The sequence below is a fragment of the Equus przewalskii genome, chromosome 13 (genome assembly GCF_037783145.1).
Source record: "Equus przewalskii isolate Varuska chromosome 13, EquPr2, whole genome shotgun sequence".
Taxonomy (NCBI): domain Eukaryota; kingdom Metazoa; phylum Chordata; class Mammalia; order Perissodactyla; family Equidae; genus Equus; species Equus przewalskii.
The window spans coordinates 49,446,189-49,565,548 of NC_091843.1; the positions used below are offsets into that span (position 1 = coordinate 49,446,189).

At 36.4% G+C, this 119,360-nt stretch overlaps 1 protein-coding gene across 7 annotated transcripts; it reads left to right on the top strand.

Moving 5' to 3' along the window:
• The first annotated feature begins 46,748 nt into the window (after positions 1–46,748).
• CEP120 (centrosomal protein 120) lies at positions 46,749–118,161 on the top strand. 7 transcript variants are annotated; one of them, XM_070569382.1, is made up of 22 exons: positions 46,749–46,969; positions 47,187–47,267; positions 50,926–51,082; positions 52,704–52,818; positions 55,320–55,461; positions 61,476–61,624; positions 66,411–66,608; positions 68,258–68,485; positions 69,363–69,579; positions 70,571–70,748; positions 73,490–73,639; positions 74,377–74,559; positions 76,468–76,564; positions 76,664–76,816; positions 77,368–77,457; positions 86,119–86,211; positions 87,294–87,455; positions 90,888–91,010; positions 97,832–97,930; positions 111,511–111,656; positions 116,351–116,499; positions 117,964–118,161. In XM_070569382.1, exons 2-22 carry the CDS (start codon positions 47,219–47,221, stop codon positions 117,975–117,977), a joined length of 2,892 nt encoding a protein of 963 aa, XP_070425483.1. In that variant the 5' UTR covers positions 46,749–46,969; positions 47,187–47,218; the 3' UTR covers positions 117,978–118,161. The 7 variants fall into 7 exon arrangements, with proteins under 7 accessions (XP_070425483.1, XP_070425481.1, XP_070425482.1 ...); XM_070569381.1 differs by having other exon boundaries at positions 46,776–46,969; positions 47,190–47,267; XM_070569380.1 differs by having other exon boundaries at positions 116,351–118,161.
• The last annotated feature ends 1,199 nt before the right edge of the window (positions 118,162–119,360 follow it).

Sequence of the window (119,360 nt, forward strand, 5' to 3'; positions counted from 1 at the left end):
GAAGATGGCAGAGTTTGGGATAAAAAGGAAGACTGTGAGTAAGGGGCCAAATTCTATGAATGAGTAAAACAGTTAAGAGATTTCATCTTATTTGGTCAGCATTCCTCAGCTGTATTTAACCTCTAGCTATCCAGCATATACCAGATAAGCTCGCAGAAGATAGCTTGTATAAATGCGAATGACAGCTAGCTGAGAAGAGAAATGTAGCTATCCCATGGACTTTTAAAGTCTGCAAGAGCAGCACATTCCTTCCCTGTAGGAAATATGTGTGGGAAAGCACATTACAATCAGAAGCTATTTAGTGAAAGTGAAATGAGAGAAAGAGTGGTGGTGGTTGAGAGGAGAGGAGGGACAATTGTAATGTTTAAATGCCTAATGACATCACCCTATAATAACCTGATTTATCAGCCTCTGAACCAGGGTCACCTGCCACAGGGACTGGGCAGAGCAGTCACAGGGCTAGAGCATCCCCCCTCCACTGGACATGCTGAGTGGGTATGCTGTTTTCTCTCTGACATCTCCATTTTTTTAGGCATTCAAGCTGACTACCCAACTTTTGTTGACCCATTTTTTTGTCTATAAAAACAATGGCATCAATCGATGGTCAACCAGTAATATTGTGATTAAGGAGACATTCTGCCTCTGTAAGTTATGTTGGCATTTGTTATGAACTGAATGTTTGTGTACCCCCTAAATTTACGTGTTATAGTCCTAACCCCCATTGCGATGGTATTTGGAGGTGGGGTCTTTGGGAGGTAATTAGGTCTAGACGAGATCATGAGGGTGGAGCCTCCATGATGTAATTAATGCCCTTATAAAATGAGGAAGAGACTTGAGATCTCTCTCTTTCTGCATGCATGCAATGCACCAAGGAAAGGCCAGGTGAGGACATAACCAGGAAGAGGGCCCTCACCAAGAACCTGACCGTCCTGGCACCCTGAGTTTGGACTTCTGGCCTCTAGAACTGTGAGGAATAAATGTTTGCTGTTTAAGCCACCCAGACTATGGTGTTTGCTGTAGCAGCTGGAACTGACTGAGACAGCATTTTCCTAATATCATTCACTGGTGTCACTTGTAGTAGACTCTAAGAGCTATGTATTTGCCTTACCTTACAGCAACTATTATTTTACTTTTACTATTACTATTATTGTTATTAACATTATTATTTTGTCATATTCAGCTTCTCAAAATTTCTAATTTTGAACAGTTCAGACTGCCCTGTTGGCCATATAATTATTTATTTAATTATTCTTTCATTAATTCATTTGTTTCAGTGAGTCTTCTGAGTGAAAGGCTCTCTCATAGGTATGTTAAGCATTAGGGTCCCAAGAATCCTAAACTAAGCTATGTCCATCATGGAAAGACTTGAATTCCTAAAAGAATGATCTCTGATCTGGACCAAGGACTATTCTAACAGAAATGAGTTCTTAGTCTCAACTCTGGATGAGTCTGTTACTAATTGGGTTTTACTTGGGCATCTATCCAATTTTGAAAGGCCATTTTTACTTGCTGCATCTTACTTTTTTGTTGAGTACTTAGTGAAGTGCATTAACACTTCAAGTCTCTAGAGAACCTTTTACACATCAAGAAGAAAAAAAGTCTGTGGCGTTGAGAGTTTGAGATGGCTTTTCATTTACCCATTTTAGCTCCAAAAGTTCCATTTATTTTCCTTTTTCTCATGATTAGCCCATTAAGCTAAGATGGATGGGAACGTTGACATGTATGTAAATCCCAAATTATTTAGATTGGTATTTTTTAAGCTTAAAAACAATGTTTTCCTTATAAGACAATCTACATCAATTACCAAACAGAGAGTACAAGAGAATATAAACAAGCAAAAAAAAAAAAAGTAGATAGCAGCCATGATCCCACTCTCAATCACATTTAACAGTTGATTACATATCTTTCCAAAATAATATTTTTGTCTCTGGTTGTGTCTCTTTTCAGACTTTTATTGTGTGTACATAAAGAGTATTTTCATGAATGCAATTGTACATACCATACGTATTTGGTAAATTGTTATTTTTTGATTATACTCTATTGTGAACATCTTTGTATGTTGACACATATAGATCGAGATCCTTTTTTTAAAAAAAAACATTTCCATGATATTTCCCTGTGCAGACATACTGTACTCTAATTATTTCTTAACAAAGGGCATGTAGATTGTTTCCAAATTTTTCACTCTTATAAGTAACTCTACCATGTAAATCCTCATACCTGTACTTTTTGCAATTCATTCCTTGGGATGAATTTCGTGAATGAAATTTATCCTGAGGAAATAATTTCAATACTTATTGCCAGAGTGTACAAAGTTTGTTCTGATTCACTCTCTGACTACAAGTATATGAGAGTGCTGATTTTCCTACACCCTCATCAACATGAGGCATTATTGATCTCTTTTTTCCGCTGACAGATAAAACTGCATAATAACTTTGAGCTTACACTTGCATGTGAGTAGATTTGCCTTTCAGGGAAACATTAAGAGAAAATAAGCCACAAAATGGAGATTGAGTTTGGTAGCTTCTGAATCTTGGTCAGTTTCTCTATTTCACCCCTTGCCCTGCCTCTCATGATCCTTGCTCCCTGCCTCATTAGCGGGAGAAAACAAATCATCTCTGAGACTGAAACAGAGCACCAGCCCTTTTCTTTCCAAAATTAGTACCGCTAACTCACACGCACCTAGGTTTGAAACCTTGGAGTTTCCCTCAGTCCTAATTGTCTGTATCGGCCTAATCACAAAGTGAAGTGGATTCTTCTTTTGAAAAGTCTCTTGCATCTAACTTTGCATCACCATAGTTCAGGATACCCTTATTCTACCCATTTTCCAAGGCCCAGTTTATATACCACATCTTCCCTAATAACCCCACCCAATCTCTCCCTCACACTAAACTATATAATTTATCATATGTGCCATATTGTGACATATGCCCTTCCTGGTATAAAGAGGGGTCTTTTCAAGTGTACATGTACCTAATTATTGTGTAAGATCCCCAAGAGAAGTCTGATTTCTTAGGTTTCTCTGAATCTTTGCAAATGCAACATCTTTCTTACCTTCACTCTTGCCCTCTCTACAGTATTCATACTCAGATGTGTCAAAAATGAAAGCAAACCTCCCTATGATTTCACGTCTTCCTGTGTTAACCTTTTTCTTTGTAACCAAATTAGAAAGATGGATATGGTCTTGCTAATCCATTTCCTATTCTCATACTCACTGCTTAGTACAATCCAACCAGGCTTCTGCTCTGTTCACTTCAACTAGCCTCCACCCAATTTTGAACAATCTTTTTTAAATGCCAGAGTTAGGTGTTTCATTTTTTAAAAACAAAACAAAGAAAATCTAATCATATACTCCCCCGCTCAAAATGTCCCTCTGTTGTTATAAAAATGGCCAAAATCTTTAGCATGAGTAACAAGGATCTATTGCTTTCAGTCTCATCTTACATTTGTGTCTCTGTATTCCTGACACATCAATCATTCCTCTTTTCCTTGGACATGACATGCTGTTATCCACACTCGTGGTTGAAACTCCTTCTACATACGTGTACATTTGCCTGAACAACTCCTACTTATCTTTAAGTCTTACTTTACATATAGGTCAGGTCCCCTGATATATGATCTTACAGCACCCCATTTTAATCATAACACCTATCACAAGTGTAATTAAGTAATTATTAGGATAGTTATTTAATAGATCTCTTCTCCATCAAACTATAAGCTCCATGAGGTAAGAGACTGTATCTATCTTAATCTTCTTTGTATTCCCAGCACCTAGCAGGGTGCCTGGCACATAGTAGACATTCAATAAATGTTTGTTAAATGGATTATAGTAAGATGGGAGAAGGAAAGAGTGGGTGCAGATGTAAGTAAGTTTGCAGGTCTTCAAATGACAATTTAAGGAAATTACTTTTGTGGTTATGCTCTTCTCAGTAAAGTGGAGATGAGAACAATTGGGAATGACTAAGAACTTAGAGGTGGAAGAGAGAGTCTCAGAGTTTTGAGGATAAAGGGAAACATTTTGGAATAATCATGGCGAAGAATTGGAGAGTTGGCTAAGTAACAAAAATATCTTGTTAGGCCACATGAAATTAAGTTTAATAGTCATGACTCTATGGTAACGTTTACCTGCTTAGTGTAGGATTTTCTCCAGTAGAATGTCAGAGCCCGAATGGGCTTTGTGAGGAGGTAGGAAAGAAGAACGATTGAGCAAAGGAGTTTAGGATATTGGGAAGAGAATATTGAAGCATTGGCTGATAGTAATGAAACCGTATAAGAAAGTAAATAAAGTCAAAAGTTGATTGTCAGGAGAAAGAGAAAGGGTCAGTGGACTGGAAATCTATTGAGGCTTTAGGAAAATTGTAGCGAGAATATAGTTCAAGCAGAAACTGGAAAAAGAGTAAGCTTTCTTATGGTGGAATATTTTCAGTTGACTATAAGTTGCAAGGAATGATCATGGGAGTGGGTGGATGATGTAGGTCACGGACGATGTGTGAGACAGGTGTCGGACCACCCAAGATGTTGAATCACCTAGGATGAAAGCCTAGCGTGGGGTGGAGAGAAAGAGTGAGCTAGGTGCCAAAAATTTCAGAGAATGAAAGGGGATGTGACCAGGAGGTTGGAAATATGGTTTTGAGGTTGCTATAGCTGAAACTATGAAAATATATGAAATTGCCTGAGAAGAGCTCATAACATGAGAAAATGAAAGATAACCAATATTTACACAGCAGGAAAAGGAAATCCAGTGCATTAAAGGGACAGGAAATTATGGCCGGGTAGGGAAAAGGAAAACCAATACAAAGTATTGAAATTAAGGAAAGTGACAGCAATTGGGATGTGCCTAGAACAATGCCTTGCATATAGTAAAGTCGGAAAAAAAAAAAGAGGTCAGGCTTCTTCAAGGCAAGGGAAAACAGGATTGAAACAAAAAAACAGCTCACTAATTGGGAAAAAATATTTACAAGCCACTTATCTGACAAAGGGTTAATCTCCATAATATACAAAGAACTCACACTGATTAACAACAAAAAAACAAACAACCCGATCAAAAAATGGGCAGAGGACATGAACAGACATTTCTCAAAAGAAGATATGAATATGGCCAATAGACACATAAAAAGATGTTCATCATCGCTAATCATGAGGGAAATGCAAATCAAAACTACACTAAGATATCACCTTACACCCGTTAGATTGGCAAAAACATCCAAAACCAAGAGCGACAAATGTTGGAGAGGTTGTGGAGAAAAAGGAACCCTCATACAGTGTTGGTGGGAATGCAAACTGGTACAGCCACTATGGAAAACAGTATGGAGATTTCTCAAAAAGTTAAAAATAGAAATACCCTATGACCCAGCCATCCCATTACTGGGTATCTATCCTAAGAACCTGATATCAGAAATCTCAAAAGTCCGTTGCACCCCTATGTTCATCGCAGCATTATTTACAATAGCCAAGACATGGAACCAGCCTACATGCCCAGAAACTGATGATTGGATAAAGAAGATGTGGTATATATACACAATGGAATACTACTCAGCCATAAAAAAAGACAAAATTGGCCCATTCACAACAACGTGGATGGACCTCGAGGTATTATGTTAAGCGAAATAAGCCAGTCAGAGAAAGACGAACTCTATATGACTCCACTCATAGGTGGAAGTTAGTATATTGATAAGGAGATCTGATCGGTGGTTACCAGGGAAAAGGGGGGGTGGGGGGAGGGCACAGAGGGGGAAGTGGTGTACCCACAACATGACTTACAAAAATGTACAACTGAAATCTCACAAGGTTGTAATCTATCGTAACATTAATAAAAAAAAAAAAAAGAGGCCAATGAAGAAGAGCGTTGAAAAGAGATGATGATTATATTTGGTGATTAATGAGTTCTTGGTGCTCATGGAAAGTTGTAGAGTGAATATAAGGCATCAAATCCAATATTTTAATTTTAGATTTTGTTTCAGATCTTCTAAGTACACAATTGTCAGACATTGGATGAGAGGGCCTACCTTTTTTTTTTTTTCACATCAAAGTACCTGTCACCATTATAATTATGCATTGGTTTTAAAATTTCTTAGAAGACGCCATTTCCTCTGGATGAGTTAGAGATTTGTTCTATCATATCCCTCCCTCCTTTTTGTTTAAGCTTAGGTTATTCTCATGAGAGTACTGCAATTCAAGTGCTTTCCTGTTGAGAAATTGTCACAAGTTAAAAAGATGTGGTACTATAAATTTGGAAAAGCCACTACAGCATTATTAATATTTAGATAAATGTCTTCTGCTGGATATCTATGCTTGGCTCTATTGATTTTTTGCTGTGTGAGTGTGATCTGGCTTGGAACATGTACTATGTTGTGAAGTATTTACTTGAAGATTTGTTAGGTATAAAAATATTTCAATCTAGAAATGGAGTAAGGTGTCCATCATTGTGTCACCTGAGATATTTTAAATTGTGTATAGAAAAAATTTTTATTTAAAAATACTTCTATGTGCACTGTATAGTGCTATTTTATGGAAGCAAAAAATACATGTATAAAAATGCATGGAATCAACCATGTTTCCACGGCCAATATTTGGTGAGTGCCTGCTATGAGCTGGACACTGTACTAAGCACTCCGGATATGACTGTGCCTAAGGTAGAGTCAGTCCTGCTTCCAGAAGATTGCAGTCTTTAGGGAAAAGCAAACATTAAACTAATATTGTAAGCATGATGATTATTACCTAGAGGGAAATATCTGGTGATATAGGGATGTGTAACAGGGGATTGGAAAAACACAATACAAAATGTTAATAGAGGTTATTTCTTGAAATCAAGAAAGTTTACAAGTGATTTTATATTTTTCCCCTTATTCCTTTTTTATTTTTTAAACTTTCTGTTTAGAACAAGACTTTCATTATTAGAAAAGGCATAATGTTCATTGAGTAAAAAAAGTCAAACAAAGCACTTTGACTCTGCTTGATCTCTTGCAATTCTAATCAACAACTTCAGAAATTTAAGGTTATTTTAAAACACACTAAAATCTAGTCTAAGACACACTGTATGTTCTTTTCCTGGATTAGTAAGTGAGAGTTACTGATTTTTACCCAGTCCTGGACATTCTAACAGCATTTGGATTAAAGAATAGATTCATGTATGGCCTAGCAAAATAAGCACTAATTAAGAAACTCAAATATTTAAGGGCAAGTCTCATGCTCTGCTTATATAGAATTATGAATATTTTGTGGCTCAGTTTCTCCAAAAGAAGAAGGCAGAGACTGGGATTGACCGTCAGAGTATATAAGTAGGTTGTGGGGTCTTGTTTAAAGCTACTACAAGCAATGCTCACATTTAGTGCCCTAAAGTGACACAACTAAAGTAATGGTTGGTAGAAAATTCAATATCAGACTCTTCCTGGTGATAATTGGAGAGAAATAACTTTCATAACTATACATTATATATTCTTTTTCTGAAATACTCACTTAACATTCTCATACAGATAGAACATCTAAATGAGGACTGGGCAAATACCTAGAGGCCCTAACAACAGCTTTGTGCATGTGAGGCACTCTGTTAAGAAAAAGAGACTAATAACAATTAAGAGTTTAAAATATATACTCCTAGAACACCTAGACAACACATACATTACATTTCAAAAGGAATTAACAATTAAATGTACTCAGCATGAAAAGTACACTGGCCATAATTTAAAATTTGGGATCTTGTAGGTTCTTCAAGTTCATTATTATGAACGTAATTTACTGTAGAAATTTGGAAGTGCCAGGGGATAGAGTGCTAGACAGACATACTTTTGTGATACATACACTACAAATATATGGTACAAACTGTAAATCAGGGTGACTTCTCATTTTTCAAATGAGAGTAAATTATCACTTCAACCTAGTAACTAGAGTATTATGTGAACTAATTGGTTTTTAAAGATATAAAGGGAATATTTAAATATACATGCATGACAATACATAACGTTATATGAGCTTCCTTTAAGCCAAATTTCAAACTTTAAATATACTGAGTCAAAGCACTACTATAAATAGAGCGCAGTAGACAGCATTGCATTTGTTTGGTGTTTAGAAGGATATCAGTGATGACTGAAGGTTGGGCAAAACAGCAAGTGTTTAAATGGGAAACACTGCGACAGGGATTGTGGCAGGGTTACGGCATTGGCAATTAGCTAATGTCAATGATCCACTTAAGAAACAATGTGCAAGAAGGCTAATAAATCACATCCAGCCATCATTAATAATCCATGACAGAAGGTGAAAGAAGAAGAAAGGAAAGAGAAGGAAATGTAGGATAGAGTGCTCAGCAACAAGATACACAATAAAGAATAAAGTGTCCTATAATTAGAATTATTTATGTTACTAGAGAGCTCAGGAAAGGCTTTCTAGTGAATAGTTCAATAAATAACTATAGGGGTTATAAGCACATTGTCAGATTATGGTTTTTCACTTATTCCATTTCATTTTAAGTGTGTGTGTGTGTTTGCCTTTTAAAAGCACATGGTATCATACTAGTCAGGAATAGTAGGGTTAAGTTTTGACTTCCTACTTGTTCCTAAGGATATTGTAATTCCAAACAAAAAGCAACTAATATATTGCCATCTAGTTTCTGTTGGAAATTCTTAGCTAGAGAATTTCCCTGTGGCAATACATGATAATAACAATTATTTTCAGTTTATCTATGTACAAAGAACTGAAAACTCTTCTAATATCCATTTGATGTTTCCAGTCCACGTTATTATCCTTATCTTATTAATGATGCCAGAGTTCATAGTGAGAAGTGCACCATTCTAATTTTTAAGCACTGACTAGGCTATTAAACTGGCAATTACAATATGGCATGTTAAGTGGAATGATAGGGAAAGTAGACGGTGGTATTCTCAAGGTAATGACTTTGGAGGTGAAGGAAAGCTTCCTGCAGGAATTGATGTATAATATGAGACTTATTGGAATCGTAAGAGGTATACTGGCAAAGATAGAGGAAAAGTGAGGTGGAGAATATGATTCAAGTGGAAGGAATGTCACGTGCAAACCCTAAGAGTGAGAGGGAGCATGGCAATCTGGAAAACAGAAACCAATTTAATCTATATTGAGTGTAGATTTTGATGTATGAAGTGGTGATAGATAAGCTTGGAGATAAAAACAGAGACCTGATTAATCATAGAGGTCTGAGGGCAATGGACAGGGAGTAGAGTTGAAGCAGGTGAGCAACATGCCCAAGTATGGAGCAATTGCAATGTTTGTTTTCATCAAGCTGCCCTAACTTGTGAAAGAGGAATTATTTTTCCAAAATTTTTATTATATTTTCAAAAATATAGGAAAGTTGAAAGAATAGTACAATGAATAACCAAATACCCACCACCTTGTTAATAATTTGCAATATTTCCTGTGTTTGTGTGTGGTGGGAGTGCATCATTGGAAATTTACAGACCTAACCCCTAAATATTTCATCTGCAACTTCTAAGGATAAAGATATTTTCATGTAAAACTATAATGATATTATTGCCCCCTAAGAAAATTAACAGTAATTCCCCGATGTAATCATTTCAAATTTCTCCAATTACCCCATAAATGTCTTTTACATATTTTTTTTCAAAACAGGTTTCAATCAAGGTTCATGGATGCACCTGGTTGGTAGGTCTCTGGAAATGAGAGCTTTTTGAGTAAAGAATAAGAATGATAAGATTATTTAACCTTGGACAAAATTGCTGAGGATAACAATATTCAATAGTAAGTATTGGGCAACCAGATTTATTTTCTGATTGGAATTGCTTTCTTTTTCTTTAGCCAATAAGTTCAGTTGGCAAGTACATTGTATTTATGAGTCTTGGGTCAAGGGTTCACAATGGGTCTCCTCCTGCTCCATGGAAAATAATCTCCCATCCATGTGATCATACATTGTACTCCATGCTCTAGGTAATCACCTAATAAAAAATTGGACTTTGTCACCAGCAGGAGCTGAATGAGTGTATATAGATGTTTAGGTGAAAATCTATTACTCCTTTAGGAGGGAAAAATCTCAATAAAAAATAAATTATTCATTTGGTAGGACATCTGCATATAAAAAAATAGCCCATTGATGTAAGTGCTTACATCACGGAGTGCTTTATCTGGGGACAAAGGAAAAGCTGAGATAAATCCAAACAAAGTTGGACATTAGTCTCTCCATTCCACCATCCAAATCATCAAAGTGTAGAAAATATTAAGTGCAAATATGTGAGGCTACTTTCAAGGGCTAAAGAATTTTGTCCTCCTTTCACTTTCCTTTCCCTTCCCTCCCTCTTCTTTAATGGAAATGCCAATAGGAATTTGACCGTGATGGACAGCCTAGTGGCCCCATAATGAAGTTTGTGTATCTGGTGCAGCGGTTCTGTTTCTAGCTGCACAATATTGAAAAATGATTATAATTTGCATCCTTGTCACACATTTAGATGCAGTATGGTATTCTAGGGTGATGACTGTTTTATTTTAAAATTGTGAAACTTCAAGCTGTTTGTTAGCTCTGTCGTTTGCAGGAGGCTAAGTGAATGTTGGTTTATGCGCTCTAGTTCCCAGCAATAGAAAGGCTGCTTGACGGTTCCAATAGTCCCTGTGAGCTGTATTAGAATGGATGGATGACCAAAACAGGGACATTGGCATTCTCTGAATGACTTGGGTAGTTTCTTTATGGGTTTTCTTTTTCCTTTTAAAACTTATAAATAATATATGCTTTACTATACCAGAAAATCTGGTTTTATGTTAAAACAAGCATCCTGATTTTTCAATGCAGATTATTTTTTAAACATAAATGTTTGCGAGGTGTTATTAGCGGTAGTAATGATGGGGTGGTCATAGTGGTTTTGAAGTCTGTGCATGAACAATAGTCCTTTCCACTTGTACATGGCAATTTTTTGTTTCAGGCTTCCACTGCTACTTGTGGAGTCTGACCTTGAGGGTAAGCAGGTGTCTCTGTTCTTAATATCTATCTTTAGCCTTTGTTTCAGGCAAGCTGCCTTGTTTCCAATTGCTTCATGCCAGGCTAATCTATCCTCTATTCTTACAATACGCTTGAATGGCACAAAGCTGGGGAGTACTAGGGAAGCTCTCTGTAAAGCATTCTTTCAACATTCCTAGTTCACTGGAGTTAAATAAAAATGTACATTATTGAAATACAGGGGTAAATAGTGTTCCAGAACCAAGTTATTAGTGATGCTTTAGGGCATGGCCACTTCCTATTGAAGTTGATTCAGAGATAAAACTCACAAAACTGGAACCACCACCAGCTGGGACAGCAACTGAAGGTTAAATACACTTCCGAATAGATTAGCAACTGCAATCACAAATTATATGGCAGTATGCTGATAGTTGGAAGGATCAACGATGGGACCAGGGATTCTGAATCACCAGTGTGTGGCAGATGAGTGGGAGATGAAGAGAGGGGTTTACAGCTAGACTTCAGATTATTTTGCACAACCTGCCACCAACTGTACCTCTGCTAGGGTTGCAGAAACGGGGTACACACACTTCTACATATATACATTATCTGTCAGGAATGCCCTGCAGAAAAAAATACTTTGCCACTCCCCACTACCATGAAAACCTTCATATGTTTACCCAGAGCTTTATGCATATTAATTTCCCTTTCTGTCTGCCCTTCTGAATCTCAAAGAAAAAGCCTTCTGGGTAACATTAAATCAATTGATTGCCTCAACTGGTAAAACATTGAACTGAGAACATTGTTAATAGTTGAGATTATGGAGAAATTTTGTACTTTTGATGGAAAGTTGTTTAGGGAAGTAGACACACATGGGACTATCTTACCAGCAATGCACACATTTCAGGCTTGTACAGTACTCACTTTGTGACATACTAAAAATCACATAAGCATATGGAAAGATTTACTTTGTTTAGAAAATAGATTTACTAAAAATAGTACAGGAATGTACAATTACCCCAAAGGGAGCACTAAAAGGAGACTCTCTCCACTGACTCTTTGCTCAAAGGAAGTGTGAGAATTTCATCAGCATCTTTGTGTAACCATGTAGGGGAATCAGGGTCCTGGACTGAGCCTGGGGTAAGATTTGAGCCCACCCAAGCACATCTGAGGAACTGCCAGGTAGGACTTTCATGAATCCATTTGCAGGAGAGTTTCTCATTGAGAGCAGGCAGAGAGTAGTGAGGACAAAAGTTTTGGGTCTCAGATATCACTGTTCCCTGAGCCAGGGCCCCAAGTGTGGAGCTTGTAGAGAAAGAGACAGAAGCCATGAGGCATAAAAGCAAATTTCCTGAGGCATTCAAGTGATAGAATATGACATCAGGAGGCAGGTAAGAAGTATTCCGTTCCCTTCAAGGTGGAACAGACCTTAGCTTTGGTGCAATGGGAATCCGATGTTAGAAGCATCTAGAGATGGTACCTTTGGGATGGCTAGACATCAGCCTTGTCACAGGGCCAGAAGCATGCAAGTCAAAAGATGCTTTTGGATGGCTTAGGCCAAAATAGAAGCATATGAGTTTGTTGTGACCTCAAGAGAACCAAAATTGGAAAATCCCAGAAATAAGCTGGTGAGACTTTAAGTAGAGCCAGAATTCCTGGAATAACAGGCAGGGGAATGAAGCAGTGTTCTCCCATGAATATTAGCTCCTGTGCAATAATGGCCATAGACAACATTTCTTCTGAGCATCTTATGTATCCTAAATCATCGACCTTATGAGATAGACACTATTATTATCTCCCTTCTTTTTACGTGAGAAAACTGAGGCACAGAGAAGTTAAATGCCTTGCCTAAGATCACACAGTGAAGACCTACCTAGGTGGTTTGAATCCAACCCCACTCTTTACCCCTTTATTATGCTGTCTTGCCATATTAACCCCACAGGTCTGAGAATAATCAGGTTACATATGTGACTTTCTATTTGATTTTAGGAACATCATCTAGCCCTTATAAACCGAAGTAAAAATTAGAGACTGCTTATATTACTATAAATTAATTAGTATTCAAAGATTTCTTAGTATAGTTTGACTTAAAAGATAAATGGCTGTTTAACTTGAGTCACTAATTACAATAAAAACACTGGAATTACTTATTTCTTAATTTGGGTACTGTATCGAAATATCCATGAATAACTATCAAAATAAGCAAAATTAAAAATATAAAGAGGTTAGTTGAGGGAGCTTGATGTATGGAAAGGACTTGAAGTGAGAAAAAACAAGTTCTGTATTGACTCTTCTGGCAAGACTTTCACCATATTCACTCAAATTTCCTCTATGAGAGGTCCTAGTAGATGACAAGAAAGGAAAGAGCTCCAAAAAACCACCAAAAACATTCAATTGGTGTTCATAGTAGTAAGCTAGTTAGGAAATGACGGAGAGAAAGTAGAGTAATACCAAACTCTGGGGAATGGGAGGGGCAGCCCTCCTCTGTTAATCATTCTACCTCCGGAAAGTGGAAGCAGGGGCCGGCCGGTGGCGCAGCAGTTAAGTTCGCACGTTCTGCTTTGTTGGCCCGGGGTTCGTCGGATCCCGGGTGTGGACATGGTACCTTTTGGCAAGCCATGTTGTGGTAGGCGTCCCACATATAAAGTAGAGGAAGATGAGCATGAATGTTAGCTCAGGACCAGTCTTCCTCAGCAAAAAGAGGAGGATTGGCAGCAGATGTTAGCTCAGGGCTAATCTTCCTCAAAGAAAAAAAGAAAAGAAAGTGGAAGCATTACAACTTGAGGATGGTAGTTGCACCTAATGAGAGAAAGTTCTGCTTGACCATTAAGAATGCTAGAGATGTTTTCAAATATAGTTTTGGGTTCTTTTTTAGTTCTAATCTCTGAGAATTTAGCCCATCGGGGTTTAAGACCTTTTTCTTCAGCTTCTCATCTGGGCTACTTTTTTTTTGTGGTAAGAACACTTAACATGAGATCTACTCCCTTAACAAATTTTGAAGTGCACAATATCGTATTGTTAGCGATAGCTTTCTGTTGTACAGCAGATCTCCAGAATTTATTCATCTAGCATAATTGAAACTTTATACCCATTGAATAACAACACCTCATTTCCCCTACCCTCCAGCTTCTAGCAACCAATTTTGTAGTTTCCACTTCTATGAGTTTGGCTATTTTAGATACCTTATATAAGTGTCAGGCAGTATTTGTCCTCCTGTGACTGCCTTATTTCACTTAGCATAACGTTCTCCAGGTTTGTCCACATAGTCCCAAATTGTAGGATTTCCTCCTCTTTCTTAAGGCTGAATAATATTCCCTTGTATGTATATACCACATTTTCTTTATCCATTCATGTGTCAAAATCAGTATGGTATTGGCATAAAGACAGACATATAGACCAAGGGAACAGAGTAGAGAGCACAGAAATAAACCCACACCTATATGGTCAACTGATCTTTGACAAGGGTGCCAAGAATGCACAGTGGGCTACATTCTATTTAAGTTTTACTCCAGGCTTAAGAGACAGAGAGGCAAAAGTGAATTTGCATTTCTTTCTGGCTTCCCATGATAAGCAAAGGAGGAAGGCATTCAGGTCCCCAAAACCTTGTCTAGGACTAAAAGCTGCATTAAGTTTGAGCCCAGCTCACAGGACGTTAAGTAAGTGCAGAGATCAGAAGAGGGGTAAATCCCAATGACTTCATGGTATATTAATTGGTTACCATCTGCTAAGTGCCAAATTTCTGAGTCTCAGTGTCTCACCTTTAAATGATGATAGCATTGTTTATCCTACTTACTTCCCAGAGTTGTTTTGAAGACTAAATAAGATGATACACACGTAAGTTCTTAGAAAACTACAAAAATCTTTTGTTTTTAACTAATAAGCAGTTATTGAAATATGATTTTTATAGTTATTTGCTATCATTTTCCATTAGTAGTCTTGATTATCATAATATAATAAAATTCTATAATAGCAGCAAATGTAGAGATTTTACAATATATTTTAGAAAGTAAAGGTCTTACAACACTTATAACACTCTGTACTTCTAGTCAAGCCAATGAATTTCTGTTTATATATTTTTTATTCTTCCCTAGATTTGGAGTGACTTGAGTTCAGGGGGTATTGGATTTATCTTTATTCTTGAGTTCTTGTCACTCAATAAAAGTATGTGACACAGATGAAGGAATATGCAACCAATCAGCAATACATTAATAGCCACCAAGGTGAATATGGGAAGAAAATCAAACAGAATTTTCATCAAGTGAAAAGTGTAGATTCTTAAATAACTTTTGAGAGAACAAAGGTTTTGGATTATTTATTAAATTACTGAATTAAATGTCTTTAATTCTGGTTTAATGTACTTAGAGGTGTGTAAATTCTTTCAGGCTACCAGGGCGCCTTTTAGTTAAACTAAAACTCTAATTTGCTAATGGTACCCTAATGACCTTTAAGCACTAACGAAAATTGCCTAATTTGTGCCAGAGGCTAACTCACTCATCAGATGAAGTCCTGCCCAGAGTAAAGGCATAAAGAGAAGCAGGGTTAGATGACTGCAGGGGCAATTGAGCATCTGCCCAGCACCCCAGGAAGCAAAATATTGAAAAACATGTCTGAGAGGGAAGAGAAGTGGCCCTAATCCTGACTCTGCCACCAGACAACTGTGTGACCTCGGCCAATCAAGCCTGTTTCCTAATCTTGAAACTAGCAGTGCCTCTCAACTAACAAAAACATAGATGGAGCATCGATGGCGCGCCTGAATCTTCTGAACAAATTCGAAGACACTATCTTAAGGCAGAAAGCACAAAACTTCTCAGAGAAAATTTTGTGTTTGGACGATTTGTTTTTGTTTTTTGCTGTTATGGTGGGACCCCAGAGCTGGTGGATTTATATCACAGAAAATGTTGAGAACCAATGGAACTAGATGATCTCTAATGCATCTTCCAGACTGCAGCTCTGTGATTTTGGTTAATTGCTGAATGTTTGTGTGGAAGGAGACAAAGCTGGCCACGAGCCAGAATTGGTTCTCGTTATCAAGCCAAAGCCTGCCCCTCAAAATAATGAGCTTTTGAGGAGGCTGAAACTGTTTTGATTCTTACAGTGAGCAGCCTGCTTCTAATACAAAGACAGCAGACTCCAAGTTAAGAGTGTTCCATTGACTACTAATCTAATATCCACATCAAATGAATCTGCTGTAGACAATTATAGTTGCAAAAATTAGAAATGATTGTCATAATTTTTCCCTTAGAGTTTAATCATATGTAACAGGGAAATTCTTCAAGGTCACCTAATGTATTTTAAAGACAACCACTTTCTTTTTCTTGTGTAAAATGCTAAATGCTTTTTTAAAATATTAAATGAGATAAAAATGATCATTTTCTACATTTCATTGAGAAAAAGAGAACAAGACAGTATGTTCTAATTAGCATAAGCAGATAAGAGAGATTTTGTTTTCTCCTGCAGTCTCAGATCTGATAGGAGATATTAGGTCTGGTACAAGTTATCAAGGAAGGATCAAAAGTACTTTGTACCGTGACATAAAAAACACCGAAAGCAGAAAGGAGAAGAAAACCCTAACCACCAGAGTAATAATGAAATAATGTAACACTTTACGAACATTTCAAAATGTCCAAGATTCAGGAGTGACTCTAAACTGGTGACTTGTTTTGCAGGGTAAAATCAAAATCAGAACATTTTTAACAATTCTAAAGGCAAGAAAAAAAGGAACCAAATAATCATTATGAAAACTTGCAATGATGGAAATAATTAGAAATATCAAGAGGAAAAAGAGTCAGTATTTGAAAGGGCATGAACCGAAAACCAAATATATATATGTGCCATTTTATATTACATATTATAACAAATCTGCTTTATCTTAAAGTAGAGTAGGCAGGGTAATAAATTTTATCTCCTTCTAATTTATATGAATAGGATCATGAGAAGACAAGATTTCTAGAAGCAAACCATTCATCTATTAGTTAATGTTTTCAGGACTGAGAACTTTTGCAATATATACTTGTTGGGAGACAATTCTCTGTGGGTCTTTCACATTTCTGTACATATTGTAAGTGAGACACTGACTGCCCTTTGTTCTGGACAATCTCAAGGATGTTTGTACAGTGAACACACTTGGAAAATAGACAAAGTGTTGCCCTTTGGACAAAAGGTGGGGTTTACTTACAACCTTGGAACATGGGGATAGTATCAGCCTCTGAAGCAATGGGCAGGCGTGCTTAATATTCAGTATAACAAAGATAACACCTCCCCTCAGGGCAAAGGACAGGAATGCTTTTGGCCCGTTATAAAAGATTCTGGCTCTCTAGGCTCAAGGTTCTTTTCCTGTAACACAACCAACTGTGTGTTACAGTTGTCACCTGGCCCTCTTCATGTCCTGCAGGAGATGGGGCTCAGGGCACCTGCACAAAAATGTTGACACTCTGGCTACTGCTATTGCTGTCCTTCATCTCTGATCCAGGGATCTCAGAACCTTCATAGTTCTTGACAACACTTACATTGATAATTACCTTGGAAACATAGTAGTCTCTTCTCTGGAGTTTTGGTAAAAAACGAAAAACTTCATGAGTTTAAAAACTGATGATTTTTCAGGATGTGTAAACAGCAGTTTTACCATCATGTAGAGAAGAGATACAGAAATGTGTACAGAGTCTGACTGACAAACCCAATAAGTCCTTACAGGTAGCTGATCAAGAAATTCTATATTGTTGTGGGACTCAGAGTTGACACAGCTCAGAGGACTAACAAAACTCATATGAGGCTGAGATACAGTTTTTAAAGCTGATTTGTTCATTTATATAAAAAAATATTTCCAAGCATCAGAAGTTTGCCAGAAAAGACAGGTAAGCGCCATCTCTCTGCTATATGCAAATCATGTGTAATAATTAAAAAGATAATTACGTGTTCTCAATGGCTAGTGTCATCAAGTCTGATAGAGGCATGACCACTTCAGGTTATATTCCAGGATGAATAACCGTATTAATATTCACATCAACCTTAGTCAAGGTGCTCTCTCTTCTGGGTAATGCTGAGTAACTACAAATTTTGCTTTGAAGGATTTCCTTTTCCAGATCTGTACAGACCACTCCCTCTCTCTGAATACCCTTTTTCTTCAGACAGATTGCAATTCAACCAATTAGCTTTCAACTTCCTGTGTCATAATCACTTTCTAGTAACTTAATTTCATTGAAGATACAACCTTTGCGCCTTGGCTGGACTTTGGTTTTCCCAAGTCTTCTCTGTCGTACGTTTACAGACAATAAAATGACTAGTTCCATAAGTTGTGTTTCCACTCTCAAATAGTTCTGAGTTGCTTCACCTTATATTCTAAACACATGAAAATAGATGTAGTTTATGTGGTGTTCATCTTTTGGTTCTCAAAGAGAGATCCCTGGGCCAGCATCACTGGCATCACCTGGGAACTTATGAGAATCGCAACTTCTAGGGCTCTGACACAAACCTACTGAATCCAAAATTCTAGAGAAGCCCAGTAATTTCTGTTTTAACATGCTCTCTAGGTGGTTCTGATGCCACAAAAAAGCCACCACATTAGTTAGATCCCATTGGATGATTACAGTGAATTCCCGAGGGTTGTTAAAATTATTGAAAATATCCATTTTGCGTAATTAAATCTGAGTTCGCCATTGACTAGAGCTTGAAATATTTTGTTGCGTAAAAAAATTGATGTTAATCTTTGTTATTGGGGGAAGCTGGATGAAAGATGCATGGGACTTCTCCATACTATTTTTACAACTTGATGTGTCTATAATTATTTCAAAATAAAAAATTTTTTTAAAAAAACCTTGAAAATGTATGATTTTTATAGTGAAGGGAATTTTACTTTTATGTGGAAAAGATAGGATGTTCTCCTGGCACATAAATGAGAAAATAAAGATGCCTACTAAGCAATCTGAGTTTATGGAAATCTCCTTTTTACGTTTGTTCTTCATACCAATGAGAAAGAAAGCGAGAAAAACGTGAGTTCCAAAGATACAATGTCTATTTGGAAACTGCATGATAAACCATAAACAATTAAGCTGATATTCCTCAAGTTAAAATATTACACAGAATATTTGATTATATTAATAAAAAGAGTTTTGCAATTCATAGATATCAGAGTTTAATTCATAAAAGTAGAGGTATAAATTTTATGGACTTTGACATGATTGTGCTTCAAAGGATAAAAATGACCATGTATTAGAGATTGGTCTCTGTATTAGTTCAAGTCCTCTGAGAAGCAGATGGCAAAATAGAATTAGACATACAACAAATTTATTAGGGGAAATGCGTGTGAAGGATAAAGAGGAGGACGTCGGAGTAGACAGGGAGAGACATCGGACCACAGTGTAGGTCCAACACCTGTGTAAGGTGAAGGGGCATCAAAGAGAACTGGAAAGCACTCTCAGAATGTAGAGGTCTAAATAAGCTTTGGCCATTCCAAGGAGGAGTCCTTGAAAGAAAGTTGCCTCGTAGATGAGTCCTGGACCCAGCAGCAATAGGCCTGCACTAATAAACCCTCTGTGCTTAGTCACTGGCTTGGAGCAGGCTGGGGAAAGTGTGGCCTCAGCTCAGACACTGAGAGGATCCGTCAACTATGCACCCTGCAGCAGGACATCTGAGCGGTGCAGTTTGATGGTCACAGAGTTTTAAACCAAGTGATTTCAAAATCATAAAATGCATAATTACGAAAACAGTATATGCTCTGCCTATTCAAACTACATAGTTATCAAGATATAGTGGTGTTATACTTCCAAATCATTTTTCTCATACTTGGAAATCTCTGAAATGAATACAGCAAATGGTGACTAAGATACTTTTAAAGGAATTCAGTGATAAAATTTTTGAAAATATGGTTTGAAACTAGAATATCCCAGTGGATCACATAGTAAAAATTAAGACAATAGCTTGCACCCAATGTAAATTCTTTCATGATTCTACCATTCTTATGGTGTGCTATACATTGCAGGACAAAAAACTACAACCCAGGTCTAGCAGTGCCTGTAAAAGCAAGACCACAGATACCTTTCAGGGTTCTATGATTGATCGATGGATCCACTTGTTCACATAGCAGTCATTAATGACCTTTTTGTTTGTTTGTTTTTAATTAACACTCTGTGGGGGGTTTTTTTTGGTGAGGAAGATTGGCCCTGAGCTAACATCTGTTGCCAATCTTCCTCTTTTTGCTTGAGGAAGATTGTAGCTGAGCTAATGTCTATACCAATCTTCCTCTATTTTGTGTGTGGGACACGGAACTTGATGAGGGGTATGTAGGTCTGCACCTGGGATCCGAACCCGTGAACCCCGGGCCGCTGAACTGAAGTGCATAAACTTAACCACTATGCTGCTGGGCCAGCCCACAAGATTTTATGTTTTAAAGCAGCTTAGGTTTATAGAAAAATTGAGTGGAAAGTATAGAGAGTCAGCATATATCCCCTCCCATCCACCCTGGAACAGTTTCCCCTGTTATTAACATCTGTCATTAGTATGGTACATTTGATGAGCCAATATTGACACATTATTATTAACTAAAGTCCATAGTTTACATTCAAGTTCACCTCTTTGTGTTGTATATTCTCTGGGTTTTGACAAACGTACAACGACATGTGTTCACCATTACAGTATCGTGTAGAATAGTGTCACTGCTCTAAAAATCCCCTGTGCTCCCCCTATTTATCCCTCCCTTCTCCCCTCCAACCTGCAGCAACCACTAATCTTTTTACTGTCTTGATAGTTTTGCTTTTTCCAGAGTATCGTCTAGTTGGAATGGTAGCTTCGTCAGATTGCCTTCATTCATTTAGCAATATGCATTTAAGTCTCCTTCAGATCTTTTCATGACTTGAAAGCTCATTTCTTTTTATTTTTTATGGATGTGGATGTACCATGGTTAGCGCATCCATTCACTTTATTGAAGGACATCTTGGATGCTTCCAAGTTTTGGCAATTATAAATAAAGCTGCTTTATGCATTTATGTGGTGGCTTTTAAGTTTTTTTTTCTTTTAACTCATTTGAGTAAATACCAGTAAGATTGTTTTTTACTCATTTAGACAAATACCAAGGAGTGTGATTACCTGGTCATATGATAAGAGTGTGTTTCATTTTGTAAGAAACTGCCAAACAGTCTTCCAAAGTGACTGTACCACGTTGATGGCTTTTATATAGGAGAGCAACTGTGTGACAACTTTGAAAAGCAAAAATAACACCTTTATGAAATCCTACGAACTTCCCTCTTAGGGACTCGAGTGTGATTCTCTCTTCAGGCAGTAGAAGGAAATAATAAAACAGAGAGGACAGGCAAACAGGTAGAGATTTTCCCCACTTAACTCAAAAGACTCACAAACTTTTCTAGCATAAAACAAAGCTTTAATCCTAAGTGGGGATTTCTAAAAAGAACTTCGTGTTTATGGCTTTTTCCACTTGAACCTCAGCTATTAATTAACACCCTTTTGTCATGAAAACTTTGAGACTGTGGCCTGAGACAAAGCTTGTATTTCCAAAACTTCGTGAACAGTATTGTTGGTAGTTTCTAAATGCATTTTCATTGAAAATAACAACAGAAGGTAATGCTGGATTGTAGGAGAGGTATTAATTTTCTTCTCCCAGCTTTTTAGTCAATGAGGATAGATTTTAAATCCTTTCCCATCCTCTTAAAAAAAACCTCTACAAAGAGAAACAGATGGTCTGCCCTGCCTAGCACACCTGTTTTACTGCTTACTCTTAGTCAGACAAAGCTGCAGACACAAAAGACTCACACTGATTTACTAAAAATACTGCATGATTGTGATACTCATGTTCCTCTACAGAACGTGAAGGAACTGAGGTGCTTTCTAGTTTTTAAAAAAGGTACCGTTGTCATTAGTAAATGGAGATTTTACTTCAAAACCGAAGAGTGATCAACTGCTTTTTGTTCAAATGATAAAAATAAAGTATGTTCAGTGTCATAATTTTTAAGAACTTTAGAAAAATCTTAGGAATATGATAAAAAAAAAAAACCCTCTAGATTTCAGCATCTAGAGATAATCACTATTAATATTTTGGCTAACATTCTTCCATGTGTCTCTCAACATTGGTAGTGCCTTCGAGTCGATTCTGACTCCTAGCAATGCTACGCACAGCAGAGCAGGACCCTGCCTAGTCTTTTTTCACCATCCTCTCACCTTCCGGCGCCGTAACAGACATACACTTCTGCTATTCATAGGGTTTTCATGGCCAATTTTTTCAGAAGTGGGTGGCCAGTTTCTTCCTCTGTCTTAGTCTGAAAACTCTGCTGAAACCTGCCCACCTTGGGTGACTCTACTGGTATTTTGAAATATCGGTGGTATACCTTTCAGCAATACAGCAACCGCAGCCACCACAGCATGACAACCAACAGATGGATGGTGTGATTTCTTGACGAGGAAATGAACCTGGGCTATGGAGGTGAGAGTGCTGAACCTTAACCTCTAGACCACCAGGGCTGGCTATCTCTCAACATATAGGTTTATAAAATTAGGATAATACTGTATATGTCATACTGTAATCTGCTTTTTAAAATCTGCATTATGTTCTGTACATCTTTCCATGTTAAATACAGACCTAGTGAATTACTATCATTTTTGATGGCTGCATAATATCCCATTATATCATAATTTATTTTATAAATCTCTTGTTGATTAAAGATTAGGTTATTCTAATCTCTTGGTTTGAAGCATAAAGGTCATATACTTAAAAATATTCTTGAGGATTTATTTTATCTTCTTGAGATAAATTACTAGTAGTATAATTATCAAGTTAAAGCTTATATAGTTTTTTGAGGTTGCTATATTTTGCCAAATTGTCCCCAAAGGTTTGTATCAATCTAACTCCTACCAACAATACAAAAGAGTCAGAATTTTTTCACCAACTCATCAACCATGGGTATTTGATAGGTAAAAAAAGTACTTACAAGTGAAAAATTATATCTCAATGTTTATCTGCTTATATTTTTGAAAATCTGAAGTTAAGCATATTTTCATTTGCCTATCAGCCATTTCTGTTAATTTTGTCCTTTGCCTGTATATCTATTAGATAAGGTTTTTCTTTGACTGAAGATCTCACTGTATACTGGACTAAGCAAAATGAGTCTATTGAATTTCATTACTTTAAAAAAATTTTTTATTAAGGTTATTATAGTTTACAACCTTGTGAAATTTCAGTTGTACATTATTATTTGTCAGTTATCCTATGGGTGTGCCGCTTCAACCTTTGTGCCCACCCCTCACCTCCTTTCCCCTGGTAACCACTAAATAGTTCTCTTTGACCATGTGTTTATCTTCCACATATTAATGAAATCATACAGTGTTGTCTTTCTCTATCTGCCTTATTTTGCGTAACATAATACCCTCAAGGTTCATCCATATTGTTGCAAATGGGATGATTTTGTCATTTTTTATGGCTGAGTGGTATTCCACTGTATATATACACAATATCTTCTTTATCCAGTCATCAGTCAGTGGGCACTTAGGTTGCTTCCACATCTTGGCTATTGTGAATAATGCTTCCATGAACACAGGGGTGCATAAGTCTCTTTGAATTGCTGATTTCAAGTTCTTTGGATAGATACCAGTAGTGGGATGGCTGGGTTATGTGGTATTTCTATTTTTAGTTTTTTGAGAAATCTTCATACTGTTTTCCATAGTGGCAGAATGAGTTTGCATTCCCACTAGCAGTGTATGACAGTTCCCTTTTCTCCACAACCTCTCCAACATTTGTTATTTTTTGTCTTGGTTATTATAGCCATTCCAATGGGTGTAAAGTGCTATCTTAGTGTAGTTTTGATTTGCATTTCCCTGATGATCAGTGACGTTGAGCATCTTTTCACGTGCCTATTACTGTCTGTATATCTTCTTTGGAGAAATGTCTGTTCATATCCTCTGCCCATTTTTTGATCAAGTTGTTTGATTTTTTATTGTTGAGTTGTGTGAGTTCTTTATATGTTATGGAGATTAACCCTTTCTCAGATATATTATTTGTAAATATTTTTTCCCAATTCATGGGCTGTCTTTTTGTTTCAATCCTGGTTTCCCTTGCCTTGTAGAAACTCCTTAGTGTAATGAAGCCCCACTTGCTTATTTTTGTTTTTGTTTCCCTTGTCTGAGAAGACATGGTGTCCGAAAACATCATTTTAAGACGGATGTCACAGAGTGTACCGCCTATATTTTCTCCTAGGAGTTTTATAGTTTTAAGGCCTTGCATTCAAGTCTTTGATCCATTTTGAGTTTATTTTTGTGAATGGAATAATAGAATGATCTACTTTCATTCTTCTACATATGGCTGTCCAGTTTTCCCAACACCACGTATTGAAGAGACTTTCCTTTCTCCACGGTATGTTCTCAGCTCCTTTGTTGAGGATTAGCTGTCCATAAATGTGTGGTTTGATTTCTGGGCTTTCAATCTTGTTCCATTGATCTGTGTGCCTGTTTTTGTATCAGTACCATGCTGTTTTTGATTACTATAGCTTTGCAGTATATTTTGAAGTCAGGAATTATGATGCCTCCAGCTTTGTTCTTTTTTCTCAGGATTGCTTACAATTTGGGGTCTTTTGTCTCCCAGCATGATTTTTAGGATTATTTGGTCTATTTCCGTGAAGAATGTCATTGGGATTCTGATTGGGATTTCACTGAATCTGTAGATTGCTTTAGGTAGTATGGACATCTTAACTATGTTTATTCTTCCAATCCATGTGCACGGAATGTCTTTCCATTTCTTTATGTCGTCATCAATTTCTTTCAGAAAAGTCTTGTAGTTTTCATTGCATAGGTCTTTGACTTTCTTGGTTAAATTTATTCCTAGATATTTCATTCTTTTTGTTGCAATTGTGAACAGGATTGTGTTCTTGAGTTATCTTCCTGTTAGTTTGTTATCAGTGTATAGAAATGCAACTGATTTATGTAGGTTGATTTTGTAACCTACAACTTTGCTGTAATTGTTGATTATTTCTAGTAACTTTCTGATGGATATTTTAGGGTTTTCTATATATAAAATCATGTCGTCTGCAAACAGCGAGAGTTTCACTTCTTCATTGCCTATTTGGATTCCTTTTATTTCTTTTTCTTGCTTAATTGGTCTACCTAAAACCTCCAGTACTGTATTGAATAAGAGTGGTGATTGTGGGCACCCTTTTCTTGTTCCTGTTCTCAGAGGGATGGCTTTCAGTTTTTCCCCATTGAGTATGATGTTGGCTGTGGGTTTGTCATATATGGCCTTTGTTATGTTGAGGTATTTTCCTTCTATACTGATTTTATTGAGCGTTTTTATCATAAATGGATGTTGGATCTTGTCAAATGCTTTCTCTGCACCTATTGAGATGATTATGTGGTTTTTGTTCCTCATTTTGTTAATGTAGTGTATGACATTGATTGACTTGCAGATGTTGAACCATCCCTGTGTCCCTGGTATAAATCCCACTTGATCATGGTGTATGATTTTTTTAATATACTGCTGTATTTGGTTTGCCAATATTTTGTTGAGGATTTTTGCGTCTATATTCATCAGCAATATTGGCCTATAATTTTCCTTCTTTGTGTTGTCCTTGTCTGGCTTTGGTATCAGGATGATGTTGGCCTCGTAGAATGTGTTAGGAAGTGTTCCATCTTCCTCAATTTTCTGGAATAGTTTGCGAAGGATAGGTATTAAATCTTCTTTGGATGTTTGGTAGAATTCTTCAGAGAAGCCCTCTGTTCCTGGACTTTCATTTTTGGGGAAGTTTTTGATTACTGTTTCAAGCTCTACTTGTGATTGGTCTATTCAGATTCTCTATTTTTTCTTGATTCAGTTTTGAGAGGTTATAAGAGTCTAAGAATTTAGCTATCTCTTCTAGGTAGTCCAATTTGTTGGGTATAGTTTTTCATAGTATTTCTTATAATCTTTTGTATTTCTGTGGTATCTGTTGTAATTTCCCTTATTTTATTTCTAACTTTATTTATTCAAGTCTTCTCTCTTTTTTTCTTAGTGACGCTGGCAAAGGGTTTGTCAATTTTATTTTCTTGAAGAACCAGCTCTTTTTTCATTGATCCTTTCTACTGTCTTTTTTTGGTTTCAATTTCATTTATTTCTGCTCTAATTTTTATTATTTTCTTCCTTCTACTGACTTTGGGCTTTATTTGTTCTTCTTTTTCTAATTCTGGTAGGTCCAGTTTGAGATTTCTTGTTTGAGGATTTTTCTTATTTGTTGAGGTGTCCCTGTATTGCAATGAATTTCCCTCTTAGGACCACTTTTGCTACAACCCAAATGAGTTGGTATGGTGTGTTTTCATTTCATTTGTCTCAAGATAATATTTGATTTCTCCTTTGATTTCTTCAATGATCTGTTGGTCGTTCAGTAGCATGTTGTTTAATCTCCACTTCTTTACCCCTTTCCAAGCTTTTTTCTTGTAATTGAGTTCTAGTTTCACAACATTATTATTGGAAAAGATGCTTGCTATTATTTCAATCCTCTTAAATTTATTGAGGCTTGCTTTGTTTCCCAACATATAGTCTATGCTTGAGAATGTTCTGTGTGCACTTCAGAAGAATGTGTAACCTGCTGTTTTCTGATGGAGTGTTCTATATATATCTATTAAGTTCATCTGTTCTAGTTTTTCATTTAATTCTAGAATTTCCTTGTTGACTTTCTGTTTGGATGATCTATCTACTCGTGTAAATGGGGGTTGAGGTCCCCTACTATTATTGTATTGTTGTTAATATCTCCTTTTAGGTTTGTTAATAGTTGCTTTATGTACTTTGGTCCTCCTGTGTTGGGTGCATATATATTTATAAGTGTATGTCTTCTTGGTGCAGTGTCCCTTTTATCATTATTTACTGCCCCTCTTTGTCTCTCTTTATCTATTTTGTCTTGAAGTCTACTTTGTCTGATATAAGCATGGTGACATCTGCTTTCTTTTGCTCACCATCAGCTTGGAGTATCGTCTTCCATCCCTTCACTCTGAGTTTGTGTTCGTCTTTGGGACTGAGATATGTTTCCTGGAGGCAGCATATTGTCGGGTCTTGTTTTTTAATCCATCCTGCCACTCTGTGTCTTTTGATTGGAGAATTCAATCTATTTACAGTTAGAGTAATTTTTGATATTTCTGGGCCAATGCTGCCATTTTATTGCTTTTTTCCAGTTCTCCTGCATTTCCTTTGTATCCTGTCCCATATATTTCAGACTACCAATTCAGTTAAGTAGTTTTATATTCTGGTTTTCTCATTATTTATAATTTGTGTCTCTGTTCTACTTATTTGTTTAGTGATTACCATGTGACTTGTATAAAAAATTTCATAGATGAGATAGTCCGTTTTCTGATAGCTTCTTATTTCCTTTGATTAAGCCATTTCCATCCCCTTCTTTTTCCCCTTCTAAGTTGTTATTGTCACATCTTTTTTCTTCTTGTGTTGTGAGTTTGTGTTTAAAATGACAAGATTACATTTATTTTTGGTGTTTTCCTTCCCTTTATCTTTAATATTATAATTAAGCATTTGATAACCTGTTCTGATGGACAGCTGCAATTTTCTGATTTTGTCTATCTACTTATCTCCTTAGTCAGCGTTTTGTAACCAGTTTCCTTTTTCTTTTCTTTTCAGGTATGAGGGCCTTCCTGATGATTTCTTGTAGGGGGCTTCTTGTGGCAATGAACTCCCCTAAGTTTTGTTTATCTGGGAAAGTTTTTATTTCCCACCATATTTGAAGGATATTTTCACTGAATAGAGTATTCTTGGCTGAAAGTTTTTGTCTCTTAGAATTTTGAGTATATCATTCCACTCTCTCCTAGCCTGTAATGTTTCTGCTGAGAAATCTGCTGACAGCCTGATAGGAGTTCCTTTGTAAATTATTTTCTTCTGCCTTGATGCCCTTAATATTTTTTCTTTGTCATAGACTTTTGCCAGCTTTATTACTATATGCCTTGCAGTTGGTCTTTTTACATTGATAAAGTTGGAGATCTATTGCCTTCTGTCATGTGGATTTCCAGCTCCATCTCCAGATTTGGGAAGTTCTCAGCTATTATTTCTTTGAACAAGCTTTCTGCTCCATTCTCCTTCTCGTCTCCCTCTGGGATACCTACAATCCTTGTGTTGCATTTCCTAATTGAGTCGAGTATTTCTCAGAGAGTTTCTTCATTTCTTTTCATTCTTGGTTCTCTCTCTTCCTCTATCTAATGCATTTCTATATTCCTGTCCTCCAGACTGCTAATTCTGTCCTCCATATTATTAGCCCTACTATTCTGGGAGTCCAGATTTTTCTTTGTCTCATCAATTGTGTTTTTCATCTCCAACATTTCTGATTGGTACTTCTTTATAGTTTCAAGCTCTTTTGTGACATGGAGCTGCTTTTTTCATATTTCTGTTTGGAAGCTTCAAATTTTAAATCTTATCCCTAAATGTACAAATTACTAGAGTTCTGCTGAGAAAAAAATGCATATTATTAGGACAAAATGATTCAAAAAGCTTTATTTTCTACTCTCAAAAGACAGTTCAAATCATAGTTGTAAAAAAAATAATTTCTCGGGCTGACCTCATGGCATAGTGGTTTAGTTCAATGTGCTCCACTTCAGCAGCCCAGGTTTGTGGGTTTGGATCCCAGGCACAGACCTACACCACCATGCTTTGGTGGTGACTCACATATAAAGCGGAGGAAGATTGACACAGATGTTAGCTCATGGCTAATCTTCCTCAAGCAAAAAAGAGGAAGATTGGCAACAGATATTAGCTCAAGACTAATCTTCCTCAGCAAAATAATAATAATAATAAATAAATAAACAAATAATTTCTGATAGCCATTATCTGACAAAGTCTATTCACTAGCAGTGAACAAATTCACTAGTAGTGAAAATCAACGCAAACCAAAGAATACAAAGCTAGTTTATGTCTGTGTACACACTGCTTTCAGTTTACAGTCCCTGTGAATTCTTCTTTTTGGCTCTAAAATGATAGTATACAATGTCACTGTGTATCATTTACAGAAAAGAACTGGAACTCAAAAAGCAAATTAACACAACAGCATGCTCCCTTTGTAAAAATTGGGTAGCCATCTGTGTCCCCAGTTACGCTTTAATTAGGTATTCCACATCACACTGAGGAGAGCAAGCCTCTCTAAATTAATGCTTTTCCATTGTTTCCAGAGGAATATGGACATCTCCAGGTTTTGTTTTATTTGAGGGGCTCAAAAGAATGTGAGGTGCAGGCAGATGAAAGCTTCTCCTATTTTCTCTAAGCCTAGAAATTAAGTAGGTGCCACCCTTCCAGGTTTGTAGAGAAGAGTCAAAAAATAGCAGAAGTACAACAAATGCAGGTTTACTGCAATTGTGTAGATTTTTAAAATTAATATTTTAACCCATCAAGGTTGCAATACAAAATATGCAGATTTCCTGTATAGAAACAATGAGTAGAGACTTAGGCTTAAATTGTAGGTCACGAAGAAACAGATCAACAACAGAATTTCTTAGCCTTTGTTAAGCTTTTATTGTGTAAAAAGAGCACCTCTTAAGGAAAGAGAAAGTATCTTATTTGAACTGACTCTTCTTTCGTTCCCCTCCAGTGGAAAGAATGAGCTCGTTACTCATTGTGTATGTCCTGACACAATACTCTGCTCTTGAAAGACATAAGATCATTCACTCTGGTCAAGTGGCAAGTCAAGCAAGACAGAAAATAAAAGCACGAATTTCTTTTGCCTCTAACTCTTAATTGTCTTTAGAGAAAGGGTGGTTGATGCCAAACTTTTATATAAAACCAGAATAAAATGTGATTTTTATGTCTGTTTGAAATCCTGTCTTGTTCGTATGTTCTTTACTGGTTTTATGGGGATATCTTATTTCCTAATTAGATTGCGAACTCCTTTTGGGCAGGGACTTTATCTCATAATTTTCATGTATTCTCTCACAGCCTACACAATGAGTATTTGTTTATAGGCTGCTTTGCAAGGCTTTGGAAAGATGAGCTAAAAGTATCTAAAATTGTGTGACACAATTTATTCATAATAAAACAGTACCTTGAAGGAGACATTATAAACCCCATTAAATAATTCTGCAAGACAGGGTTTATTTCAAAAATAATTAAATAAAGGCATGTTTAAAAGTTTTCATAGAGTGTAGTGAGTCTCACCTGAAAATAGGCCATTATACATTCTGCACATATCGTGTATCTATATATATGTATGTGTGCATTCCCCACCATGGTGGAAAATCAATTTTAGTATCAGACATGACAAATAATCAAGAATAGAAACACAGCATTTTATAATAGTTTGATTCCTAGGTAAGAATATATTATTAAAACTTTTTATGGGGCCGGCCCTGTGGCCGAGTGGTTAAGTTTGTGCGCTCTGCTTCGGTGGCCCAGGGTTTCGCCAGTTCGGATCCTGGGCATGGACATGGCACCACTCATCAGACCATGCTGAGGAGGCATCCCACATGCCACAACTAGAAGGACACACAACTAAAAATATGCAACTATGTACTGGGGGGCTTTGGGGAGAAAAAGGAAAAAGTAAAATCTTTAAAAAAAACTTTTTATTTTTTCTGCAAAAATAACTAAAATGGAAAATTGACTATCAGTTATCTGTTCTTCCATAAAAGCCTGTCTTTAGCCATATCTCTAAAACTAAACAGGAACTTCAAGTTTTGTTAGCCTTCTCTTTCCAACTACAACCCTTTATATTCAGAGAACCCAAGAGCATCTATGTTTCTGAAATACATACCCACACACCCACACTTGCTTCTAGATAACCAGTGATTAAAAGATGTTTTAATATGTAGGGTTTTTCCTTAAGAAGTGTTTCCTTTAGATGCTTATATAAATTAATCATTATCTAAAGTTTTCATAATGATTTGCCTTAATGTCATTATCTTTTATGGACATTTAATAATGGATGAAGGTGTAGAATGCTCTGTTAAATACACAATAATTTAAAAAAACATTTTAATACATTTTTTGTGCTATTTTCAATGTGTCTACATTAGTCTTCATAATGAGTTATGAGTTAATTATGCATAAAATAGGTTGACTAGATTTTAACATCAAAATTCTAAAATAAAAAAATAGATTGTGATTCTTAAAATTACTACAGTTTAATATCATGAGTATTTCCAAACATATGGTTTTGTGGTCAGAATTTTTCTCTTTCTCTCTCTTTTTTTGTTTTTTGACAAAGATTGAGCCCTGTAACATCTGCTGAAAATCCTCCCCCCCCTTTTTTTTTTTTGCTGAGGAAGATTGGCCCTGAGCTAACATCCTTGCCCATCTTCTTCTACTTTATATGTGGGATGCCTGCCACAGCACAGCCTGACAAGCGGTGCGTAGGTCCGCACCCAGGATCTGAACTGGCAAACCCCAGGCCACCAAAGCAGAGCGTGTGAACTTAACCGCTGTGCCACCAGGCCAGCCCCCAGAATTTTTTTTGAAAATGGGAATTTATGCAGCACACAGAAAAAAAAAAGTAGTAATAAAGCCAGTGATTTGCATAATCTAGTTTTGCCTGAACAGTCCATTCTTTGTCAATTAAACAGATTCATTTTTTCTGTTATCTTAGAACTAATAATTATAATGATGTTAATATTTACTAGCCACTTATGTGCCAGGTGCTATGCTAGTTCATTGAATCCTTAAAAACACACTATGCAGTAGGTATTGATATAGCCATTTTACGGATGAAGAAACTGAGACTCAGGAAGGTTAAATAACTTGCCCAATGTCACGGAGCTAGTGAATGGCACAGCTGAAATTCGAATCTAGCTGCTCTAGCTTCATAGCCTATGCCCTTAGCTCTTACTCGTTACTCCAGAAAATACTTATTGAGCATATTCTGTGTGTCAGGCACCCTGCTAGATGCTAAGAATAAAGTAGTCAACTAGAAAATTCCTGATCTCAATGGAGCTTATCAGGAGAGACAAGCAACAAAAAATTGAAGACAAACCACTAAAATAATTACAGATTTGAGCGAAGCGCTACAGCACAAGTGTATACCCCCTGGGAACAGGGCATTGCTGAGTCAGAGGATTCTCCCTGACATCACGGGGTCATCTAGTTTATGCAGTAGCATCTCTTTGATGTTCTGCTATCGTGCACTGTCTCAGTTCTCAAGGAAGTTGAAGTAAGAGAACACAGAAAAGTCTTCGATTTGTCTTACTGACAAATCTACCAGCCATCAAGGAAACTAGAGGGAGATTTGCCTGGAGGGGTGATCCAGGTGCCATATCAGAAGCTTGCTGCAGCCTCAGGGGTCAAGCTACCCCTCAAAGTGGCCAGACTGGGTCTTAGACCCACTGGGTGGACAGGGTCAGACGTTTTTAGTTTGTACACTAGGACAGGTGGCTGTCAGTTGATGGAGACAACTTGATTACTATCTGATTTATGGCTTGTTTTATCATTTAATGTGGGCCTCATTTTGGAATAAGTTCCAATTGTATCTTGTGGCAAGAGTCTCACCTCTAAGAACATTGTCAATCAGACTCATGGCTCCATTTTAACTTGACTCTTTCCTCCCTTGAAGTACACACCTCACGATGTCAATGACACACAGGATTGCTTTTAATCATTTGACTTGAGCAGACGCCTTATACATATTACTGGATATTGTTCTGTACATAACGTCCTTTAGTAGCCTTAAAAATACCCATTACCAGCCAAGAAACCAAATTCTAAAGGTCTCCACATGTGCTCTAGACATTAGTGCCTTTGCAACATTTCCGAAAACAAGCCAAAACAGTTGTACATAATTTTTCTTCTCTCAATTTTGCCCCACTCGGAAGATGTGTTAGTTTGCTAGGGCTGCCCTACCAAGTATCACAGACTGGATGTCTTCAACAACGGTTTATTTTCTCACAGTCCTGGAGGCTAGAAGTCCAAGATCAAGGTGTGAGCAGGGTTGGTTTCTTCCGAGGCCTCTTTCCTTTGCTTGTAGATGGCTGTCATCTCCCTGTGTCTTCACATGGTCTTCCCTCTACGTGTGTGTGTGTATGTGTGTGTGTGTGTGTGTATGTCCTAATCTTCTCTTCTTATAAGCATACCAGTCATATTGGATTAGGGTCCACCCTAATAACCTCATTTTAACTTAATTACCTCTTTAAACACCCTATCTCCAAATATAGTCACATTTCAAGGCACTGGGATGTGGGACTTCAACATACAAATTTTGGAGGGGGCATAATACAGCCCATAATAGGAGAGTTTACAAGATATGTGAGCATTCCCTGTCCAGGCTATCACTGAGTTATAGAGTATAAGGGTTTATGGTAACTCCTCAACTCCTAATAGCTCCTAAGGTTGGCCTGAGGGCAACATTGGGATCTTCTCCTTACCCCTTTACAGAGGGCAGCTCCCTTTAGCACAGCGTTTGCTAGAGAGGCGTGTACACTACCAGACAGGAAGCTAGACAGTATAAATAACATTGAATCACATAGTGAAAGTGATTCAGTTCCCTTGCAGTTCTTCTGAGGAAGTCCTTGGGCCGTCTGGGTCTGCCGGTAATATTTTTAACACTTGCTAATTCCTCCCTACCCACTCCCCCCCTTTTTTTCCTAAACAGACAGAAATCAGACCTCAGGCTCAAGCGTCTTTGGCAGGCAACAGCATCTAGCCCTAACTAAATACTATTTTTGTTGTGTGATTGTTTTCATTGAATTCATGAGGTCACTTACCATTTCCATTTGTGGTAAGTGATTCTGTTTTCCAATTAAAATCATGATATGTTTTTTACTTAACATAAAATATTTAAGTAAAAAAAATGTAAGTCATTTGAAAGAAAAATATTAATGACAGCACAGGTGGTGGGCAGATGTGGAAAAATCATGAAGGTGATCTACCAGGGATCTGAAGTCTTAGAAATGCTACTCTAACATGTAAGATAAGCAGAAATATTGGTCTTACTGACTCGCGTTGTCCACTAAAGGACACTTCTTAGAACAATCGTCCTCTTAGCTCTACCCTGAGCCACCCCACTCAGTATTGTGGTCAATGCTTGCTTCTGGGGGCCTGGTCCACTCCCCAGAGTGACGTGCCTTCTCCACCGGAGCCTATGAGAAGACAGGGTGGGGCAGAGCTGTCTTCCCTTTTGTTCTCCTGAAATTGCCACATCAAGTATCTAAACAAATCTCTACCCACAGGTCAGGGGGTCACTCTCTGGATCCTTTCCTTTTTACTTCAGTTCCAGCCTTGACATTAGTGAGGCCCTCATCTTAAACAGAAGTTTAGTACAGACATATGTAGACAAAGTAACATTTCTAACTTGAACCTGCAAACTCCCAGGAAATCCCAGCACATATCTGATTCCTAACTCTTTCCCCTTGCTTGCTCTTGCTCTTTGTCACGCTTTTGTTTCACAGCTTTTTGTTTCACGCTTGGAGTTTCATTTTTTACTTCCCTACTGGATTTCCGATTTAACGCTAACTTTAGGACTCAGATAGCTCAAATATGAGGCTAGGCTTCAGTTTGTGTTGGACATTCTAGCTTTGTAAAATGTTTTATCTGCAAGAGCAAAATATCTCTCCAGTCAAGATTGGTTAAATAATCTATTCTATAACTATATCATGGTTTTAGAAGAATTATTAATACATGGGGGAAATGCTCATGGTACGTTAAACAAAGAAAGCAGATTACAAAACTGCGTTTCTTGTAAAGTACTACTTTTTAAAAGCATTATATATACATGGTATAATTGATTCATATATAATTGGAAGACCATGCCATAATATTATCAATGGTTCTTTAGCTGGAAGGATTATGAGATTTTTAATTTTATTTTTATACTTTTCTACGTGTTCTTAATTTTCTATGTTTAATTTTTATTTTGTTTAAAATTTTAAAATAAATTATTAAATTTAAAATAGAGCTCATGTTAAAAAAGAAAAGTTATCCTATTCAAGTGCTTCCCAGATAAAGTCTCTACCATCAAAAATGATGACCATTGCTGGCCAGGGCTCTTTGAGAAATTTCTTTTGTCTTCTACTGAGAAAGAGAGAATAATGCTACCAATAGTCCTGAACCATTCTGTACCGAAAGACATGGTCTTAGGTGAGATACAGGGTCAACAAAACAAAACAAGTTTGGTTGGTTTCCTTACCACTAGGTTAGTGAAATATTTTTTTTCCCTGAAGAGATTAAAAACAATAATAGCGTTTATCACAGGATTTGTGAAACCAAAACAGCAAGTGAAAAGAAGCTGACTCCAGGATGAAATATCAAGAACCTGATACATTATTTTATTCCTTTACAACCATTTATTTTGGCTCCTCACATTATAAAGCTTTTTCTATGGCAAGGGTTCTCAATCTTTTTAACCCTGTCATCCATGAGATCCAACATGGCCCCCAAGAGTACCTAATTTTCAATAGGACAAGGAAGTGAGCCTCATACAGATGCAAATCAGAAGGAGGAGGGGATAAAAAAACAGATGCAAGGTAATCTACATGATTATTTTTTAGGAGAAATGTAACTGCATTGAAAGTATATGTTTTTGAAGATTATTTAGGTGCCAAAATAATTGTGGAAAACCTGTGTTACATTTTGGTAGAAAATCTTCTGCCCTTCATACATGTTTATTTTGAGGTTTCCACTTTCTCTCCATTAAACTCAGTAGTATTTATTTTGCAGACTACAATCCATAGGCACTTTCCCATCCATCCTCCATTATTTACTTATATTTAATTTTCTAGATTCATACATTCTTATACATTATAATAGCATGTGGCCACAGAGGAAATAAAATATTCAGGCCAGCTGAATATTGATCACTTAGATTTAAATTGATTTCTATTTTGCTGACACACAAAAGTAGGAAAAAGAATAGCTCCACAAAAGAGAAAGCTCTTAAACTGAAGGAAAATGTATTAAATTAACTCTATCCTTTTTGTGTGTGTGGAGGTTCATGTTTGAGATTTTAGAATGGAAAGCAATATTTGATAAGGTCCAAACAACTAATATGAGCCAATTTGTAGATTCTATTTCCAAAAATCTAAAACATTTTAATCCAGCAAGACTTTGCTTTGGGGGCAGGACTCATAAATAAAATCTATCAATGAGTGAAATTTTGACCAAAGTAAATAGTATATCTGGATATGCTGTTATCTTTGACAATAGCCGCTGCTGATTCGAGGGGAGTGAGAGAAAAAAAAGTATGGAATAATTTTGTCTCGTTACCAGGTATCAGATTAAAGTATGTTATTTGATTTAAATGGATTTGAAGTTAATGAATTCAAGGAACTGCTATGAAGTTCCACCTTTTCATAGCAAAATGATAACATTAGGCACCCATACTCATGAGAACCAGGCTGGGTAGGGAGAAAGCTAATTGATTTAAGCAGAAACATGTTAGGAGAAAGGACAAGAAGAAAAGAAACCTGACCATGTGGGTAACATGACTCTCCCTAAGCTCTACTCTTAGAAGCGGTAAATTAACTGGTCGGATGAGAAGATAATTACGTCCTTTGCAATGTATTTGTTATACCATTTAATACTTTTTAAATGGAAGCAAACTCAAGTCCTGGAATGTCTGATCGGTTTTCCTAAAACTTAAAAGCTTACTTTAATTAAAAAAAATCACCAGTGAACTTGACGGAAGACAGATATATGATAAATCTATTCAATTCCTCTGATTAAGTTTAGTTGTAAATTTTTCAAGATAGACAGTGTTGCGAATTTGGATATTTGAAATTTGAAGAAACTCTTGGGAATCTTACAGTATCTTATGGTTTTATTTTAGTCCTGTTAAGAAATAGGAGAAAGTCCTTAAAAACTTGTGGTTTCTACATCTAAAAAATTGAAGCATAAATGTTTGACAAAAGTCAAGCTTTGTCAAAGAAAGCTGCTAGACGAATTTAACAAAATAATATTCTAGCATTTTATTTTGAAGAAATGGATATGCCAAGAAAATTTTTAGTATTTTCATAAATTTACTTTATAATAGACGATATTGGTCAAATACATCACATTAGGATAAGTTTAGAGTCCATCTACTTGCTAAAATTCATTGTAGTTTTATCCATTCATTCAACAAATATTTATAGAATATTGTGTGCCAAACACTACTCTAGACCCCAGGGATAGAGAGTTGAACAAACAAGGTCCCTGTCTCACGGAACGTAATTAAGAGATTGTACTCCACTGGCAGTTATGCTGTTGACATAATGACTTAATTTAAACAAAGATTTGGGATGCACTGTATCAAAACAGTGTTAAAATTCCCAGCAAGAAAATAATAATAAACGAGTAATAAAACATCTTTTTAACTTCATCCTGATGAATAGACATCACTTGAGTGTGTTCATATTCCTTGATAGAGATAACAGAAACCAGTTTGTTAATAAAAAATGCCTGGATGGTGGACAAAACTACAATATCCCATATCTTGGTACAACGCAAATTTAATTTTAATAAGAATTATTAGAACTGGCTGACAAATACATACTTTTAAAAACCTATTTAGAAAATACCTCTCATTGTATTTATGAGTATTGCTTTAAATTCTGCAGAAGTCTAGATTTTTAAATTTTTTTTCTTTCTTATTTTAAATACCCTTCTCCCTCCTTAATGGAGTAACGCTCTTTGCTTGTCAGGCTTCTTGTGGCACTAATGAAAAATAGAAGCTTATTATTATATTTGTCTTCTTTTCCTTTTTTACCTTCAATTTTCCTCTTTCTCCTCTTAACACTTGTAGAATAATCCCATTTTTCAAGGTTAACCCACTCACTCTCCTCCCTGACATCCCAGCAAAATCATTTGTTTACAGTCATCTTAACCTTCAAGCCTTTCCTCCAAAGCATCACTGTAAATCTTTCCTTTTTCCTCTAGTCCAATAAATCATTTCTTCTCATATTGTTAAAAAGTTTCTGAAATCAAATAGATTACAAAGTCTTTCTTAATGTATCAAAGAATGGCTGGTACAGTCTGAACAAGACAATCTCACAGCTACATTTCTTGATGTGCACCAAATTATGTATTCACCTTTGTCCTCTACACATGTGAGCACTATATCTCTATCACTCAATATCACTGGTACAGACATATTTCTAAAATTGTTGTAAATTTAGCTTTTTTTTTTTTTTAACAAGAACTTATTGAGCCGCTACTACGAATTTACTCAAGACACACTTCTAGGAACTAGGAATATGGTGATGAACAAAATAATATGCTCTCTAACTTACTGAAATTTAGGTTTACTGATTTTTGGAAGATTATATATTACTGGTTAATGTTAGGATAAGCCAGTCAATGCTGACATTGCAGATTCTTAGCCAAAAACTTTTTATTTTGTATCCAACTCTTATCTGGGACATTAATCATTTTTGTGATAAAAATCACTTTGTAACAATTTATAGGGTACACTAATATCCTGTTATTACACTCAAACAATCCTAAGAATACTTTTCAGTTAAACATCCAATCATTTGTTCTTTTATTTGTGTGAGGAAGATTGGCCCTGAACTAACATCTGTTGCCAATCTTCCTTTTTTTATTTCCCCTCCCCAAAGTCCCAGTACATAGTTGGATAGCCTAGTTGTGGGTCACTGTAGTTCTTCTATGTGGGATGCCACCAAAGCATGGCTTGATGAGTAGTGTGTAGGTCCATGCCCAGGATCTGAACCCTGGGTTACTGAAGTGGAGCCTGCAAACCTCACCACTAGGCCACAGAGCTGGCCCCCATACAACCATTTAAATCTGGAGTAACCAGAATATCCAAGTCAACATTGCTAAGACCTTCATACACTATATCAAAATAGCAATGATTTCAATATGTAATTAGGATAATAACTTTAATTTTCTCCAACCCCGTGGAACGTTATGCAGAAATACACTTTACTTCCCCTTAGACATTATATTTCCCCCTTTCACTATTACAAACAGCTTTTAAAAGGAAGCTGGCTCAAGAATGTAAGTGAGGAGCTTATCAGAGTCCATCAGGTGACTCCTTAATTGGAGAGGAGGGTTGACATGGATGGGGTTTGGGTAGGGTAAAGGCTGAAGATGTAGTCCAAAACAAATTTCTTTGAAGTGGTGTGTTTTATCCTTAAAAATCAGGCAAAATGTCTATTTTATTCATTTGGTTTCCTGATTGTTTTAAGTTCTTACCGTTGACTAACATCGTTGCTCCAGAATATGATACAGGAGTTTCTACTCCAGTTTCCTGGCACAGTTTCCTGGTTTCAGGTCATACGCTTGAGAGGCGCTGGGGTAGCTTAACACAAGCACTCAGAAGACCTGAGCTCTCAGTGTTATCAAATTGTCCAACTTCAGATTTTCTCACCTGTTAAAACGTAGTAAAACCCCGCTTTACTCTCCAGAGTGTTAATGGAAAGATCAGGAGAGTTGATAGGACATTGCTGTTATTATTATTAAATAACTGGTTTGTTCAACATTCTGATCTCGAGTCAGAGTCTAAATATGAAATGGTTCCATTTTTCTCCAGTTACTGATTTTAGCTGTGCTCCGTTGAGTCTCCTGCTCCCATCCCTTAATGACAGCTTGGTCAGATCCCATAGCTTCCTGATCACTTTCAGCTACTAAAATATCAATTCAGCCCAATTTAATCCAATTTAAAATTCCACCTCATATCTTTTTGAAATCTTATCTCCTTCCATGCTCCCTGTTCCAGCAGAATTTTCACCTAAGGAATTTAGAGTGGGAAAGGAATGGGGTCAGCTTTTTCACTCCCTCTCCTCTCTTTCTTTTGGGACCTTTTCTCCTCAAAGAATTGGGATCAAAGATGGAGAAAGACTGAAAATATCCCTGACTTAGCAGATGCAGGTGTGGTCCTCTCTTGTCTGTTGCTCTTTCTCTGTTTGATATCCATCAGTCTCTGATGCCCTCTGAGTGGCTCCAACCTAAATGCTGAGTCTCTCCTGGGACACATGTGTGAATTATTTCTAGGGGCAATGTTGGTGCGAGCAGCATGGGGGTGCTTCCCAATGCAATATAGTCTTTTCTGGAGACAGGCCTAACTCAGCCACTTTTGACTCCTCCTGCTCAATTGCTTCTGAAACCGGATCAGTTCCCATCTCAGATACTTCACCCCAAAGCATCTCATTGCTGCACTCTCCTGACCTGGTGGCCTGTCCTCTTGGAAACCAAATGGCCCAACTGAAGTGACCTGCCACCAAATTCTTTTCATCCACGGGAATCTTACGCATTTTTGCCACAACAAAATGTGGATGCAGGCTGCTAATCAATCTCTCTCTCTCTCTCTCACACACACACACACACACACACATACAAGTCTCTTTTTCTCTCTTCTTCCTCCTCAGGTATCCACAGTGAGCTGCTGATCAGCAAGTCCATTCATCTCTGAGAGAGTTTCCTTTGGATCCACTCCCTTTTACTGGGCTTGGAGTGAGGATGGGAAGCACTTCCACGCTCCATAATGGGAAGGACCTTAGGTTTATCACTCACCACTCCTTGGCCCATCATCTTTGAATATAGCATTGGGTGGGTGCTGGATTAAGATTGTGGGTAGCAAAGACACTATGGTCACCTCTTACAAAGCCCTCGAGAGGTGTTTGGACCTTAGTTGTTTTGCGTGCTCTTCAGAACGAGAGACATGACCCCTCTCTGTCATCCTTTGGATCATGAGTGACAACTCCAAGGCAACAGATAAAGTCCCTATTCAACCTCCTGTTGCCTGTTACACGTGATAGAACCTGCTTGGAAATGTACACATTTACGCAAATAAAAAGTATTATGTTGGCAACACAAACACGTGCAATAATTCAGGAAGGACAGTTTTGTGATTTATGCAGCTGTCAAGGGATAATGGCTTTGTGATACCGCTCGTGAAATTGTGCAGCTAAGCTTGCTAGCTCCTGGCTGGGGGAGCTGCTTGTGCTGTTGCTTAGGAAGGTGGGTGAGAAGTTGAGGCAGGCTTCTATCTTCTCTGAATCCGGGCCATTTGTTTAGAGTTTTTCTCTTCATTCCGGGGCGGGAAGAGGGGATGGCAGTAATTATTGCCTGTTGGTGTAATTTTTTGTTGCCGTTGTTCATTACGACACAGAGAGGGAGGGAATAGTTTTATACCCTTCAGGTGTACTTGTAATAGCAGCATTCACTAGAACCCTTGTGCCACAGATGTCTTTTTTTTTTTTTTTAAAGATTTTATTTTTCCTTTTTCTGTCCAAAGCCCCCTGGTACACAGTTGTGTATTTTAAGTTGTGACTCCTTCTAGTTGTGCTATGTGGGATGCCACCTCAGTGACTCGCCTTGATGAGTAGTGCAATGTCCACGCCCGGGGTCTGAACCGGTGAAACCCTGGGCCGCCAAAGCAGAGCGTGTGAACCTAACCACTCACCCATGGGGCCGGCCCCTGCCAGAGATCTCTTGTAGTGCAGAAGACTCTATGTTACCATTTAGTGGGGTCATGGGCCAAAACCCTCAAAACTTCCCTAGGCCAAAACCCTCAACCAGAAGCCCGGGGAATTTCTCCACTAGACAGCTGAGTAGGCTGGCATCAGCTCTTCCCCCACTATTGTCTTCAATGTTTCAAAAGGAATCTTTTTAGAGGAAGAAAAATCAACACACGTCAGACATTGCATAATAGGTGAATCAAGGTCCCGCAACGTCATGTAGTGTTTCTTAACGTCACAGTGGTACGGTGGTAGGTCTTTCAGCATCTACCGTCTGTTCTATCCTCTACCCCTAAAATGAAGCCCTCTCGAAAGTCTGCTGCCTCTAGTACCCAGGCACTCTATTGATGGCATAGTCTTTCCAAAGCAACACTGAGCAGCATTTTCTGCAGCCCTTTCCCACAGTTCCAGAAGTGTCTTCAGCTCTGTCTGTTCTCTATGGAGCAGGGGGCACTCTCCCACCCTCTACTCTATACATTGCCTCAGAGAGAGCCACCCACCGTGACACACACCATGACAGGGTGGCTCAAAGCTCATCCAGCCTAGAGTAACCCAGTGAAGCTTACGCCACAAAGGAAGGAGTGCAAGAAATGTTGCTCTTCTTTAGACTCTTAAATTCAGCCCCAAACTCCTTCTGCTGGGCGGAAGTTCAATCTCAGTCATCACTGGGGCTCCCTCCTCCACACACAAAGTGTTGTGCAGAGGGTGCTGGGGTTCTTACACCGAGTAAATATTTGGGGAGGCCTTGAAAATTTTTGCCCCTGCTGGTCACTGAGATGCTGTCCTACATCCAAGCCTCCACGGTCTCTTGAAGTCTAGTAAGTTTGCTGATTTTGTGTCAAATTAGGGGCATAAGAACCTGTGTCAAGGATGACAAATTGGAGCCTAAAGTCTCACTTCCCTAGGGACTCCACAGGGCGAGTCCCTTTCTGTCCCCTCCTGAAGGTTCTGCCAGGGAGTGGAATGTGGGTCCCCACCACACTCTCCTTCATCCCTCTCCTTTCCCCTTTTAGGCAATCTCTTCTGCCTTCCTTCCTGCTCACTTTCCCTGCCCTTCTGGGATACTCATTATAATCACCTTAATGAATTTAGGCCAAAGGTAACTAACCCACAGCTGGCAGAAGTTTGGGTTTGGCTCCTGCAGTGTTTCTTTTCTTTTTTGTTTTTTAAACTGAAACTAGTTACAGCATTTAAAAATTGTATGAGTTCATGTAAAAATCTATAATTCTAGCTTTTTATGGAAATTTGGAAAATCTGGCTTTTACTGCATGGCAATAACCAACTGGGGCAGAGAAGGGCTGTCCCTTTCCACAGCCATGGAGCTCGGCTTCCGCTCAGGCCCAGCCCGGCCCACTTCACAGTGGCTCCTGGCTGACCTGGAGGAGTGTTTGACTTTGGGAGGCTCTGCTGTAGACTTCCACAAAAGCCAGGGAGAGGGGCTGTTTGCGGGGATATCACCCCTAAAACACAAATTTAGGCCAAGGCAATGGGGTATAGAGCAGCTGGTTATTTTCGCAGAAGCAGAAAAGGAACAAATCACAAAATAATACCAGAATCTTTCCACAATAAAAATAAAAATAGCTACCACATTCAGAGATTTCATCCCAGCCTAGGCCCTTAAAAGATGCAACGCCATTTAATCCTCACAAAAACCACATGAGGTAAGGACTATTTACCGTGTTTTACCAAGAGGAAAACTGAGGTTCAGAGAAAAGGGACTTAGCTAAGTGACTAAGCTAAAAACACTGTGGAACTTGGAATGCAGGTATATTCTCACTACTGGGCGACATTGTCTCTCCTACCGTAGACATTAGTGGCCTTTATTCAAAGCATTAAAGACACCCAAATTAATTGTCAAGTTTAATGAAATCAGATCCTGGATTGGAAGTCACCTGATCTTGGCACTAAGTAGGTAATAGTTACTACCTCCACTCCCACCCCTCCTTCCAGAAGGAGACTATTTTCTAAGCACCTCTTGAAGATCATGCTTTTTACAAATAGCAGTTATTCAATACCCGTAATTTATTAGCCCTGGGAGCTTGCCTTAAATTTTACTAAGTGTGCGTGTGTGAGTATGCGTGTGTGAGTATGCGTGTGTGGTGGGGAGGGGACAGAAAAAGGGAAGGGGCTGAGGAAGTGGGATGCAACTCATGATCCCTCCTGTGGTGGGCCACAGATGTTGTTGAAAAGATCAAAAGTACAGAGGCGTACCACAAGTAAAGCGTTTTTCCCAAATATAAAATAGCTACAGAAAAAGAAAGGCTTAAAATGAGTCAAAGCACTGTGTTTTGTTCTTTTGTGTGTGTGTGTGTGTGTAAATTCATAGAAATAGAAAGCTACCTAATACAATAAGCTCTTAGGCTGACAAACTAATGAATTCAGAATCAAGTATATAATCAAACTCGTCAGTTTGAATTTGCATGTTTATAGTGTAATGAATCTTACATTGCCTAATAGACAAAAATTTTATATTTTATTAGCATTTACTTACGTATTTTGAAACAGTAATTGGTACTTTATAAAGTTATAACAAAATTTTCTCTAATGAATTTAAGCTAAAATATGATGATTTATGCCAGAACTGAAGTTACTACTGTTTAGTATCGCATATGAAAGGAAATTAGATTATAGAATAACAGATAAGAAGGCTATAAATGCTGATGGAATTATAATTCCATTTCTAGATGGGAGAGATGGGAAATTTCATGTCATTAATTTTGTACAGTCTGAAAAATAACCATGCCCACTAAGCTGATGACTTTTCAGTAGCTGTGATGAGGTGGTTTTAGAAGTAATAGCGTTGTTGGGGCAGGGGAAATTCCAAGAAAAGGGAACTACGTGAAAATTTTACTACGTGAAAAAGTTTCTTAGTTAATTTTAATGATTTGTCAGATTTTTTTCTGACTTGAGATTATTCTCTGGCATTCAGTGGTGGTTTACAATCTAGATTTTCAGCCCTGCTTGGATATCCTAAAGCAAAACAGCAAGGTGTATTGATGGCAATTCCTGGGTCTTTTACAGTTACTACTTAAGGTCTGAGATTGTTCTTGTAAAAAGATAATAACTAAATAGCATTTACTACATTTAAGTCCTGAACTAAGGAATCATGTATACTAACATTGTATAGGAGAAACTGAAGCTCAAGGAGATAAAATGACTTGGGTAAGGTTACCCAGCATGTAAATGGCAGAGGTAGGTCTCAGACTCTGATCTCCTGGGGTCTTCTTTCCATTGGAGACACTCGGTCTCATTACTCTGACCTCCCTTTGTCCAGACTTTAAGGTTAAATAGCGTTTTACACCACTGATAACCCTGTATTTTGCTTGTTGTTGATTTGTTTGCTAATGTTCTTTGAGTACTGTCAATGTGGATGTATGTACATTAAATACAACATTAGTATTCCATCAACAAAATGTAGACTGTGGTAAACTCTACAGGATACACGACCAGTTTCTTCAAAGAAGAATTTCAAGAAAAAAAAAAATAGAGAGTGAGTCCTTATAGGTTAAAAGAGACAGGAGACAGTCCAACCAAACACATTGTGTTTCGGAACTTGTTTGGATCCTGATTTGAACAAACCAACTGAAAAAATTATTAGACAATCAGGGAAATTTGAACAATGTATGTTTAATGGTATTAAGGAATTGTTATTGTTTTTTAGGTAAAATAATGTAATTATGGTGAAGTATCTAATATTTTAAGATATTTTAAAAAAATCTTTGTCTTTTAGAGGTATATATTAAAAGAGATGAATTGACATGATGCTAGGGATTTCCTTCAAATTAATGCAATAGATGAAGAATGATGTAGGGTCGGTGAGCCGAGGAGTCGAAAGAAAGATTTCTTGGACTCTCAAGATCTGGCAGTAGTGCTCTTTTATTTAGAGAATAGTGTGGACTAGGATGGGCACAGGACCCATGGGCAGTCAGGCTGCTGCGTGGGGACAGGGCCCACGGGTAGGAGGAGGTGCTGCTGCTGCCACTTCTGCTGCCATGGGGGCAGGACCCATGGGCAGTCAGAGCTGCTGCTGGCATGGGGAGCTGTTGCTGCCACAGGCATGGGGACAGGACCCATGGGCAGGCAGAGGTGGTGCTTGGGGACAGGACCCATGGGCAGGCAGAGGTGGTGCTTGGGGACAGGACCCACGGGCAATCAGAGCTGCTTCTGCTGCAAACACGGGTGGAGAGCAAGGCTAAATTTAAGGCTTAGGTATGTGAGCCATCTCTTTACAAGACAAAGGAAAGAATATGAAAAAAAGTTAAAATGGTATCAGTGCAGGTAGGGTCTGGCTATTGGGTGATCCCATGACTTTTAGATAAGAATCAAATTGGATTAAGTAAAGGTCAGAAGCCACCACCCTAAACCAGTTACATGAGATTGCCAGACAGTAACCAACTTAAATTCTTGCCTACCCCATTAAGAGTTTCTAGGGACAAGGTCATCTCCCTTCTTTCACAAATGCAAATGTCTCTCAAAGGGCAAGCAAATTCCAGTCCTCGGAGCCTGCTTCTCATCTGCAGTTTTTAAAATTAACGAGCCTAAAATCCTCATCAAAGAAGATTGGTTTTTAGTTGGTAATTGTTGATTATCTGGTTACCTGCGGGTTCATCATATTATTCTATCTATTTTTGAATCTGTTTACCATGTTCTACAAAAGATTGCATTGTTCGACGATGAACCCAAAGTAGATAATTACTTCGATTTGTATTGCATAATGTCTTATTTCAGGGAGGTCTCTGAAGGGACCTGAAACGGTCTTAGAAAGAACCTAGTCCAGTCTCCACATACTACTCCTTTTCTTTTGGGTACAAAGCAGGGGTGGGGCTAGGGGTGAGGGGTGGGGATTGTTCTTTCCTCCCCACCCCCCCCCGCCCCCCCCACCTACCCTGCTCAAGGTCCAGTTTCGAACTAGATAGCCTCCAAAAGATTCTTTATCTTTCCTAAAATAAAGCCTGAAGTTTGGGGGGTAGGAGTGTAAAGGGAAAAATGTCAGTTGACGGCATTGAAATGCCCTGTTAAACTTTTGGTCTTGATTGTGCTAATTACTTTGTTATCAGGGTGTAGAAGAACCTATACCTTTAATTACCCTGTCCGCTTGACAGTGTTTCTACTTTAGTGAAATTTCTAAAGTGCAGGAAATTCTCGGAGACCTTACGTCACCGCCAACAGTTACAGTAATTACCGTATTGACCCTACTTGTTTTCAAAGCGTGGAAACTTGAGGTGCCGCGTGAGGGCAATTTAGGGAGTTCAGACTTAAGTCATTATTTTTATGTGATTTAATTTTTAAGCAGTGTGGACACCGGGGACCAGAACGGAGCTAGTTTTTCTCTTTTTTAAATCTCTAGCGACAGGCTACTTCCAGGTTGCCTCTGGGGCACAAAGCAGAGACAGCACCCACACTCCTTAAAAGGGAACTTCAGGAAGCGTTTACTGCAGTAGTGCGCTTGCGCAGTTGCTCCCGAACAAATCGCCCGCCTTCCCCAGTCCGGCTAGCAGGGGGCGCTGTGAGGTAATGGACTAGTCTTCTCCCTACGGCTCTGGAACGTAGCGTAAAAGGGCAGCAGGCGAAGCGGGCTGAGCGGCGTTCTATCCTCGACTGCTCTGATCTCTATCATCCTTTGTCCTCCAGCCTCCCCGGGGCACTGGGCCTGCGGGCCTGGTTGCTAGGCAGAAGCGGGGCGCGGCGGCGGCCGCGGCGGCTGCCTGGGCGTTTGAAAAGCGGCTCTACAGGCGGCAAAAGGTCCTGAGGCGGCGGGCTCGCCTCTACCTCCGGCCGGGCCAAGTGGCCGAGCGGCTTTTGCCTTGAGTCGGGGCTGGTTAAGGGGGGCGCTGGCGGCCCGGGGCCGGGGACTTGCAGGCTGCGGCGGCGGGCCCGGGCCTCAGAGCCGGGGCCGGGCAGTGGGAGCCCCCGGGAGCCGCGGGCTACCGCAACTCACCCGGTTCGCTCTTCCCCCCAGCAGACCCCGCCTGCGGGCCGCCGGCCGCGACCATGGTCTCCAAGTCCGACCAGCTCCTCATTGTCGTGTCCATCCTAGAAGGTGAGCGGCCCGGGACTTGCTTTTGCAGCTGCTGCTTCCGGAGTTTTAACAGAGGAGTGTCGGACCGGGGCTTTGTTAACCTTAAGAACCCTGTCATCCTGCTTTTGCAGTCCCCAAAGGCTTGTTCAGAGTTGAATGTAGTGAGATCTGTTAGGCAATTGATTTAAAAATCTCTCGGGGGAGTGTGAGAGCTATTAGGGATAGGTGGTATTTAGCGTGATAGCCGTAGCCCCAGAGAATATAGGAAAAAACGATTTCCATCAGAAGCAGCACGTCGATGACTTTTATATACGAGCTGGAAGTGTGCCTGGAAAGCACGTTCTGTTCAGTGGCATCCGGGTAATACCATTTGTAAGAACTTTGCTTTCACTCCAGTAAGTGTTTCCTGCAATTTCAGAAGTAGCGCGGAGGCCTTTCCCTTTGCAAGTCCTGAGGGGGAATTTAGAAGACTGGGTGTCAAGAGGGTCTATTATACATGCCTTGAAGTTTGGTTGGTTGAATGAGTGACATCTCTTTGTTGGACACTCATCTAGCGTCAGACACTGAGATGGGAATGTAAGAGTAAAACAGTCCTGGTTCTAAAAGCTAAGGGCCTAGCATGGAGAGTGTGTGAACACATAATTCATCAGGGTGTGGAAGAGGGAATGTCCACCTCTGTCTGGAGGAGCTGGGGAAGGTTTCCCAGAGGAGGTGACATTTATTTGGGTCCTAAAAGATGATTAGGAATTTGTCAGGTCAAAAAAGGAAGGAAGGCATTCTAGGCAAAGGGAGGCACAAAAAGCACTTAAGGTGTGGAAAAGCAAGGTGTGTTCTGCGATTGCTTCAGTTCAGTGCGGTGGGAGAGCAGACTGCAGGAAAGTGGAGGGCACAGGAGGGGAGAGGTGAAGTGAGGGTAGATTGGGATTCACATGAAGCAGGAGGCATCTGAGTGGGCCAGAGGGATGAGTGGCTTTCCCCCCAGCCCCCATGGGAGGTATTTTGCGGAGCTTGGCACTGTTTGGGGGGTGGGAGGGAAGAAGACGTAAACCTGGTTTTTGAGTTTTGGAACAAAAGACTGACCAGAAGCCATAAAGTGTTGGGGCAGTTTTAACTGTTAGGTTACTGATTGTTTAAAGGCTTAGGACTGAAATCCTCTTATAGTTTGGTTAATAATAGCTTTTGGACTTGGAGCTGTACCCCATGCTATGACGAAACAGAATTGTGAGGCAGGCACTTTTTCTTTGTAGCGTTCTGTCTCCTTGGAAAGATCAAATTAATGTGCAGGACACAATATGTTGGGATGTAATGTGATATTAAAAAATGATGTGATACGGGCTGTAAACATAGGTATTGGGGTGGTGGGTGGGGAGATGGCTGAAGTGCCTTGAGTGGTAAGTAAGCGTTAGATAGGTGAGGATAGAAGAAAGTCATCCAAGGCAGTTAGACAACACAGGCCAGTGTGGGAGTGAGCATGGTAGGTGGAACAGGGAAGAGGTCAGCAAGATGACCAGGGTCGAGGAAGGTGAATATTTTGGAATACTGTAGTAGGAAATAAGCTTGTATAGCTAGAATGCGTAGGCCTCGGAGGTTCTTGAAAGCCAAAGAGTTTAGATTTAATGTTCTAAAAAGTAGGGAGGCAGCGTATAGTGTTCTGAAGTAGGAGAGTGTCTTTTGCAAGTTCAGTTTAGGAGCAGCATGCAGGGAGGAGAAGCTGGAGTCAGGGATGTCGGTTAGGTGTTGCCACAAACATATCTAAAACAAGCGTGTGTCCTCCCTCCAGACTGTCCCTCCTCTTGTGTTTGCATTTCCATCCGCTGTAACCAGGCTGGTGCCTCAAGCCAAGAACCTGGGCCTCATCTGCTTCCTGGGTTCCCTCTCCATCCCCAGCTTCCAAATGGTTACCCAGTGTTGTCGATTTTATGTTTAAAACAATAGTAGGTGCTTCATGTAAACTTTTAAATGAATGAGTTTCCATTATGAGTGCCCTGCTTTGGGGCCCTCATTATCCACCTAATCTATTGTAATAATCATTTCAGGAGTCTGTTTTATAAATGTTTTCTTCTTTTCCAGAAAACATCTACTGTTCACATTATTGTTTGGGGATAATCTTTCTGAAATGCGAACCTAATTTTCTTAAAATCCTTTGGTGCCCTAAAGGATAATGTCTCTGTGCTTTGAATAGCATATATGGCCCTTTATGGTAGACCTCTTGCCTACCAGCCTCGTCTCCCCTCCTGCCATATGTTCATGTGGTCCCAATCCTTCAGCTGTATTGAGCTGCTTGCAGTTTCTTGACTACATTTCTGGAAATGCTCTTTATTCAAAAGAAAATGATTAGGTTTTTACCATGAGCAAAATTCCGGCTATGTATTGGATTCCAAGGATGAAGAAGACAGGGTTCTGTTCTCAGGATACTCGTTGTCTTAGGGACGAGCCGGGCACCTGTTTGTTCCACTACACATCCTCTGTTCTCAGGCTTATTGGAGGTTATAGTTATGATCATCTGACTGAAAATATAGGTTTTTTTGAAATATATGAAATTCATTTGGGGAACCTAGTGATCTTTTAGAGCAGCTGAAAATGAGGTCCAGAGAGAGGCGTCTGTGAGTGCTAATTGGGAGAGCCGTGCCATACCTGGTAAGACTCCTAAATAGGGGCTTTCAAGTAGAGCCTCAGGCTGAAACTCACAGGTTTGCAATCAAGGCCTTTCTGACCAGCTTCCTTCCTAACCCAGTAGCTTGTACCAGAGTGAGTAGCAGCAGGGATGTTTACTTAACAGTGGTTAAAACTCCCCTGAGCGAGATCCCCCTCACCAGACCTGTAAACAGGTTGACTGTCAGATTCTTAGTGCTTCTTCCTTAGTTCTTTAGCTTCCTGTTTTCAGTGTTTTAAGTTTGTTTCTTTCCACTAGACCCTCAGTGCCTCAAGGGCAAGTACTCTGTTTTATTCTTTTTGTGTCCTGTAATCTGACATAATACTTGACTCTGAATATGCCTTCAGTAAACAGTGAACAGTCAGGCAGTACAAATGAAAAGTGATGTGTAGATAGAATATTTTAATATTTCTTGATAATATGCAACAATGTCCTTACGAATAGGATGAATGAGTACATGAGTCTATTTCTCTTCTGTAATTTGCAAAGTATTCTTAACTGTGTTAACAGGAAAAGGAAGATGCAGGTAAATTTGTTCTTGCTAACTTGATTATTTCCCAACTCTCCAGATGACTTAACTGTTCTATATTAAGTACTGGTATAATAATATCTAAAATTAGTGTAATCACATTTTAACTGTTTAATTCTAAATGTTATCGAGATCATTGCTGCTCGAAGTGTGAACCAAGGACAACAGCATTGACATTACCCCTGATCTTGATAGAAATGCAGACTCTCAGGCCCACCTTAGACCTGCTGAAGCAGAATCTACATTTTAAGAGTCCTCAGGTGATTGATGTAGACATTCATGTTTGAGAAGCACTAATTATAAATTATAGCTTTAAATTTGATTCATGTTTCTTATGAGTGTGTATATGAGTATGTGTTAGTGAAGTACTTTATGGAATATATGATAAGTCAACCACTCATAACATAATATCAATTTTTAAATCACATGCTAAATGATCATATTTGATATTTGTACACTTCTGATTAACCTGTATAGTTGTTTTTTTCCTTTTCCAGGTCGCCATTTCCCCAAACGTCCAAAGCATATGCTTGTAGTAGAAGCAAAGTTTGATGGAGAACAGTTGGCTACAGATCCTGTGGACCATACTGACCAGCCAGAATTTGCTACTGAGTTAGCCTGGGAAATTGACAGGAAGGCACTTCATCAGCATAGGTGATTGTTATTTTCAATATGTTCTGCTCTTTTTGGGCTATTATAAGTAAATACATTTGTATCTCTCATTAGATTATAATAATAATATTTGTTGAGTGGTTTTTTAATGTGCCAGGAAATTTTCAAAGTACTTTGCAACAATAATTCATTTAAACATCAGAACAACACTACGAAGGAGGTATTATTATTTCCCCACATTACAAATGAGAAAACTGAGGCCTATGAGGTTAAGTAACGTGTCCTAAGTCAGTCAGCTGGATAGTGGTAGGGCCCAGCCAGTCCAGCTCCAGAGCCTAAGCTTTTAACCACTGCATCTAGCTTTGTTTTTTGCTGATGTCTGAGAGAATAGATATTCTAGAAATGCCATAATGATGCCTACTTAATATTAAACATGTGTTGCAATTCATTGTAATTTCTTTTAATTCATTTATTGTATATTTTACCTGGCTTGCCAAGGATATGTAGAGATATACATAGTAATTATATGAGAGACTCTTTCTAATTAATTTTACACTTGATTTTAGATATTTAAACATTTTATTAGTATATAAAACAGACAAAATTATAGCCTCTTATTTATTTCATGAACTCTGATGATCAGAAGCAGGCAAGAAAACTGATACTTTTATTTTAAAAAAGGATTGAAAATCTATTTCCTTCTGGGAAACACATAGTCACTTCAATACTTGCTCTTTTTTAGTACTAAATCAAATAAAAATAAAAAGTTAAACAGAGCAAAGAGAAATTTATTTTCTTCTATTGCTAGATCAGTCCATGGATTTATTTGAGAGGGTATTAAATTCTTAGAGAACATCAAAATTTTTGTTTCCTCTCAATGGCTTCTGGAATATCTGCTTAGATAGGTGCTGATATGAGATATTAGTGCCTGCATTGGTGGTTGTGTTTACAGTTGTGTTAGTGCCAAGTGGTACCACTCTGAATGTTGTAGGCTAAGAAAATAATGCAGATAAATCGAATGTATAAATGATGATTCTGTGCCAGGGCAGGTTTCATAGTCATTTCATTAGATAGAAATGGTGGCAAAATTGAATCAACTTACTGTATGAGCCAGTCTAGCGGTTCCAGACTCAAGAGAACCCGTGATAATGCAGTCAAGGTCATGCTTACAGAATATTGTCATGTATTACATTAAATTATTGTTAATTTAATTTTAATAGTTTATGGTATTTAATTCCTAAGTTTATTTCATTTTTTTAGTAACAAAGGTGTGAGCATATATGTGTATTTGTAGTTTTATGAGTGTGACACAGTATTAGAAAAACAATTTAAAGTCAACCTTGAATATTCGTGGTAATTTTTGACTTTAAAAGAGTTCTGTACATTACAGAAGCTTGAGAAACATTCACCTAGATTATAGCTTCTTAGATGAGAGAGACTAAGATTTTTGACTTGTTTTACTTAGTTGGTATGTAGATAAGTAGATGTAATTAATAGTTGATGCCAGTTGAAGAGTTTTTCAGGAAAAATAGACTAGTACAGGTTATCCTACAAAATTATCATTGTGTTGGTAGTAGTAGGCAGCTTTTTCAAGGCTAATAGAAAGTCAGTTCAATAGTAAGCAAAAGCTATTTTATTTATCACATAAATTGTTATGTTACAGGCTACAGCGTACTCCTATCAAACTCCAGTGTTTTGCCTTGGATCCTTTATCTTCAGCTAAGGAAACTATAGGTTACATTGTTCTAGACTTAAGAACTGCTCAAGAAACAAAGCAGGTACTGCCCTTTTGATGTTTTGTTACTGATTATGTTAGACAGTTGATTGTTTTCAAAAGGTATCAGATTGATGGAAAGGACAGTGGATACTGGACCTGACAGATCATGGGTTTGAGCCAATATGACAGTTCTTATGTTTTAGTTTATGAATTTGATTTAGAAAGTCCTGCCTTTTTGGTCATTCCTTTGACCTAGAACTATCTTTCTCAAGGAAACTTCTCTCTGAGCTCAAATCCATGTTCAGGTTGCTGTTACCGCAAGCTTAACATGTGCAACTGCTTTCATAGGTAATCCTCTTCAGGCGTTCCTTGCTTCAGTGAATGGTCACCACTCTTCTTCTAGTTATGTAAACTAGAAATACAAAAGTCTTCCTCGACACCTCTCTTTTCCAGCCTCTGTAATAACCACTCTTTCCAGTTGAATTTCCCCTCCTGAACCATCTACTGTTCTGCACTTTTGCTGCTGCCATCCCAGCCTAAGCTGCCATCATTTTTTACCGTGGCTATCAGAAGACATTCGAATTGATTTCCCTACTTCCCGCTCTTTGCGTTCCTTGTGTACTAGTCAGAGTAAGTGAACTTATTGAAACACACTTATGTGAACAGTACCCCATACAAACAAAGGGAAAAAAAAAAGAATTCAAGGTTTTGATTCCTGTGTTAGTGCCTTTTGTTATTGAAAATGTTTCTTCTTATGTCTTTTTAAGTATCTTCTGATTTTTTGTATATTATTGACTTTAGAAATGTTTACTTTCAGTTTTTCTTAATGACTTTGCTTTGTCTCAACTTTCTTAAGAAAATAAAGTAAAAACATTCTTGTATTAAAGTTCTCTATTCTTGATTTGAATCTTAAATTAGAATTCTATGAAGAGAATGTATCTGTTACTAATGTTTTTGCTGCTGATAGCAGTGATATTTGCAAATGAGCCAGTCAGCCTGGCCCAAATTTGGAGTCATTCAAAAGAAACTGAAATTTTAGTTGCTTTGCAAGAGGACTCGTTTCTCCTCTGTCCTTGGGTACTCATCACCTCTCTGCCCCTACGTCCTGAAAAACCTTTTTCTTCTTTGGTCTTAGACCTTCAACCAAGAGCCATGACTGCCCCTGACGTTTCTCTTAGCGGCCTCTCTGCTGCAACTTGCATGAGTCTGTAAGACACTTCTGGAGTCACAGAGAAGGCAGATCCTCTTAGGAGGGGGATAACTGAGAGGAGATCACACCTCTAAAGGCTCTCGGCCTTCCTTTTCCCTTGTCTCGTCCTTCAGGACAGTTCGTCATCATATTTGTGAGCAAAGTTAAGGAGAAATCTTTCCAAATTACATTAGTTTTAAGAAAACTAAATGTTGTCTTGCTTATTCCCTTCTGTTTGCCATCAGAAATATTTGAAGTTGGCTAGTAGAATATTTCAAGTTGGCAATAAATTGATTTTCTGTAAATAAACATTAACAGAGAAAAACCTAGCTTTATTTTTCTGAGTTACATAACAGAAAAATATATATTCAGAAAAATATATCATCTGTTACATATGAAAAATATATCATAAATTGTGCAGGTAGCTAAAAATCTTTTTTTCAGGCTTATACTTAAAATTAGAAGATATTTCTCATAAGAAATGCAGCAACAAACTATATTATGAATTTTTGCCTTTTAAAAAAACTTGGTTTGGATTTTTCTTTTAAACCTATGGCCTAGTTAATCCTATTTTACTTATCAAACATAACTTGAATATAAAACAGCAGGTTTTTGGTTTGGGTCAGTATAGGTACCAGTTCCCTGCCTTTGTATAACAGTGGTCAGAGTAAGAAGGCTGTTTCCAGGTGTTGAAATGGTGCCTCTGCAGTAATGATACATGTGGTCCTGGGCCAGGAGATTTTGCAAACTGCTTTGGGTACTAGAATTTCTGAGGTTACTTTGGGGGGGATATTCAGGTAATTTAGGATACTTCATTCTGTGAGAAAGCCTTTATATTTCGATATCAGTCAAATCTTGGTTCATAACCCAAAACTCTACCATTAGGCCTTTACTTTAATATTTTTATTAACACTAAACTTTTCTTTTCCTTATTTCACATAAACAGAACAAAACAAATGTGGCAGGCAGAAAAGGTATAACAGAAAAAGTGAAAAATTAGGGGTTAAGGCAGTGGAAAATTGTTAGTCTTTTATTGTTTAAGGGATGAAGTGAGATTAGGGACATAAGAATAAAGATGGAAAGAAATATATTGTGTTTTCTTCTCTTTAATATAGTACCTGTTGAAACATAGGAATAGAAGCAAGGAAGACAGTCTGAACTTCTGCTGAATTTTTTCAAGAGGAAATTCACTTAGCTTCTTAAGCAGGATTAATTTCTTTTGAGGGAAACGTGAAAAAAAATATTTTAAAAGAGAAGAAAGTACTCAGAAACTACAGGAAATATATTTAGAACCTTATAGAACATTCCCCACTGTGTATTTCTTATTAACTGTTAAGGTGTTTTGTTTTTTTTGTTTTGCTGTTATTCTCTAGGCACCAAAATGGTACCAGTTGCTGAGTAATAAATACTCCAAGTTCAAGTCTGAGATACAGATAAGCATTGCTTTGGAAACAGATACAAAAGCACCAGTGGATAGTTTTAAAGCAAAGGGAGCCCCTCCTCGAGATGGAAAAGGTTTGTGTGTCATCTCTGAGAATATTCTCTGAGAAGCCATATCTGGACTAGAGCTTTAGGAAGCTGGTGGGTTTATAAGGAGGTATATGCCGGAGTATAAACTGATCTTACTTCAGTGCATCTGGCAAATATGACATTGTTGCACATGCAACATTTGTTGCTCTTAGCTCTTGTTTACAAAACTAAGAAATAGGGAAAGATTTTATTTTCTTTATTTGATATATAACAGAACAAAGTAGAAATTTGTATTGTTTTTCAAATTTGCTGCTTAGGAAAATTTTCTTCTAGGGTGAGTGCAGGAAAACCAAAAATGATTATGATGTTCTCTCTTAACTGTAGTTTAACAAAACCTTCATATTTTTCTTTTTTTTTTTAATTAATAAACTTTATTTTTTAGAACAGTTTTAGGTTCACAGCAAAATTGAGTGGAAAGTGCAGTGTTCCCACATACGCTTGTCCACCACACACGCAACCTCTCCCACTGTCAACATCCCTCACCAGAGTGGAACGTTTGTTAAAATTGATGAACCTACATTGACACATCATTAGCACCCAAAGTCCGTAGTTTATATTAGGGTTCATTCTTGGTGTTGTACATTCTGTAGGTTTTAACTAATTTGTAATGACATATATCCATGATTGTATATCTACAGAATAATTTCACTGCTATGAAAGTCCTCTGCGCTCTGTTTGTTTATCCCTCCCTCCCCCTAACCATTGGCAACCAGTGATCTTTTTACTGTCTCCATGGTTTTGTCTTTTCCAGGATGTCGCGTTGTTGGAATCACACAGTATATAGCTTTTTCAGATTGGCTTCTTTCACTTAGTAATATCCACTTAAGGTTCTTCCATGTCTTTTCATGGCTACATAGCTCATTTCTTTTTAGCAGTGAATAATATTCCATTGTCTGGATGTACCACAGTTTATTTATCTATTCACCAAGGACATGCCAAGTTTTGGCAATTAGGAATAAAGCTGTTATAAACATCCCTGTGCATTTTTTTGTGTGGACATATTTTCAGTGTGTTTGGGTAAATACCAAGGAGCATGATTACTGGATCATATAGTAAGAATGTGTTTAGTTTTATTAGAAACTGCCAAACTGACTTCCAAAGTGGGTGTACCATTGTGCATTCCCACCAGCAATAAATGAGAGTTCCTGTGGCTTTACTTCCTTGCTGGCATTTGATGTTGTCAGTGTTTGGGATTTTGGCCATTCTGAGAGATGTGTAGTGGTATCTCGTTGTTTTAATTTGCAATTCCCTAATGATATATGATGTTAACATCTTTTCATGTATGCTTACTTACTACCTGTATATCTTCTCTGGTGAGCTGTCTGTTCAGATCTTTTGCCCATTTTTTAATTGGTCAATTGTCTTGTTATTGTTCCATTTTAAAAGACTTGTTCATATATTTTGGATAACAGTCCTTTATCAGATGTGCCTTTTACAAATATTTTTTCTCAGTTTGTGACTTGTCTTCTCATTCTCTTGATGTTGTCTTTAGTAGAGAGGAACTTTTTAAAATTTTAATGAAGTCCAGCTCATCAATTCTTTTATGGATCATGCCTTTGGTATTGTATCTAACAAGTTGTCACCGTACCCAGGGTCATCTGGGTTTCTCCTGTGTTATCTTCTAGCAGTTTTATAGGTTTGTGTTTTCCACTTAGGTCTATGATCCATTTTGAGTTACTTTTTGTGAAGGCTGTAAGGTCTGTGTCTATATTCTTGGTTTTTTTTTTTTTTTTGGTGAGGAAGATTGGCCCTGGGCTAAGATCTGTCGCCAATCTTCCTCTTTTTGCTTGAGAGAGATTGTCACTGAGCTAACATCTGTGCCAGTCTTCCTCTATTTTGTATGTGGGAGGCCTCCACAGCACGGCTTGATGAGCAGTGTGTAGGTCTGCGCCCAGGAACCAAACCCGCAGACCTCAGGCCACTGAAGCAGAGCATGCGAACTTAACCACTATGCCACTGGGCCAGCCTCTAGATTCATTTTTTTTTTTAACATGTGGATGTCCAGTTGTTCCACCACCATTTGTTGAGAAGACTACCTTTGCTCCATTGTATTGTCTTTTCTCCTTTGTCAAAGAATGGTTGACTGTATATATGTGGGTCTATTTCTGGGCTCTCTATTCTGTTCCATTGATCTATGTGTCTCTTTTTTCACCAGTACTACACTGTCTTGATTACTGTATCTTTATAGTAAATCTTGAAGTTGAATAGTAACAGTCTTCCAACCTTGTTCTTCTTCTTCAATGTAGAGTTGGCTATCCTGGGTCTTTTGCTTCTCTGTGTAATCTTTAGAATCATTCTGTTGGTATCCACAGACTAGCTTGCTGGGCTTTTGATTGCATTGAATCTATAGATCAAGTTAGGAAGAACTGACGTCTTGACATACTGAGTTGTCTAAGCCATGAGCAGGGAATATCTCTCCATTTATTTAGTTCTTCTTTGATTTTGTTCATCAGAGTTTTGTGGTTTTCCTCAAATAGATCTTATACATATTTTGTTAGATTTAGTCCTAAGAATTTAGCTGTTTTGGGTGCTGATGTAAATGGTATTTTTTTTTAATTTCAAATTCCGCTTGTTCATTACTGGTATTTAGGAAAGTGATTGGCTATTGTATATTAACCTTGTATTCTGCTACCTTGCAATAATCACATTATTAGTTTCAGGAGTTTTTTGGTTGAATTTTTCCATAGATGGATAGTCTACCATAGTTATATCATCTGCAAACAGACAATTTTACATCTTCCTTCCCAAACTGCATGCCTTTCTTTCCTTTACTTTGTGTTACTGTGTAGCTAGGACTTCTAGTATGATATTGAAAAGCACTGGTGAAAGGAGACATCCTTGCCTTGTTCCTGATCTTAGTGAGAAAGCTGCTCACCATTAAGTGTGATGTTAGCTGTAAGTTTTTTGTAGATGTTTTTTATCAAGTTGAGGGAGTTGCTCTATTTCTGGTTTGCTGAGTTTTCGATCGTGAATGGGGGTTGGATTTTGTCAATGTTTTTTCAGCATCTATTGATATGATCATGTGATTTTTCTTCTTTAGCCTGTTGATGTGGTGGATTACATTAATGGATTTTCGAACGTTGAACCAGCCTTGCTCACCTGGGATAAATCTCATTTCATCATGGTGTATGGTTCTTTTTATACATTATTGGATTTGATTGGCTAGTGTTTTGTTGAGGATTTTTGTGTCTATGTTCATGAGAGATACTGATCTGTTGTTTTCCTCTCTTGTAATGTTTTTGTCTGGTTTTCATATTAGGGTAATGCTGGCCTCATAGAATGAGTTAGGATGTTATTACCTCTGCTTCTATATTCTGAAGAAGATTGTAGAGAATTGGTATTATTTCTTCCTTGAGTGTTTGGTAGAATTTACCAGTGAACCCAATTGGGTCGAGTATTTTCTGTTTTGTAAAGTTATTATTGATTCAATTTCATTAAATGATACAGGCCTATTCAGATTGTTTCTTCTTGTGTGAGTTTTATGCGTCTTTCAAAGGAATTGGTCCATTTCATCTAGGTTATCAAATTTGTGGGCATACAATTGTTCATAGTATTCCTTTATTTTCCTTTTAATGTCCACGGGATCTGGAGCAATGTTCCCTCTTTCATTTCTGATAGTAGTAATTTGTGTCTTCTCTCTTTTTCTCTTAGTTAGGCTGGCTGGATGCTTGTTGATTTTATTCATCTTTCCAGAGAGCCAGCTCTTGATTTCTTTGATTTTCTCCATTGATTTTCTGTTTTCAGTTTCACTGATCTCTGCTGTAGTTTTTATTTCTCTTTTCTGCTTGCTTTGAATTTAATTTGCCCCTATTTTTCTATTTTCCTGAAATGGAAGCTTAGATTATTGATTTCTTTTTTGCCTTTTAGTGTGCCTTGTAATTTTTTGTTGAAAGGTAGACATGATATACTGGATAAAAGGAAAATAGGCCTTTAGTAATATAGTGGTAAGGTGTGGGGGGGAGGGGAAGCGTTTTTTAGTCCTATGATTAGGTCTCAGTCTTTCAGTGAGCTTGTGCCCCTGAACTGTTTGGATTGGTCTGATATTAGATTGATTATATTATATTTGATTAGGTTATACGTCTTTGGCAGGAATGTCACACAAGTGATGCTCTGTTCTTCTCATTGCATCTTACCAGGTGGTGTACAATTTTGATTTTTCTCATTACTGATGATGTTCACTTTGATTACTTGATTAAGGTGGTGTGTGTGTGTGTTCTCAGCTATAAACTTACTCTTGTTTTCCTTTATAATTAATAAATATATTGTGAGGCAGAATTAGAAAAATGTGAAAACATTGATTCCTCGTTAAACCTTCAATTTATTTATATTATATAGGTATGGACCTATAGTTTTCTCTTTTTATTTAGTGGGTTACAACCTTGAGCTATCATTATTTGTCTCAGAGTTGCGCATTGGGAGCCTCTTCAAGCTTCTTTTGTTTCCTTTTGACTGTCTCTATAATTCTTTGAGCTTTTTCTTGTTTCCTTGTACAAAAAGATGGTTCAGGCTCATCTTATACTTTCCCTGTCTCGGCCCTGGATTCAGCCATTTCTTTAAGGAGCCCTGCTTCCTTTTAGTGAAAAATGATGTTTAGAAGTCAAGATCCAAGTGCTAGGTATGTCCATTGCTGTCCCTGCTTCCAGGCCCTTTCAGTGGAAAAAGTTAGGGAATTTGTGCATGTATGTATACATACACACAGATATGTGTACATTTACATGGATATATACACACACACACAGGTATATATACCTATACACCTTTATATTTCTGTTTGTCACTACATACATTGAACAGCATGCCTTCACATTGACACCTTCAATCCTTCCAATCCTACACCACAAGATTTATCCTAGTGTTCCTCCTTTCCATACTTGTGGCTACCTGACAGTGAGACAGCTGTCATAGTTATTATTTTGACTTCTAAGCTCTATTGACCTTACTATTTAATGGCTGCCATATTAAAGTATTTGTCAGATACTGTGCTAAGTGCTTTACTTTCATTATTTAATTTGATCTTCTCATTAACACTATAAAAGCTTTGCAGAAGAAAAAATGGAGACTAAAGGAGACCATATAGTTTGGTCATACAACTAGTAAAAGGCAGAACGGGGATTGGAACCTTGGTCAGTGTGACTCTAGTGTCTGTACTTATAACTATTATAATATTTTAGTCAGTGCTGCAGTAAACATATTTCTTCAGGATTAACTGCAGGAAGGATTGCTTGTTTATAGAATATGCATATATGAAATTTTGATAAGCCCTGATTTATTACCCTCCAGAAAGTCTATACCTACCAACATGGAGAGTGCCCACTTTCCTGCGTTCTCCCTAATACTGAATGTGGTCTATTATTTTAGTTGTGTGTAGTTTTGATTTTTTCCTTAATTTGAAAAACCCTTGTCTCTCTACAGTTTCTTCATTCCAAAGCCTATTTGATTATATCAGTTCCCTTCCCAAATTATTTCATGATTTTCTCTTATTGTTAGAAAACTATCCGAATATTTTCAACATGGTGTTCAAGAAGGCCCTTTATGATATGCCCTCTGCCTCGCCTCGTTCTATCAGTCCTTGCTCTGTGATCCAGCACACCACACCTATTTCAGTTCCCTAACCACATGCTTTTTCTTTCTTTTGAGTCTTTGTACATATTTTTCCTTCTGCCTAGAACACTCTTTTTCACTCAGTCTTTTTCTCTTTTTAGCTGAATTTTGCTTGTTTTTCAGTTTCTAGTTTAGATTCACTTCTTTCAGGAAACCTGATGCCTTTTCTATGTGGTTTATTAAATTGAAGTTGTAAAAATGTTATCTTATTTCAAAACATGGCTTTGATGTGCAGAAAGAAAATGGTGATTATATAAAGTTTCTTTGGAGAGTGTGTGAGATATTAACTATATCCATGAAAACTGCCAAGCAAATTAAAAAGTATAACCAGCTTTCAAAATCTTATAATGGTTTATGGCAAACTGCAATGTAGTTTAATTGTATTTTTCTCTGTAAAGTACCTGCTAGCCTCTCTGGACTTGATCCCAAGGACGTTGTGGCAGTGCTGAATGAGGAGGAAGGCTACCATCAGATCGGACCAGCAGAGTATTGTACTGACTACTTCATTATGTCAGTGACCATAGCATTCGCCACCCAGCTGGAGCAGGTGAGACTTTCCCTCAGGTTAGTGATTCATGAAGAACCTTCAAACATTTTATTTTTTAAGTTTGCCTTTTAGGTATTAAAATAAGATTTGCAAGTGGACTTTTTTTACTTTTTAAAAATAATTTAGAAGAATGTTTTCTTTCATGTCAGAAAGCAGTTTTGCTTTAGGAAAATAATAAATTGGAATGATCTTGGTAGTAAGAGAATAAATCTCTCAGGATTTAGAAGAAAGACCATCTTTAATTGTACTAGGTGGCTTTGTAAGGACTGATATGAAGGGATTTTTTTCAAAGCATTGAGTAATTTACTTTTAGGAGAAATATGCAGTGTTGGGAACACTTTGTTTCAGTCATACCTTAATAGCTGTCAGATCTAGGATTAGATTTTACCTTATTTACAAACTGACAGCTTAGCCTGTTACTGTTTCTTGCATGCAGCCAGAAGACGGAAGATTCTTGGGTCAGAGACAAAGGACTGTGTAACTCTCAGCACAGCAAGAAACATGAATATCAGTATATTTCCTTCAGTTTCCCTTATCCCAAGTCCCATGGGGTGACACAGAGGGGCCCCGGTGGTTGCCCCACACATGTTGGGTTTGTGTCAAGCTGAGGAACACACAACTTGGGGAATACACCACTTATATTGTAATAAGTCTTGATCTTTGTCTGGAAAGACATGTTACCTTATCTCTTAGGCTTACCAGGTGCATTAACAAGCCTGGAAATGGCCTGGGTGAGAGTGGTTAGGGCCTCACAGTCTTGGCACACTCAGCAAGAATGTGAGGGATGCTCAGGGCCCATGGCAGATTGCCTTTTCCCAAGAATGACTCAAAACAAAATTAGCTGTTATTTCATTGTCCTTTTCAGGATCAAGTCCAGTTTTCTCGATATTATGTTGGTCTATAGCAACTAAAATTAATTAATATTTTCAAAAATAGGGAATATGACTTATGACTCTAAAATTTTTATCAGACTATCCACTTTCTTAGAGGTACAAAATTCCCACATAGTCTGTATTCACAAGTGAAATATGAGTTAGTGCCCACATATTTATTTGACTGCTAAGACTTAAGTAAAGATTTTTCTCAGGAAATATGTTTCACTTTGTTACACTAAATTCATGCCCACTATAAAAATCACTTTTTATGTATGTATTCTTTGAGGTTTACTCTTTCTCTCTTAATTTGGTACTGTCATTTCCTTGTTGACACTTTATATATGTGCTTTTGTCTTTTTCCATCAATTTCCTTACTTCTGTCCATAAAGCTCTGCTAGTGGATTGCTTTACTTAATACACCACTCTAGTTGGGGGGAAAGGCAGATGTCCACTGTCTTTTCATTAACCACATCAGAACACACATTAGATAATGAGTCTACTGTATTTTTACTGTTATTAAATATCTGCAAAGCATTTTAAATTGCCACTCTATTTTTAGTATTTTTCAACTCCGTAAGGAGGCATAATTGTTAATATTTATAAATCACTTACTGTATTACGTTCTGTGAAATAGGCATTATGCTAACTACTTTGCATATGTTGCATTTAATCTTACACAACTTCAGGGGATTGTTATTTGCATTTTTGAGATGAGGAAACTGAGTCTTAGGAAGGTTTTACAGCTAGTAAATAGCCTATGTATTTCTGGCCATATGCCACTTTCCACATTCTGTTGTCTCCATATTATGCTCTCTTGCTTCTTATGGGGTTTTGGAGTAAGGTGGATTTCAGCTGGATTCTTATTCTCACTACTTACTGGCTCCTTTAGCTTAGGCAACTTACTAAACCTTTCTGAGACTGGAATTTTCTCAGTTGTGTAGTGGTGATACTACCAGTTTTGCAAATGTGCATGGGGAATGAAATAATACTAAGAAAGGGCCTAGCATGTAGTTTATATGTGCAAAGCTATATTTGTATGTATGGTAAAAGCTTGTTGTGGGATATTGACTTATTGAATTCACAACTAAAACTAATACAGTTCTTGGTAATACTAGCTGACTTACTGGGACAAATCACTCAGTTTAATTTATGTGTGACTTATCTCAGATTTATGTCTGGCAAGCTATTTGCTATCTCCATTAAAAATAAAGTCAAATAAGTTCCTCAAAACATTAAACAGAATTACCATAGGACCCAACAATTTCACTCCTAGGTATATATCAAAAGAATTGAAAACAAGTGTTCAAATAAAAACTTGTATGCAAATGTTCACAGCAGCACTGTTCACAATATCCAAAAGGTAGAAACAACCCCCAAATGTCCATTGATGGATGAATGGGTAAACAAAATTTATATAGATGCAATGGAATATTATTTAACTGTGAAAGCAATGAAGTACTGATAAGGCTACAACGGGGATGAACGTTGAAAATATGCTGAGTGAAAGAAGCCAGACACAAAAGGCCACATATTGTGTGATTCCATTTATAGAAAATATCCAGAGTAGACAAATTTGTAGAGACAAAAAGCAGATTTATGGTTTCCAGGGGCTGGAGAAAGCAGGGAATGGAGAGTGACTGCTTCACAGTTATGGTGTTGGTGTTTGGGGTGATGAAAAAGTTCTGGAACTAGATAGTGGTGATGGTTGCACAACGTTGTGAATGTACTTAATGTTACTGAATTGTAGACTTTTTAATGATTAAAATGATAATTTTTCTGTTGTGTATTTTGTAATAATTTAAAAAAATACACAAAATTAAGCGCAATAGTTTATTCATCTCTTGATATTACTTAATATTTCTTGTTTGCTTTTTTCATTCTTTACAGACAAGCCAAGGATTTTAAAAATTAGCCATTTAGTTTTTTCGTTTCAAGCTAGTTAAAGGCAATGTCAGAAAGCATCTAGCAATAAATAAACTAACACATACGTTTTCAGATGCAAATCAGTGACTTAGAATATGATGCTATAAACTTGTAATAGAATGGAGGAATGAGTTTGGAGTACAAAGACTGAATGGTGATAATCTTGCTTCCTTTTCTTAAATATTGGAAGTTAAGGGTAAAAAAACACATAGTTTTTAAAGCCAAGGATAATAAAGAATTTTTAAAAGAATCTCTTTCTCTTAGTGGGAATTACTTAGAATAAATGTATTATGAAATATATAATTTAATTCTTTTTTTCTTAAATTTTTTATTGTTTTCTGATTATGGAAGAAGTTAAAAGAAAATGAAAGTCTCTTCTAATAAAACTCAGAAATAATCACTGTTAAGGGTAGTATATATTTTCCTGATTTTCCCATTCACATAACAACAGCCGACTATGTACTAGGCAGTTGTAGAATTGGACATGTATTATCTCTTTTAATCCTTCCAACAACCCTAAAAGAAATGGAGGTACAGAGTTATTAAGTAATTTGTCCAAGGTTTCACAGCAAGCCATTGATGGAACCAGGGTTAGTGGTTGGAGCTTACTCCAGAATTTGTGCTCTTAACAACTGTAGGTGTATACATGCTCCCTCCCAATATATATAAGTTTACATGATTAAAATCTTCTCAATTAAACAAATACATTTTAAAGTATAGGATTAAAGTAATAACTTACTTTATGTATAACACTATGCTTTGTATGAAATAACAGATAACTATTATTTACTCTGTGCTGTTTTACTTAAACTTTACATAAAATAATAACTATTGAAATTTACTATGTGCTCAGTACTGGGCTATTTTGATCTAAGTGGTTAGTCCTTTTATTTTCATACACTATAAAAACTTTTTTTTACCTAACAATATGTCTTAAATAATTTTCATGTCAGTATATCATTATTTAGCCTCCATACTGTATGATAACTATAATATACTTAAGCCATTTCCTATTGATAAACACGTCAGTTATTTATAATTTATTGTTATTTTTAACAACATGGTAGCAAACATTAAGGATCTATTAGAAGATGTTTTATTTTATATTTTTTGGGACAAGAATCCTATGTCTTCATCATACGTGGCCATGAAACTACCAACTTTGAGAAGTAACACTCCTAGTACAGAAGGTATCCTTTTGCAACTGTTAATTTATAGGTCTCCAAATTTTGACAGAGAAGCTAAAAAGCTTTTTTATCAAAAAGGCCTGGACTAAGGTATTATGTTAAATAGCCTGGATTAAGATTTTTTGAAAACCTTCTCTCATTTATGAAGAGGATGGCAAAGTAAGGATAAGATGAAAGAAGGTATGTGGAAATAAGGAAAGCTCAGTTTAAAATATTTGACCACTTTTTTCTAAAAGAACTTTCACGTATTCATTCATGGACCAGTTGAATGAAATGTAAACTCTAAAATAACAAATCTGTAAAAATATTTTAGTCTCTCTGTACTTTTCTCAGATAAACCTTTAAAAATTAATCAAACTAGTAATTTGGCAGAGATTTAGAAATTTCGAATGATTAATTTTAAGACTTGAAATGAAAAATTATCAACATTTTAGCAAATGTTTCTGGAGTTCGTCAGACATTTATAAGCATGTTTAGTAGTTTACAAAGTAGTAACTCTTGGGCCGGCCCCGTGGCCGAGTGTTTAAAGTTCATGCGCTCTGCTTTGGCGGCCCAGGGTTTCGCCATTTCGGATCCTGGGTGCAGACCTAGCATTGCTTGTCAGGCCATGCTGAGGCAGCGCCTCACATAGTAGAACTGGAAGGACCTGCAAGTAGATTATACAGCTATGTACGGGGGGTTTTGGGGAGAAGAAGAAAAAGAAAGATTGGCAACATGTTAGCTCAGGGCCTATCTTAAAAAAAAAAAGATTTATGTAAACAAAACAAAGTAATACTCGTTTCTTTTTCCTTAAATGTTTAGTTAATTCCATGTACCATGAAACTTCCAGAAAGACAGCCTGAGTTTTTCTTTTACTATTCTTTACTGGGAAATGACGTTACAAATGAACCCTTCAATGATTTGATCAACCCGAACTTTGAGCCGGAGAGAGCATCTGTTCGAATCCGTAGCAGTATAGAAATTCTTCGTGTTTACTTGGCTCTTCAGTCTAAACTACAAGTAAGTACTGTAGAAAGTTGTTTTTTATTAGAGGTGATTTTTTTAAGCATTAGAGAGTACCTAAACTCTATCTTATTTCGGTAGTAGAAGTCGTCTTTCTGCTACATCTTTTAATTTTTAGGAATTATCCTTACGTGTAAAGTAATGTAACAGCTACTTCAGAATTTTAGGAGATGCACCTCCTTACCTTGTTAGTGTGGAAAGAGGTATATCAGTTATCAGTCCTTTATAAGAAACAATTGTACCTGGAGCCTAAAGCTGTGGGCGCAGGGAAGGTTTTGTTGTGGTTAGTGGAGTGAGTAGCTGTAGGTGTACTCTAGTTTGCAGAATTTATACACCTTATTGCTATTAAAAGCAAAGAGAGAACACAGCTATCTAAAACCTGCCCTTGAATTGAGTATTTTTTGTAAACTAATTTTAAATTGGATTCTATTTAACAGTGAACCTTACCTAGCAAATATTGCTATTCTGTTTTTTATTACTATTGCTTTTAATCAGACTGAAATGGTATAGGGCTAGGTAGTCATTTGTTTAAAGTGATCGCTCATTAGACTTTGCTTGCATTTTGGGTGGGAGGTGAGAAGAGACATTAAGAAATTTTAGTAGAGCTAAATTTTAGAGGTGGTTCTGAATCCAAGATATTTGGAAAGCTGAAGACTATAGAAAATGATGGGATGTGAGGAAAAAAGCACTTTGAATTTTCTTCTCTGTTTATCATATCAGTCCTTGCCAAAGGTTCTGGCTTATTTATTAGTTTGATTCTCATGGACATTTAAGTCATAAAAACACTTTCTTTCCAGTGCATTAAAAATATCACACCTAATAACATTAAGACTAAGTTATAGGTCATTGATGATATTAGAACTAAAAATATTTTCATAATGTGATTGCTTCTTGTTCATATGAATATTGACTTTGCCAAGGCTTGAATATAGTAAAGGAAAATAATAGTTATATAACAAATAGCTGGAACAGCCTGTTTTTTGTTTTTTTATTTTGTAGTTGCAAAAGGTGGTAATATTGACGTTCTGAGTAGGTATCAGTGATTAACAGTATATACCACCCCAGAAGTATTCTCTTTAACCTTTTATTGTTAAGCACCCTGTTTTATGTGTAAAGTCTGAAAATTAAGAAAAGAGAGAAAGAAAGACTTAAGGTGTTTTATGGGTGAATAAAACAAAAATATTTGAGGTTCTTTAATTTCTAAATAGGGCTGGATCCACTAACTTATTTTTTAGAAATGTGTTTAATGTTGAAATGGAAATGGAAAAAAATGTTTGAGGTGTTTGTTTTCTCTTTAAATTCATATTCACGATACAATTTGCATATGTGATGTACCATAGTAAAATATTGAAGTAACCATGGCTCACCAAAGAGATGGAATAGAGAAAAGGGTGGTAACATATGAGTATCAGTACCAAAAGGAAAAATGAAACAGAATAGCTTTCTTATTGAGTTCTTGGTAAACTTCGTGCTTCATCAACAGTTTTAACATCCTGTGGGAGACTCTATTACTTAGTCACTGCAGGTCAGTCAGGTAGCTTGCATTAAACTTTCCTTCTAGGGATCATTTTTTAACTTTTTGTTTACTATGTTTAGGAGAAAGGAGAAAATGTCAAGTCCTGTCACGATTCTCCCTTTCACCTTAGATCCATCTCTGCTGTGGAGACCAGTCACTTGGAAGTACAGAAATACCCTTAACGGGATTGCTGAAAAAAGGTGGTGCAGAAATCAACCAGCGCCCGGTCACAGTCGAGGGTGCTTTTACCCTCGACCCTCCAAACCGAGCCAAACAAAAACTTGCTCCTATTCCTGTGGAGCTGGCCCCAACTGTGGGAGTGTCTGTGGCTCTGCAGAGAGAAGGCATAGACGCCCAGGCAAGTAGCGACCCTCCCTCCCCTCCTCCAGTTTCTCTGATGTCACTCATGGTTACTCAGAAAAGTTGAGCTTCAAAAAAATTACCTAGCATTAGACAGCATGTATTACTCTTAATTAGTGGCCCTTACTACATGATACCTCCTCTCCGAAAAGACCTTTCTGAAGAGCGCTGTGACTTCCTCTTCTGTAGTTTATGAGTGACTGTATCCAGAGCCTTTTGGTGTAGTCTTCTAATGTAGTGGAAACCATTCTCTTCACCCCACCCTCAACTCATAGTCATTGACTATGGCAGAAAAGCAGCACTGGTAAAAGAGAACATTTTTAGACCTAGTTTGTGGGCATCTGCATTAATGGCATCTTTTTTGGTCGACTCAACTTAGCTGAGATAAGGTTCTTGGTTCATTAGTGCTTTATAGTCCTCATACTCACTTTAGGCAACAGAGATGGGCATTTATTTCAAAGTATATGTTTTTTGACACAATTAACTTGTGTCCTGTTCTTTTAAAGAACTGATCTTTGTGTAGGTTATGAATTAAAGATAGAAAAACTGAAGTGAGAGTTTAAAAAATATGTATGCATATATTTTTAGAAGGTAGTAGAGCAAAAGAGAGAAACAAAATCACTTTTATTGAATATCCCTTCTTACCCATTAGGATGCGTTTTGGTACTTAGCTCTGGATATCCTATTTTCTTTCTGTTCATCTTCCTTTTTCTGGTCCTAGATGCTATAAGAAAATTTGCAAATTATGAAGAAAATAGACTAGGAATATCCAAACTGGGAAAGGAAGCTTATATTTTTTAAAAACGTCAAGTTTTTTGCTTAATTATGAAGGAAAGTTCTTTGCAAATTATACTTTACTTAAAAATTGTTTTTAGTCTTTAATTGAATTAAAGACCCAGAATGAACATGAGCCACAGCATTCAAAGAAGAAAGTTTTAACCCCCATAAAGGAGAAGACACTTGCTGGGCCAAAATCACCAAGTGTGTCTCCCGTTCCACCTCACAACCAGTCACCTCCTACAAAAGATGATGCAACAGAAAGTGAAGTGGAAAGCTTACAGTATGATAAGGACATGAAACCAAATCCGAAGGGTAAGATGGTCTTTCTACAGATCTTTTAGGTATGGATTTTGCAGCCATCTAATAAATGACTATGAGAGTTTTCATGCATTCCAAGTAAAAATTGCAAGTTTTTTAAGAACCAGTGTGTGGTGATGTAAAAAAATTTAAAGTAATTGTAATCTACTTAACTTCTTTATCGAATTTGCTAAAAGGTAAGAAAATTTTTCTTTTGCTTTTGCACTACAAATAGTAGCCTCTTCAAAAGAAATTAAAGGGTATAGTTCTTTCAAATGGATTTTCAAGTAGTAAACTCTCGAATATCTTGACTACATTAGAATTTTAGAGGAAAGAGCTACTAACTGCCTCTAATAATAAACTCATAATCATTTTTGATCCTAAAATTGAGAGAGTCTGAGAATGCATGTTTATCTGGCTTTATAAAATCTTTCCATTATAACTAGTTATACTTAGTAGTGTAAGTAATTGGAGTGGTGGTGGCTTTCGGAGTTAGATGTTTGGGTGTGAGTTGTAGCTCTGTCACTGAGTAGCTGGATGACTTGGGCCACTCACTAAAACATCTCTGGTCTATAACAGGATTTTTTAGACTGTCATATATGCCTAAAATAACCAAAGCTACTTTTAAAAAAGTGATGTAATTATGTCTGCACTGAGTTTGAAATGAGAACCCTTTGATTGTTACATTCAGCTGCCTCTTGGACGTAAGTTAGTGCCCGCCAGGCTGCTGTCAGGCACAGCTGCAGTGGTACCATGTGCTTTTGTGTTTTGCAATATATGTTGAGAGTAAGCTCTTTTTTTACACAATTCTGTCATGGGAATTAAAGCCTATATCATTTTGGGCTAGTCACATTAAGATGTTTGCCTCAGTCCATATGTTTATAAAACCAAATAGTCAAATTCCTTGCTTGAAGATAAATGAGATGGTATCTTTAAATTATCTCAATAACTTAAGAGAAACTGTCAGCAAATGGAATTAAAAAAAAAAATTTTATGTTTATTTTAGCCGTCAGGTCTTCTGTACCTGCTTCACTGGCCCAGCCAGTGACTACAACAAATGTTTCAGAAACAGCTTCAGGACAGAAGATTGCTGTTCCAGCAACATCGCATCATTTTTGCTTTTCAATAGACTTAAGGAGTGTCCATGACTTGGAAGTTGGTTTTCCAATCAACTGTATATTAAGGTGTGATTTGATTTTGTTTCAGAGTATTATTTTCTGAGGAGAAATGCCTTTCTTCTGTTGGGGGAGTTGCAGAGAGAGAAATGTCACGAAAAATGTTAGAACGTTTAAATCAGTGGACTTAAAGGGGCTAAGGCTATGTCCTAATGAATTTGAACTTAAAGTAGAATGGCGTTGGTGGTATGAGAAGTAACAGTCCTACCTATTAAGGTAGAATAATTATAAATATTTGTAATAATTTATTAATGCTCTTATTTAAAATGCAGTGACTTTTGCACTTAAAATGTGTTGTTTCTGGAAAAGTGCCACAGGTCAAAATAATGGAAGTGTAGTATCTTATTTTTCTATATAAGACTTTATTAAAATGGGAGGTTATATTCCTAACACTTATATCTTATAGCTGTGAATCTAAAACCACACTTAATGAACTGTAACTGCAATGTGTCAATGCTTTTCAATATAAAGAATGATGTATATCTGTTAAATGGCTTTACACAATAGTTTTTAATAATACTACATTTTCATAGACTTGTGCTTGAGGTAAAAATTAAATGTAATACAATAATGTGTTTTAGTTTGGAATATTTAGTTTCTGATAAATTTCTTTGGAGCAAGCATTATCATTTGTAATAAAGTTGCTGGTCTTGATGTGATTAAAGTGAGAAAATCCTTCTGTCGGCTTAGATTGCCATTTCCAGGAACGTCAGCAACCGCACATTGCTTCCTACTGTTATTTGAGACATACCTACCTTTCATATACAGAAATCAATTCATACTTGCATCTAATTTTTCAATTCTTTGATTCCTTATCAAGTTGTCTCCAAAATCCTCTGAGCTCTGGTGTGAATAATGGAGAAAATCAAAGGGACACAACACTGAGTGTGATCGTGAATTCATAGAATACTCCATTGCAGCTTAAGTTCTGCATTTTGCCTCATGTTAGAGGTTGAGAATTATTACTAAAGTGTTTTTTAATTTGAAAATAAAAGGTCAAAAAAAGGTTTTCTCTGGCAGACATAGCTTTCCTCAAAGGATTTGTATAACATCTCTTAAAATTGTTTTTAGATATAGAATTATTACCTATTCTCTGCTTTAGGTTTTTGTCTTTTTCTTCCTCTACCTACTCCTTTAGCTGAGATCTCTCAGCTGCGATCTCTCTGTAGCTGCTACTGCAGAATCTGATCTTCGGATACCTAGAGAGGATGTTGGCCAGAAGCATAGAAACAAGGGACGATCTAAAATTAGTTGCTGTGAGGGGGAAGCCTTGTACAAGCCCACTTAGAAAGCACTAATGCTAGTTCTTGCATTCCCTTCCTGCCATAAGGGCCATTTGTTTAAGTGCCTACAGTATGCCAGCAGTGTGCCTGCTATTAGGGGTATGTGGGCTTTATAAACAAAGAGTTCAAACTAGTGAAGAAGACAGATTCAGAAATAAGTCAGTATATGAGGGAGGCTAGTAATTCACTTGGCAAAGAAAAGGGAACAATATTCTAAACTGAGGAAATAGTTATGATCCACTTAACACTCTACATAGAACTCACTTGATGATAAGGACTACTGATTTTGTCTTTGATTCATTTTAAGTCATTATTAAAAATGCAAGCTATTTTTTTATTTGATAAACTTTATGTTATCACTCTTTGCATTGGTAGGAAATTGTAGTTTGCGACTATGTAATGGAATTTGTGAGGTAACACTGGTATTGGAAAAAGTTTGTATTTGGTTTGTTTTTTAATCACTACATCCTATAGTGGGGCGGTAGGGGGTTGAATTTCTAGGGCATGAACTCTCTGAGATGACCTGATTTCAATGGATGTGTAATTAAATAGGAATTGAGTGAATGCACAGGATTCTTCTTGTAGGGAAAGCAATTTTTACTAGTAGGGTTTAAATTCTAATTTTTGTAGTGAATAACAAGATATAAAATAAAATTTAAGTGAGCATTATAAAAATCTTTATATTTAACTTTAAGTACAAAATAAGTCCAGCAGTAGTCAGGCATTCTTCCTTTTTAATCTGGTGTGGTTTTTGTGATGAAAGGAAGAAATACAGTAATATTATGTCACTCTGATTCATCTGTAGTATATTTGAGATGCCTTTGTCCTTGATTCTCTGTTCAAAGACATGGATACCATACATGCATCCTTTTGGAGTTGACTAAGGGCTTTTTAGCTCATAAAAGATCAGGACATTATTGTATAAAGGAAAATAGGTTTAGAAATTAAATTCAGCAAGCATTTCTTGAGTGTTTACTATATGGAGGAAATTGCTTGTTTATTCCTCGGAGTGCAAAGATGAAAAAGACAGGACTTGTGCCCTTGTGGAACTCTTAAACAGATGGCAGCTTGGTCTTTGTTTAGTGGAGTCATTTTCGTTCTTAAATCTTGTCTGATTCGGAGTCTATCAGAATGACCATCTCTTCCTTATTTGGTTTCATGGCTTCAAAATACCAGAATTCTCCTCCTTCCCCAGAGTCATTGAAAGTTTACCTATGAAGCAACTTCGAGAACAAGTACTATGCAAAGAATGCATTTTCTGTATAATTTCTGTAATTTTTATATCAACATTGAAAATATTTGTGTAATTTTTAAAGTTAATGATAAGAATAAAACCATAGTGTATTTGTATCCTTTATTTATTTAAAAATTCGATTTGCTCATGATATTCATATTATACTTTTTTTAATAGACTATAAATCTTATCTGTAAATCGTATTATAAGATTTTGTTTTTCTTAAATTTTAGGTACTCATATCCATTCTTTGGAAGTGCAGCTCCTATTATGACTAATCCTCCTGTAGAAGTTCGGAAAAACATGGAAGTTTTTCTTCCCCAATCTTACTGTGCATTTGATTTTGCAACTATGCCTCATCAGCTGCAAGATACCTTCTTAAGGTAATGTATACACAACTCTTGAGAATTTGTGTCGTGTAAACAAGGAATTCCTATAGGTTTAAATCCACAGCAGTTTATACATTTGAGAGTCTAGAAACAAATATACTAATAATGTCTGTGACATTTGTGCGTCCACCACAAAGTTTTTTGTGGTTATAAAGGCTCTTTTCAGATTTTCATATCTTACTTGCTTGAGTTTGGTTATTAGAACTTTGTTAAAACAATCTGTGAGTAATGAAGAAGCTTTGAAAAGTAGTCTTGCCTTTTCCTAATACAATATGTGAGGATAAATGCTAAATATTTAGTTTTTGTTATTGATTCTTTGAATGACTGCAGTGTTTTATTTTCTTTTTCTATTTTTTCATCTGTATAAAATGGACATTGTTAATCCAGCTATCTGAAATGAATTTGTGAAGAAAAAATGAAATTTGTGAAAATCTTTTTGCTTTCTCAGAGTATCACAGTTCAAATTTGTATATTATTTTAAAAGGAAGAATGAAGAGTAACTACAAATTGACCATCTGTGGGAATAATAGTGTTTAAAGTGTTTTCTTTATTGCATGGAAAGAGGTGTAGAAAATGTAATAGTATTTCCTATTTGTTACCTGTGGAATTGAGCCTTCACATTCCAGGTAACAAAAACATTGTTCACTACAGAAGGGAATTCAAAGATTATAGTCTAGAAAAGACTTAGATCAGAACTGATAGATATGAATGCATATTTTTCTCTTCCATAGGATTCCATTGCTGGTTGAATTATGGCACAAGGATAAAATGAGTAAAGATTTACTTCTGGGAATTGCCAGAATCCAGCTTTCTAACATCTTGTCTTCAGAAAAAACTCGCTTTTTAGGTTCTAATGGTGAACAGTGTTGGCGTCAGACTTACAGTGAAAGTGTGCCTGTTATCGCAGCACAAGGGTAATGCATTTCTCATAATGGGTCTGAGCTTTGCTTTTTGTTCTGATTAGCTAGCTACAACCTTATCCTTTCGTATCATCTCTTTCTGATCTTTCTTTGACCTATAGGGGCTATATCCTAGTTTGTTCTTTAGCTTTTTGATAACCACTATACTCGTAAAGTGAGGAATGTATGCCACTATAATACTGTAATACTCACAGACTGTTGAGTAAATATTTCCCTCCCCTCTCTTTAGCCTGACAATTTTAAATTCAGGATCTCTTTTTTTATTTAGTAACTTAATGTCAAATTTATAATGTATTTTTACATTATTTTGCATTGGGAATGACCGTATCTGTTTTTCTACTTAAAAAATATCTCAACTTTTGCCTCAGATCTAAACTCTGAGAATGTTACAAATGTTTGGCACTTTAAAAAATGATTTTTTTTGCCCTAAAATTGAGTTCGCGTATTTTAGACAAAATAATGTAGATATTGAATGATCTTTTTAACTTTAACAATAGAAATTTAAATTCAATTTGACTATATATCACATGCCTTTAGAAATTTAAATTCAATTTGACTATATATCACATGCCTTTATTTTTAAAATGTAGTAAGAATGTAGAAGGAAATCAGGCTTGGTAAAATGCTGAGATCTAAAAGTATTTTTGAAATTTCTTGCCTTACTCTTTCCCATCCGTGGCCACTTCCAGAGAGTCAAGGGTTTAGTAACAACTTACTCACTTAGAAGAGTTGGGACGAGGTGTTTTAGAGAATCAGATATTCTAGTTAACTGAAAAAAATTTTTTTTGCAGCTCCTGTTATTGAAAATCTCTCTTAAAAATTAGCATTTGTTTCTGTCATCATAAGTAGAACATAATGAAAATAATCATTGCTAGTTGAAGTTATTTTAATGCTTTTTGTATGTTACAAATACTAACTTTTATTGCCCTGCTCTGTAGACAGAGAAGTTTTAGGAGATTTACCTAAGTGAAAACTTCGGAAATAGTAGTGTTTCACTTTACTATATTAATTTCTTCTAAAATCCGTGAGATTAGAAGAAGAAAATGTAGAACTTGGTGAATTGAGTTCTAATTGTGTGGGACCCATTCATTAAAGTTTTGTTTGACCAAGAGTTTATGGAATATATTTGATTTAGACAAAGCCATGGTTTTTTTGTTGCTAAGATTTTATTTTTCTCTAACATTTTGTTATTATTTATTTAATGATAAATGCTACATGCAGTTCTATGATACAGAGAGGTACTCATTATGATAAAAATAACAATTATTCTACTTTAGAAATTACCCTTAGGCAATGCTCATATCCAGTAAAAGATTTATGTAAGAGTGTGTTCATCCCAGAAAAAGTAGAAAAAGTATTTAGAATAACCTATCTACATTCAAGAATAGGGAGATTAAATTTTTTATTTTACCACATAAATTCTTTAGTATGTTTTACAGGCATTAAAAATTACATTTTGAATTAATGTTTATGATGTGAGAAAATGCTCCTGATGTACATAGGAAAAAAAGGACAAAACTGTGTAATCGTAACATGCATGAGTGCCTGTCTATCAACATATACATAAAACAGAGATGAAGGAAATAATCTAAACTTTAGTAGTAATTTCCTGTGGGCTGTGAGATTTAAAATTTCTCCTTTATACTTTTCAATTTTTATAAATGATCTACAGCTGTTGGCATTTTATATTAAATGTAGGTGTGTACTTAATAGAGTGTTTGTGATGAAATAAAATCATGTGTTGGAAGGTATTGAAGCCTATAGAGGCTGCTGCAGTTTCACCAGCAAGTGTCAGGTGCAAGGAATGTTGCCTACTCAATGCTATAGCGTTGGGGAAATAAAAGGAAAAATAATATAAAAGTGTTGTCATGAATTTTAAGATATTTATGATTTCATTTATAGGTCAAATAACAGGATAATAGATCTTTCTTACACAGTGACTCTGGAAGACTATGGACTAGTTAAAATGCGTGAGATTTTTGTCTCTGACTCATCTCAGGTAAATATCATTGAATATTATTAAACAGTTCTTTAAAATGGATCTGTTGTGTGCATGTGTATGTTTGTTTCAATATGCTTTTTTGAATTCATATCTCAGGGTGTATCTGCTATAGAACAGAAGCCATCTTCTCTTCCTCCAGCACCTTGTCCTTCAGAAATCCAGACAGAGCCTCGTGAAACCTTAGAATACAAAGCAGCACTTGAGCTAGAAATGTGGAAAGAGATGCAAGAAGACATTTTTGAAAATCAGGTTTCTTTTAAAATGTTACTTAAAATCTCTGTTTTTGTCTACTTAGTATATTTTTCCTTCTCCGTAGTAGGCTTTTCTATGTTCCATGAGTACCCCATCTAGTCCTTTTGAATATCAAGAATGCCTTACGCTTCAAGAAAAACTGAGAATAAAAAAATACTCAATGTGATAGATTTGCAGGAACCACTCAGAAGGATTCCCCTAAACTTTGTCCATGACTCTTGGGCAAAATTAGGAATGAAGGTTAGAGTTCAGAGGTTAAGAACTTGAAGATTTCTTTTAATTTCAGGTCCTCATTTAGCATTCCCTCTGGAATCTGGAATCATCAGTCTCTAAACCAGAGAGTTAGAAAACAGAAGTTACCATCAGCTTTATATTCTCCTGAATTATACTTATATGGGTATTTATTGCTTCAGGCAACCTCTGTTTTTTTTCAAGAATGAAATAGAATGCCTGAAAGAAACATATCAGTGATCAGTATTAATTTTTTTAGCTGAAAACAACTGATTTGTTTATTTAAAATATTTAGGATTTTTTCATGACTTTTGCAGCTAAAGCAGAAAGAACTGGCTCATATGCAAGCTCTTGCAGAAGAATGGAAAAAAAGGGATCGAGAGAGAGAATCACTAGTAAAGAAAAAGGTAATTACTTGCATAGAATTTGAAGGAAGAAAGGAAGAATATTAATGATAGTTTCTTTTATATGCATTAAAGAAAGTCTCTTGAAGGAATAACTCATTATAGTGGTTGTCTGTTGGCCTGGATAAAGTAAAGGGATGGGTCAGGGGTAGAAGAAGGGATTTTCATTGTAAGGTGTTTTGTGCTTTTTGGATTTGGAACCCTGCAAATGTGTTACCTGTTCAAAAATTGTATAACTATGAAAAATGAATACTCTAGAGAAAAAGAAAATAGCACATTTAAGTATATATAAAAATGACAATCTGTAAGTTAATAAAAAGCATCAAAAACTTTTAAGCTGTTTTTAAGAAATGAATCATGAAATAAATCACATCTTTAAAAATGATAGCATGAGACCATCTGATCTTAATCTTATTCTGGAAAGCAAAAATCTAATATCTATCTAGTTACACTCAAGTTATTGAATAAAATAGCTGTGACAATTAGGCTTATTTCAAATATTCCAAATGTAAGTCTTTAAAATACTCTGGTATTAGTGGTTAATGAAGTGTCTGTAAAAGGGAAAAGATAACCCATGGCAGGGTAGTTTGCTCCACTGGGCCAAGAGATAGAAGTAGGGTATGGACTAGAAAACTCTTTAAAGTTATTTTCAGGTCTCTGACTTTAGACCATTTACATTTAATGTAATTATTGATGTGCTTGGGTTTAAATCCGTTATCTTGCTCTTGGTTTTCTATTTATCCCATGTATTCTTTGTTCCTTTTTTCTCTCTTTTTCTTCTTTCTTTTGGATTCATTGACTTTATGATTCCATTTTGTTTCTACTATTGCCTTATTAGCTATGCCTCTGTTTGATTGTTTAACTGTTTGCTCTAGGGTTTACAATATACATCCTCAACTTATACAGTATACCTTCAAATGACCTTATTCTATTTCATGTATAGTATAAGAACTTTACAACAGTGTACATCCATTTCTTCCCTTCCATCCCTTGTGGTGTTATTGTCATATATTTTGCTTCCTACATATGTTACAAACCCCATAACATTGTTATTTTTGCTTTAAACATTTACTTTTAAAAGAAATTAAACTTTGAGGCAATAATGTTTTTTATATTAACTATATATATACATTTCTTGTAGTATGGGCCTGCTGTAAATGCTGTCAGCTTTTGTTTGAGAAAGTCTTTATCTTGCCTTCATTATTTAAAAAGATATTTTTACCAGGTATAGAATTCTTGATTGACTGTTTTTTCTTTCAAATCCATTTGTATTTTGACTTGTATTCCTGACGGAAAATCTGCTGTCATTGGTGTCTTTGGTCCTCTATGTGTAATAATGTGTCTTTTTTTTCCCCTCTCACTGCTTTTAAGATTTTTTTATCACTGGTTTTCAGCTGTATCATGGACCTTGTTCTGTGTGTGTGTGTGTGTGTGTGTGTGTGTTCGTCATACTTGAATTCTTTGAGCTTCTTTGATTGTAGTTTTTTTGTTTGTTTTTCTTTTAGTCTTCATCAAGCTTGGAACATTTTGGGCTTTTGTTTCTCAAACATTTTTCCTCTCTTTTCTCATTCTTAGATTCCAATTTATATGTATGTTAGACTGTTTGATATTGTCCCATAGGTAACTGTATTATTTGTCTTTTTTTTTCCTCTCAATGCTTCATTTTGGATATTTTCTATTGCTGTGACTTCAGCTTCACTGATCTTTTCTTCTGAAGGGTCTAATTAGCCATTAATCCCACCCAGCATAATATTTCATACACTGTATTTTTCATCCCTGGAAGGTTCATTTGGGTCTTTTTTTAAAAAAACATATTCTACTTTTCATCATATTTGTGTTTTCCATTATGTTCTTGAATATCTTGAATATATTTATGCTAGTTCCAACATGAATATTATTTTGAGGTCAGTTTTTGTTGTTTTTTTTTCTCCTGGTTATAGGTTACATCATTCTACTGCTTTGCATTCCTGATTTTTTATTAGATGCCAGAAATTGTGAATTTTACCTTCTTGATTGCTAGATTTTGTTATATTTCTTTAAAGAGTGTTGGATTTTGTTCTGGTATATAGTTAAGTTACTTGGGATGAGTTTGATCCTTTTAAGCTATGTTAGACTGAGTCTAGAGCATCCTTTAGTGTTGGGCTATTTAGCAATATTCTCCTGACGACTCTACCTGCTTCCTAGTTCATCAGAAGATCCCTCCACTCTGGCTGGTAGGAATCTGTACTATTCTCAGACCTGTCTGAGTTCTGGGAGTTGTTCAGCCTTTTTCTTTCTATTCGTAATTTCTCCAGCCTCATAGAGTTTCACCTCAGGCATCCATAGATCAGTATTCAGCCACAGATTTGAGGAGACTATTATGCAGATCTCCACTGCTCACTCTCTATGCATCTCCCTCCTCTCCTCACAAATTTTATTTGCCTCAGCCTCTCCAGTCTGTTTCTTCAACTCAGCAAGATCGCTAGGCTCTGTTTTGGTTCCCCTTCCCTGAGCTACAGTCTGGAAACTGCACCCAGGCAGTAAGCTAAAGTTGTTGTAGGACTTGGCTCATTTGTTTTCTCTGTCAGGGATCACAGTTCTGTGCTGTTGTTGTCCAGTGTCTGAAAACAGTTGTTTCATTTATGTTATTCACTATGTGTTTATAGAGGAGAGCAGTTAGTCTTGTTATAGGTGGAAGCAGAAGTCCCCTGGGCCTTTGACTTTAAAATAGCTGTTTCAACTTTGTCCAACTTAATTCTCAAGCATTAAAAACTTGAAAGACCAGTGTGCTTTAAAAAAGCTAAAAGAAGAAAAATATAACATGACTACTCCAAAGCCTCTATTCTTAAGTGTTCAAATAACCAAAATTATAATAACTAGAAGCCTTCACATGTATTTAAACGTTATACTAGTTTTACTTAAAAGTGACTAATATAAAAGTTATATTTACAGTTCTCAAGTATCATATATTAATTGAATCTGAGTGAGCTAGAAAATATTTTAATCTTTTATTTAGCTTTTAAAATAAGATTAGTTTATCCTTGAACCATTTTTTCATGCCATTGAAGAGTTTTTGTTGAGGTTTGCAAAATTCAAATCATGAAAAGTTAATAAAATTACTAGAATTGTGACAAATATAACTTATGCCATAATTGAACTTTTTATTGCCCAAAAAAAAGAAAAAAATCAGTTTAAGTGTAATGAGTTGAAAAACAAACCTCATCAAATAAATTTTTGTTGGTTGTCATTTTGGTAGTAATCATCTCTCCAGTTGAAAATTTTTAGTTGGTTTCCATGTTTACAACTTCTTCCACCATTTCAGCTCAAATTGACAAGATCCTGAGTAGTTGAAAATAACTCCAGTCAGAAAATGGAATATGATGCTTATCTACTTGGCTGAACTATTTATTTGAATTAGTCATGTCAAAAAGGTAGATTTGAGTTTGTCATTTTCTTTCAACCTAAGTACATTTTGAGAGTAACAACTCATTCATCTTAATGTATCCTATCTTGAAAGAATATTGTGAACTAAGATGTGCTAATGTGTGATCGGGTTTTAAAAATTTTATAAGCCACTGTAAAATTGAGTCATTGGGAAGAAAAAAAGCAGTTTTTCCTCAATATGATGAAATCTTTTAGAGCTGAGTGCTGTGAGAATCTCACAGTGTTTTTTATGTGTATAATGTATGAGGCTTTTCTGCTAATTTATTCTTGTTTTATTCATCTAAAGCTTTTTTAAAATAATGTGTGATTTCTTCAATACTTTGAAAGTTACCTGAAGGAGTCTGTGTAATACTGGTGGAACATTATGCAATCATTTTATTTTTATTTCTGCTATTCTGCACAAAATAATGAGCTAATCGTAAATTAAAGCTTTCTATTTATTATGAGGAGCTTTGTCCTACCTTCAAAAAAGATATTAACTAGTTAATAGCCTATCACTTCAAGGTGAAATGGTGAACTAGTCTATAGAGTAGATAAATTATGTCAAGTTAGAACTGAAGTGAATTTCGTAATAGTAAATGAATACTTCATGCATATGATCTGCACCGAAAGTTATATATGTATCTCATTGTGACTGATTTGGTTTTTTAATCTATCAGGCTTTTTGGGTCCCCTTTTGAGACCATTTTGGAGGGATTATTCTGTGTCCTGAAAAAGAGCAGATTGTTTTTGTGTAAATTTTTCTGTTTGATAAAATCATGCATCCTCTTGAGTTATACATAAATTTTTTCCCAAATAAATGAAGCCTTGGTTAACTTTGAAGTGGATATTATTATAACATTCATTTGGGGCCTCTGGGGTGGAGTGAAATATTTACAACTATACCAAACCTTTATTTCCAGAAACCAGTGTATTGGTAATTTTTTTCTCCTTTTACGGTTTGCTTTTTATAATGACCTGGTTGTATGGATGATCCTGCTAAACCCAATGATTGTTAACTAATGAATTTATCTTAAACTGATTTATGATTACAACATTCTGATCCTGTTCTGCCTTCTGAATAGCTGAGATAAAGTTTATTCTATCTTCCTTATGACTTCCCTTCAGAAAGCTGAACATAGCTGTCATGTACCCACAAAGAATGAAGACATCAGTTCTATATAAGGGAGCATGAGGAAGTGTTTCATAGATAAGACCATGCTTTCACTTTGGTAAAGATTAGAAGGTATTGCCAGGTGGACCCAAACAAAGTTGGAAATAGGCTAGACATGAAGAAAATTGTATGTAGCTTGGTGTGAGAAGAGGGGAGGTGAGGGTGTGCCTCACGAAATAAGATAGGAGGGGTCAACAGAATGTGACTGCTTTTGTATTCTATTTTGAGGAGTTTAGACTTGATCCTGTAGACTTTCTCAGCTAGGGTTTCCTGAGAGAATTAAGCCTTACTGCCCAAAGGCATCCGTTGTTGGTAGTAGATGAACTCCCTTCTATGCATCAACAGTAGTAGAGTTATGTACCATTTTAGGAGAAGATAGAGAAAATAATCACTCATATTATTTTACATTTTCTGTGGTTCAGATGATAAACCCTGCTTGGAGAACGATAGAAACTTGAGAAACTATTTTTTTAATGAAGATTTTTATATAAGGGAATAAGGAAATCAGATTTTCATTTTAGAATAATTATTCTTTTTTTTTTTTTTTTTTTTTTTATTAATGTTATGATAGATTACAACCTTGTGAGATTTCAGTTGTACATTTTTGTTAGTCATGTTGTGGGTACACCACTTCCCCCTCCGTACCCTCCCCCCACCCCCCCTTTTCCCTGGTAACCACCAATCAGATCTCCTTCTCAATATACTAATTTCCACCTATGAGTGGAGTCATATAGAGTTCGTCTTTCTCTGACTGACTTATTTCGCTTAACATAATACCCTCGAGGTCCATCCACATTGTTGTGAATGGGCCAATTTCGTCTTTTTTTATGGCTGAGTAGTTTAGAATAATTATTCTGATGGAAGTATAGTGGGTGGAGTAGAGGAATGTGAAACTAAAGTCAGGGAGACCAGGAAAGCAATAATATGTATAAAGAAAACGATGGCTGAAAACTAACAGTAGTGATAAGATCATGGAGAAAAGGGGAATGGGTGCTAAAGAAATGATGTTAAGGAGGTTTAAGATCTCAAGCCTTAAGGGACCTTCAGTGCTACCCTATGACCCTACTGCTTTCCCTAATCAATTAATTCTCATACTCTCCAGAATAATTCATTCACACTGCTTTTCTCTTATCAAATGATTCTCCCTCATCCTCACTCAATTTGCTTTCTCCCTTTCTAAAACATTTCCTCTGCTTGACTTTCTTTACTATACTATCCTGGTCTTCTACTATCTTTGCTGGTCTCTCCTTCCCAGTTTTCATACCAGATTCTTCTCTTTATCCCAACTTCTACTGGCTTTATTGGCTTTCCCCAAGGGCCAGAATTTGAATATCTTTTCACATTTGCTCTTCGGGTGATCTCATCTGTTCTCTTGCCATTATATACAAGTGATATATAGATTGTAAACACACACACACACACACATATATAAAATGTCTGTCTACTTCCTCTTCCCTGGACTCTTCACTTGGCTATTCACCTGCCTATACTACACTGCCAATTGGCTGTCTAATGTGCTTCTCAAATGTAATTTGTATAAAAAGAAACTGTCTCCATCCTACATACATTTGCTCCTATTGATTCCCCATCTTAATAAATAGCAATACCTTTTACTCAGTTGTTCAGGCTGTAAGCTAAGTCGTCCTTTACTGTTTCATTCCACATTCTAGTTCATTAGTAAATCCTCTGGGCTCCACATTCAGAATGTATCCTGGAAACTAACCACTTTCAACCACTTCCATTGCTACTTCACTAGTTTAAGCAATCATGATCTCTCTCCTAGATTACTGCTGTTACTTCTTAACTTGGTATCCCTTCCTTCATTCCTGGCCCCTGTAGCTTATTATATCCATATCAGCCAAGAGTGAGGCTTTTAAAATATAAGTCAGATTATGTACTCCTCTGCTCAAAACCCATCATACTGCTCATCACATTTAGAATAAAACTTGAAGTTCTTACTGGACCTACAAGGCCTTAAAATGATCTGTCCCCTACCTTCCTCTATGACCTCATTTTCTGTCAGACTTCTGTTTACACAGCCTGTTCTAAACCACACTGGCCTCCTTGTAGTTCCTCAAACGTACTAGGCCACTTCCCTCCTCAGGATATATAGAAGGCTCTTCTTTCAGAGATAGTTTCTGATCTCTGATCTCTGCTCAGAATAATCTGAGTGAGGCCTTCTCTGATCACTGTATCCAAAGTAGTGCCCTCTTCCCCCACCCCCAGGCACTAACTGTCCCCTCATTCTGCTTTATTTTCTTCATAGCATTTACCTGTTATTGCATTAAATACCCAATTCTTTGTTTATAGTCTATCGTCCCTCAGAATATAGGTTCCACAGGACTTTGTTTTGCCCAGGGTCAGCTAAGTATACAATAAATATTTGTGAAAACCAGAAGGATTGTGATTTCAGGTTTTTATACATTTTTGAGTTCGAGATATGTGGGGAATATTGGCATATTCAGCAGGTATTTGGGTTTATAGGTCTGAAACTCTGGAGGGAGGTTTGACCTTGCAATATAAATTTGGGAGTTCTTAGTATATGTGATAGTAGGTAGATGAGATCACCCAAGGAGCTCATATAGTATGACAAGAAAAGACATCCTTAGACAGAGCTCTTGGAACACAGGTGTTTGGGTTGGCAGAGGAGGAAGAACACACAGTTTGAATATCCCTCACCATCCTGTTTGCCTGTCTCTTTCTGTAAGACTTTTTTATATGTGGCCCTCAGAATTTGACACATTTATATTAGTGATTTGGTAAAGGAAGGAAGGCATGCTTAACATATCTTTAGATGAACCAAAACTAGATGGTAGCATTAACAATTTATAAATAATTTTGATTGGTTGCTATGCTGGGCTTAAATCATGAAAGTGAAGTTTAACAAGGTCAAATGTCAAATTCTGTTGTCAGGTTAAAACAGTCACTTGGGCAATGGGTATGGTTATCCCAGGTTTAAAAACAAAAACCTTAGAGATTTTCTTTGACATAACAGTGTGACTAGGATTCTGAAGTAGCAAATGTAATTTTAGACTAATTTAAAAGATATGTGGTGCCCTAGTCTTTGGCAGTACATATTCTTTGGTCCCTGTACTGATGAAGTCACATCTGGGTACCATATTTTTGGAAGAAGTTAGTCTAGAATCTAGACTCTAGATTAAATCTGAGATAAGATATAGAAATCTTAATGTGTGAATAATAGTTGAAACTTACATTTATCTTGGAGAAGAAAAAAGACTAGGAGAAGATATAATGGCTATCACCAGACTCAAATATGTGAAGATACATTTTTTTTTCTTTGTCCAAGGAGTAGCAATAGTATTAAAGGGTGGGCTTCTAAGGAGCATCAAACCAGGGCTTTCTCAGCAGTAGGGAAGAGACAGTCAGGATGGGGCCTGGGACCTGGAGGCTAGTTGGTGAAGAGGACGGAAAAATTGGTTCAGAAAGTCCTGGTAAGAGTGATCAGTCTAAACTGAAAGATAGAAAACTGTGGAAGTCCTACATCCTGTACAGGCTGAGCAGGTAGACCTCTTATCCTGAATGAGACATCCTTACAGACAGATCAGAGCAGGACTGCTGATAGAAATTGGGGTACTGGGCTAAGGGCCCAAGCAGGGACTCTGGCTTCAGAAACAATGAAGGACTCAGTTATTGGAACTGTAATAAAGGGTCAGATCTGAGCCAATATGAGGACTGACTTGAAACTGACTAGCTGATCTAGCAACAAGATTAGTTCCAGGGAAAGAGCATAAGTGACGAAAAGGGATTGAGAGGAGTACTGGAGTATTGAGCAAAGCAGATTTTAAGGAGCTAGGTTTTGACTCAACACAAGATTTTCCTAGTGGTCTAACCACCCAGTGGGACAATGGGCTTTCAGGAGACTGAATATTACTAGAGATAGCCAAGCAGAAGCTGGACAGTCTTCCTTCCTGAGAGTACAGTAGAAAGAACTTCTGCTTTGAATTGGTGGGTGTAATTCTTATTCTCAGATCCTCTGTTTCAGTGAAATTATAATATATGCATTTTTGAATTTGTGTGTTTTGAATTTGAGGAAAAGATAAGGTAACTTTTCTTTTGTTATTTTTTAGGTAGCTGAATATACTATTCTAGAAGGAAAACTTCAAAAGACCCTAATTGACTTAGAGAAGCGAGAGCAGCAGCTTGTCATTGCAGAATCAGAGGTACTGTATTCATCTATCATGTATCTTCATTTCACAGAATCCATAATTTAAGTTCATACCATTCATTTCTTTTTCCTTTATTCTTATATTAAATATATTTCATGGAAATTCTTTCAGACATTATGGAGAAAACTGCTGTTCAGCTGAAAAAAGTTTATTTTCTATGTTAGAATGTGAGAAAGAGGTAGGATAGTGTTTGTTATTTGAAATGGCTATTATGCAACCAGCTTTGGCTGACTTCTGTGATAGTGAAGATTATTGCTTAACTTTCCCATTATGTGAAAGGAATGGATAGTTGCACTACTTAGAGAAAAGAGAAAAAGTAGCACAGGCTCAGGGGCCTAGAATCCTGATTTTGTTTTCAGTAAGAAGGACATATTTCTTTTTCTTGCCCATTAAAGATTAGATTCCAAAAACAGATGAAAACTTATGTTAGTAATATGCCTAGTTAGCATTTTTTGTTAAGTCTTTTGAAATTTTACCCTGAATACTTTTTAAAATTACTATAAAGTTCATTTCAAAATAGTTAGGATTTCTTCCACATTAAATTTGTATGTCCCTTCCATTTCAAAATAATCAGAATTTCTGCCACATTAAATTTATATATCCCTTCCCTACTCAAATGCATTTCTAAAAAAATTTTCTCAGCGTATCGCCCTACCCTTTTCTTTATGCATTTTCTGGCATTTCTAAATTGATTTAGATGTTTAAACTTAAATATAATGGATATTTGTTCCTAATAGTAAGACTGTCATCTTCTATGTGATTGGCAGAACATAAGAAGTTTCTAAAATTTGCTTATGTAATAAAATTGGTTTTATTCAAACCGGAATTTTAAGTGATTAGGGCCTTTTCAAATGAATTTATAGAAGTTGTATATGGATTTTTGTATATTCTTTGTATTTAGAATTAAATGATGATGGATTAAAATTTATAATTCAGTGTACTTAAATGTTTAGTAACTGAAAGAGATAAACTTGTAAATATTCTGAACATTTGACTGTGTATGAGAATAATAGAATACTGAACAGTATAATACAAATAGTAATAGGCCAACATCTTAAAAATGCACTTGTTTTAAGCTTCAAAGAGAAAGAAAGGAGCTAAAATCAGAACGTGAGCGGAACCTACAAGAACTTCAGGACTCTATTCGCAGGGCCAAAGAAGATTGTGTTCACCAAGTAGAACTAGAAAGGTTAAAGATCAAGCAGCTAGAAGAGGAAAAACACCGACTTCACCAGCAGGTTAGAAAAAATACCTGTCATCTCTTTACACTTAGGGTTTATTTGCATTCTGGAAATAATAGTGATAGTTCACTAAAAAGTTCTAAAAATTCTCAGTAATTTGGACTATTAATCATATTTATTGCACTGAGATTCAAATATACTTTAAGTTGGATCTTTTCCTAATCAAAGCTAACACTATATTGGAATAATTTTCCTTCCCTTATAATTGTTTACGTGAGATTGTACTGTATTTCAGATAACTCTCAACTTAAAATCCTTTTCTGATAAATCTTTTAGTAAACATAGATATATTTCTTGTATCACTGGACTAAATTCCTTTAAGAACCAAATTTCATGAGAGAATTGTCTATGCTTCCCTCCATTTCCTCACCTTACACTCACCTCACAACCATTCCCACTCTGCTTTTGTCCCCATTACTCCCGCCTGCCCCAGTTGTTGGAGAAGCTGCCAATGGCTAAGTCACCGAGTTCACTGGGTGTTTTTCATTTCTCATCTTACTCAAACTTATTGTACTTGTTTTTCTATATTCTCTTCTCTCAACTTCTGTAACACCACTCTCCTTGTTTTCCTCTGCTTTTCTGGCCGTCCCTGAGGCTCTTTTGCAGGCTTATTTTCCTTTAGCCATTAAATGTTAGACTTCCTCCAAGCTCCAGACTTACTCTGTACTAAACAGTCTCATTCATTCCCATGACTTCACATTTATATCCCAGACCTTTCCTTTGCACTCTAGACCCCTGTATCTAATTGCCTTTTTGACGTCTCTGCTTGGATGTCTTAAAGGCATTTACAACCTAACATGATCCTCCTATTCATACCTGACCTTCCTGTAAGTGTTTTTTATTTCAGTAATGGACCCCTCTAATCTGTTTGTCCTGCTGCAGCCAGAGTGATGTTTTTGAAATTTGGGAATCATGACTCCCTCCTCTAAAACCTTTCAATGTCGCCTTAGTGCTCATAGGCTAAAGATCGAATCATTACCTTGCCCTACAAGCCTCTGCATAGTTTGGACCCAGCATACGTCTCACACTTCATCTCCCAGTCTTTCACCTCTGCTGTATACTCTCCACCCATGCTGGTTTTCCTTCAGATCCGCAAGCATACCGTGCTTGCTTCACCCATAGGATCTTTGTGTGTGCTACTTTTTCTGGGCCTAGTGAACTATACTTATCCTTGAGTTTTCGGCTGAAGCATCACTTACCCCAAGAAATATTCCCTGACTCCTCCCCAAGTCTAGGTCAAGTTTTTTTTATATGTTTTCATGGGATAGTATTCTCCTATTCTTTTTCTTTATGATATGTCATAGCAGTTTGTTTTTATTTCTTTGAGTGATAATTTGATCAGTGTCAGATTGTTAGCTCCATAAAACTGTTTTCATTTATATCTGTGTGCCTGGACCCTAGCCAGTCTTCAACATATAATAGGGTTTTAATAAATATTTGTTGAAAAAAAGAAGGATCAAGCTATTAAAAATTAAGCCTGTCTTTCTTGAAAAATTTCAGTGTAGGTTAGATATGTATGGTGAATGCCTCCAAAGTCTTCAGTAAATTCTAGCATGAATAATAGTTTCCACAGCAGTTCAGGGTCAGTTAAGGCACATTATTTAGGTGGTTGGCAGTATGAATTTGATTGTTATTATAGAGGTCTCACTTAAAATATGGAAAATAAAGTTGTAGAAGTGGCAGTTGTGATGGAAATCACCAGTAATGGCTTTTCTTCTTCCACTTAGAAAGATTCAGCCGTCTAGAACAAAGACTTCCAACATCACCAGGGCAGCTCTTAGAAAAATCCCCTCTCTCTGTCCCCAGCCTCAGCTTACATCTTTGTGGGAAGAACCTTTGTAGGAAGAACTGATATTTTGGAAAAATTACCCAGGGCGCTGCTAAAACATAATCTAAGACCTGGAACAAAAACTGTGGTGGTGTGGGGACAGTGGAAGTTTCTGGGATACCCAAATTGCTAAGCCTGTGACTATAAACATTTCACATTTTCTGTGTAAGAAAACTTTTAAGGTCCTTGCTCTGAACCAGGTTACAGGTACTGTACACACATGTCTAAGTAGACAGGTAGAAGGGACAGATAGACATACCATCAGGGAAAACTGATAAAGAGAAAGTATCTGTATTCAAATATGTTAAAGCAGTTACCAGAACTCAAAAAATAAGCATAGCTGATGGCCACTTAGCAAAAGAGAAAGAGCCCAGTATGCCTAATAACTTTACAGCCTGATTGTAACTATAATACTTGTTCATAATAATTTCCCTGAATGGTGGAAAAAATACCAAATGTTAAGTTTATCAGCTTTTGTTTAAAACAGAAAAGAGAGAGAGATTGTTTAGACAGGTTTCTACTCAACTTTAAAAATAAAAGTTTGGATGTTCAAAGAGGTAAAGTTTAGTTGTATGGAATGTTTTTATGTTTGAGATATGGAATACCTCATTGCCTAAAGATGTTAGATAAATCCTGATTAGAATTATTTGTATTTATTGGCATAAAACAAGAATTTATTATTATTGATAATTTAAGTTCCATTTTTGCCACAAATTTTCTCAGTATTTCAAATTTAGTTAAGTCTTCTGTCTTAGTAAAGAGGTAATTGGTTTATGTAAGTGATGCATAGTCATATTGGTATGTTTTTGGAGAGCATCTTTTAACAGTACTTGTTTGTATTTGATAAAAAAAAATTCCAGATTTGAAAAGAACGTCTTTATATTTTCCCCTTTTTTTGGTACTTTGAAACTATTTTAATGGAAATTATAGAGTGTGTAGTCATAGCAGTCTGTCTCTATTTTTTTGTTTTTAATTTGAGCAAGTGTTGCCTGCTTTCATTAGAGCGTTATTCTAGGGGATGAAAAGATCTAAATTCTCTTCGTGCCTCTGCTGCTGACTAACTCACTAGCTATTTGGCAGTGCCTCAGTTATTTACCTCTTTGACCCTCAATTTTCTTACCTATAAATATGAAGAGATTGGGCCAAATCATCTTTAAATTGTCTTAAGTTGTAATAGTATTTGAATTATGAAACTCATACAGTATCAAATTATAAGAATAAATACTGCATTAAAATGAAACGTTTTTATTGCTAATAATCTGGTATATCTATAATGCTCTATCCTTTCTTGTATATGACATCTTAAGAAAAGTATAAAGTATTATATTGCGAGGTGACTTTTTCATTTACCATCTAAAATTTAACAGAAATGTTCTCATGATACTGATTTTATAAGAAATTTCATACTCTTAAATTAAAATTTTTTGTATATTATCAGTTCGTTTGCTAAACTTTTAGGATTTCCTCATTTACTTTATGTATTTTCTAATTTTTCTGCTATGAGCATGCTTTAGAATAAGAAAAAATTGACTCTTGAATTCTGTAATATTAAATTTTGCATACTATTGTTTTAAAATGGCTATAATTTTTTTTTAACACAGCTTAATGATGCTGAAAATAAGTATAAAATTTTAGAAAAAGAGTTCCATCAGTTCAAGGATCAGCAAAGCAACAAACCAGAAATCCGTCTACAATCTGAAATAAATCTTCTCACCTTGGAAAAGGTAAGACCCTTGTCAGTTGACCCATGTCAATTTGTGGCAACTTAACTAGTCTTTTTTTTAAGGATTTACCACGAGTGTTTTTTTTTTCTGCTTTATCTCCCCCAAATCTTCCCAGTATATAGTTGTATATTCTAGTTGTGAGTGCCTCAATTTGTGGCATGTGGGATGCCGCCTCACCGTGGCCCGACGAGCGGTGCCATGTCCGCGGCCAAGATCCAAACCAGTGAAACCTTGGGCCTCCGCAGCGAAGCACGCGAACTTAACTACTTGGCCACGGGGCCAGCCCCATGAACTTAGCTAGTCTTAATGATCAATTTATAAAATCAATAAATGATACTTGCATATACAATATAATAATATTTCACTGTACTATTCTGATACCAAGTAAGAACACATCAGAGAATTCAAGGCACATGACATTGTCAGTACTTGAATTTCTTGGCTTTTATCAGTAATAGCTTATACTAATTAGGGTCCTTGTTTGCAAACAACAGAACTGATTAACTGGGAATAAAGGGGCTCACAAAACTGTCAGGAAGGCTGAAGAACCAGTTTCAAAATATGGGCAGGGGGGCTGGCCCCGTGGCCGAGTGGTTAAGTTCGCGCGCTCCGCTGCAGGCGGCCCAGTGTTTCGTTGGTTCGAATCCTGGGCGCGGACATGGCACTGCTCATCAAACCACGCTGAGGCAGCGTCCCACATGCCACAACTAGGACCCACAACGAAGAATATACAACTATGTACTGGGGGGCTTTGGGGAGAAAAAAGAAAAAATAAAATCTTAAAAAAAAAAAAAAAAAAAAAACTGCTTTATCAAAATATGGGCAGGAACCAGGGAAGCAAGACATTGCCTATCCTGTCACAAAACAGTCAGTGTGCTACTGTTGGTGCCATCACTGCTATGCCAGTGGATTCAGTGTCCCCTGATTCTAGTGTCATACTGTTGAACTCTCAGTTTTGCAATAGCTATTGTGCATATTCTCTTTGCATTTTACTTACTCTTTAGATTCAGCATCCCAGATAGGAGCATTTTAATCGTAGGCCTGTACCCTACTCTTAGCTTGGAAGAAGAGATCTCCATCCTATTTTAATTATCATTGGAAGCCAGGTCCTGCTTCTCATTTATGTTGGCAGTTCCCACAAACAGAATGTTCAGGTTCTAGGCATTAAAAAATGTGTAATGTCCAACAGACAAAGTTTGACAATATGTGCTCTTGCATTTTGTAGTTTGTTAATGTTTAGGCATTATTAAAAAGATATAGCATACACTGCAAAATAACATAGATAATAAACAGGAAAATAACCTTGAGAAGTTTAAGGATTTAATTGTTGTGTCAGCCCTTGCCTGTCTTTTCCCACTTAGCTTTGTATGAAGGCTTCCTTGCCCTTTCTCTTCTGTAGATTCAGCCACTAGGGGGCACTAACAGAAGTGAGGTGGGTGAGAGTTGGGAAGATGCCAGGGTAGTTCTTTCTTCTCTCTCTCTGTCTCTCTCTCTCTCTGCTTCCCTTATGTTCTCTGGTAGTACAAAATACCATCTTTTTATGTTTCTGTCTCCCACCAGACAGCCCCTGTCTCTATCTTCCTTTGGGCAATCCTCACTGTGGTTCTAGCTTACTGGATAACCCCAGTTTCTGGGTTCCTGGTCAGGAATTGCTACTTCCTGGTATTTCCTTTTGTAATCCCTCCTACCCAGGAGAGGTAGGGATTCCTGCTGCTGCTAATCACTGGGTTGCCTCACCATATCTTCTTTGGCATTTCTGCTCTTCCATTATTTATATAACCAGTCGCTTGTATTAAAATACCTCTGTTGGAAAGACCTAGAGTGATTTCTGTTTTCCTGTCATGATGCTGATTGATACAGTTGGTTTTTCATTATCCAGCAAAGATACGTACTATTTATAACACTGTGCTAAATGCTATTATGAATGATTCAAAAATGTTCAGGATAGAGTCAAGTAAATAACAAGTTACAAAAGGAGACAAGGAACTTAAATAATTATAGTGAAAGGCAAATGATAGCAGGTCTAATCTAACTTTCTCTTACTAAACACTGTGAATGCAAAAGGAAAGGAAAGTCACTTTTACTGAAATCAACACATTAAGTATAATGAAGAAGTGAGATTGGATATGAAACCTAAAGGATAGATGAAATTTTAACTAGGTAAATATGTGACTGAGGTTATTCCAAGAAGAAGTATTGGACAGAAGTACAGAGGTTAAAAAGTCTATTGTATATTTGGATAACATCTTGACTAGAACCTAGAGTTTAATCAGTATAGTAGTTTCAAAATAAAAATGGGCCTGATAAGAGAATGCTGGAAATAAAGGTAATTTTCGGCCATATGAGGGAAGACCTTAGATGCTAAGTTACAGAATTCGTATTTCATCCAGTAAGAAAAGTCAGATTACTCTCAAGTTTATAAGATTATTAGATCTATTACTTTTGAGATGCTAGCAGAATAATCTAAGTGGAAAAGTTCGCTATGTGGTGAAAAATGAGAAAACGTAGTAGGAAGAGAGAAAAGGGCTATACTTACAAATTTAGGAGTCATTTGAATAAAGTAACAGCCTTAGAAGTAGATGAAATTGCTTAAGGAGTATTTAGGAAGGACAACTGAAAATAACAACTTAATGGGAAAGTTCACCTTCATGGACAAAAAGCAAGAGTCAAGGAAGGAGGCTAAAAAGTTTTAGAGAAGTAATAGAAACAGTCTAGTGTGGTGCCCAAGGGAAAAGGAGGAGTTTCAAGAATGAGAAACTAGGGGGCCGGCCCCGGGGCCAAGTGGTTAAGTTCGCGTGCTCCGCTTCGATGGCCCAGGGTTTCACCGGTTTGGATCCTAGGTTCGGATATGGCACTGCTCATCAAGCCATGCTGAGGCGGTGTCCTACATAGCACAACCATAGGGACCTACAGCTAGAATATACAACTATGTACTGGGAGACTTTGAGGGGGAGATGAAGGGAAAAAACAAAAAGATTGGCCACAGATGTTAGCTCAGGTGCCAATCTTTAAAAAAAAAAAAATACCAAGGAGAAACTAGAGCTTTAAGAGAGGAGGGGATGATTGAAGCCTAGAAGAGTTAGTCTTTGAAAGAAGGAACACTGTTTAAGAGGCAAAACGGGTGAATATATAAAACATTTGGAGGCAAGAATAAGAGCGTGGTAAAAAAAGTCTTTTGAGTTGAGAAGGATATTAATTAACTGGTTTCTTCTAGTGTTTCTGAGCTATTTAAATGTTTCTGTTGCCTGTCAGTTGCCTTGATATCTTTGGTTCCTCTTCTTACCACCACATCTATTTATTTGCAAAATCATGTTGATTCTGCTTCGTACATATGTGGACAATCTCTTCATTTCGCCATTTTTGGCCTTCTCCGCATTTCTCTGCCAGCAAACTTTAATCTAGTTGGACATTTCCCACCGCTTTTTTTTTTTTTTTTTACAAAACCAGGTATTAAAGTATTTCTGTGTTTATAAATATGAATTCTGTGGTACCTACCAGAGATAGTTGAAGCACTCAGACAGTGGCTAACTCATTGATTCTCACAGCTCCATTCAGTAGGAGTCAAAGAGTATTTCCCTTTTACCTTGAGGGAATTCAGAGAAAAAATATCTCAAAATTGGAACAGAAGCATTATCTTATTCATCTTTTTCTGAATAGAGGCTAGATAATATCCACCATAGAAATAAAGTGACTTTTAAAATTCCTTCTTTTAACTACACTTCTACCAAAGGATAAAAATCACTAAACATATTTTAAAAGTATAAATAGTACCAGGAGCTTGTCGAGAGAGAGAGAAAAAAACCACACAACTGAAGTACCTGTGTGTCTGACCGAATGAATTCATTCAGCATGTTTAAGTGCCTAGGAAACAAGGGCTTCTCAGCTCTTCTGAAAATTCTTTGTAAATTTTTTTGGAGCCAGAAGAGGGCAGAAGCTTATTTCTTAAGTTGTAACAAAGACATAAAAGCACAAAAGGAAGATGTAAGTGAAAAAGTATCTGATTTAGTCTGTAATTTCCGGTTTGTCTGATTGAGAGCTTTTTTTTTCTTTTCTAATTACCCATTCTCTTCAGTATAACACAGATACTCCCATTTATACTGAAATGGTCCAGAAATAAGTTAACATTAAGATACAGGGAAAGATGAGGAGAAAGAAAAGAGAGTAAAAGCAAAAGTACATTATCCTTTTGAGACCTCACTTTTAAAGAGTTCATAATATAATTGGAGAGATGACTCAGAGAGCTTGAAATGACTGTGCATAATCAAATACCAGGAAATATGATAGAAACTTTTTGTAACTCAGAAAAGAGAAATCATTGTTCAGAATATGGTAGTTTTAAGACAGCTCCATGTAGAGGTGAAATTTGAGCTGAGCCTGAAGTTTCAAGTAAGAAGAGAAGAAATTGAAACATGACAGGCTTAGGAAGTAGTTTGGGCAATGAGGAGGGTGTTGGGTACACCATCCTGGTGGTTGGAGTAGAGGGTTTCCTGTTGAGGAATACCGAGAAAGTAGGTTGAGTAAGTCGGATGAAAGTTCTATTTGGAGTGCTCTGACACCTAGGCAGAGGAGTTTAGGCTCAGTACTATAGGCAAGAAGTAGCTATTGTAGATTTTTTTAGTAGAGAGTGAATTGATCTAATAGTGGTTTGTAGAATTTGTAGATAGAATAGGTTTGAGGCCCAGGAGACAAGAGAAGATGAGGAGAGCCTGAGCTAAGGAAATGGCAGTAGATGTGTAAAGGAATAAAACTAGAAAGTATTTCAACAGAGAAATCAATAGTTCCTTGCGAAGATTAGCACTGGGGAATAGGGGATTAGAGATGAAGACAATGCCAAACCTCTAGTAGAGAATTAGAGTTGTAGGTGTATCGAGGGGAGAAACAGGGAAATTGAGAACCAGTGAACGCTAGTCTGTGCTTTCAGTCTTCACTAGCCTCTAAATCGACTCTAGGTCCTGAGCCGAGTTTTTGTTTCATCTATAAATTGGCTTATGATATAAGTGCCAAGGCTTCCCCATGTCTCAAATCTGTTTACAATAAGTGCTCATAACTCAGAGTCTTTGAGTGCCCTGAAATTACATCAAAACTTTGGTTGTGTGCATTTTTCTGGGAATTGGGTTCATATATTTCTTTGGACTCACTATAGGAAGTGATATGGAAACATCTATATCCTTAAAAAAATAAGAAAATTAGAACTCATTGATTTGGTAATAGGAATCAATTAGAAAAATGAGGTTTGTCTCTCAGATTTGATAGCTACAGTTTTTTATTTATTAAGAATAAAGAAACTATATGTATTGCCTATACGTATGTTTTAAATTAGTGTGAATAACTGTACAGTTGTGAATTATTTTGATAATCATGGCAAAACTGATGTAACTGCCAGATAGCTTTTTCTGATGGAGTGAGTTCTTTGGGTATAAGCAACCTCTCTAGGTTCGTCCCTGTCCTAACCCTCATCCTTGGGCTCGTCCAGAATAATAGACTTTCTTCAAGACCCATGGACATGATCACTTTTGTAACTGAATACTACTCTTTTACCTCACAGCTAGAAAAAGATTTTTCCTATTCCTCTGACATATGTCCTATTGTTAAATTACCAAGTAATGTGTATAAATCCTTGGGGTGTAAGTGGAAGAGATCATCTTTGATAATCTCAGAGTATTATTCAATTTAAGACGTATGAGTCTAGTTGTGAAATGTCAACACATTTAAATCCAAGCACTAGGGATTTGTAAAGCAGAAAAGACCTTGACTCCATGAAGTCATATATTACTGCAGAGAATGTTCTGGTCTTCTGTGAAAGGAATTTGGCAATCTGCTTTTCTTTTCATTTATTTTCGTATGAGTTTTCTGAAGTTTGAATTTTTGGATAATGTCTTTGTTTTTATTTTCCTGCAAAACATTGGGAGTTGTATCAAGTAGACTTGATATAAAAAAATTAGACCAGTTTAGAATAACAGTATTTTACTATAATTCAGGCACATTATTACATTATCACTTAAATAGTAAAACTTTCTGTTGGCTGCATGAATTTGTTTGGTACTTAGTTTGAAACGTTGAAAGAGTACATTCCAAAACATAGCCAAGTTGGCCTCAGTTCATGCAAACAGATTGCCTGCTGCAAGTATAAATAACCGTATTTTTTTAATTGAATCACTTTCATGTTTTTCTTCATATATTTGAGGAAAAATAGAAAATAAAAGTTAGATGAGTGTTATTAGGAGCATTATTTTTCTTATTCTTGGGTTTATTTTAACATTCTTAAAATATTTTTTACTTTGTACTCTTTCCTAGTAAACTGCTTTCTGATAAAACATTTCACTCTTTTCAACATTCTATGATTTTTGCCAAAATAGAGTTTTGAAAGTATCTCTACTAGTTCTCTTCTTTTTAAGACAAAATTCCACATAATGATAGGCCTCCAAAAGGAATAATTTTGTTTCCAAGATTTAGAGTGCCAGCTAAATTGGAATGCTAACAGTTAGAACTGCTTTTTGTAAAAAAATGAATGTATTTTTCATTCTATGATCTTTATGTAATATACATGTTTTAAATACATTTATAGTAACTGTCTGGAGGTTAAGACTAATTCAGTTTCTTTTAGCATAGGCTGTTAGGCAGTAAAAATACGACTATATTTTAAACAAGAAAATGTTCATGTGCCATAATATTTATAGTAAATTATATAACAGTTTTAAATGATGTCGTATGTTACACTATATAAACTCTTTTCTTAAGCCAGACTCTTTGTATATATTATCTTTCAGTGATTGTACACAGTGGTATAGTGTTTCACTTGATATGATTTTAATCACTGTTAGGTTGAACTTGAAAGAAAGTTGGAGTCTGCAACTAAGTCTAAACTGCATTACAAGCAGCAGTGGGGACGAGCTTTGAAGGAACTTGCCAGACTTAAACAGGTATGTAGTTTATAGCTGATGATGGATTATTCTTTTTATGTCTTTTTTCCCTTGATTCTTTACAAGTTTGCGTATTTGGCAATAACTGTTATGTTCAGATGTATGCATTTGAATCTCCAGTGCAATTTTTGAGATTAGAGCATCTCTTTTTTTAATATGTTATATATAAGATTCTTCTTTTTCTTAATTAAAAACTAAAACTTTTAGGTCCTTTTTTGTTAATTGCCAACAATTCTCTTCCTCAGAAGAAATTGGGAATAATTTCTTTTACTTTTCCTTATAAAACTACCGTTCTTTTCCTCCTTTTAGTATTAATTTCTTTCCATTGGGAGTGACTTTTGGGGGAGAACTTTAAGGATAACTTAAAAAATTTAACATGCCCTCGAATGTAAGAACACATTTGAAATGTTATTCCCAGGAAGACCCAGTAATTTATTCGGTTAAGAAAAGAAATCACAGGAAATTTTTGCATAACTTTCTAGGTGTTTAAAAGTGATAGTCATTTTCCAGCTTCTTATGTTACTTTTTTTTTTCTTTGTGATACTAAACAAATGATGTTAGCTTCATGAGAAATCTATCTTAAGATCAAATAAAATATGAGCAAGATTTTTATTTTGACTCTAATATACTTGACCTAAAAGTTTTAAGGATCAGTAATGGTTACTTTATTCTAAGTTTTGCTTTCTTTAATGTGTCAGTTTTATTCTGAATGAAATTTGATACATAGGGTCTTTCAGATTTGTGTTTTTCTTAATATGTCTCCATAACCATCAAATGTTATTAAATATCTTCGTGGTATTGTACTAAATGCGTACCACCTTCATAGAGGAGTTGGTACTAGACTGCATGAGAATAGATGAGGCAAACAGTGCTAACATAGCTTGTAGATGAGTTGAGATGATAAAAATAAGTATAAAATAATATTACACAAAGTAAATATTTTATATATGCTCACAGGACTAAGTATAGATGAGTGAATAATCATATATAGTGCTCGGGACCTCCTGTATTCAAGAGATTTATAGATATAAATAAAACATAGGTCTTTCCCTCAGAGAGCTTGCGATTTAGTAATAGGGAAGAAAAACTATAAACATAACATTTACTTCCTAATAGTAAGAGTGCTGAAGAGAACCATACAGAGTACTCAGGAGGGGAAAGGACATTTATTTAATAGGACTTCGGAAAGGTGTCATAGAAGAGGAGGTATTTGAGATGGACCTCTGAGGAATTGGTTGTGATTTAGGAAAGTAGGGCACAGAGGATGTTGTAAATATAATGAATATAGAATGATTATAGCAAAGAGGCATGAAGTCAGAAAGTGTTGACTTTAGTTGAAGAACAGAGGAGGGCTCATTTTAGAGGTAATTTCAAGTGATAAGGACCGGAACTTAAGTGGTAGCCGTGAACACATGACAAGAAGATTCTTTTAAAAGACGTAGTTTTGGTAGATTCTATATTTGGTAGATTCTAGCACAATTTACCTGATTGGAAGACAGAGTAGAAAGTCAAAGATGATGCCAAGAGCTTAAGTCTTAGTGTCTGGAAAGCGAGTTTTCCAGTATCAGAAATTTGGTTATTAAGACGAGAAGCTCATTGGTGTGCAGGAAGGGCATAAGATTTGCAAATTTGGGTATTTTAATTTTACAGAAAGAAATTCAGCAAGCGGTTAGAAATATGGATCTGATGTTGGGAGAATGATTGGGCTTAAAAACAGATGAAGGAATCCTTTTCAGAGGTGATAATTGAAGCTGTGACAGATAGAATTTAGAATTTTTGTGTTTAAGGAGGAGAAAGGAAAACTGATAATGGAAACAGCTACTAGAAAGAAAGGAAGATTATTATAATGATAGTGATAGAGCAGTTAGCATGAATCAAAGGCTTGCTATATACCAGGTGTTGTGCTTCATATCTTTTCTTTTAAGATTAAGATCGGGGGCGGCCCCATTGTGGTTAGGTTTGCGCCCTCACTTCGGCGGCCCAGGGTTTCACTGTTTCGGATCCTGGGCGTGGACATGGCACCGCTCGACAGGCCATGCTGAGGTGACGTCCCACATGTCACAACTAGAAGGACCCACAACTAGAATATACAACTGTGTACCGGGGGGCTTTGGGGAGAAAAAGGGGGAAAAAATAAATAAATAAAAGATTAAGATATGACGTATCTTTCCATTTAGTCCTAACCAAGATCGCTATATAGCAGGTAATATCATTCTCATTTTATAGATAAAGAAACTGAGACTTAGACAAGTGAAGTAAGTTGCGCATGATCACACAGGTACTCATTGATAGAACCAGGATTGAAACCATTTGACCAGAGTCTAGGCCCAGGCTCTTTCCCCTTTATAATGTTATGGTTTCATTCCATAGAAGCCAGATAATGAACGAATTTCAAGGAGAAGAAAGCAAGCCATGGAAGACTTTAGGGATTTCTGACAGTATTGAGGCAGAGGAAGTCATGATTTGACATATCCTAGCACGGAAAATAGCATCATTGACTGTTAAATAGACTAGCTCTGATAATGAGGGTTAAAGTGACTTGATAGAGAAGAGGCTAATGTAAAGTCATGATGCCAAGATATTTAGGTTACATACAGTACAATAGGGAGGAGTCCCTGTGTAATTAGAAGCGAGGAAATAATGTGATAAAAGTAGCTGTTAAAAATAACAGGATACAAATTCTATCAAAGGCAGCATATGTAGTAGTTTAGAACATGGCCTTGGAGTCAAAAGAGCTGGGTTGTATCCTGGCTCTGCCTCTTAACTATCTCTGCGACTTGGGTAATTTAATTTTTCTGATTAGTCTTCTCATTTGTATAGCGAAATTTTTCCTCACAGGTGGTTCGAAGAATTAAATGAGCTGTCTGTAAAGCATTTAGTACAGTGTTTGGTACACAGTATGTGCTCGATAAATGGTAACTGTTGTTAAAAGGAGATGAGCCATAAAGCTATTGTATAGTGTTCTTGGTTTCAGTCAACGGAGACCTAGTTAGATGGTAGCTTTGGATGTCAGTGAACAGAACAAATATTGGAGGGATCTGTGACTGGCTCGCTGTTCAGAGAACTGATAGGCACCAACAATAATTTAAAATTTTTAAGTCTAGAGAACAGGAGGATGTTGTTATATAGTAACAGCAATAGGGAAGTCGGGTAGGATATAGTTTGAGTAACAACAGTCCTTTGGATGGTAGTTTTAATAGATGTTCTGTAGAAAACGATGGAAGGAAAAAAACAGACGTAAGGGCTACATGTGCAGATATGCAAGAGTATCAGTAGGTGAACTTCCTAAAGTTTGGGTATAAAGTGATGAAGAGCATTGAGTCTGAGGAAACATCTATGGCTATTTCCTTTCTTCCTTCTTTCATGTGTCAGCAAGTGCTGACTGAGACCTTGCTCTGCACCTTGCACGGTGGTAGGTGCTCTAGATACAGCAGTGCTCTTCCATGGAACTTAAAGTTCAGCTGGGAGGACTGCTGAACAGGAATAGAGCAGGGTGGTGAGCAATGCAAATGAAGTCGACAAAAATAATAGAAAGTAAGTACTAGAAAAACAAGAGGACAGCGGGGTTATTTTGTCACTCAAAGCTAAGGGAGTAATATTTCGAAGACAGTGTTTCAAATATCACTGTTAGATTTGAAATCATTTCACATTTTAAAATAGATAGTAGATGGGGAAGACGTGGAAGATAGTACCTGCCATTGAAGAAGTTGCAGAGTGAAGGATAAGAGACTAGTGCAATGGTAATTCATTATAAGGCACTACCAAAATCAGTAAGGAAAAGATGGGAAAGTGTTAGCTGTTGACTAGGGTATTTCCTTTGAAGAAATAAGTAATTATTAATTATTAAAATATAATTTAATTATAATTGTGTTTCTTATTAAGAAATATCCCTGCAAGAACTTTTTACTTTGAGTAAATTATGTTCACATGTGTATATTGACAGAGGACATTGTTTTCACTGAAGTGCCTTGTAAAATACAAGAAAGTAAACAAATGATGTTCTGAAGAGAATCCTCTAAGTTCATGGCTCTCTGTTAGTGTTAACACTGAAATATTGAGGTAGTCTCCTTTAAAAGGAGATTCAGTGTAAAAAGCTCCCACCAAGGCCCCCTCCATCATAATACATGCATCCTCATACACTTTTGCTATCTTCTGAATCTTTCCATTTAACCCACTATTTTCTGTTTACTCTTTCTTCCTGTGTATTTTCTACCCTTTTGCCCCAAAACCATTGGCAAAGTAATTTTAGCTTTTCCTAATAACAGAGAGGGTATCACAAAAGTTCAGATGCCTGCTTTCTCTTGAGTTACTATAAGTGTATTAAGAAGAAGAGAAAACAGTGTTAAATTACTGGCTCAACTCTAAACTTGTACTTCTTGAAAGACAATAGTCTCATTCTTTGAGTGCAGTGATCTTCATTGCAGAGCAATTCTACTCCTTATTCCACAAACTTTCTGCTTTAGAAACAACACTGTAAACAGGTTTCAAGGTCACTAGGAATCAGTGATGTTCTGCAGACCACATTTGAGATTCAACTCTTTAAGGAGAAATGTAATAGACCTTGAGATTACCATAGTGAATTGCACTCTGCCACTAACTATTTTCAGAAGATTAAAATTAACAACTTCATCAAATAGGCACAATTCATATGTGTGAAAGTTACTTCAATTTTTTTCTAAAACTTTTTATTAAAAACACGTTTATTGTGTTTGAATATGAAATTGGAATCCTCTGTCTGCTTTTGTTCAGAGGATTGTTTGTGCAACTTTTTGTTTAAATTGGATTAGTACCATGTTAATTTTACATTGCCTCTGGTGAATAGCCACGGGGCTATAATCTCTGCCAGTAATTTGTCACAGCAAAATCCTCTGGAGGGCCATACAAAACATTTGTGTAGTACAGATTAGACGTGGAAAGCTGTATCTTAGATTGTTAATAAATGTTAATGACAAAACCCAGCTGGTAAAGTTTGGAAATAAGATCTAATGCTTGGTGCCTATTGCCAAAAGAATGTTTAAACAGAGATTTCCATTACTCAAAGGTGACCTAGTATAGTCAATTTGTGAATTAGAAAATCGTAATCTTCTAATTACTTAGAAAAAAATCTTTTCTTCTGATTCACAACCATAAAAGTCTGTGTTTCCAAGTTGTACACTTTTTTGTTCTTTGTTAAGTGGGTAGGCGACAGCTGTAAAATATAAATAAGTATAAAATGTGTCCTATGTTAGAAAACAAGGAAATGATACCCATACATTCTGGATTTGCTATCTGTGGGACAATGTGTAATACTGACTTTAAAAAGCTCTAGTTGTCAGACATTTTAGGGATAATTTAGTTTACTTTTTTCCCATCTCCATGAAGATATACTATAGAAATATTTTTAAACTGAAACAAATACTTGAATCAAATTGTTCTACAAATACCCGGGTCAAGATTGTCACTTAATACCTTGCGTTCTAAGTAACATATTTGCTTAAAAACATTTCTTGACGCTGTAGAATATAGTTATGTAGGAAGAATGAAAGCCACTACTTTTTAAAAATAATGTATCATTGTTAAGAGAGATGAATTTGTTGTTGTAGAAAATTTAACAATTTTATGTAGATGTATTAAAACTAGGTATGTTTGTTCCCAGAACAGGAAACAGAACTAAGATTTTGGGTAGGATCTGGGTCCCTTACCATATTTGTGCACAGTAGATCTGTTTAAAACTAAGCTGATATATTTAGTTAAAACAACACAGACTTCATTGGCTGACATCAGTACTCTCTTGTCCAGCCTCCTGCTTATCCACTCAGAGTAATTAATTTGATTAATTTATAAGTAATTTAGCCAAGGATGGGATGTAAATCTTTGTTTAAGAAAACAGTTGGAGGTCCAAGTCTTGGTTAAAAACTGTGTCTTGAAACCATCCAGGCCCTCCTACTGACTTGTCAGCTCTGGGTTATTTTCAGAAAACTTTACTTGAGTTCCTTAGTTTAGTTGTAAGTTTTTCCCACAGACTTACATGGTATGTGTGAGTGGGAGAGTAAGTAGTGGCCACTTTTTAGCCGCTGTTTAGTCTGGTGTATGTATGTTTACATCTCCTCTCGGGATTTATAGGCAGCCAAGGCAAAATAAAGATTATACTCACTTGATTGAGGAGCCTTTAACCTAGAGCACCTGGCAGCAGAGAGGATTTCTTTCACTAACCTCTAATTTTTGTGTATGCATATGTGATTGTTATTAATGCTGTATACTTGATTAAAAATTCAAGGCATTTACAGGCTTTTCTTAGATGTTTTAGAATTAAAATGTTCAAGTTTTATAAAGTTACAATGTTGCAAAGTTACTTAAAATTAATCAACTTTTTATTATTTTTTCTGCTTGCAATTGTATTTGCTCAGTGTAAAAAAAAATGCAACTTTTGCAGCACCATATAACATAGAAAATAAAAATCATCAGTAACCATATCCCCTCCCCAGCCAGAGATAGCAGTTTGATGTATTTTTGTCCAAATTTCTTTTCCTTTCTTTCTTTTTTTAATAATTACCTTTTAAATGTATACATCATACATTCCAAAGAGAAAAAAAATACTTTTATATACCCCAACCCCTGCCTTCTAGTTGAAGAAACAGAGCATTATCAATGATTTGGAAGCCCTTGTGCCTTTTGTTAACTGCACCCTCTCCAGAGGTAACTACTCTGCTGAATTTGATATTTATTATTCCTTTACTTTTCTTTATGATTTTATTATGTTTAAAATATTGGTAAATAACACTGCTCACTTTTGAATCATTCTTCTGTGAACACCCTTTGTACTTAAAAATTGTTTGAGATTGAGCTATATTGATGCAAGTAGCTGTAGTTCATTTTTATTGCTTTATAAAACTTAAACGTATGAATATACCAGAATTTATTTATCCAAGCTTCTTTCAGTGGACATATTTTTTCCAAGTTTTCTTACAATAAGACAACACTGAAAATTTTTGTATGTGTAAGAGACGTGTGAGAGTTTCTCTAGTGTTTACATCTAAAAGTGGAATTTTTAGTAATAGCATTCACTCATTTCTTATGCTTCACTAAATATTGCCAAATTACTTTCTAAAGTGGTTATACAAATCTGTAGTTCCCAAGAATGGTGTATAGTTGTTATTCTTCATACCATGTCCAACACTTGGCTGTTATCAGATGTATTAATTTTTTCCAATTTGGTGAGTCTGAAATAGTGTCACTTTGTGGCTTAAAATTTAATTTCCCTGATTAGTGACTTTGAGTATCTTTACATATGTTTATTAGCCCCTTGCATTTCTTCACTGTGGAATGCCTTTTTGTATATTTTGCTCAACGGAAGTAAATCCAGGTTTTCGAGTTGCTAGACACAAAGTTTGAAATTACTATCACTGTGTTCTAGAAAATAGGCGATAGGACAGAGAAGTGTATTGGAGAAGTGGAACCTTTTAAATCATAAATTCTGGAACTGCAAAGTATTGCAAGTAAAATAAGAATTCAGTAGATGAGTTAACAGCAGATTAGACATAGCAGAAGCAAGGATGTATGAACTGAAGATAAGTCAATAAAAAATATCCAAACTGAAACAGAGGGGAAAAAAGATGGAAAATACAGCAAAGAACATAAGCGACATCTGGGATAGAGTGTGTGAGATGACTTACCTTCTGTGTAACCACAGACCCCGTCTTAGTCCGTTTGGGCTGCAATAACAAAATACCACAGACTCAGTGGCTTATAAACAAAAAATTTGTTTCTCACAGTTCTGGAGCCTGGAAGTCCAAGATAAGCGTGCAATGCATAGACAGGTTCTGTGTCTGGTGAAATCCTGCTTCCCAGTTCATACATGGCAGTCTTCACATGGCAGAAAGGGGTTAGAGAACTTTGTCAGCCCTCTTTTGTAAGGTCACTAATCTCATTCATGAGGGCTCCACCCTCATGATGTAATCACCTCCGAAAGGCCCCATTCCCTAGCACCATCACATTGGGGATTAGATTTCAACATATGAATTTTGGGGAGACACAAAGAGCATTCAGCCTATAACTTAGAAGCATCATAGTAAAATTGCCAAAAACCAAAGAAAATCTTAAAAGCTATTGGGGGTAAAGGGAGACATTGCTTTCATAGGAGCAACAATAAGACTGACAGGTGACTTTTCAACCAAAGTGAAGGAATTCATAAGACAATGGAATAACATCCTTAAAGTACTGAAAGAAAATAATTGCCACCTTAACTCTACTCAGTGAAAATGTCCTTCATGAATGAAAGTGACTTAAAACTTCTCAGTCTAACAAAAATTGGGAGAATTTGTCATGGCAAACCTGAAGTAAAAGAAATACTAAAAGATGTTCTTCAGGCAGAAGGAAAATGATCCCAAATGAAAGCAGGAAAATAAAGAGCAATGGAAATAAATATCTGATTAAAGTATAAATGGATATTGATTGTAGAAAAACAACAATCAGTATTTGTTGGGTTAAAATATACATAGAATTAAAATTTGTGACAAAAATATTATAAAAGATAAAAAGGGGTAAATAGAGTTAAAAAGTTTAAAGTAGTTCCATTATCTGTGGAATTATAAAAGTTCTACTTTATATTATTTCCAAAAGGAGAGTGAAAATGAATAACAATTGGGGAGGGGGAGAATTGAATGATGTAAAATATTAGACCTAAAAAAAACACAAGCAGAGAGAAGACAGAACAGAAAATATGGAACAAGTAGAAAATAGTAATATGTAAAGATTTAAACCCGTATATATCACAAATTGCTTTAAATATAAATGGACTAAATACTTCCATTAAAGACAAGTATTAAATTAAACCAGAATTTAGAAAAAAAAAAAAACAATGTATGCTACTGATAAGGGGTACACCTTCAATATAATAATTTAAAAACAGAAAAAAATATACTACATTAATTCTAACCAAAAGAAAGCTGGTCTAGCAATACTCATACCAGGCAATGTAGACTTTAGAGTAAGAGGCACTACTTTAGATAAACAGAGTTTTCATAATCATAAAAAGGTCAATTCACCTGGAAGATGATAAGAACTTTAAATTTGGGTATACCTGGTAACAGCCACAAATTTATATAAAGCAAAAAATCAATAGAACTGAAAGGAGAAATAGACAAATTGATAATAATGGTAGATTTTACCATAATTCTCCAGAACTGATAGAGCAAGCAACAGAAAATCAGTAAAGGTTTAGAAGATGTAAACAACGCAACCATTGGTATATATAGAACACTTCATGAAACAAGTCTAGGATACGAATTATTTTCTAGTGTACATGGAACATTTAGCCAAATTGCTCATATCCAGGGTCATATAATTCTCAACAAATTTCAGAAGATTGTAATTCAGAATATGTTCTCTGACCACAGCGAGATTAAACTGGAAATTAATAAAAAGATAAATGTCTCCAAAGATTGAAAATTAAGTAGTATACCTCTAATGACCCATGGCTAAACTAGAGAATACGTGAAATTAGAAAATGTTTTTAACTGAAAAATAATGAAAATATAATGTATTAAGACATGAGATTTAATGAAAGCTGTGCTTAGGGCAAATTTATAACCTCAAGTGCACTTAAAAATAAGAAAAGCGTAAAATCTGTTCTCTAAATATCCCTTCTAAACAGTTAGTAAAAGAACAAGAAATTGAAGTTAGAAGGAAGGAAATAATCAAGATAAGTAACAACTAATGAAATAGAGGGAAAGTGTACAACAAAATCAACAAAGGCAAAAGTTCTTTGAAAGGAACCTCCCCCTTGGCAAAGAATGTTCAAAGACAAAAAGAATAGGCACGACTTCCCAATGCTGGGAGGTAAAAAAAAAAAAGGTCTCCAGATCCCATGGACATTTCAAGAAATATTTTTTGAAAAATTTTATGTGAATTTGAGAAACAAAACCTACAAAACTGACACAAGAAGAAAAGAAAATGTAAGCAATTGTATAGCTATTGGATAAATTGAATCTGTAATGAAAAATCTTCATGCAAAGAAGGCTCCAGACCTAGATGGCTTCACATTTGAATTTTAGTAAACATTTAGAAAGAAATAATACTAATAATACAGAAACTGTTTCAGAAACTAGGAAGAGAGAACACTTCTCACTTTTTTTTCAGTGAGATCAGCATAACCTTGATCTTAAAGTCTGACAAGGACATTATAAGAACAAAGTTAATTTGGCCAATCAATCTCATGAACATAGACATTAAGCTTATAAGCATCACAATTAAGTTTATTAAACAATGGCAAAGCTGGCTATTTCCCACCTTAAAAAAATAAAGGAGAGGGGCCGGCCCTGTGGCTGAGTGGTTAAGTTCGAGTGCTCTGCTTCAGCGGCTCAGGGTTTTGCAAGTTCGGATCCCAGGCATGGACCTGGCACCGCTCATCGGGCCATGCTGAGGTGATGTCCCACATCCCACAACCAGAGACACTCACAACTAGAATATACAACTGTGGAGTTGGGGGCTTTGGGGAGAAAAAAGAAGAAAAAAAAGAAGAAAATTAGCAACTCTTGTTAACTCAAGTGCCAGCGTTTAAAATAAGAAAAAAAAATAACAGTTTAAAAAAATAAAAAAGGAGAAAAAAATCGTGATTATATCAAAAATGCAGGAAAAAGTCAATACTCGTTCGTAATAACAATTCTTAGCGAACTAAGAATGTAAGGGAAATTTTTTAATCTAATAAAGGATATTTACATAAAACCTACAAAAAAGTCTTTCTTAAAATAATGAAAGTTTTTCCCTGAGATCAGGAATCAGAGAAAGATGCCTTCTATCACCATTTCTTATCAACATTGTCCTAGAGGTTCTAACCAGTGTAATAGGCCAAGAGACAGAAAGGGTATATCAGCTGCAAAGGAAAAAATGAAACTGCCATTATTTGCAGATGACATTGACCTACTAGAATTAATAAGTGAGTTTACCAGGTTTGCTGGAAACAAAGTCAGTATATAAATATCAGTTTCAGTTCTCTATCCTAGAAATAATTAGAAAATGAAAAATTTAAAACTGCCGTTTACAATAGCATCTAAAAACATTGAATACCTAGGAGCACATTCAAAGAAAGATGTTAGTATTTAGAGAAGTATAAAACATTAAAATTAAAGAAGACCTAAAATTAAAGAAGACCTAAAGATAAACCATGTCCACTGATTAAAGAGCCAATATTGTAAAGATAGGGGTTTTGATTGATCTGTAGATTCAACATAATCATCATCAAATCCCAATCCCAGCAGGCCTTTTTTCTTTTTAGCCCTAGAAATTGAGATTTATGTGAAAATGCAGGAGTCAAGACTAGCTTAAGAGAATTTTGAAGAACAGCCAAAGTAGAAGACTTATACTATCAGATATCAAGAAATATTATCAAAGAGTTACAGTAATTAAGACAGTATAGTTTAATGCAAGGATAGAGAACTAGATCAGAGTAGGGAATCCAGAAACGAACCCATACATGTATGAACAGAGGTGATGTATGTTACCAAGCAGTGGGGGAAAATGATGTTTTCCAGGAAATGTTGCTGGGACAGTGGGAGCTCTATATGGGGAGAAGAAGAAACTTGATCTTACACCATCCAAAAAACCAACTGCATGCGAATTATTGATCTAAATGACGCTCCAAGAGGGTAACGTAAAAGAGACTCTTCAAGACTGAGGCAGGCAAAAATCTTCTTAAACTGAACGTAGAGAGCACTAGCCAAAAAGGAATAGAAAGATAAATTTGGGTTATATTAAAATTAAGTCAAAAACACCATTAAAGCAGTGAAAAGGGAAGACAAAGACTAGTGGAAGATATTTGCAATTTAAATAACTGAAAAAAGACTTATCCACTATGTATAAAGAACAAACATATCAATAAGGAAAGAGAGATAGCCAAGTAACACAAAGTGCCAAACGGTCGTACAAGAACTTTACAAAAGAAGATATCCAAATGCCATTAAAAATATTAAAACATGTTCAACTTCAGTCTTTGAAAAAAATGCAAAATAAGATCAGAATGAGACATCACTACATAATCTATCAGAATAGTTTAAATGAAAAAAAAATGGCATTACCAAATGTTGACAAGAATATAGAACAGTGGGGGGCTGGCCCAGTGGCAGTTAAGTTTGTGTGCTCCACTTTCACAGGCCGGGGTTTGCCAGTTCAGATTCTGGATGCAGACCTATGCACCACTTATCAAGCCATACTGAGGCAAGCATCCCACATATAAAATAGAGGAAGATAGGGCACAGATGTTAGCTCAGGGCCAATCTTCCTCAGGAACACCGGAATGTGCACATAAAAGTAAAAATTAGTACTACTTTGAAGACTGCTTGACAATATTTACTAATACTGAAACTCTTATATCTTATGACCCAGCAGTTTGAACCCTAGGAATATAACCAAGAGAAATGCATACAAATATGTGCCAAAAGGCATGTACAATAATGTTCACATCAGCTTTATAATACAAAGCTGAAAACTAACCCAAATGTTCCTTAGCAGTGGAATGACTAAGTTGTATACTCATCTTATGGAATGTTAAATAGTAATGTGCATCAAGTACACACAATAAGAATGACTCTGAAAAACAATGTTGAGTGAAAGAAGCCAACGTAAAGTAATATATACTGTACAATTCCATTTATATAAAATTTAAAACAGTCAACCTACTTGTGGTGTTAGAAATTAGGGTAGTAGTTATCTTTGGGAAAGGATGAGTGGGTAGTGACTGGGAAGAAACACAGAGGGACTTCTTGAGTTCTGATAATCTTCTGTTTCTTGATCTGGATGGTGGTTGTGTGAATGGTTCACTTTGTGAAATTTTGTCAAAATGTACACTTATGATTTGGCAGTTTTCTGTTATTATTCAATAAAGGTTTATTTTTTTAAAAAGCAGATAACACATAGCCTATTGATCCAGCTCTCCCATTTTTGGATTCTGTCCTGTAGGAAGAAAAGCACCTCTCCCTAAAGAAATATGTAAAAAGATTTGTGAACTATGATATGTTAGATGGTAGGGTGTTTTATCGCAGCATTGTGTGTAGTACCAAAAGTGTACATTATTGAGAGTGTTGTTGAATAAATCACGGAGTATCCATTCTGTGTAATGTTACACATTTATTTTAAAGAAATTTTATATGTACATAAGTTTTTGTATGAGCCTGGAGAAAAGAGTGGAAAGGCATATTATTACCTGAGCTGGGAGTAGAATTAGTAGCCAGTGCAGCCAGTTACTGAGTTTTTCTTGATACACCTTTGTTAACCATTTCTTAGATGCTGCTCTTTCCGCTGGTCCTTGTGGCAACTCATCGTGTTGACAGTAGACTCTTTCTTGCCTTCAATTTCTGTTATATTATGATATTCAGCTAACTGCAGCCACTGATTGGACCATAAATGATTATGGCTTATAGCAAGAAGAGAAGTAATGGAAAGAATTTTAAAGAGAACCTGGGCGTTTCTGGATAATATGTGACTCATAGAATTGGCAGTGCATGGCTTTATCATGGGTACTGTCAAAAAGGATTATAATCACAAGCCAAAGTCATATGAAATATATTTATTCCTAATATTAGTGATCTGGCTTATTTCTTTCTTTCAAGCGAGAGCAAGAAAGTCAAATGGCTCGTCTTAAAAAACAGCAAGAAGAATTGGAACAGATGAGACTACGTTACCTGGCTGCTGAGGAAAAAGATACAGTAAAAACAGAGCGACAAGAATTGTTGGATATAAGAAATGAATTGAACAGGTATAATAACCAGAAAATTACATTTCTTTATTCATACAAAAACAAAAGTTCTAACAGGACAACCTTTTAGTTGGTCATTGGTCTGGGAAAAGGACAATGTCAGGTCTTTCAAGAATAAACTAGATTAAACTAGAATAAATAAATAAAGTGTAGCTGACTTATAAAGTAGAAAGTCTATGCCAAAGGCCATTACAGTCAGATTTTTTGCTTTGAATGCAGCTGTAGCAAATCTATGTAGCTTTTTTGCTTCCGTTGATAGCATACTTGAAATTTTATTTTTGTGTGACTATTTCAGGATTATTGCTAGTATTTCAAGGTAATTGGTTATACTGAATATTTAATTACATAAAATGTAAGAAATTTCAAGTTTAGTTTTATTTTAATTTACTGAGCCCTTACTATGTCAGGAGCTATTTTAAATGCCTCACATGCCTATCTCATTTTTTTTTTAATCTTCAAGCAACTTTTTAAGGAAGATATTATCCCCATTTTAGAAATGAAGAAACCAAGAATTAAAGAAAATTTAAGTACCCGTTTCAAGGTCACACAGCTAGTAAATCATGGAGCCAGAGTTCAAATCTGATTCCAGAGCCCATATTTTTAACTACTGTGCTACACTGGACGTCTCTGTAGTGTCACATTCATCTTAGTTACAATTTCAACAGTATTTCATGTTAGAAAATTCATCATTAGGAAGCAGCATAAGAACAAAGTATAGTCCTTTTGGCGGGGAGTTTGAAGGAAGACGTTTTAACTTAGTTTATCAAGGAACTAGTACTTTTGTTTTAACAAAGCATACTGTCTTAGCTTGGGCTGCCATAACTAAATACCATAGATTGGGTGACTTAAGCAACAGAAGTGTATTTTCTCACAGTTATGGAGGCTGGAAATTCTAGATCAGTGTGCCAGCGTGGTTGGTTTCTGGTGAGGACTCTCTTGGCTTGTAGACAGCTTGTTTCCCACTGTGTCTTCACGTGGCAGGCAGAGAGCGAGCTCTCAGAGAGCTCTTCTAGTAAGGGCACCAATCTCATCATGAGGTCCCCACCCTTAAGATCTCATGGAAACCCAGTCACCTCCCAAAAGCCCTGTCTCCAAATACCATCACAATGGGGGTTAGGGCTGCAGCATATGAATTTGGGGGGGGACACAATTTAGTCCATAGCACATACATTTGACAGTATATCCCATGACATCTCCATGTATGAGCTGGGAAAATTCAGTTACTATATTAGGTGGGTTCAGAGCTGAATTAAATCACTGCATTTAGAATATTAATGGATAAATATCAGTTAGAAAAGGTCAAGGTCTATAGTTCTATGCTACAGAGCTCAATTCATGCTATTCTCTTTTTATTCAGCAAATATTTATTTGATGTCTACTATGTTGTAGACTTGGAAGATATTACAAATTAATTAATTATAATATGATCCTTGCCTTCCCAAATTTTGCTGTCAATATGTAGCACTTTTTTGGTTTCGGTGTAGCAAATATATATTTAGCCTCTACTGTTTGCTAAGCACTGTTTTGGTGGCTTAAATAAAGATAACCATTTGCCTATCAAATTTGTAGATCATACAAAATTGAATCTTATCATTAATATCTTAATAAATTAGGAATCAGATGGAACTGAAACCAACAAGATTAAATATATTCGAGACAAAGCTGAGTCCTCTGTATAAATTATAAGAAAAATCTGTGAAGTGATGGGCAAGACATAATAAAATAGTTCATGTGAGGAAACCTAGGAGGATTTAAGTGGCCAGTAATAACAGTGTGCCTTGGCTGTCAAAGAGCCAGTGCAGTTAGGGATCGTCATAGAAGTAGTGGTCAGTACTCAGCACTGGTAAAATCACTTCTGGGATGTTCTTACCAATGTGCAAAACACTTGAAGGGAAATCAGCTACCCTAGAGAGTTTCCAATGGAATGTGACCAAAAGTGGTTTGGAGAGTGAGGGATATTGAACGCGAAGAGAACCTGCAGGCAAACTATTAGATAGCTATCTTCAAATATCCGGAGGGCTGCCATATTAAACAGAAGCATGTAGGTTATCCTCTTGAACAGAATCAGAAATTTACTGGAAAGTATAAGGATGCATACTGAGTTCAATATAAGAAGGAACTTTCTAACAAAGCAGTTCTACAAAGCAGTAGGTTCCTGGTGACAGGAAGTGTGTTAGTGGAGTCCAGATATAGTGGTTGTCAGGGAAGTAAAGTTTCCTTTGATAACTTTTTAGGCTTCGTCAGCTACAAGATTCTAAAATCCTCTTGTGATTATAGTTGATGATTTGCATTTTAGTAAAGATTTGGTAGGAATCATCTATCAGTTGTGTAAAAATTCTGTTTGTCTTTCATGTATAAATAGAAGAATAAGGAAAATGGTTGAACTCTCTGGTACATACTTTGGTGTTGTGTGTCATTAATTTGCCTAGAGGACCTCTTCCTCCAAGAGAGCTATAAGAATTAGGGTAGGGGAAACAACTGTTTGGAAGTCTTTCTTTACCCATCCACATGAATTGATCAAATTGGTACCAGTATCCCATTAACCACTTGATTTCCACTCCGGTCTCAAAGCACAGTGCCCTCACTATTTAGGCTTGTTTTGTTAGAACAGATGGAGATATTTGGTGTCCTTTTTGGACTGTATACTTTAGTTTCCTGTTCTTTTGTGGGGAATCTTAGGAGTCAATTTGAGTTTCAGAGGGTTGTCTGTACAAACAAAACTGTATCCTACGAACAGTCCTGCTCCTTTATGGGGTCCTCCTTGTCTGTCAGAGCAGGACTATCTCCTTACTGGCTTTTCTTCCCTCTCCCTCACTCCATATGTAAATTCAGAAGTGGATTTGATTCTCATTGGCTTCCTTACTCTAAAGACCATCTAGAAGCAGGGGCTTAGACTCAACTGCCTTATCTTATTTATAAAGACCAAATTTAGGAGTAGTTGCAAATTTAAGCATTTTTGTACCCAGTTACATAGAGGAGTATAAAGTTCTCTCTTAGTTTAAATTGTAAATTAAATTACAGGCATGTGCCACATAATGAAGGACCACGTATATGATGATGGTCACATAAGATTAGTACCATACAGCCTGAATGTGTAGTAGGCTATAGCATTTAGGTTGGTGTAAGTACTGTAGGGGAGCGAGAAATTTTCCTCTACCTTCCGGATTCTTCCGGCTGGTAAGAATTAAATTGACATGAGACAGATTAACAGGAGAAAAACAAACAAAAGTTCAATAACGTCTATACATGGGAAAACCCCAGGAAAATTGAGTAACTTGACACAGTGGCCCAGGCCTTTACCTTAAATACCATCCTCAGTTAAAGACAAAAGAAGATGTTGGGGTGGGGAGAATCAGGGACTCTGAGGGAAAGTTAGGCAATTCACAGGTAGTGAAAAGGAGCAAAAGTTTAAAAAACAAGTGTTTGGCCACACAGAAACAGAAGAACACAGAAAGGAGCCTAACAAGAAGGCTTTTCTAGGTTCCTCCCCGTCTACCACCTAGTTCATGTTATGCTAAGTTGGTAGCTTGCTTCCTGAGACAGGTATTTTAGTCTGAATTCTTTTAGGCAGTTAAGGGGGAGATGACAAGAAAAACTGAGTCTTTTATTTTTTAAAAATAATCAGCCTAAAGTAATCCTCATGTTAAAGAGACAGCATTTTGGGGTGTCAAGTTTTGTTCCCCTTCAGTACACTCTATGATGTTTGCACAACGACAAAATAACCTAATGACACATTTCTCAGAACATATCCCCATCATTATGTGATGCATGACTGTAAATTAAAACATCCTTCTTGTTCAGTCTTAGCGCTGCTATCACTTAGTAAAGTATACTCTCCATTTTCAAGGCAGTGAGATTAATGATATTCTATTGGAAACGCCCAAATCCCAGGCTAGCACCTGCTCTCCTTTCTTCATCTCCTAGATGAGATCGGCACCAACATTACTTGAAGATATCCATACAGTCTTAAAATGTACGTGCCCTTCTAACCAGGCATTCACGTGTATAGAATTTCACTTTCTGTGATTAGTTAGTCATATAAACTCCATAATAGTAGGGACTTTTCTCCCTGATTTCACTGCAGTATCCCCACAGCCCAGCACTGTGTGGTACAACTAAATATTTGTTGAATGAACTTAGAAAGAATTTTTATGTTCAAAACAACAATAACAACAAAAATTTAATAACAACCTAAAGATCAACAATAAAGGACGATCAAATAATGACACAGCCAAATAGTGGGAGGCATGAAGCTATTTATTTAATGATGTAGGAAAACTTTCATGATATGAATGTGAAAAAAATAGTATATTGCATATGGTATCATTAATTTTTTAGAAAAATAGGTTCTTAAAATATATATGCATATTTTCCATTGAAAAGAAATACAGAAAAGTGTTACTCTGATTTATTGTCTCTGAATAAGTTTACAATGCTTTTGTTTTTTTACACATTTCCAAAATTTCTAGTTTTCATGTATTTTATAATTAGAAAAACAAATATTATTTTTAAAACTGTCTTTTATAAGTTTGCTAACTCTGACTAGCCAAGTGGAGGACTGGTTTTTGTTCCTTCCTGAAAATATTACTAAAACATATTTCACCATTAAATCATTTTGTTTTTAAATGGTGGTGTTAGGAAAAGCAAAACAGTATTTGTTGCCTGCTAGAGTGGTTTTGTTCTTGATTTCTCAGGTTAAGGCAACAAGAACAAAAACAGTACCAGGATTCCAGAGAGATTGCAAGTGGAAAAATGGACAGCCCACATGGCAATGCGCTGGAAGAAGGTTTGGATGACTATTTGACTCGACTAATAGAAGAAAGGGACACTTTGATGAGGACGGGTGTGTATAATCACGAGGATCGAATAATAAGTGAACTCGACCGACAGATCAGAGAGGTTTTGGCAAAGAACAGTGCCAGCAATTAATAACATTTGGAAAATCTTTACAGAGACTCCAGGTCTAAATTTTAATTTCGTTGTAAAACCCTCAAAAGAAGGGAAAATGGATGTTTTAAAATGCAATTTTCAATTTTTTATGAGCAGAATTTTGTATGTTATTGTATAGTATTTATTTGATTTTACTTTATGCTACCTCTCCCATGCTGGTTTTATTTGTAATTGCATTTTATATACTCATTTTAAATGACTTTTCAGTGGTTCTCATAATTTCAGGGCTACGTTTCAAAACAGCTTTTCCCTCAGTTTGTTCTAGGAGCAGTGACTACAGTAATTTCCAGTTGTAGAACCTTTCATGTTGAGCCAAAAGAGTATATGTTGCACTTTAAAAATGCTGTGCCCTCTTAATTTGAATATACATATCTTAAAATTTGAGACCTATTGTAAATGTAACCAGTTTTATTTAACTTATCTTAGATGACCTGTCTTTAACTTGTAATACTTGCAAGTGGCAAGTTTGAAAACAGAAAGCGGATCAATGCAGAGAAGCCATATGATACATTGAATGACAAACTAGTCATTTATTTAAAGTTAATACAAGATTAAACTTTTTTCAAGAGCTATTGAAGTTTTGAATTTTTAGTATACCCTTAACTTTTAAGAATATGAAGTAATAACTTAATAAGGTCGTCTTTGTCAGCCTCTTGCTCAAAATTACATTGTTTTCTTTTGCTCAAAATAGAGATTTCTTTTCATTTTCCAGTAATGGTAATACTAGTTGTTAACTCAAACTCTCTGTAATATAACATGGAAACAGACACACAAAGTCTTCAGCTGGAAAAGCTAGTTTTTACTCCCCTAATTTTAATATGAGATTAAGTCGTTGGATTTATGTAGTGCCATGTCTGTATAAACTTTGAAGAATTCCTTTACATCGTATTCTTCAGAGCCAACGTTTGCCCTTCCATCGCCTTTTACTGCGCCCTGAAAAGGTTTATTAGCAAATTCACAGATTAGGTGAGTCTTAAAATATATGTAGTTTAAAACTTCTGATTCCCAAATATAATAAATTTAGGTATCTACTTTAGGAAGTGTGTACTATTTACTGATAACTTCCATAAAAGCAGAATAGGCTATTGGTAACATTAATTTTCTGTTGTTTTCCAAAGAGGTCTATTTCTTTGTTTGGGAAATTAAAGTCCCTTCACACATTATATGATTTTCTTTCCTTATTAACAAAGTATTAATCTTCTAAAGACAACCAAGCAATAAATAACAAATTACTGAATGAGAGAATAATGAATATGTGAATCATAGCAGGAATTTGAAATATTAATTATGGTTAGACATTTTCTCGCATTGATTTTCGTGCCACATGAATGAAACAGAAGTATTCTTTTCGTTTCAGAAGGTCTGGGGTAAACGATGGTGACTGTGCCTTCAATTGCATCGTGTGCTGCGTGTGACTACTTTTAAACACTAGAGGGGGCCTTAGATTTAAAGAAACAAAAAGGACTTTTCTAAAATGGATGTGTGGTTTATTTCGCCTTCTGTAAAGCACTCTTTTGGCTATGGGATTTAACAAATAAAATCATAATTGTTTGTATCTTTGACTTCCTAAGCAGTCTGTTACTTTTGTTTCTAAATCGAGTGGGCAAGTAAGTGCTTGGCACTTCCTGTTTCAAGTCACTTTGTATTTTTGGTTTTTAAGTGCTTACATTGCATATACTTTTATATGTCTTAAGATTTGGAGAGTCTGAAATTTTAACACCTTTTCATAGTCCTTCAGCAACAGCTGTTTCATTTGCGAGTGGCATTTAACATACTTAGACTGATTACTAAATTATTGTCAGTGCCGGGGAGTCGAGTGTGACCACAGTAGATGAATGAATGAGCAAGTGAGTGGGTGGGTGGGTGAGTGAGTGAATGTTTCCTCCTCATTACTACATATAATATTTTAATATTAATGTGAAATAAAATTTACCTTTAAAATGTTTGTGATTCCTTTTCATGGAGAAAGTCTGGTCTCCACATCTAAGGCTGGCACATCCTGCATGGGAGGGGTGCGTCATGTCTGCCAGGTATACATCGTACCATATCTGTATAAACTTGAAGAGTTCCTTTTCAGGGGTATCCCAGTGATTTCTTTCTAGACCTGGATTCCTGCTGCTTCCAGCAGATGTGTGAATTTGAGTATGATTTAAGGACATATCGGGGCCACTGCACAACTTCAGAGTAGAACAGTAGAGTATAACGAGATGACTCTCTCATCCACTTACTGCTCTGTCTGGATACTGCCCAGCCTGAATCTGAGTTCTCAGATCGCCCCAGTACATGTTGCTTGTCCTCAGCCACCTCAGAATGGACTGACCTGGTTTTTGCAGTCTGGAGAAGGGCCCTCTGGTAGCTATGTATGGACTAAAAATTTGGCCTCTCATTACCATTGTGTCCAGCTTGACTGGACACCTAACTTGATTTTTTTTTTATTGATGTAATTCACATACCATAAAATTCACCATTTTAAAGTATACGATTCAGTGGGTTTTAGTATATTCATATGGTTGTGCAACCATCACTATTATCTAATTCTGGAACATTTTCATCATCCCCTAAAGAAACCCCATACTTATCAGCAATCACTGTCTTTTCTCTCCTCCCCTCAGCTCCTGGCAACTACTAATCTACTTTCTGTCTCTGTGGATTTGCCTATTCTGGACATTTCATGTAAATGGAATCCCAAATTTGATATTTAAAATTGGAAATATTAGAGGGGGCTGGCCCGGTAGTGCAACGGTTAAGTTTGCA

Bases quoted from the DNA above. Each gene is read 5' to 3' on its own strand.
- CEP120 (XM_070569380.1), top strand. From the start codon at position 47,219: ATGGTCTCCAAGTCCGACCAGCTCCTCATTGTCGTGTCCATCCTAGAA. The intron at 68,486-69,362 runs GCAAGTAGCGAC...AATTGTTTTTAG, and splicing joins GAGAAGGCATAGACGCCCAG to TCTTTAATTGAATTAAAGAC. The intron at 74,560-76,467 runs GTAATGCATTTC...TTTCATTTATAG, and splicing joins CCTGTTATCGCAGCACAAGG to GTCAAATAACAGGATAATAG.